General features: G+C 40.7%; 1 protein-coding gene across 1 annotated transcript; it reads left to right on the top strand.

The window, feature by feature from the left end:
* Window positions 1-33332: 33332 nt before the first annotated feature.
* Window positions 33333-78755, top strand: LOC103676362 (spermatogenesis-associated protein 31D1-like). The gene is made up of 5 exons (XM_008705524.2): window positions 33333-33394; window positions 40164-40203; window positions 73571-73616; window positions 74195-74252; window positions 74526-78755. Exons 1-5 carry the CDS (start codon window positions 33333-33335, stop codon window positions 78706-78708), a joined length of 4389 nt encoding a protein of 1462 aa, XP_008703746.2. The 3' UTR covers window positions 78709-78755.
* The last annotated feature ends 59449 nt before the right edge of the window (window positions 78756-138204 follow it).

Here is a 138204-nt window from a genome sequence, read left to right as displayed (position 1 = left end):
GATGTCCTGCTGAAGCGATAGGATAAAATCAGATCGGATTAGATCAAAGAGCCTGGGAGCCAGCCTTTGGAGCAGATTCATTTAATCAATAAAGAGACCTCCTGAGAGAGGGGCAGAGAATAGGGGCTGTCCTGGTCGCTCCGGAGATTAAGATGGGGGTGGGGGGGGAGTGGTGGGAAAAAAACAACATTTACACGTATTTATTTCCCCCCTTCTTTTCGAGATGTAATTCTCCCCTGAAACATTTCAGCCACACTCACCAAAGGGTGTAAACATTTCTGTAAGATCTCGTTACTCCAATACTCCATTACTCCAATAATGCCCTATAAAGCAGGAGTTTATTTAAAAAAAGAAACCAAAAAAAAAAAAAACCCAAAAATAAAAGCCAACCAAACCAAAAACAACTTCTGTTCCATAAAAAGTATTTCAATAAAAGCAATTTAGGCTTAAATGATTCCCCAAGAAACATTAATCCCTTATGAGTTAATCTGCAAAATTTCCTATTGTCCCTTTGTGAGGAGAAAGAATAGAGAAACACCAAAAGGCCAAAGTCTGGCCCCACCCCCCTCTTTGTATTCTCCCCTCTGCCCACCTCCCAACGCCCCCCTCCGCCAATAATTAGAAAGCATTGTGTATTAAGAGGTATGATGCACGTCCTTCATCCATGATTAACACTTAAACCAGTGCATATTCATTCATCTCTTAGCCCTACCAAATCCCACTAAAATGAGGACTCGTCAAGAAGGAAGTGACACCCATTAGAAAGTTAACCACAGAAAATGAGAGAAAAAATGAAGGATGGAGCAAATTAAGGATGCGAGTCCCTCAATGGTTATTGGCTTTAATGGTGTTATAAAAATGATGTCGGCTTTTACCAGGAATAATTTATATTCCGAATTAAATAAGGATATGTATCTATAAATCCATTCTATAAAACTTAATTTTCCATCTAGATATGCTGATTACTTCAGGCCCCGGCATACCTTTACCGGTTGTTAATTACCACGGGATGGTTTAACACTATTTTCCAAATCAGCATGCATGCATAAAATGACTGCAATCCAATTTGACACATTATTAGTGATGATTATTGTCATAGATAAATTAGATTGAACAGAAAATAACCTTCATCCTTAGCATGTTTTAGCTCTCAGAATTAATGTGATTTGGTGAACACATATAAATAAAAATCTGATGAGTCCCTGCTGACTCCAGGGCCTGCTGGTGCTGAAGTATATCAATTTCATGCAGATGATGAATTCCTTAAGCATTCAATGATAATCATGCTTGATTTGACAAGACTTTCTCATGCTATTTTAGGGCCTTAATTTTCTGTGAAGTTCTGTCAAGTGCTCATCAAGCACCCACTTATCTCCGTATCTTAACCTGGCAGCCAATCACAAGGTTGCCTAACAGTATAGCTCCCGAGTGCCAGCCCATTAATATTCGAGTCACGTGACTGTCCAAGGAGAGAAACCAATCAATGGCTGATTAACATTCAGGTCACATGACTCCCGAGGAGAGTAAATGAGTTACACAGTAAGACATCAAACAAATTTTCATCTTGAAAGAGTGATTGCTTTTTCTGCTGCTGTGATGTTTGTCAAATTCGCTCTAGCCTTGTCCAATTAAGCTCCATGAGCTGAATTAATAATGAAGAGATGTAAGTACCGTGCCAGCATGAGAGCTGTGAGTGGTGCCACGGAATATGAACAGCTAAAAAGAAAAAAAAAAAAAATTCTTAGAATGATTGAAAAACCACATCTGGATAACTGCAATAATTGCTTTTGCAATCTTGATGCCGTTTTGTACTCTCCGGTGCAAAGTGTGAACTGGAGTATGCTGGGACGTGGTCCTTTGTGTGATGCTTCAAAGACGAATGTGATTTTGAGTTTAGAAGGCCTTTAAAGGCATCACGCACACACGTTAATTGGATTATTTGTTTGTGACCCTAGTAATGAATTTCATTTGCACACTCGCTTGTGTTCTGGGGCCTTCTTGGGATACGATCTCTCGAGATTTCTAAACTGTCCACAGAAGGGAAGGAGATTATTCCGTGTTCTTGTATCCTGAGTGAAAGAAATGACTGAACCAAGTACTTTTGAGAGAATTTGTGAACATGCGTGTGCACGCGCCCACATGTGCTGTTCATTTCCTTAACGTTCACAGGTCAGTTAAGTTCACTGAATTATTTCACAATGCACAGGTTGAATCTAGGTGAACCTAAAGAGAATTTTCTGAACAAGGCACATGCTCTCTTACTGGTGATAGCCAGTGACAGCTTTCTTGTAGTTTCAGGGAAAGTTCTATTTATTCACAAAGTCAATTGCTTTTCAACACAGATGCGCTACTAAATTCCAGTGACATGTTTAGAATAGAGACCCTATGACTAATAAAGCTTTCATTTCTTCCCCGAAGGGAGTGAGACTTGACTAATGGTTTATTGGAATTATCAAAGAGTGTCAAATCCCACTTAATAAGTTCCAGCATGAAATTAGCTAAATTCCCAAAGGCCTTTCTAAAACAATATAGTCAAATAAAAGGTGTTGCGTGCGCTGGAAAGAGTGTTAAAACCAGTTACTTGGAAGTGATGAGAAATAAATCTAACTGTAGGCAGGAGGCAATGTTTATGTATACAGTTAATAACCTTCTTAATGGGACTGCTTGGCTTGGTGATTCCCGTATGGGGAGGAAAGCGAGATGTGGAACACAGGGCAGGCGAAGGGCCATAAGTCAATTCCCAGCACTGTTAGTCAAGGATGGAAATTGCAAGGAGAGAAGCAATGAATTTAAAAGCCCCAGCAAACAGAGAGCGAGGAAGGAGAGATGAGAGGTGCGAGGGGAGGAGGTGGGAGAGGAACGGTTGAGTCCACGCTGGACCCTCTCGATGCAGTGAAAACCTCCTTAGTCCAAAGAACCAGGGACCCCAGCAGTTCCCCGAAAAGGATTCCTTTCTGACAGTTCCTTACTAATGACTCAGAAAATAACATTGCTATTAATAACTTCTCAGGGTGAGTGAGGCTTGAAAGGGGGCGTATTATAGAAATGGTTTTGGGGGGCTTGTGTGTGTGTGTGTTTAAAGCAAAAGCAAAGATCCCAACCACAAGACTTAAGTTGAATTTCAGAGACTTGTGAAAACACAGCTCTGAGTTAGTCTGAAAAATCTGAGGCGCCCAAGGTAATGTTGAGTTTAACTGATCTTTTCCTGAATGTTTTACCCATGACTCGCTTTGCAGCGAGCTGGGAGCCAGGAGCTCTGCTCACATTCAACCCACCGGGCGATGGAGCGGCTTCCTACAAGCACCCCACTTCCTGCCACTTGAGAGCCTTGGAATGGAAGGCAGCTCGGTCGCTTTTGAAGGCCCTGAATAGAAGGATATTCCACTTTCTGCATAACTTTACATAATTAATAGTTTTCCATGCAAACTATTGTTTGCCTTAATTGTTGTTTCAACAGCTGTTTTCATTAAATTGTAAAGCCCGCTGTGTCTAATCCTTTGAGCACCACTATTGATAACAAGAACTGCTCTGAAGCTCACTCTGGAGGAAGAGTTAGTTCCCTGCCAAGCTGGAAAACCGTCCTGAAGTTACTTGAAAAATAAGGCCTACAGTGGGACTGGTTGTGTAGCTAATCCATTAGGCTTTTCAAAAGAGCCGTGCTCTGTACCCTTATGGCTAAATTGACCCAACAACCAATCAATGCCTTTATTTGCTGCGTGGCTGCCCCTGAAGGGTCTTATAGCTGGGTCCAAGTCGTAATCAAAGCCTCCATCAGTACTGGGTCCCTGATGACATAAATGGCCAAACTTTCAACGCGGCTGGCTCGGGTCCAGTCACACCATTTTGAAGATACAAAGAGGCTGTGTTGCGCGGTGGAATTCATTTTCTTGTTTACTTCCTCCAGAAACAAGAGCATCATCAGCACGCTCAGTGCATCGGATCAGACCGCGGAGTTGTTGACAGAAGCTTGGCGAGGCTTGCCAGCTTTCCACAAGAAATGCTGGCTTTCTTCTCATACACCCCCTACCGTTTGTGTCTCTGCCAATTGTGGCACATCAGAGCGGCCATTGAGATAATGACCGTGAAGTCTCATGATACACTTTGATGAAGTGTAACATTTTTTAAAGGATTTTTGTCTGTGCCAAAATGATCGAGGCAGCTGACTAAAAATCGCCCCATCAAAATCAAGGCTGATGAACAGCAGGCGGAGGCATGAGCCTCCCCAGAGAAGATGGGGGGATTTCGCAGCCAGAGCGTCTTTCTTTCCACGTCTCTGTGCACCACGGATTCCTTTTCTGAAAAGTCATCTTTGTTTCCGATGAATATATGTCAGTGGCTGATGCTTCAGCCTCCAACATTTCTTAATTCTTTTTTTCTTTTTCTATCAACCCCCAGAAGATACAGGGAGTGATTCCTCTCTGACAGTTCCCTACTAACGGCCTAGAAAATAACATTGTTCGTAACGTGATCTTGGTTGGAAAAAGCATACTGGGCGTTTCAGCGCAGAGGTTTTCAGGCAGAGGCTGACCCCGGACTCGTGTTCAGGTAAATTTGGATTTCTGTAGTTCCGCCGGAATTAAGAGTATGATACACAAAAGTGGTCCTGAGCCAGTGAGGAACAGAATCAGTTTGGGAACAATGTCTACAAACATCGCGGGCTTCTTTGGGAGAAACATCACGTGTTTATTTAATTACCGGATCTGTCACAACTACCATTTATTGAACACCTGCTGTATTCACATGGAGTCTGTGATCTTCACAGCAGCTCCAGTTTACCACCTCCGTTTTAGGTGAGGAAGCCAAGGCCCAGATGAGGAGCCTGAGGCCCGGAGATGTTAAGTAACTCGGCCAAGGCCAAAGAGCTGGGAAGTGGGGCAAGCAGGGTCTGACTGGTAGGCTTGCTCACATGATGTGTTCTCCTCCCATCCGCGCCTCACTGCTCTCATTGTACGCCTGATACAGCTCATTAAATGGTGCTCAGTGGGAGAAGAGGAAACAATTTGTGGTCGAATTGGTAAAGGCAATGAATAAAATGGATTTACAGTGTGCCATTCTCACCTCTCGGCTTTTCAAGGAGACATTAGCTATGTGGCATCCTTTCGTACCTGTGAGCAAATGTGTGCTCAGAAACCAGGTTTGGGCATGAGAGAAGCTGGTGTGAGGTTTTGGCTAACCTCGGCCTTATTCAAGGTGAAAGCTCGGGACGGGTCCTGCCCTCGGGAGGAAGTGTGGGTGGTGAGCTCGAGGACTTCTCAGAATGTCACAATTGAAGAGACACCTGTGCACTGCAAGTCGACGCAGAAACCACAAGTGGAAAGGGGGTTACAGTTCAGTTGCCTTTCGAGTTTTTGTTTCTTTTGGAGGAAGAATCTGTGTCAGAGTGGGATGGAGGGGACTGGAGGAAGGATGACAGGCAGGAAGTCAGGGAGAGGAGAATTATGATACAAATGCTTGTGTTTGAATGTGCAAATGACATTCCCTAGGGTTTCTTTTACATGTCTTCATATTGTTTCCGTAAGTACAGTCACATAAAAGGGGACAAAAGCTCAGACAACAGAACAAAGGCATCAAGCTAATTTTGTACACACTTGCAAGGAATAAACTACAGGGTTTCACTCCCCTGTTTCCAAAGAAAGCATATTTCAGGAGCCAAGATGGAGGCATCCCGGTTTGCACTTAGATCTTACTAATTATTTTGACTTTGAAAAGAAACAACAACCCAGATCCAAGTGTGGCAGAGAATTTTAGGCGCCCAGCTTTGTAGACCTGAGGCTCTGTGAAAGAGAGAAGAGGCTAGCGGACCGCAGAGGTGTGGGGAAGTCTTCTCATGATGTGGAAGCCGGGCAGGAGTTACACACAGCCTTCTGCACAAGGAAGTGTGGGTAATGGACCCTGAGGTGTTATGAGAGATCTTTCAGCCTCCTTTCCCTACCAAAGTATGGGCATATGCATTTTATGGAGGGTGAGTATTCTGTTGGGAGAGTTGATCACAAACTCCTTAGCCCATTTCAAATAGAAAGCACTCAGACTTGAAGGGAAAAGGACTCTAGTATATTACTTTCAGGAGCCCTTGAGTAAGGGAACCACAAAAATCCATCTGATTTTAAAGAAAACTCTCACTGTCTCAGCCCCTACCCTCACTTTCCTCATTTGTAAAATGATGGTTTTAGATTCTCCGAATCCCTCCCAGCATTAAAGAGTGCATAGTTTTGGCATTCAGTAAGTACAGACTAATGCCTTTCATTTCCACTAATTCTAAGAGGATCTTGAAACTAATTGAATCAGTCCAAATTGACAAATAAAAAGATCTATTTGTCACTTTCCAAATATGCTCCATTTCTGAGCCTTTGCTCAGCATTTCTCAGAGTGTGGTCCCTGGACCGAGGACATCAGCGTGGCCTGCAGTGAAAATGATCAGCCTGCCCCTGCCCCAACCACTTACTGAATAGAAATTCTGGAAGCGGGCTCCAGCTATCTGCATTTAAACAAGCCCTCCAGGTGATTTTGGTGCTTGTTCAAACCACAGACCACTTGTTCAAGCCCTCCTGGCTGCCTGGAATGCCTTTTTTGAGGTCTACTTGAGACTTAGCTCCGATTTTGCTTTCTTCAAGAAGTCTTGCCAGCATCTCGCAAAGGAAATTAAGTTCTCCCTTTCCTACCATCTCAGAGCATTTCCCTTCTACCATTGTCAAAGAACTTACTAGAACTTTCTTGCAATATGGTATGTGTCAATCTTTGTCCAAGATGGAGAGCCTGGCAAGGTATGGTAGGCAGCCTCTAAAATGGCCCCCCGTGATCCCCATCTGTTGGTAGTCATGACTTGTATGTTCCCCTCCTTTTAAAAATTTTTAAATTTATTTTTTATTTTATTTTTTTATATTCTCTTCCTTTTGAATGTGGGTTGACTTACTCCTGCGGCAGAGGTGATGGGATGCCAGTTCCAAGATAAGGTTACAGAAAGACTGACATCCATCTTGGTCATGATCTCTTGCTTGTCCTCCCTCCCTCCCTTTCTTCTTCCTGCTCCTCCTCCTCCTGTCTCTCTCTCTCCCCCCCTCGCCCCTCCCCATTCCCCACCTACCAGCCCAGCCTCCATGTAAACAAGCCCAGGTTATCCCGCTAGGAAGGCCCTGGAGGATGAGAGGTCACATGGAGAAGTGTGGAGGTGGCCTTGAGGAAAGGCACCTGTGAGTGAGCATATAAGTGGGGCCTCCCCTGAGCTGAACCTTGAAGTGACCGCAGCCCCTGCACACACTTTGATTTGCAGCCTTTTGAGTGACTCTGAGCTAGACCCACCAAGTAAAGCTGCTTCTCCAACCGTGAGCCACAGAAACTCTAAGATCATAAATGTGTATTAAGTTGCTAGGTTTTGCAGTAATTTGTTACGCAGCAGTGATAACTAAATATATAGGACTGGCATGCTTTCGCTTTGTCTCCAAAGCACATAATGGGATGCTTTGCTTATAATAGTTTATTATATGATTGTTGGAATCCAAGGAATGTTGCCTTGAGAAATTTTCAAGAGTAGTTAATTTCTAGGTTTAAAAGGGATGTATTCACTGTCAGTCCCAGGAAACCTGTGTTGACTAAATTACAGGAAAGGAACAAAAAGGGTGAGGGTTAGGGGAGCCTAGAATGAAAGGAAGCAGGGGAAAACATGTGATAAGTTTGAGGGAGACTCAAGTAAGCTTCTGGACTGAGTTTTCCTGCAGTTGTGGTTCTCAAACTTGATGAAATAAGAGATTTTTTAAAAACCATTTGAAGAAGATTGAGGCCCAACTACCCAAATAAATATCTGCAATATGATAGAGAAATCCCAGAAGTGGCATTTGAAGACCAAGTGCAACAATGAGGAGTCTGAGTTTGGATTCAGCCAAGACGAGTATCCAAATGACCCTGCCTCACGTCTCTTCTTTTCTCCCACGACATCCCTTTGTCTCAACATCCTGACATGCATGTGTTCCCGTCGTTAGCTCCCAACTTCGCCTTGACTAATCTTCTGACAGGAAGAACAACAAATCAGGTGGGATTTGGGAGTAGCTGGAATTCGGTCTTCCTTCTTGTGTGCAGGGTCTACCTCTTGCCTGGCTCAGGGCACCTCTGGTTTCTTTCTCCTTTCTTATCTGCAGGAGGGCTGACAGTGCCAGAGAGGAAAGAGAGGGTTCTGAAGGCAGGCCCGCAGCCCACCTGCTCCCAGGACCAGACGCTTGTCCACAGCGTGATGACATGCTACTCATTCCACCCTTCAGGAGCAGGACCTGAAATGCTCCCTGGGTGCTCCCGAATGCTACTGCTGGCTCCTCCCAACTCACGCGTGCACGTGTGCGCACACACACACACATGCACGCATACCCACGCACACACATGCACACACACGAGTGTAATGCACTTCTCTGAAAACTCGAATCACAGAATGCAGCCAGCTGGAACCAGGGGTGGAACATCCTTCTCCTGGTACTTCAGGACATAATGGAGACTGACCTCTGAGATTGCTGACTGGGTGAAGCATGAAGGCTTTAATTTCAAATGAGCTTGTCTTCACTTTGCTTGAGAAAACTCTTGGCTTGGATGACACCCAATATAATACGGTTTATTTGGTGTAAGTGCAAGTATTTTTCTTTTCATTTTAATTTTCTCATTTCCTGAACACAGGGCTTTCTTTCTGAGAACTGTTTCATCCCACTCTTGTTGTCATGTTTGGCTGCATTTTGAAGAGTAAAAAATTGTTTAAGAGAAAGGCTCAATTAAGTTTTATATATTAGCTTGGCGACTGCTTGTGTTACTTAACTAGAGAAAAGCCAAGTAAAACTCTATAATTCTGTGATTCAAGGCACAGCACTTTGGAGTAAGTGTCGGACAAAATTGTTTCTCTTACCATCTGAGAGGTGGCCTCAGCCAGCTTTTTTGAGTTTGGAGGGATTTTGAAGTTGTTGCTTTACAGAAACTGTGATCTTGTTGGGGAGATCCTCGGGCTCAACATGCTGCAGCTTCCCACTTCTTCCTCTCCTCACATGCCTGCCTCACCCTTCCCAGCGAACTTTCCTTCTGAGCGGCACTGGGGAGAAATGGCCATCTCCCCTCACTCTCTCCTGGGCTCTCCCCACCAAGAAGGGAAATGTGAGACGTTGAGAGCCCCACATGGCTCAGTGGGGTGAGTTAGTGTGTGAAATGGCTCGCACGGGGCCCTTTCCTCCCAAATTCTCAGTGGATTCCGAGTCATGCTATGTCCCAATGGACATTAAGTTAGATTAGGTAACGAATTCTCTGCGAAGCTCACTTTCCCCTTGTGGATTTACCTGAGTCTACATTTTGAGGGAAGATATAAAAACCATATTGGTCTCTGGTCCAAGTAGTTTTTTCTAATATACCCTTGTCAGATATTTAAAACAGTATCTTGATCCCTCTTCCACCCTTGCGTCCGTGTCTCCGTTGGCTCAGTGATCAAAGCCTGGGCTACAACCAGCACCCTCTCTGCCCGCCCCCCAGCTTTGGGGGGTCATTTTAGCTCCTCCGTCTGCTTGTCCTCACCTAACCTTGTCCAACTTTGATTCATTCGGTCTCAGAAATGCTGAGGTGGGTCCTACTCTTCCCCATCTGAGACTTATTCTTGCTGTGGAAGATGCTGAGCGTAGGCAGGGGCCAAACAATGCTGGTGCGCGGCGGCGGTGGCATTCGAAGAGCCAGTGCTACCCAGCCCCTGCCTCCTCCCTCTGTTTCTCCTTTTGTCAGCTTGGAAGACATTTTCCAGGGCCGAAAAGCCACACATTCCTGGTATAATTTAGAGACTACTGTTAAGCAGATGGTATAAGTGGTTTATTTTTAAGGAGGTTATTACTGGTCACAAAACTTCAAGTCAGCTCTTTGCAAGGAACCCTTATGAAGGAAGCCCCTGTTTGTGGCATCCACCCTCAAGAGCATCTGACAGAGGGCTTACTGTACTTTTGCGCTCAACCACATTTAATCCATTTATAAGACCCCTTTGTATGAGATGCCTTTCCAGAGGAAATTAATGTAGGATATTGCAAACAGCTTTTAAGAATGTCTTTTCTATAGAAGAACTGTGCCATTCTGAGAGCAAAGTGGTCTTCCCCCCCCCCCACATTGTTATGACTTGACATCTCCAGTGTGGCATGTTTCCAGCCAGTTATGATAAGAAAAGCCAGGATTTTTCACTGTTGTGGAAACCACGGTAGAAGAAAACTATTCTATTATCTATTCACTTCCTCTCCTCCTGTAAATATAAATGCATTTAAGAGATGGGTCCAAGTTTGGGGAAGAGAAGTGGCAGCACTTAAAAATCAGGCAAGAAAAATTGCAAGTTCCAGATGACAATGGCTAGTCATGTGGACACAAGATAAACATGTGCCCTCCAGGGAGGAAGATATTTTCTCACCCAGTAGTAAATTTTGGATTTTGGATTTCTGGGAATGAAAACAAATTTTTTAAAATTAAAAACTGACAGCAGATGCCAACTTTTGGGTTTCTTGTTTCACAAGTAGGGCATCGTAAAGAAAGCAACTACCATCTTCAATTTCATCATCCCATAAAATAAAGGGCTGACAGCGTGATATAAGAAAAAACAAAAAGTAAGACATAATCTCATAAAGAACTGTTCTTTAGTAAATCTATCTGCCTGTAAAATGTCGTTACAGTGGGCTTTGGTTTTTCATTCCACAACAGACCATGAACTTGTCCTTACTGATTGGCCCCAGTTCAAGACCTGGTGCCAGAATTGCTGCTCCAGGCATTATGGTGTGTCAGTGGTGGAGTCAGGTGACCTGTGGTCAGATCTGTGCATTGTCACGAGTGAGTGTGTGGTCCTGGGCCAGGTATTTCTCAGGTTTCATCTCTGCTTATATACAACGTGGTTAGGCGTGGTCCCACTCTTCATAAGGCTGTTGGGAGGATTTCATGAGGCAAGGGAAAGGGACTGGTGCATAATGAGTGGACAGAACTTGGCAGCTCCTATCAGAGGACTGACATACCCCTCTGGACCCTTCCAAGGACAGACTGTAGACTTAAAGCAGAAATGTGGAAAGGAGGTGACATTGGAGGAGCATGATTTTTTTATTTTCTGTTTCTTTGCTAAAGTCACCTGGATTTTATCATTTACATTTATAAGCAAAGCATTTAGCAGATAGAGAATGTACGTTTGGAAGAGAAGAAACAATATCTCATGCAAATGCCACTATGGAAAATGGCATTCATAGAGGCAAAGCTCATTGCTTTTTAAGCAGAGACAGTAAGGTCTGGGTAAGAGACACAGTCTGGTCAGCTAGAGAGAGCTCAGTGTTCCCCTCAATCCTTAGGTGCAAGAGTGCCCCCCCATCATTTATTTTCTTTCTCTTGTTCTGATTTTGTCATCTTTAGTCAACTTCTGATTAATAACTTGCCTCAACTGATACGTTTGCTCAGAGCCTCATTCTCCCCTGGCCTCTGTCCTTCCTACGTGACAAACTCCTATTCATCCTTCCAAATGGCCTCTTTTAAAAAGATTCTGTTGTCTGCCATTTCCCTAATTCCTTTCCGCTGACTTTTTTTTTTTTTCAATCTTTTTCCATGAAATTGTGAGGATCTTGAAAAGCAGGGATGGCATTATATTACAGGGAAGCGTTAACTTCTTTCCCAGGTGCAAAGTAAACACTTAACAAATGCTTGTGGGCTGGGTATTGTCATAAAGACATTGAACAAATGAAGATCGGGTTGTAGGTGAACAAGTGGTCGGCGGTGTGCTGTAGCAGAGTAAGGTGGATGAGCCATTTCTGGGGAGAAATGGTCATGTATTTTTAAACTGTTGCGAAAAGAGCACTTTCCTACAGGGAGGGAGCTACTGAACCACAACCAAGCAATCGTAACAACAGCAAGTGCCACTGTGTGTGGACACTCTCCAAAGCGGCTTGCCTGCATTATCTTCTTAAATGCTTGCAGTCATCTCATTAGGTCGTTCTCATCCCTGCTTTGCAGATGATAAACTGAGGTTTGGAAGGCTTGTAAAATCTCATAGGTCCCGTGGGGGCTGAGTACTGGAGCTGGCCCTCGAACCGAGGTCTGATTCCGAAGCTCAGGTGCCTGTTCAGGCCATCACCATGCCGGGTAACATCCAGCACCCTGCAGCGTACCCTCAGAGCAGTGGAGAACACCACAGAGCTTGAGGTCTCCGAGACATGTTTTGGCAAAAGCATTAACACTCCAAAGGAACATGTCTTTAGAAGTACATGGAACTCTTAAGCTGGGGAGATTCTCAAAGTTTGCTGATGGATGAGATGATATATTTGGGTACTTGAGAAGACTTTTATGGGGGTGCAATTAATTTTGCAGCAGGCAACATTTGAGTAAAAAACAAAACAAAACAAAACAAAAAAAACCTTACAGGTATAAATGTGCGGCATGGAAAGAGAAATTGTGGTAGATTCAGCCTAAAACAACTCCAATTAATTTATATGTGAAGAGCTCGAACCCTCTATGAATCTTACCTTGTGGCAAAGAACGAATGCCCAATTGCAAAAATGCTAAGTTGCCAGCAGTCTCCCATAAGTGAAATGCAGAACATGGGCTCAGTTCCAATCTTTTCATTAAAGATCGAGTTCTCGCTCTCTCTCTCTTTTTTTTTTTTTTTTGCCCCACAAAGTTAATAAACAAAAAGATTAATATTTTTCTCAGTAAGAATTTCTTTACTTAAGGACTATTAACTAGCTTTGAAAAATCTGTATTTATTAATGAAAACACATTGTTAATTACACCACTGATTATAATCTTTTATTAATTCCAAAGTCTAAGAGGAGCCTATTAACTGAGAACAACACAATTTAGGAAATAAACCACCACGAAATCCTGGAAGAAGAAAAGTACTTTGCCACAAATGCCTTTGACCTCTTATCATCCCTTTAATGTTCTCTAACTTTCTTGAAGACTGGGTATGTGTTGACTATTACTTTCATATTATCCACAGTTTCCTGCGGTGGTTGAACTGGATTGAATCCTCATCTTCTCGGAATTGATCCGAATATCAGTTTCCTTTGAAGTCAGTTTTAACTCTGCTTCTGAAGTAGCAGAGGAAGATCAGGATTATTTCCCCAATTTTCTTGACCATAGCTGTTCTTGGCATATTTTAATGTGCGAACACCTGCCTTTTTGGTTTTAAAGCCATTCCGATGAGCTGGGAGTCTGACTGGCTTGAACAGTGAAAGACAAATACTAAGTATATGATCTCACTTATATGTGGAATCTAAAAAAGCTGAGCTTGTAAAAACAGAGTAGAATAGTGGTTACTGGGGACTTGGGGGCTGGGGAAATTGGGGAGATGTTGTCTAAGGATACAAACCTACAGCTATAGAGAAATATATTCGGGAGGTCTAATGCACAGCATAGTGATTACACTCAACAAGACTACGTATAAACCTCAAAGTTGCTAAGAGACTAGATCTTAATTGTTCCTAGTACAAAGAAGAAATAATTATGTGACACGATACAGGTGTTAGCTGATGCTAGGGTGGTAATCATGTTGTAATATAGAAATGTATCATATCAACATAGTGTACCTTGTAAACAGACACGATGCTATATGTCAATTATATCTCAATTTAAAAATTAAAAAATATATTTCTTAGATTTTATTTATTTGACAGAGAGAGAGTGAGAGCAAGCGAGAGAGCAGAAGCAGGGGGAGCAGCAGGCAGAAGGCGAGGGAGAAGCAGGCCCCTAGCTGAGCAGGGAGCCCGACACAGGGCTCGATCCCCGGACCCTGAGATCATGACCTGAGCCAAAGGCAGATGCTTAACTGACTGAGCCACCTAGGTGCCCCCCAAAAATAAAAAAAATTTAAAGAGTGGCTTTAGGGGCGTCTGGGTGGCTCAGTCTGTTAAGTGTCTGACTCTTGATCTCAGCCTGGGTCTTGATCTCAGGGTCATGAGTTCAAGCCCCAGGTTGGGCTCCACGCCCAGCATGGAGCCCACTTTAAAAAAAATAAAAAAAAGAGTCTGGCTTGAATCTGTATGTGATATATGTGATATGGCAAAATGTGATTTTAACCTTTAAAGACAAAAGAATACCCTTTATCCTCTACTGTCCTGATTTCTTTGGGGGATAAAGATTAATTAATTGCAAGGGGAAGAAGTGTGCCGCCTGTAATTATGTGGTATGTGTAAGAAAAGGCTAGGTCAAGTGCATGAACACAGCTTCTTTTATAAAACAAGACCTGACTTGGGTGAATAAAAACAACACTGGGAATCAGACCAGGGAAAGAAATCAACCCAGATGTCGCTTCGTTTTATTATGAAAGTAACAATAGCATGAAATCACTTTTTTAAAAATTCAGAAACAACCTACACTTATTCTCAGTTAGAACTCATTATTGGTCCCTGGTTGAACTTCAGAAAGATTTAAGCTGAAAGAAACCAAGTGTTCAGACTGCACCAGCAAAATTCTCCTTAATTTAATGATTGGGAAAGAATAGGATCAGAAGAAGGTTAGATGTAGCATCGAGTCCTTTAAAAAAAATCTTAACAGGCCACACGTCGTCACATCGACTGGGAGTAGGTATAATACTGACTTCTTTCAACAGAATTGGGTAAATATTTGACCTCCAGTGTCATTACGGTTAATGTATGTTCTGGACCTCAGAGGACATTGAGACGGAAGCTGTGCTTTCTGATTGGCTCCCTCCTAGCCTTTGCTTGCTTGGAAAAGACTAACAATATACTTTGTCCTTAACTTGGTGAAGTTCAATTCCTAGCTGTTCAATAGCTAAGACAATAATGATCTCATCCATTGACGATTTCAGTTCATGTGACTTGTAAATCAGTACCTAATAATAATAACTTCTGGATTCATTGTCAACTCTCAGAAAATATTCAGGGCCAGTACCATCCCTTTATCTCATCCCGAGAAGTTGAGATTGAGATGTAGTTGGTGCACATACGTACACGAATGTCCCGTAAAATAAAAGTTGATTACAATTACATTAATATTCCTAGAACTTGTATCTCTCTTGTAATTCCCTATAAGGATGCAACAGACTCCCCTATGTTAAATTACTCATTCTGATAACTATGTGAGAAGAAGATGCACAGATGGTATTTCTGAGAATGGCATCAAAGCATTTAAAATGCTCATTGGCAACATATCGCATATTTACATGTGAGTGGAAAGTCATCTTTTGGCTACATTAATGCTGCAAAAATAAACACGCTTTGGTCTCTGATGCAAAGTTTAAAGTTCTCATGGCAATATTTGTTTCTTCACTTTGCTTCCCAGGTACAATAAAAAAGTCAACATTTATCAGTCAACCGCACGTATTGAACACCCACTGTGTGTTCAGCATCAGGTGCTATGGAGCCTTAGAGAGAAAGACATTCAAGGACTTTATAGTTTAATGGGGGAGAAGGAAAAACACAAATGTGTACATGTAAACAAGCAGGGCTGGAGACGTATAAACATACACACAGTCCTGACCATCTGTGCAAAGAGAGAGGCAGAAACTGACTGCAAGGATAAAGGTGGGTGGAACGAGGCAGGCGCCTGAAATGAGGTGAGCCTTGTTTTGTCAAGGCTGTGTGGGGCTTCAAACAGAATTTGCTTTCCATTTCTCAAAAAATTGAGGAGTAATATACACACATGAACAGAATTTTTCACCCATTTGCAGTGCAGTCGGTCCAGCTCTGTGGGAGTTGAGGAGAGCGTATTTGGAGGGCAGGCAATGCCCGTGTCAGTGGTTCTCAAAGTGTGCTCCAGACCATTGGCATCCAGACTGGGGCACTTGTGAGAAACCCACATTATAAGGCTCCACCCCAGAGCTACCGAGTGGGAACTGGCAGCGGGGCCCAGCCCCCCGTGTTTTCACCAGCCCTCCCGGACGTTCTGAGGCTCATGAAGTCTGAGTGCCACTGCTCCGAGCAGTGGCTGAATGTGAGTGCTGAGCGAGGCTAGTATGCGTTTGAAATGGCAGGTGCAGAGGCCTGCGGATGTCCGCATGAGGCATTCTAGAGATCAGAGCAGCTGATGAGGAGGGGGCAGTTAGTGAAGGCCTCTAGGCTCCCTCCAGAAACTTTAGGAGGCTACTTTGAGCCCTCTGAAATATATCTCAGAGCCCGATTCCGAGTTAATGTCTTCAGAGAATTCTAACTTTTGCATTTCCTGACTTTTATGAGCGTGTTGAGTGTTGTAATTCCACGAGGCTTTTAGATGTAATTTCCTTTGCTCTTAAGGAAAAGATGAGATGGGGAGGGGGAATTTTTAGGGGAGGGGTGGTGGCTGGTAGTGAGATGGTAGAAACAGGGAAATCATTTTCAAAAGGAATAAAACGTCAGCAAAGTTATTCTTTAACGACATTGCTGCAAAGCCCGTATACATGTACTGAAACATAATAGAACAAGAAGAAAAGCTAATATTTATATAGCTTTGATGATGTGTCAGGCATCTTCTAAGGTACATACATATATTAATTCATTAATCCTCACAGCAGCTTCTGATGTAGGGCCTATTACTATTCCCATGTGATAAATGAGGTAACTATAGCACAGAGAGGTGTGAAACTTGCTCAGGGTCACTCAGCTACCGCTGGAACTAGAATTCGGGCTTTCATGCTGTGTTTTAAACCCTTACCCTTTTTTCTGCTGCAAGAACTTAAACACTGGATGACAAGCATTTTCTATTTTGAAAAAGTGACTCATTGTTCTGAATTGTTTGGCATTTGAGGATTAGGCTTCAGGGCCTGATGACTTTCTTATTTAATTTTCTGGTTGGCCAGCCGAGTATTTACCAAGTCTACCCAGTTCTCACAGAAGGTAGCCGAAGCTGACTTCTGGGTAGTGTAAATCAGTTACAAAACAAAGGTTAGGCTCAGCGCCCAGAGCAAAGCTTGAAAGGACTCTGGAATGATCTCTCCTCTGCCCAGAACCGTTTAGGGTGGCCTTGGCAACCCCTGCAGGGTTAGGAGCTCCTAGAAGCCCAAATTTCCCCCTGAGTGCAGAAAGAGGGGGTTCCATGGGGTGGAGGGAAATGGAGGAGGAGAAAGGAAGGCCTCAGCCAGTTTGTTGAGAGGGTCTTGCCCCCTCTGGGTCATTCTCAGGACCAACGGTGGTCACCGTTTTTTGGTGAAGAGCATGGGCTTTGGGGGTCAGATGACCACCTGGGTTGGAGACCTGACTTCTTCACTTACAAAATACAGATCATATTAGTGCTTGTCTTAGTGTTGTTGAAACAAGGAAATAACGGCTGCACTTAAATTTCTTTAAACTATACCTGGTACAGAGCACCTTGAGGTGCTCATTCTTACGTCTTGTTTCCTGATCTCCTGCTACCTAATGACCAGCCAACACTATCGCTCGCAGCAACACTATGGCTTAGATGTCGGCCATTTTGCAGGTGAAGAAACTGAGCGTCAGTGGGAACATTTGCCCAAAGTGATCCAAGTAGGGAGGGATGCAGTGAGGCTTTCTCTGTCGGGGCCTGAGCTGCCGGCTGGGTGGCTCTCCCGTCGCCTGTCCCACAGACAGACATGGTCCCTGAAGGCACCTACGCTGGATTCAAATACTTGGCTATGGGATCCCAGGGAAACTACTTCTGAGGTATAGCCTTGTTCATGCTTTAAAAAGGCTGGATTTGAAGCCGCTTTTAATCACTTTACTCATAAACTTCTACCCCTCCAGGGGAGTCCTCCCCATAGATTGTCTTCTGCATGCATCAGCACAAGAAGTGTCTGATGGGACCTGCGATTTGCTTGTCAGGTTCTGCCCATGCAAGTGATTGATGAATGGTCTGAGTCGCACATGAGATGCTCTCTGAGGGTATGAAAGTAGTTGCATTCCCTGATACTTCTCACACCTTCTGTCGCATGGTCACTAACACACTGACGTCATACACTTGGAGCTCCCTGTTCCGTGTTTACCTAAGAAGGACCAGCTGGTCCAAACGAGGAGAGAGAGAATGTATGTCAGGATCCCCTGTGATCTCTGACCTCTGCCCAGGCCTGGGCTGCTGTCGGTGTCATTGCCAGGCACACCGCTCAACCTCATGTGCTGCAAATCTAATTTGCTGTTCTCTGTTAGTCAGGCAACACGTTTGGAGTTCTTCAGTGGATTGATTTCTTCTCCTGGTGCCTTACTGTGTCCACGTCAGACAAGGCAGGCCAGTCTTGGGGACCCCAAAGTAGGTATCCTCGATGTGTTGTGAGAGACTGAAATTCAGGAGTGTATTAATGGACTGTTAGCTCGTATCTGTCTGTTTTACTGCTATTTACACAGTAAATCTTTTGACGTTGTAAGGTTTACTTTAAAGTATACTGTATGCCAAGAAAATAAGGAAGCAAGAAACAAAATTTACAGTATCAATAACTATATAAACCTAAAAATAAAGACTGTACCTGACTTTTAAGTAGCAGGTTGAAACATATAAGGTTGCCAGTATTTGATATTTTTGACCTATAAAAACAGTATGATCCTTGGGATACAATGGAGTTAAAATCAGGCGGGAAAGGAAAAGATTTAAAATTAGCAAAATGGAAGCCCCCTCCCACCTCCCCTGTGTTATCAAGACAGGTGATAAACGGGGATTTTAGCTAGAATCGTTATTGGCGAGGGGTAGGAAATCTTTATAATTCAGGAAAGAGAAGTTTGGTAAGACAAAATATTAGAGGAAAAGTATTGTCAGGGGTACTGACAACCCATCTGAAAGAGTCTCAGTTTTCTCATCTGTAGAATGGGAGCACTGTGCTAGATAGTTCAATGTGAAGAGTCTGAAACTTCATAGACACTTGAAAAGGCATGGGATTTGGAAACCAACTCTGTGAGTCAGGATACTCCACAGTAGATAGAAAATCCTTTTTGAAGACATATGAGTGAGGCCAATCACTTTGGGATTGGTATCTTTATATATGTTTCCAAAGCCTTTTTAAAAGCTTGACATTAAACAGAAGCATTCCTGAGTTGCCACATTCCAGGGGATTTTAGACACACAGATTTCCATGGCCATCATCAAAAAAAAAAAAAAAGAAAGAAATCCATTTGTAGCTTTGATCACAAACAGGAGGTGCTTCTTGTTACCATCAGAACACCCAAAAACATCTTCCCGCATCTCATTGTGACAAAGGGCGTAGAACACACGTTCTTATCCCCTTCAGAGGATTCCGAGGAGCTATGGGGTGCTGGGGGGCGGTGGACAGAGAGGGAGCCTTTTCTGGCCAGTTAACAAGCCAATCAGGTAGGAGCATTTCCCAGATGCGTTGGAGAGAAGCAATATCATGATAACATCTGTATTTTTGAGGAAGTCCATCAATAAGGACTAAAATGAATTCTTCAAATGGGCGTATGATCACCATTCAAGGAAGTGGCCCAATGCTAATAGATAACATTTTCAAAATACCAAGAACACGCCAGGTACTCTTTCCAATGTTTAAAAGCATTCATTCTCTTAATCCTGAAAACTCTGTGAGCTCAGCATGGCTTATACATGGTAACAGTGAGGCACAGCTGGGATCTAAAGGTTGGTGGTCCCCACAGACGTGGGTTAGGAAAGCTAGGTAACCTTGGGAGAAGAGAAACTGAGCAAGAAACGGAAGCTTCCTTTAAGTTGGGAACAGTGGGAGGAACTACCAAGTTTCTTTTTTTTTTTTTTTTTTTAGTATTTTTTTATTATATTATGTTAGTCACCATACAGTACATCCCTGGTTTTTGATGTAAAGTTTAATGATTCATTAGTTGCGTATAACACCCAGTGCACCATGCAATACGTGCCCTCCTTACTACCCATCACCAGTCTATCCCATTTCCCAACCCCCCTCCCCTCTGAAGCCCTCAGTTTGTTTCTCAGAGTCCATAGTCTCTCATGCTTCACTCCCCCCTCTGATTACCCCCCCTTTCTTTTTATTATTATTATTATTTTTTAAAGATTTTATTTATTTATTTGACAGAGATAGAGACAGCCAGTGAGAGAGGGAACTCAAGCAGAGGGAGTGGGAGAGGAAGAAGCAGGCTCATAGCGGAGGAGTCTGATGTGGGGCTCGATCCCATAACACCAGGATCACGCCCTGAGCCGAAGGCAGACGCTTAACCGCTGTGCCACCCAGCCGCCCCTACCCCCCCTTTCTTTATCCCTTTCTTCTCCTACTGATCTTCCTAGTTGGAACTACCAAGTTTCTATCCTCGTCCCTCTATGATTCTTTTGTGGGGGGAGGGGCAGAAGGAGGGAAAGAGAGAGAATCTCAAGCAGACTCCCTGCTGTGCTCGCAGCCCTACACGGGGCTCGATCTCACAACCCTGAGATCATGACCTGAGCGGAAATCAGGAGTCAACTGCTTATGTGACTGAGCCACCCAGGTGCCTCCCACTATGATTCATTTAACAGAACAATGATATTATGTGTCATTTAATTATGTTACACACACGCACACACACATGCACACACACACACACACGCACACACAGAATTCTCTCTCTCAGCTACTCTGTTGTCTTCATAAACCCTAAGATAACGTATCATTCCAGGTGCTGTTAGCACCCAGTAGCTGGTTGGGGGGGGGGCTCAGCTGATAGTGCAGGGTAAGGGCAGGGTTTGGTGTCCTACGGACCTGGGTTCAAATCCCAGCTCTGCTACTAATCAGCTGTGTGGCCCCAGTCATTGCCTGACGTCAACTACAAGTAAAATCGGTTTAATAATACCTGCTTTGCACAGCTTCTGGGAGGTTTACGTGAGCTCAGAGGTATAAAGTAGTTAGCACAGCTCCTAGCACATAGTAAATGCTTAGGAAAGAGTGACAGTAGTAGCTCTTTCGGGTCGCCTAACAAGGGAAGCCGCCTCCTTTTACAGTATTCACGGTTCCAGGTTTGACTGGGGTGCAACACTCTATAAACTTGCTCCTCAAGGTATTGCAGTGGACCCAATAGATGAAATATATTTAAAGTAATGAACTTGTTCATTATCTTGCCAATTTTATGGGCCAGTGAACCAGGATCTACACTGATCATGGAAATGAAGTGATAAAAGCAGTGCTACTAAGCTCAGAGTTTGGTAGGGCAACTCTTCCCAGAGATGCTTCCACTGGGTTTCCTTTTCCCCATTTGCTTTTCTACTTCTATGCACGAAGCCAGAGCTATGTGTATTTTTGTTCCCAGTGTTCTCATATGTTGATTTTTTTCACCTACTAAAATGTAGTGAGCTTAAGAAAAGTTCAATTAAAATGAAACATAAATATTTTCTTTCTTACTGTGTCATTAAAAACTCTCTCCCCCACTCCCTGTAGTTACTTGGCACCCGCCCAAAGGAAACATTTTTTCCTCTTGGCCCCCAGTGTTTAAAGCATAGAGGAAACAGATCTGCTTAGTCTGTCTCGACAGGATCCTTACATGGGGAGAGGAGCAGAGGTTTCCAAGGACTGGAAAACAGAGTACAAAGTAGGAAAGCAAGCGAAGAGGAAAAAGATGGAGAACACAAGCAAAAAGAGGGAGGGAAGGGGATGTCCATTCTAGGCTTTTCCATGGAATCGGTTTCTAGAAGATGGCATCGTACCTTGGGTTTCTGCATCAAAGAGCTAAAACTCACTGTTGACCTTCCTCTAGGAGAGAGTCCAATAGCAGCATTATTCCTGGCTATTTCTGATGGCTTCTACCATTATCCAATGTAGCTCGTACTTCAGGTCCACGCTGTTGGGTGATAAATCATCTCCACCAGCCACAGTGGCACCAGCATTTATTGAGCAGTTACTATGTGCTATGAAGTTAACAAGGATTAGTTTCTTTAATCCTTAAAGAAAATCTTATGAGCTAGACACGATGATAACCCCAATGTTAAAGATGGAGAGTCTGAGGTTTCAGGAGGATGGTGGAGGCTAAATTAAAATGCCGGCAGTTGGACCCCGGAGCCTTATGCCCTGTATCATATTCTGTAGCGCTCCATGTTTTCAGACACCGTTCCAAAGCCCTTCCCACTATAACTCTTCTCTTTCTTCTCCCTTTCTAATTCTCTCTAGTCTTCCGCCTTCCCCTCTCTCCGTGAGTACCCCCCCTGCCCCCCCGCCATGCGTCAGGTTCTATTTTGTAAGTGGTGGATCAGCCCAATTCTATTTCCTCTCACAGAGCTAAGGTTTTCCTACCAGGAAAACCTTTTCAGTAGTTACTAATCCAGCGAAATCCCGATCAGACTCCACAGGAAATTCAAATAGAGGGAACTGCTCCATCTAGAGTTTCGTTTTGCAAGTAAGTTGTTATTTGTTCCACATAATGCCTTCCTCCCATCCTCCCTTCCCCTCCTCCCCAGAAGCCTTTGCCTTGTCTAAACATTAGGCTTTCTATTCCAGGTTGGGCCCAAAATAAACTGATCTATGGTGGCGTGCGCAGCCGGTGGCTTCCTGTAGATATTTGGAAGGCAGTGCATTTCTTTTCATCCTCTTTTCTAAACAAATATATCTCTGTTTCAATCTTTCTTCCTAGGGAACAGCTCTTTCCTTCTTCTTCCCATACTCTGAACTCTCTTTTCTCCCCCACCCCTTTCTTTGATCCATTTAGCTTCTTCAATTGCTGTTCTGCCCACTTTAAAACAATACAGCCGGTCCTGAGGTCAGAGTGAGCCATCGCTTTACGCTGTGCTCGTTTGCACGGCCCATCCTTACATTCATGTCGGAAGATTTCATCCAGAAAAGTGACACAGAGGCAGCTAAGTCCAGGTAAAGGTTTTTTTCTGATCATCGTCTATCGATACGTTTGTAAAGAGGACATAGAATTTTTTGCTTTCAGTACCCAATTCCAAATAAGATAAACCCTTGACCCTCAAAAGCAGTTGTTGCTAAAACCCTTAAAAATGGTGGAGCAAAAAAAAAAAAAAAAGCTCCCAGAGCAGATTGGCTTCGTGTGGTTACATATGCTCGTGCTGTCTTTCCTTACGAGTGCATTACATTTGCTAGCGGTGTGATTTCAGTAGTTATTATCTGTGTGCCTTGGTTCCCTCATCTATGAAAATGAGGGTAATCATATAGGGTTGTTGTGAGGAATGAATTATAAATGTATCTTAGAACTTTCCCTAACATTGGACATTTAAGTTGTTCCCTGTTATCATTCACTTAAGATGCTAGACCTCCTCTTTCTTATCTTAGTAGTAGCACTTTGCCCCCCTCCCTGCCTGCTTTCCATCCTTCATAATTAATATATTTATTTGGTACCTAGAATGTGCCAGAAACTGTGCTAGGCTCTGGAACACGACGGTAAGCAAAAAGAGACCGAGTCCCTACCTTTGTGGATCTTACAGTCTAGTGGGAAGGCAGGCCGAAATGCAGCAATCCTACAAAATCGTGTAAACGTCCTGTGATGCGTTCCACGAGGGGTTCATGAGCTGGTGGAGGGTGCCATTAGAACATGGGGCTCTGGCCCAACCAGGAGGAGAGGGTCTTCCTTAAGCATCCCTCAGGAGCTGATAAGGGTGAAGTGCTAAAAGGTGTATTGGAAACAATCTGGCAAAGCAGGGTGGCAGGAGTGTTCCAGGCAGGGGTGTCTGGGGGCAGAGAGCAGAGCCAGCGAGGAGGGAGGAATGTGATGCAACAAGGAGAAGGAAGGGAGCCGGAGGCATGGATTATGCACGCAGAGCTCTCTGGGCCAAACCTGGAATATAGTACACATTGAGTAAGTCTTTGGAGCAATGGGGAGCCAGAGGGAAAAATAAAATAAAATTCCAGTATAATTAACATACAATATTATGTTCGTTTCAGGTGTACAATATAGTGAGTCACCAATCTCCACATTACTCAGTGCTCATCATGGTAAGTGTACTCTTAATCCCCTTCCCCTCTTTCACCCATTCCTCTCCCCCCACCTCCCTTCTGACAACCACCAGTTTTTAGCCAGAGAAAAATTTTAAGATAGGTTTTATGTGTATGTGTGACGTATTCTGATTTTAATGGTAGTATTTGAGTGTCTAAAAGGTTACTGTGAATGAATGACTGTGAATTAATACTGTGAATTCACGTGAAGAATGGTCTGGGGGGGGGATGCTAAGCTGATAGAAGGCCGTTGCCGTCATTCAGGACAGAGATGACGTCAGCATGGCGGCCGGTGCTGGGGGTAGCCAAGGTGGGGGACTTGCATGGGTGTGAGGGCATTTCACAAACAAAACCCATCCGGCTTGGAGACGGATGAGGTTGGGGTCAGAGCAGGGAGAGCCGGGTGCCATGGATGACTTCGTTAATTCTGTTGAGACTGAACATTTCCCCCTTTTGTTTCCCTCCAGTGCCCAAGAGATATAGGTCAGTACAGCCTGTGGGGTCTTAAACCGAGTAGCAACAGTCAGCAGACCCGACATTTGGGAAGGGCCGCCTAGGCGTGCTGATGAGCCAGAATAAAAAAGGAAGTTGACCTTCAACCCTCGTCTTTGTTTTGTTCCAGCTGCAGAAATCATTTTCGGTTGCTCTCTGACTCGAGTAAACAACACTCCCTGTCACCTTATCCCTTTGACGGTCCGTTCCACTTCTATATTTTCACTGGGACATGATTCTCACTGACAGTAGAAAGTTCAGCACCCAGACCTGCAGCTGTGAAAATACTTGCTCCTCTCCAGAACTATTAGTACTTGTGGGAAACACATCACGGTGCCAACCACTCATTGGTCCTGAAGTGACCCTGTTATTTTGGGATGTAGTAAAGGAAATGAGATTTTGAGAACCCAAGTGGCACTCTCTCTGGCTATTGAAAGGTGTAAGTGATAAAAACGGTCACCGTACTTAAAGAGCAGGGGGGTGAACGGGTGATGCTCCCCTAACTCTATGTGTCAGCAGAATATATCTGAGCTCGGTGAAACAACCCAGCACCAAAGTGTTCTCTTCAGTTGAATAATTAGACAGCAGCGGTGGTCAATTTAGAAAAGCTAGCTGTCTTCTGTCCCTGCCTTAGAATTTTTATTACAAGCCAAACACCATCCTTAGGCGGATTTAAGAGCGTAGAAGAAAGACTGCTAGATTTTGTGAACTGCGGTGAGGATAGCCCATGTTTTATTCATGTTTGTATCCAGGCACATCCACGGTGCTTGTCACGGAGTAGGTAGTCAGTGAACGTTGGTTTCATGGGGTCTTTATATGGTATGGTGAGTTCATCATTTTTTGCCCCACTAAATAGAAATGGTTGCTTCCAGTCCTCCGTATTTATTTTGAACACTGTTTCGCGACAAGGGTGTTCTAACGTGAAATAATAAGGAAATCAGCTTTAGTGTGATTTTATATATGCAGATAGATACACTTGCTGGCTGGGTGCAGATATGTGTGTTCTCCCTGGAAGACGCTTTAGCAACCTAAATTGTGCCAGAACGAGGTTACTGACGTGGGAGGAAAGGAAAGTAAGATAAAACTCAGAGCTTAATTTCTAGATGGGATTGCTACTTTCAGAACGAATTTCAAATGCTTCTTGTGTACCTGTCACGGGCGCTGGACATTTCCCGATGATTTGTGATTTGAAATGACCTGGAATGCGGACCTGTGGTCCCCTGTCCTTTGAAGCAGTTGGCTGTTCTCCTGGTTGCTGTTCCCTCCTTTCCCACCCTCAGCAACCTGGGCAGGGCCCCATTCCTTCTGGCCTGTGCTATTGGATTCAGTCCCTTTACTTCTGTCCCTCTAAAAACTCCCGGTTTTGACTTTGTTGCTACTTACTGTTACTGGTTCTCAGATTGTGCGTCCCAGACCAGCAGCATTAGCACCTGGGAACTTTTTAGAAGTGAAAATGCTGGGACCCCACCCTGGACCTTCTCAGAAAGAAACTTCGGCATGGGGCCCAGCAATCCAGTTTTAACAAGGAGGTCATCTCAAATGTGAGAGCCATTGCTGCTGTGGTAGGGAAAGCTCCATTCTGAGCGTGTCACCTCTTTGTTCCCTTTACTGGCATCCTTGCCAAGAGCATGTCAGCATGTATATCTATGTCTGTCTATTCTAGGCCTTCTCCAACAGCACCAGCTGGTTCCCTAGCCACGCAGGTGCATTCCACACCGGAATCCAAAGGGACTACTTGCTCGTCCCTCTGCCCTTTTGCTGTCTTTCTTCGTTAATGTTGGTTCCTCTGCTAGGAATGCCCCTTCTCCTCCATCCTTGTAGAAACTTTACTCATTCTTTTTTTTTTTTTTCTTCTTCAAGTTTTTATTTAAATTCCAGTTAGTTAACATACAGTATGTACAATAGAGTGATTTAACACTTCCATACAACACCCAGGGCTCAACACTGTAAGTCTCCTCCTTAACTCATCCCCCATGTAACCCATCCCCTTGCACACCTCCCCTAAAAATATTATCTACTACCTTCTTGCCGTGGTAGATAAGATTTTAGGTAGATCAAATTTAGTAGACATCCCATTTTCCTTTTCCCTCTCCTCAGCGTATCACCGATTAAATCTTGATTTCATGCCAAGGCGATCCCCTTTCATGGGATGTTTTCAGATGCTACTTCTCCTCTGCTCCTACAGAGCATTGTGGCTCCCCTAATGCACACCCCCACCTCCTGTGTGACAGTGTTTGTGTGTGTGTGTCTCCCATCCCAAATAGAACGTGAGAGCCAGGGAAATCTAACGTCTTACTTTGACTTTTGCGGCAAAGCACAGGGCCTGGGATATACTACACGTTGAGTAAGTGTGGCCAATTTAACAATAAAGCAGAGTATTTGCCTGAACACTGAAGTTTGTACTGGGACAGCAGTACTAGGAATGAGTTTTTCCTTTCCAATGTGGTTTTCTCACATTGTGGAGAATATTAAACTGGAGTCAGGAGACTTAGGCCAGACCAAGCTTCTTGGTGACTTCTTCTAAGACCTTGGGTATGGCATTTAATGTCTTGGCTTCCATTTTTTCATCTATATAAACTGGCACCAATAATATCTCTGGGCAGAGTTGCAGTGAGGACCAAACTCAACAGCACATGTTACCAAAATAAGATATTACATTGATTCCTTACATTTAAAACAAGGCAACCTGTTTTCTGATTGCATATAGGGCTATAAAGAACATTAAAAACAACCTTTAAATAGAAAACTTCATATTTAGATTATCCAGGGGGTCTTTCTTCCAAGATCAGCCTAAGATTTTTTTTTTTAAGAAAATTGAAATCTTATGGTCTAAAATTTGAAGCAAGAAAATTCAAACTTTAGTACCATTTCCCTATTCTTACTTGTTGATGAGAAATCAGCATTACTGCCGGCCTTTCAGGCTTTGAAGGGATTTTTCAAGCTTTATCTTCATTTGATGGTTGAAAAAAAAGAGAAAAAGTCAACCACAGGCACGTTTTCTAAGCCCTTGTCCAGCCCTACCCATTAGAAAAGTGTGAGCTACTGTTCTATCAAAACTAATTAAACCTTAAATGTATAACCAACTCTCAATTACCAAGGTTAATGGGACTACACGCATATATAATTATATGCTACATTTCTACAGTGCTTTTAACTTCTTCAAAGCACGTTTCACTGTATTGCATATATAAAGCAGATGTTTTTTTTTTTTTTAAATCCACAAATAAGGCAAAAAAGAAATCTTGAAATCAATAATTTCAACTTTCTACCTTTCCAAAGCTATTAGAACTAGTGAAATTGTCTAACAGGGCTTTTTCATTGTCCTATTCTCTCCTTGACCCGTCTCAACTCAAGGTGAGAAATGACTGAAAGATCTGGAGGAATCTCTGGAGGAGAGGAAGCCAAGGACTTGGGCCATCCACAAACTAGATCATTAGCTCCAGGGTAATTAAGAATAATTGACTGTATGAGTGATTAGATCCAGGAAGTCCAGAAAGAGATGAAAAGGCATAGGAAATGATGTGTGAGTAACAGTATTTATGGGGCTCTTGTTATTGTCATTCACTCCACAAGCATTATTAAGCACCTACTGTATGCCAGGTGCTTTCAACAAAGAGGATGGATACAGCCATGAACAACCTGGGCAAGCCTGCTGTTGTCATGGAGATGACCTTCTTGAATGGTGAAGACAGACAATAAACAGGAACATAAATACACAAACAAGCTAACTTCAGGTAGCTCTAAGCACTGCATAAACACAGGAATGTGATATTGAGTGCCTTGGGGAGGGGATGCTATTTTAGAAAGGGTAGCCAGCGAAGGCCTCTCAGTATATGTTTGAGCTGCAACCTGCCATGAGGAGCCCACCCATTCTGCTAACCAGAATGATGGAATGACTGAACTCACCAAGTATGCCAGAGGGAGGGAGACCGGGCCCGCCCCAGGTCTGCGGGTATTCATTTTGTGTCCTTTTGTGGCTATTACTAAAACCTCTCCAGGACCCCTGATTTGTTGCCTCTACACTGGGGGTTGCTAATACCGATCACCTTGACAGGGGTGCTCTGAGGAATAATGGGTAAACAATTGTGAGGAGCTATATAAATGCTAAATAATGATCACGGTAATAACCTTTTATTAAAGTCAGCACCGTGATAGGCAGCTCACACTCGGATGCCTTGGCAAATGTGGAAATCGATACGGCTGCTCCCCGCGCACACCAACGCTATCCTTTAAAATAGAAAAAATAAATGAGCCGATGATTATGATATTCAAAGTGTTAGTGATCAAATAACTGTCTTGAGAGAAAGCTGGTGTGTGAAGTGTAAAATGGGAGTAGCAAGATAATGGCACATCACAGCCCAGAGCAGGTATGGGCTGACTGGTGAGTGCGACTGCCTGCTCGCTGCTGCGCGTGCTGCCTGCTGCAGGGCGCTGACGCTACCCTCATCAGGACTGGGCGCCGCCACCACCCGAAAGCCCTGGCAGACGGAAGGTGGCGTGAGAAAGAGCCGGATCAGCAGCGTCTCTGCCAGCAGCCCCATCTGGCCCTCTTGGCCTTGGCAAGCCTTCCCCGGGGGGGGGCGGGGGGGAGGACTGAGAAGCCAGCACCGAGGGGCCCTACCTTGGAAGGGCACCAAGGAAGTGAGGCGGGAGGAAAGAGGAGAACGAGCATGGCATTTTTCCCTTCTAGAATGAAATACCCCAGTTCTGGGAAAGACTTTGGTTGGCTTCGTACCCGATCCTCCCTCCACAGTCAGAAACATGAACCCATTCCCTAGCTGCGCTTCCTCCTTCTCCGCAAACCTCTCCCCGAAATTTAACATTAACATCACAAAAAATGAATTCTTCTTTGGGTGGGGCGTCCTACCATGTCTTTGATATAAATATGCATGTGCCTGAACGTTCTTTCCTGTCTCGCACCTCACGGGGGACAATCACAGTGTGTGTGACGCACACCCACGCGAGCCCAAGCACGTGCACACCTGCATACCCACCCCCCCACCCCTGAATCCTTTGTTAAGCCCTGGCTCAGCTCTTGTGGAGTGCCTGTGGGGTGTAGGCCACAGAGCAGAGAAGTTTACATTATTGTTTTTTTCCCTGAAAAGCAGGAAGAGAAGACAATTAAAAAAAAAACACTTATTTTAAGGCTGATGCTAAACACTTTGTTCTATATTGACTGAGCAAGTCACTTTCCCACCATGGGACAGGTAGAATCGAGATGACCTCGGGCGCGCTAAGAGCCCCAAGGGTATACTTCCTTAGAAATCAGAGAGGTGAAAAAGAATACGGCGAGGTAATCCTAGTCTTCAGGAAATTACGGTTTAAATTGGGTTGAGGAAGGGTTGAGAGCCTCCAAAAAATCGAACTGATTTTGACCAAATGGAGAAATGTTAAAATGTTAAGTGCGCTGGGGCATGGCATGATGGTATTACGTAAAGTATTTTGGGTGTGCATGCAACATGGAACATAGTAAGTGCTCAGTAAATTGTCTGCTGGTAAGTAAAGCATTTCTACCTACGAGTGTCTCAGGCTGCTCAAACCTGAACTCATTGATTGAAGTATATCATTTCTGCAAGTGTTATATTTCCCAAAATAGTGAAGGGATGTAGGGACAACTGTCCTCAAGAGATGTGGTCATCCTCGTGGTCAAATTAGTGTAGGCAAAGTTGGTTCATGGCTTTCAAATTTTGTTTGGTAGGTGTTTTTTTGTGTGTTTTTTTAAAATTAATTTATTGGGGGGGGAGGGACAGGAGGAGAGGGAGAAAGAGAATCTCAAACAGACTCTCGGCTGAGCATGCAGCTTGACACAGGGCTCCACAGGGAGCTCGAGGCAGGACTCAACACGGGGCTCCATCTCACAACTCTGAGATCATAACCTGAGTCGAAATCTAGAGTTGGACGGTTGACTGACTGAGCCACCCAAGTGCCCTGTTTGGTTAGTGTTTTTAATGTCTTATTGATAATGGTCTGTCACCAGGTGGGAGATAAAGTCATAAGAAAGGAAGGCACCAGCTCAGATCCTGCACTCTTTTTATTTATGTGTGAGAGAGAGAGAGCGCGCGTGCACACATGCGAGCTGGGGGAGGGGCAGAGGGAGAGAGAGATAAGCAGACTCCTAGGAGCGTAGAGCCCCACCCAAGTGGGGCTCAATCCCAGGACCCCAAGATCATGACCTGAGCTGAAAGCAAGAGTCAGACACTTAACCCACTGACTCACTCAGGCACCCCTGGAACGTGTGCTCTTAAATTAAGCTAACCTGTACTCAGAACAATCCGGTATGAAGCCCCAGGCAGTGGTTCCCAATTCTCGTCTTGGATCCTTTACTTCACTTTGCTTTTTGCTTACCCATTTTGGACTTGATGAGTAATTTTGGCTTTCTCACTTTTCACCTTTGGCACTCCTTCGAAAATGGGTTATGTTTATCTCCTGGCTCTTTCTACTTCTGGCTGCTCAGAAGTTTTGCCCCTATGCAGCCAAGTTTTAATCCCAGGATCATTTCCTGGCTTTGGCCTGTCTCAGTGGCATCCGTGCTCGTCTTGACTTCTCCAGACTGGGGACAGGCACAAGAGGAAGGATCAAACAAAAACCAAGCAAGGAAACAGGAAGAATATCTGGCTCAACTTAAACTGCAGGACACGGAGGGCTTGCTATTGTACAATCTCTCCCTCCTTATTCCTCTCCTTTTTATTTATTTATTTGTGAATTTTTATTTATTTATTTTTTTTAAGTAAACTCTATGCCCAGTGTGGGGCTTGAACTCATGACCTTGAGATCAGACAGTCGCAGGCTCCACCAACTAGGCCAGCCCAGGCACCCCTTCCTCTCCTTTTTTTATTCCCTCCTGTTTCTGACTCTTTCTATTTCAATTTTTACTGCATCTCCGCCTTCTAGCTGGCCAGTCTTCTTCTGGGATCCCTTTCTAAGACTTCACTGGGAATGAGAATGATATCCATTATGCAAAATACATTTGATAGCTGGGAGAATTTGCTGAAGCCCTAGTGTCTTTATAGCTCTTATCAAATGCCATTTAACCGTAGTTTTGGCAAACTGCTCTGGCTTTCCAGGGAGTCGGTTGATGCGTAAGTCGATAAATAGCTGTCAAAGGAGTGAGTGAGTACGCACTAGTTGTACGTATTATATCAGGTACTTTAAATAATACAAAGTATGAAACTTCATCCTTGGCTTAAGAAGGACATCTTCTCATGCCCATGCACAAAAAGGCTGCTTTGAAATATCAACAAGGGCCAGACCGGGTTCACTAGTTCTTCTGGAAAACAAGAAGTCATCTCTCAGCGCACAACCAGCTTCATCTGGGCAAAAGGGAATGTGAGCAAAGCACTGGTTACACAGTGACAGACATGTAGGAGCTAATGAGTTGTCGAAGCTGAACGTTTTACCATCCGTGGTTTTCTCCATAACATCTTCATAAACAGCAAAATGCATAAAACATGAATGAATAGCGTGAAGTGAGCACCCATAGAACGATAGGCAGTACAAGTTTGATATTGCCCCAGAAGCCTCCGCTCTCCTGTCTGATATAATAATCTTTTACTGACTTCTCTTTATAATTTTACCACCTCTAGAAGCTCCCCTAGAAAGTTTCATTTTACCCAGTTTAAAAATCAAAAGAAAAAAAAGAAAAACAACCACTGCCTGCATGTTCAACATCAGACATGAAAAAAGAAAACTAGTTTGTTTTTTGTTTTTTTTAATAAGCTATTTTGAGGTGTAGGGGCGCCTGGGTGGCTCAGTCGGTTAAGCGTCCGAATCAGTTTCAGCTGAGGTCATGATCCCAGCATGATGAGATTGAGCCCCGTGTTGGGCTCCACATTCTCTCCCCCTCTCCCTCTGCCTCGCCCTCCCAGCTCACACGCTCTCTCTCTCTCTCAAAACAAAAACAAAAACAAAAACTTACAAAGAAAGATATTTTGAAGTGTACAATTTCTATTAGTGATCAGGACATTTACTCCTTAGTGTACTTTTATGTTTACTGACTCGCATTTCAAAGGTATTCTTCCCAAAGCTGCCTTTGGTCTCATATACGTGCTTTCCTGGACTCAGTGGGACTTGGAAGGATACTGAGCTCCTCATAGAATGGATGTTGCTATCCCATGATCATCACTGTAATTATTCCTAATTTTTACTTTGCTTCCAAAGTCTCTTCCCTTGCCCCCTAAAGTCTGTACTTTCAAAATGGTATCTACATCTTTAATTGCACCTGATAATAAACTCTCACCACAAAATCTGTTTGATCGTGCACTATACCCATCATTATCTTCAAATATCCTATTTAAAAAAAAAAAAATCCCATTTACATCAGGTTCCCAAAGAGTTATAATATTTGCAGTGGTGTTGTTTTTTTTTTTTTTTTTAACTGTTTCTATAATTGCTGTTTGTAAATCTTGCAAATCGAAGTTGTACAAATGATTGGCTGCCAGTTGAATTACCTACCAAATTGGGGTGAAGTGGTCCTTTAAACTACTGTGTACCAAACCAATGTGCAGACAAAACTGAAAGGGAACTTGGGCAGCTGGGTCACCACAGAGAATCAGTCAGATGCTGTCGTGTTAACAGAGTACTTCAGATCCAGAATAATCCTGCTAATCACACTTCTTCCAAATTAATCAGCTAATGTCGTTTTCCATGAAGACGTGGTCTTCATGAGTCTCAGTGAGATAGGATTTGGGAAAGCAGAGAGCAGCAGGGAAAGCTCCCGGGATAGGGTCAGCTGGAGCAAAGGACAGAAGGCACGAATGAGAAGGTCGTGTGCGTGAGAAGCGATCTGGACCTCAAGTCCAATAAACAAGCTGACGACATTGCCACCGCTTTGTGAAGCACAATATTTTTGTTGTTTATTAATTGTTTTCTCTGATCCAGATTTCCTATTTTTTATGATGTGATAAATAGTGAAATCTGGTCTCATTTTTCTGTGTATTTGGGTACAGGGACTTGAGTGCTCTGGCTGAATGAATAGTTGCATAAGAAACAAGGTTGGTGAGGGAAGTTGGGTCAGATTATGAAAAATCCTTAAAATGCTTATTTTGGACTTTATCCATAGAAGTCATTTAGTGTTTTGTTTGTTTGTTTGTTAATTGGGAACACCATGAGGAAAACAGTGTTTTTGATGGTTTCTAAGGGGAAGAATACTCTAGGCAACAAGATTAGGTAAGATGACACAGCAAGAATTCGGGCATTAAAAATAAGGTTGGACAGGGCTGGTGATGGTGATGGATCAGAAAGGAAGGGGTGGGTGTAGCATTAGAAGGGGAGAATTTGGCTTCTTTTTCTTTGTCTTTTCAGCCACTTGGGCTTAATACTGTTCAGTCTTCCTGATTTATTTTCCTTACCATTTATATTTTCCTTTTTCTTTTGGTAATCTACTTTTTCTTTCTGATTTTTTCCCCTTTTCTTTCTTTTGCTTGCATTAAATTTTTTTTTTCTTTTACCTTCCTATACAGGATGATAACTGAGTCAGTCAGGCAGATATCAGATGGGAGATATGAATAGACATTAACCATAAGACTCACTAACTAATTAGAATATGTTGCTGCTTAAGAAATTTTTTTATACCTTTTATTTTTATTTTATTTTATTTTTTAAAGATTTTATTTATTTATTTTGACAGAGACAGCCAGCGAGAGAGGGAACACAAGCAGGGGGAGTGGGAGAGGAAGAAGCAGGCTTCTAGTGGAGGAGCCTGATGTGGGGCTCGATCCCAGAACGCTGGGATCACGCCCTGAGCCGAAGGCAGACGCTTAACGACTGCACCACCCAGGCGCCCCTATACCTTTTATTTTTAGTTAGAAAGAAGGAAAGAAAAAAGAAAAGAGATAAGAAAAAAGTAGAATGAAAAAAGGAGAGAGAAAAACTTGTGTTTATTTATTCATTCAAGAATGCTGTTTCCAAAGGAAGAGACAGAGCCAAAAAGATAGAAAAAATACAACAAAATGACTTATGCTATTGTAATTTTATTATACATTTCCCCTTCTAAGTCAGTTGGGTAAAGTAGAGATGCCAGGAGGCAGAAGACAAGGGTATGGCTGGCTCACCCGAGAGGATGCTCTGGGAATGACTTGTTGGGACTTCTGAATCTAGGTTGTAAGAAGCTTGGGTCTCTTGGAACATTTACTGGTGGTATGCTCCCTTTTGGAGCCGGGGCACTACTTTGAGAGAAGCCCAAGTCACCTGGAGACCCTCCAGTTGCCAGCCTCAAATAAGATGATAGCCAGCGTCCCTTGCCAGTCAAATGAGTGAACCATCTTGATGTCTGGCTCAGTTGAGCTACGGATGATTGCAGTCCCAGCTGACATCTGACTGCAATTCCTAGGAGACCCTAAGCAAGAACTTCCCAGTCAATCCCAGTCAATCCACAGAATGATAAGACACAGGAAGGAATAAATTACTGTTTTTAGCTACTACCCTTTGGTATGATTTGTTATATGGCAATAGATAATTCTTTCATCCTTATATGAGACATAAAGAATGCTTTATCAAGTGTTTGAAAGATTCATAATGCCACTCAGAATGCATGCATATATTTTTTGTTTTTTTTCTCCTAAAAATCACTTTATTACTCATTAGCTTTGAAATTGGAATCCAAATTGACCTTGATCAGAAATCTTAGGAAATATTTTAGCAAATATTTTATTTTTTATCATTTTAATTTGTTTTTAAGTAGGCTCCACACCCAGCATGCAGCCCAACGCGGGGCTTAAATTTAGAACTGTGAGATCAAGACCTGAGCTGAGATCAAAAGTCAGACGCTTAACTGACTGAGACACCTAGGCGCCCCAGCAAATATTTGAAACACCATCATATTTCGAGTACTGGCTCAGGATAAAGTGATACAGATGTGACAAAAATAATTCTCACGTATAATCAAAAGATGGAGTTTAAGTCCTAGCTCTGTCATTTATCACTGTGTGGTCAAGGGAAGTTATTTAATGTCTCTGATTCCTAGTTGCCAATGCTATACTGTATTTGAAAGTATTTAGTAATGCTGAGCACAACGTATTCAATAAATGTTCATTTCTTTCCATTTCTATGAAAGTCTTGTGCTCATAAGTGCAACCATGTCAAAACTTAACATGTTATTGTACTGCTTCCTAAAACTAAATATTTTTATTAGTTATCAAATATTACTCTTGATAAATATTTCATAAGCTTCCATAGTGTTGCCTTTACTAATGTGATCTACTTTACTTTTCCTGCAGGATAACTTGTTTAGTAGATCTGGGGGACTCATTCTGTTGCTAGATACTCACAAAAGTACTTTTGTGATTACCTTCTTTGTTTTTCAAGGACATGACCCCATTTCCTATCTTGAATGTGGTTCTCTACCCTAGTACAAATGTTAATAAGTTAAGTGCATACCAAATAAGAATTTTAATTCAGTTCATCATATGTTTATGTATTTAAATTTAAGAGTCAAATTGATATAATTGGTAACATTACCCATTTGCTTTGATTTGAGATGCCAAGTGATTGAAAAATTTTTTTAATTTGGAAGTGAATTACCTTGCTTATTTGAATTTATCATTTTTGCATAATTAGGATGAACTAATTTAATTTGTAGTTATCCTTTTAAATGACTTAAATGATGTCTGCTGAGATACTCAAGGCCACATCATGAGTGGAGTCATCCTGAGTATTACTCTGTCTCGTGGGTTGGGAAGGACAGTGGAACTTGTGAAGCCCGGGAATGAAGTTACAAGCTTGATCTTTTCTCTGTTCATATATATATATTTTTCTGCTTGGCTCCCCTGGCCTCACTCTGGGCTGCTTTATGTTTTCCGGAAGGACCACACATTGCGCTATGGTGATGGCCCTCCTTTTCCAATTCTTTTCTGATTCCATGTCATTTTCACTTGTTTAGCTCACATCTCAGCTCTTCCTTCAAAGGGAAGGCTGGTTACTCATTGGGTGGGTTATAGTAAGAATTCCCGACAGCGCTTTTTATGGGGACGGAGATTCTTCCAGCAAATGCTACTGTTTCATGACACGTTTTAATGAACCTTTAAAAAATTGGGACACCAGACTATGGTTAGTGTAGCTGGAACCTATAATTTGAGAACAGTGTTTGCCGTCTAGTTTCGCTCCCATTTAAAATGGCTGCCCATTACACTCATTAGTGGAATCCGCCATATTATGTTGCTTAACTTTTTCCATCTTCTTAGGGTTTTTAATTTTTTTCTTTCACAGAAAGCACTAGCCTAAATAAATCTTTTCCTCTTTTATGATGCTTTCATTTTGACCTTACTACTGCTGAAAATCAACCAAACTTCTTCATCATGGCAATCTCCACCCCGCCAATCGCTCTCAACCTTGTTAACCAGGTGTTCAAATATACACTCGAAAGGTAGTCAACAAAGGTGAACTATTTTTCCCCCCATATAGGACATTTTCAGGAAATACGAGCTTTGTCTTATTCTTTTCAAGGAGCTTCCAGACCAATTAATAAAACAAAGTAGATAACTTGTTACCAACATTAGGATCTCATTTGAAACTATTTTCTACAGTTCAAAATGTGACATGAGGCAGATCCCTACTTAAGAAGAAGGCTTTATTATTTAAGTTGTCTTGAAGACCCTGAGATTGTCTGTAAGAGTACTGCCGTAGGAGGATGTGAAGCACATTCTTGGCCACTCCGGTATTTAACTTAAGTGCAGAAAGTGAGATCATCTCCCAAAGCACAGGAATTGATTTTACCCTGAGCCCCTCCTTGATATTAAACTCTTATAATCACGGAATATAGAAAAGGAAGAAACTTGGTGTTCATTCTAACCGTCTCATTTTATAAACCAGGAAATTGAGACTCAGAGGTGCGAGTTCATTAAGCTCAGCCGGTTATTTCGTTGGCTTCTTGGACGAAGATAGTTTCAGAAAGGATGCAGAAAAGTAGAAGTATTCGAGAACTATTTAGGAACTGTAATATCAGCACTGACTGACTGATTGGTGGTGGGGGGGGGGATGCTGAGAGACTGAGTACCCACAGAGAGGGAAGCAGAGATGGTGCAGAGTCTTTTAGCTTTAGCACCCATGTAAATGGGAGGCATTCATTTGGAAGGAGGACATAAGAAAAATGTATCTGCAGAGAAAGATGACAGATCCAATCTGGGAGTTTTGGGTGCCTTTGCAAAACCCAAGACAATATATTACAATTGAATGTACACAGGAGGCAAACCATGAGACTCATGAGTTAGGAAAGTTTTGTAAAGTGTTTTCTGAGAGGACGTTAGCATCATCCATACCAACGTGAGGCCAAAGACAAAGATGGAAAGGCGTCCGTTAGGTTTAGCTGTAAGGCAGGTGACGGTTCAGTGGAGTGGGATGGCCAGAAGCCAGAGTGCGGTGGGCTGGGAAGTGAGTGGGAGGTGGGAAGTAGAAAAACAAATATGAGCAACTATGAAGAAGTTTAGGACCGTTGAGCGGGGGGAAGTAGGGCAGGCCCCGCAGGGGAAGACACAGAGGGAGGGTTTGTCTGACACGGGACAGAGTCGGACAGGTTTCAGTACTGGTGGTAGGAGGCCAGTTTTTCTACTGAAGTAATTTTTCTCTTCTCTGGCTCCTGCCTCTGTCTAAAGGTCTTTGTGGTTCCTGGAAATCTCAGAGCAGATCTTTTAGCATCAGAAAGATCTCTTGCTAATCCATTATCAACTCACTCTTAACAACCAGCTTTTGTTATCAACTCATAAGCCCGTATTCCCCTCTGACTACTTTCCAGATGTTCACACTCACATCAGATAAAAACATCTCTCACATTTGTTAATGGGGGTAAAGAGAGCAGAACTAATCTTCCCACATCTCAAATTGGCCTGTATGGGGAGTTCAAACTGAGAAATTAACATTTTAGAGCAATTTTTAAAGATCTGAAGAAACCATATTTTATGATTAATATTAATCACACAGTTACTGACTCTTTACATTTACTTCCCTACTTTTTATTGATTGCTACTGTATAGCAGGTCTTTGTGACGAAACACCTAAACCTGACCTGAATATCTTGATTTCTAAATATTTTATGCTTTGAAGAGAAATTTCTGGGGTTTATGGTGATTTTCTACATTTTTGGTACAATGTTCTCTGCTATGTCAAAACAGTGTTCTTTAAGGCACAGCTGAAACTCTTTTGACACCCTACATTCCAGATTCCCTTTCTGTTGCTGAAGTAGGTCCCTGCGTGCGTGTGTGTGTGTGTGTGTGTGTGTGTGTGTGTGTGATTCTCAGTAGGAAGAAGGGCCCTGCTTCTCACTGTGGAAGTTGAGGAGGCCAGATGGCTTCTCTGGACAAAACCGGCAGCTGAGGTGTAGACAACAGACACAGTCAGTCAATGGGCTGTCTCACCAGGGGTGTCATATCGAGGGAGTGGTATGAAACCCCAGGGACATTAAGAATCACTCTCGCTGACGGCAGCGGGTCCTGCAGCAGCAGTGTGCACAGCGCCAGCCCAACCAGACTTCTCCTGGGAGCCGGTCCTGGCTATGTCTGCAGCTGCCCCGTCCCTGGGTTCCCACCTCTGCTCGGAGCCTGCTTCCTGCTGATTCATTGAGCTCCCTGAGACCCGCCTCTGCTCGGTTAGCCAGAGGCAGTTTCTGTCATTTGCCATCAAGAACCCCTGACTGATTCAGAGGGTCACAGTGGAATAATAAAGCAACAAACCAAAACATTTATATTCAGCTAATGTTTGTGGACTGTGGGCATTGTGCTAAATGCTTTAAATAAATGATGTCACCAAATCCTCCAAATGACAGGGTGAGGCAGGCAGTGGGTCTATTCTTTCCAGTATCACCTTAAGGGCCTCCTCTTTTATGAGCCTTTTCTGAGCTCTTCTCCCTTTTGTAAGTAGACTTGATTCCTCCTTTCTGTCTCTCCATAAAGAGGAGAGAAGATGTAGGTATATGTACATGTGGTTTTGGTACAATGCAGACATATGCCTATACATTCTCTTCTCTATCACAAATATAAAGTATGTTGATAATATTTCAAAATATAACAATATACGATATATATTTTTTATTTCCTTACCACTTATTAAGCTCCTACTATGTGTAAGCACTATGCTGTGCTTAGCAGTTCACTCGCGTTATCGCATGCTGTTCCCACCCAAACTCTGAGTGAGATTTATTTATCCATTTTACAGAAGAGGAAATGGGAACAAGAAAGGTTAAAAAATTTTCAAGACGTTACCCTTTTCAGGAGTTGTAGAGTTGAGATTTGAACATACTCCATTTTGTTTGTTCTGCCTTCCAACCCCTCTGCTCTTAATACTCTATAAATTACCTTCACATTCTCATTGTGCTCATATGGGTGATGCTTCCCTCCTGTCCCGACTAAGACAGTGTCTGCGTTTTCCTTTTTTTTCCCGCTCAGTCTCCTGAGAGGGAAGGCGAATTCTCTGTTCCTTATGATGCTTCACCCATTCCTGTCCGTGACAGACACCATGAGTCAATGATTATACTCTGTCCCATGAGCCATTTCAAAGGTTTCTCTCCCCCTGTTCGACAGGAAGTCACTCCCACTTGGTTAGAAGCGAATCTTATTTGCTATTCCTGGCCTAGAACAATGCCTCTCCTATAAATAAATATGCTTAGCAAATTATTGTTAGATACTCCTTTTTTCTTTATCTCGCAGGTGAAGAAATCATAATTAGAGAATTAAATAATAACCCATTCACCTTGGGGCTATTCGTGTCCACCTTGTTGGGGTTTTGTGAGGATTAATTGGATTAATATACAGAAAACTCTTCTTTTTTTTTTTTTTAAAGATTTTATTTATTAATTTGACAGAGACAGCCAGCGAGAGAGGGAACACAAGCAGGGGAAGTGGGAGAGGAAGACGCAGGCTCCCAGCGGAGGAGCCTGATGTGGGGCTCGATCCCAAAGCACGGGGAACACGCCCTGAACCGAAGGCAGACGCTTAACGACTGCGCCACCCAGGCGCCCCCAGAAGACTCTTCAAATCGCATCTTGGCACAAGGTAAATTAGGTATTAGGACTACTGCTCAAAAGCACACAGGTTGTATCCGGGAGAGTTAAATCCATAGAGACAGAAAAACTGATGCTGGTTGCCAGGGGCTGGGGGAAGAGGGAATGGGGTGTGACTGCTTTAATGGGAACAAGGTTTCCTTTCGGGATGATGAAAATGTTGGGAGCTAGATAGAGGTGGTGGTTGTACCACATTGTGACATACTAAATCCCCCTAAAAGGTACACTTCAGAATGATTAATTTTATGGTATATGAATTTACTCTCAAAAAAAAAAAAAAAAAAAAAGTCGCAGAGGTTGTAATGGATGGCAGGACCAGGAAGCCCCAGAGAGGGAGTGCTCACCTCACCCTAGCCCCGCCCTGGTAATATGGCCAGAATGTGGACTTTAGTTCTCTAAATAAAGCGTTCTTTCCACGTCAGTATGTTGCTTTAGAAATCAGGGAAAGTTTATCTTCACTGCTGGGTAGTTGTGATCTGTGTGCTGATAATTGCAGATGGAGGAGGAATGTTCCACCTTAGGCAGGAAAACAAATAAAATTTTAAAGTCCTTTATAGTTTACCAAGCAGTTTTGGAGAACAATGGGTTGCAAATAATCGGAATTTACTGTACCTGAGTGACCCCCGTAATGTGCATAGTAAACAGGACAAGGGGAGGGGTGGGCCGGAAGGGAACTCTTGAAAGTTCACAGTCAGAAATGTCTCTACCTGCACATGGGGTCTGTCTTTACTGACGGCAAAGGAAACTCAAAGACTTCAGAATTGTATCTGTTAAAAGCAAAGTGACATCATTCTCCTCCCTGGTCTGTAAGCAGCTCCACTGAGCTTGCTGAGGCATTAATGGGGCTGGTGATGGCCGCTTAGTCTTGTGTAAATAGACCTTAGGGTACAGTCATGACTTTGCCATTAAGCGTGAAGTGACTGGGAGAGTCCTCGTGAAAACAAATAAAATCTCAGATCTTCCATTGCTAATCTCTTTGCACTTTGCTTTATTTATAACCGTGGAAATGTGTTGTAGCAACAGCCTATTTCGTAAACACGGCCACCTCATTGCTCCTTGATACACAGCAAGATATTAATAAACAACCACCTCTCATTTTAAGGCAACTTGACGTATAGAACTTGGCTAAAAATTAAGCAGCAAATGGATGTTTTAATTTATTACATGTTGTCCTTGTATTTGTTTTAAAGGGATGTTGAGGTGGCCTTGATCTGATTTCTGGCTCAGGTGGGAAGCCCAGATGTCTGTCATCTATCTCCTTATAGCCCTGACCCCCTCAAACATCTTTGGAGCAGAGGGTTACTTCTATTGCTTATAAAAACCTTAAAGATCTCTTGAAAAACTTTTTAGATATTTTTCTCTTTCTTTCAGCATAAATTATGAACCTTCTCCCTCTGCCACTGGATATATAGAGAGAACATTGTCATGGGAAGATGGTCACAAGAGCTACCCGTGGGAAAGGTGGTAAAGACCATTCTAAAGTTTGAGGACTGAGTCCCAGGGGAGCAGAGGAGAAAGGATGTTGAATTCTGTTGGCCAGACTGGGGGTGTGGGTGTGATATGGGGTGACATTAGTGGGGGGCTGAGAAAAGAGATGGAAAATCCAAGAATTTCCTTGGATGGGAAGGGATTGGGAGGGTGTGTGTGTGTGTGTGTGTGTGTGTGTGTGTGTGGTGGAGATAGGGAAGAAAGTTTTCCAAAGCAATGGAAGAACCCAGAACTCTTTGTGTTTGTATTTAGAAAGAGAAAGAGGTCTGTACGGTTGGAATGTGAGAACCAACTGGAGGGGTAGGTCCAGGAAAGAGCTGAACACATCTTGCTTCCCTAGTTCATCAATGAGAAAGAACGAAGATGTGGAAACTTTAGTTGGCCCACGTTAAGTTCACCATGATAAGAAAGCAGAGAGTCATGGCAAAAGGACACAAACGGGGGAAAAGGCCAAGAAGGACAAAGCTTTCTGTTTTCTTAGGAATACAGCTGGTTATTATGATTTGAGATGGCAGATGTCAGAAAATATACCACCAAGGGCCTGTCTTAGCAAAGGTGTTAACAGAGCAGGTGCTTTAATGACCTGTGCAGACACATCAGTGTGGGTAAAGTGGCTCCAAGGCTTGTGGCCACCATTCGTGATCGACAGAGCATCACTGTTTCTTCAGCTTTCATTTTCAGCGTTTTTATTTCCAGATTTCTTTTGGTGATTAATTTTTATCATAAGATTATATTCATTTTAGATGAGTAACATTTGTGTTTAAATATGTTTTCTGCACTCTTAAGGCTGATTTCATTGGCCTGAGGTTAATTTTTTCTCCTTGAGGAATATAGTTCCATTTTTGCCAAGAGACTCCATGGGAAAATTCTACTTTATCACCGATTTTAAGTAATTTGAGTATTCCAAATACATCAATTACAATTATATTTGCCAGAGTTCCACAATTGAAGTGCATTACCTGTGCCGAGTATTTGCCATTTGCCAATCCCAGTGAGCTTTTCACCTGTCTCCATTCTGTTCTGTGCCCACCACCGGCTGGGCTTCCGTGCCGGCTGATGTCTGAGGTACCAGCTCGCGCCATCCCTCTCAGGGTTGGGGCAGTCACCCCTCCGTTTGTTCCTGTAGGCCTCAGGATGCTCCCTTTTGTTGGAAGCTCCCATGTGCCATCTTCAGTCCCTCAGCCCCACCTATATCTTTGTTAATCCCTCAGTTGCTCTCTGAACATTCCCAGTTTCCTGCAGGACCTGACTGATGCATTATGTAGATATGCTCACAGAAAGCACATTGAAGATACATCTATGATGCTTTCGTAAGTTTATTAAATCAAGTGCATTCAGCGGAGTACAATTAGGAAACAGCTTTTTTTTCTTTACGTTGAAATGTAACGTAAAACATTTTAAAGGTGTACTGACAATTAACAATGTTCTTTAGGGCTTTTTCTTCCTCACCTCTTGAAAACAGCTCAGACAGATTCGTATTTGGTTATTATTGAAGAGTTATATTTTGGGGTATTAGAAAACCTAGTTCAACCTAAAACAAACACACAAAACCCCAGACTTTCCATACTGCATGCAATTGAAAAGCTTCCTTCAAGCTCTCTACCCTCTCCTCAGCTCAATTCTGACTGGAAGCTTGGGGTTTGACTGTGACAAACATGGGGAGTATCTCTTCTTCCACTCTTTCCTTTCTTCCCCTGGTGCCCCCAGGCTCCCAAACTGTGGATTTTTGTAAATATCCAGCATGAGAGTAAGATACCAGCCTCCCCTCTGGCCAGCGCTGGCCTTCTCAGTGATTCGCTTGAAAAGCCTTCCTCGGTTGGCTCCAGGCAATTGATGGCATCCCTCTCATCTGTGTATAAAAATTTACCTTTGAGGAACTTTCTTTCTAATGAATTTCTAGCTTTCCCTTTTATAGACTTCCAGGAAGGTGAGCCATGGATGAGCGTGGCCCCCTTTTAATAATTCCTGAGAGGATGTGTCTAGTGCCTCCCTAGGAGGACACTGTCATCTGTTTCAACAGCTTTGCGGCTTTAGCTAAAATCCTGAGACATCAGGAGATGTCTAATCTCATATCCCATTATGTGTGCATATATTAAAAGGCATATTAAGAAGAAGAGGAATACAGATGGAAGGAAGAAAGTGAGAAAAAGAAAAAATTTTGTGAGAAAATAGGGGGAGAGAAAAATAAGGAAAAGTGGAGAGAGGAAAAACAAGAAATGAGACCCCTAACCTAGATGTCCTGAAATTCTTGCTAATGACTTCCCTCATATTAGTAGACTCTAACATTGCCTTGGATGCTAAAGTATGATATTTTATTTGGAAAGAGTTCAGCGTAGTGAAATTAGTGATAAGTTCCCAAAAAAGTAGGCACTGAGGAAAAATAGACACTGAGAAATACTAAATTGCTAGAAATTATTTTTTAATTGTAGCAAACATTGATTTTGCTCCTCTAATATCCATTTCATTTTCCTTGAGTGACAACCATGAAGTTTAGCAGAGATGAATCTTATCTTCAGGTCCAGAGGAGGGCCCTGTTTGGTCTAAGCCCCTCAGAAAAATCCCATTTCCTGCCATAGTGATTGATAGGACTTTAAGCCAATCAGTGCATGGCATTTCCCTAGCACAGAGATTGTTATCAGGATAGTCCAATCGGAGTGAAGTTTGGGACTTTGGTGTGATGGTTCTAAAACCCAACCTTGGCCTTCACTCTGACCTTGGATGTGAATGCAGAATCACTGTCAGTGCTGCTGGCCGCCATTTTATGAGGCCAGCCCAAAAACAAAGCCAACATTTGAAGGCAGACAGAACTGAAAGAAACTGCAGAAAAACTGAGTCAGAGCCTGGACCAAACCATGCCTGGACCAAACCATGCAAAATCCTATAGATTTTTCAGTGATAGGAGCCAGTAAATTCCCTTAATTGTGTAAACCAGTTAAATAGCTTTTCTGTTATTTGCCACAGAAATAATCTCCACCGATAACATTTCTGTTGCATTTGAGTAAATTAAACTGAATTAAAACAGTCCTCATTAAAAGACAATACATTTATAGCTTCTGAATAACGAATACATTTATAGTTTCTGTTATGTGCACATTGTAAAGGATCAAAACTAAATCCCCCAAAGCTGAACCGTACTGCCTCATTCACACAGAATAAGGGCTATGGAACTTCCAGGAAAACAAATATTTTTTTTATTATATTTAAATATTAAAGTTGCTTGAAGATAAAGGAAAAATTACAGATGAGCCAGAACTGAAAGAATTTGAAAGCACAACAGTTATTTTGACATAAACTTCTGCCAAGCTAGGCAGAATGGAAATAAACAGAAAAACAACCAACCGAACAAAAACACAGCTGATAACACTTTAAGGTCATACTGTCTGCCAGTGACTTTCGTATACATCATCACACTGAATTCTTACAATAATGTAAGCTCTTGTCCCCTCCCCCCCCTTCCCCATTTTACATTTGTGGAAACAGGCTCAGAAAGGAAAAGGAATTTGTTCAAGATCATATAGTTATTTAGTATCAGAGACAGGCTTTGAGTCCAGATTATGCTCTTTCTGCAACCTTGCTGTTTCTTTATAAGACAGAGCTAGAAGCTACACAGGTCTGTAACGCCAGGTAGAGTCGGAGCAGCTCAGCTGAAACTATCGTCCACTGGTTCCAGAATGCATTTAGCACTTGCTTCGTGTGCTGGAGGCTGTTACACTGCAGACCCTAAGCTTTAGCCTTTTCGGTATTATTTAATTTACAGACAAGCCTGGCCCCTTTCCTTGGGAATAGCAAACACCTAGGGCAGAATTGGATTCGGTCATGTTTGCAGCCACATAACCTAACCAAACATAGGACGCCTTACTCTGATGCACTGCTTCCTTCTCGTTTTCCCAAAAAGATTCACGAACCCTCTGCCAATATGATAAGTGTTGGGGGAAATGAGTTTCTGAATTGTCATTCTAGGAATTGCCTTTTGCAGCTGAAACTTCACCACTTAGTCAAGCCCTCCCCTGCCATCTGCTCAGCTCCAAAACTGCTGCAAAGGTTGAGAGGAGCAACTTCCATTACAAAGAACCGCATCTATGATAGAATTTCCACGCCATGGAACCCTCTCTCATTTTTCCAGCTTATTGAACACGGGTTCCAGGGGATCATGCTTTTAGGCTCACCAGCGCACTGTCATGAGGTACCAGGTCTTCAAAGGCAACCCGTTTATCACCAACTCATTGTTCACAAAAAATTGTCTGAACCAACATCATAGTCCATGCTCGCAAACTCCTCTCGTCCCCAGCTCTGGACCAATCCAGTCTTAGATCGGAAACCGGGTTCCATTTTGGAAACTGGGTTCCATTTAAGGAAACCGGGTTCCATTTTGATGGCTTCCTATCATTAGTCTGTTGGTGTCTGTGAGTGATTTGCTGGCTCCTACTTGGCACTGTTCCTCAGGTCTGATTGTCAGACCCTTCTCCAGTTTTCGTCAGGAAACCTTTCTGTGCTATGTTCTGGAACCTACACCCTATCTTTTCTTCCTGAGCTCAAGTTTTTAGTTTATCGAGGACTAAAGTTCTTTTATCATCAGTTCAGCCCTCATAGAGGCCTGGGTAAGTCTTTTATACTTGCTTTCATGTCTCTGTAACACTTCATTCATTCATTCATTCATTCATTCATTCATTCATTCAATGTGTCTGTTTATTAGAGAATTTTTGCCAGGTAGTACTTCCAGTCGGAGAGATACAAAGTGTTTTAGGTCATGCTCCTTAGAAGCAGAGACTGAGGTGGGAATTCTTATGCAAGACCATGCCCTACTGAGTTGGGCTGGGTTGAATAGTGCCTCCCCTAAACCCATCTCCACCTCAGAATGTGATTATTGAGAAGTAGGGCTTTTGGAGATATCATTCATTAAATTTAGAGGAACATCCTGGATGCGGGTGAGCCTTTCACCCAAGGACTGGTGTCCTTGTAACAAGAGATGACATGGAGAGAAGAAGGTGAAGTGAAGATGGAGGCAGAGATTGGAATGATGCAGCTACGAGCCAAGGAACACCAAGAAGCTAGGAGAGAGGTATGGAACAGATTCTCTCCTAGAGCATTCAGAGGAAGCATGGCCCTGCTGACCCCTTGCTGTTGAAGTCCGTAGCCTCCAGAAGGGTAAAAGAATAAATTTCTGTTGTGTAAGCCACTCCACTGTGTGGAGCTTCATTATGGCAGCCCTAGGAACCCAGTGTATACTGTCTCTGCAGAATATCTCGTCTGAATCTCAGGTGTCCCTGGTTAGGACTGTCTGGGCACCGTGGAGCCCAGACTCCTACATTCTTTGCCTTTGCTTTTCTGAAGCAGCTGTTTCTTCCCCGCATTGACCGTCCGTCCCTGGGTGCTGAAGAGCAAGCAGAGGAACGGACCGGCCCAAGGCTGCTAAGATAGCTTTTACTGCCCCAGCGTAGTTCCCTTTGCTCATTCACCGTGGCACACTTCTCATCAGTAGTACTGGATGCTGGAAGAAAACCTGGCCGTGTTTTCAAAGTTCCAAAGAAAAGCGTTTGCTAGGTGCATTTATCATTTAATATCTTTCTTTTATCCCTGATTCAGCCCTGAACACCCTGCCCATAAAACTAGGTTTTTCCGGTCTTCTAGTCATTTGACAACAACGGCAACAACAACAACAACAACAAAAATCGGTTGAGAAATACTGTTTAATATATGTAAGGGTGAAGATGACATGCGGGAATATTCACAAACTAGGTGCTCTTGGAGGGCAAGGACTGTATCTTTTTCTTCTCAATGCTCAGCACCTGCTACAGGGCCTGGGACATCATAATCTTCCAGTGAACATTTGCCAAATAAATTAATCTGTCATTGCACTGATGACCCTGATTTAGCTCATCAGGGTCACTGGGTAGAAGTTTTATCACGGCATCCCATACACAAATTCTAAAGTTGCATCTTTGGATGGGACCATGACTTCTTAGGTGGGGAGGTATATGAGTGAATAGCTATGTTCTCCAAGTAGTACTTCCAAATAAGTTCTCAAGACCAAATACTCACCACTTACCTGTTAATACACTGATAAAGGTATGTGCTTTATAATATGTATTACCAGTACCAAACTGTACTTTTATAATTGAAAATTTTTGTTAGTGACTGAAAATTCTTCATTTCTGGTAGGTTTCCTGGATGTGGGAAGTAATTGCAACATTTACTGAGTGCTTACTATGCACTAAGACTGTGCTAAGCACCGTACACCCAGCAGCTCACTTAATCATTGCAACCTATCTACAAGGTTGATATTATCACCACTTTACTGATAAGAAAACTGCTTTTAGACGGATTCATTAATTTGCCCGTGGCAGAGCCTGGATTCAGATGGTTGTTTTCATAACTGCCAGACGCTCTGCTGGTGAAAGTCAAGCTTTAATGGGCTAAAACTCAAGCTTTAATGGGCTAAAACTCATCTAAGGGAGTTTGATAAAAATATAGATTCTTAGGTCTCATTCTTAGAGAATCAGCAGGTCTAAGGTAATCTAGGGAATCTATATATTTGTCACACAGGTGACCTGAATGCAAGTGGTCCAGAGACCACACTTTGAGAAGCACTGCTCTATATATGAGATGTCAAATATGCAGTGTGATTTATTTATTTATTTTTTACTCTAATGTCGTAGATGCAATATCATTTTCTCCCTTATGGATGCCCAGTTGTTCTAGCACCATTTATTATGATGACCATTCTTTCCCCACTCCCTGTAGTTTCATTTTTGCCATGAATCAAGTATCTATATATACATGGGTTCTGAACATGACCCTCCTGTTTTATTTCTTCCATGTAATTCTTAATCATCATCCACTGAAAACATACTTTGAGAAATTCCACTGTGGACCAAAGGGCAAGAAATCTTGGAAAACCCCGTGGATCGTTTTGTGACTGCATGTTAGAGCCATGAAATTTAGACATGGCCATTTACGAAGCAATGCTCAGTTTTTCCTGGGATTCCCCATTTAAATCCACTGGCCTACCCAGTGCAATTTCTGGTATTTGTAGGAATTACTCTTTTTTCCTCCCAACTGTCATTGCTCTCCTTCTCAAATCCTCTTTTACCAAATCAGCAGGACATTTTGGAAAGCAAGTCCTCTTTTATTAAGAGCATCCTATCTTACATTCAGATGTCATTAGGGAAGAAAGATGACATATAGATGTAGCAGTATTCACCTCTCAGGTTGTTTTTGAACAAACCTTTCCCCTCCCTGCAATTTGTATTGCCTCAAATGGGGTGCCTACTATAAATTCAGCATCACTGGATCCAATTTAAAAATGAGAAAAACAGTAGATTATACGTATTTCCCCACTGGAACAAAAGGCTGCCATTTAAATATGACTCGATGCCAACAAATAATTTTGATATACTGTCAAGCAAACTCTTAAAAACGTCTTTCATTTTTATAGTATTATGTGATACAGGTTAAAAAACATTTGCAATGAATTGTGGGTGGGGAAACTGAAGCATAGAGCTGTGAAATTATTTAACTAAAACCATCAAGGAAATGGTATCAACAACCAGAGATTCCACTGCCTAACTTTTCAGTTGAGTTCTGGGGTTGGAGGCAGTTAACCAGCTGGATTTTCAAGAAGGGCAAAAGCTCTTCATTAGAAATGGTTCATGCAGATAGGAAAGGGGAAAAGAAAAAAAGGAGAGAGGGAAACAAACCATGAGACTGTTAATGAGAGAGAAGTGAGGGTTGATGGAGGGATGTGGGTGGGGGATGGGCCAGATGGGGGATGAGGACTAAAGAGGGCACTTGGTGTCATGAGCATTATGGGTGTTGTATATAAGTGATGAATCACTGAATTTTACTCCAGAAACCAATATTGCACTGTATGTTCACTAACATTTAAATTAAAAAAAAAAAAAAGATTCATGCAACACCCAAGTGTCCATTTACACCTGCAGTCAAGCAGTGACCCAGCTTGCCACAGGAAGTGTGGGGCTAAATGAAGGGTTGGCATCCAAACGATTACAGTATGGCCGCCTCAGATTCTCAACACTGTTGAGAACTGATACCTTAATAGCATAGAAGTGTTCTGTTTTCCAGTATTGTGATAAACTCATATGAGGCTGTGCTGTGTAGTAAGTATCTTTCTCCATTCTCTGTCAGTGAGAAGCTCAACAACTGAGGGTTGAAAGAACTTCACTTGTTCTGCAGTTGGTCATACAACTCTTGGAGCCTCAACTGATGATGTAATTGATAGTCACTTAGGGAGAAGGAAATGGATTTGGAGACCCAAGACAGCACCCACAGCCACTGCACTAATGGAGGAAGCTCATGGGCTTTCTTCCTTATGCAGAGAGACTAGTTTCTCTCTTTTGTGCATAATTAGCTGAACTTTTTCTTCAGTAGACTGTGCGATTCTCCTAGTAAGGTAGTGAGTATACTTGTATTTTCCCTGCGCTAACGCAGTCATGTTTTATTGTTAAATTGTAAATAAGGGTCATTGTGTTGTTAATTGAGATTGATAGTTTCTTGGGCAGCCACACCCCTGACAGGCCAATGGACAGTGCTGGGGAACAGGGTGGTGAGCCTTACTTGAAGGTGGAATAGAAGTTTCTCGAGCTTCCCCGATAATAAGATTGACCTAAGGTATTGGTTCAATATTCAGATTTCCAGTCTTTTCCTTTGGGAATGTTGATTCACAGGGTTTGGGATATGTCCTCAGAATATGTATTTTAATAGCTATATGACTGTTCTCATTAGGGGAGTGTGGGAAACACTGCCCTAGGAAGTGTGATTTTGAAAAGGCGATTCCAGTCAGGGGTCCCTGACTCCCAAATAGTCCCCATTGTTCCCGTGGAGATATTTTTCTCTTTCTTAGTCCTTTTCCAACTTCTGTTCTGTACTTGCCACCAACTGCCATCCAGTCCCACTTGGGCAGGTTGTTCGTAGCTCAGATTCTCATGCTCATCACTGTACCTCAGTCTAGAGTCTCCCCTGATCTCAGGTCATTCCCATTCCACGCATCACAGTCACAGTGGTACCAAATGATTTGCTTTTCCATGCCTATCTCAACGTCTTCAAATCTTTTGACCTTTTTCATGTTCCATTTTCTTTTTCTTTTTCTTTTTTGGTGGGGGGTGGTGAGGGGCAGAGGGCAGGAAGAGAGAGAATCTCAAGCACGCTCCACACCCAGTACAGAGCTCACCATGGGGCTCGATCTCACAATCCTGAGCCAAAATCAAGAGTTGCATGCTTAACCAACTGAGCCACCCAGGCGCCCCTCACGGTCCATTTTCTGCATAGAATGCCTTCTCTCACTAGTTTACCCACTGCACTTCTGTTTCTTCTTCAAGAGCTCAGATGTCACTTCCTTAAGAGTCTTCCTCAGCTTCCCTAGGCAGAGCTAGTTCTTGTCTCTGTGTTCCCATGGCACATTGGATTTCTCCTACCTGTAACATATGTTCGATTGTAATGATCTGTTTACCTGTCCGTCTCTCTCAGTCGGCACCTTGGAGAGGGACAGTGTCTTCATATTTATATTCCAGTGTCGAGCACAGTGCCAGGTACACAGTAGGAATTTTATAAGTATTTGCTGAGTGAACTTTAGACTTTAATAATTATATATTAAATGATTACTATCAAATAAAAAAGATATGGATTAGTTTATTTATGTAAGTCCAGATATTCATTTATTCATTTATCCATTTATTCAGACAAGTATCTGTTGGACCCCTATTATAAGCTAAGCATAAATGATTCAGTGATAAGCTAAAAATACACATCATCCTCGCCTTCATGGAGCTTTGAGGTGAGAGAAATCTATTAATACAATAATTATGAAACGAATAGACGATTTGCTACAATGAAAAATACCAAGGATAGGCATATGGGGGCAATGAAAGAACATAATGTGGGGGTGAGGGGTGAAAAGTGATCTAAGTGCTGATAATGAAAAGGAATTATCTAGGGAGGAAACGGAGTGAAGAACCTTCCAGGCTCAGGGAAAAAGCCTGTTCAAAGGCCCTGGGGTAGGAGGGAGTATGGCAAGAACAAGGGACTGAAAGATGGATGGTATGTGTGGGGCAGAGAGAGCAAGGGGACCCATGACCCAAGAAAAGCTGTCACCTAGAGGTTAAGCAGTTGTGTCTTTATTCTAAATGCAGTGGGAAACCAGTAGAAGGAAACCTGAGTAGTTTGGCGTGTGTGTAATTGCAGCTTTGTAAGGATTTATACCTATCAAATGATGATTTGCTTTACTATTTATTTTTGTTTTGACCATGCAGTTTACTTCAGGACCGGAATCGTGTCTTACATTTCTTAGTGTTCCCATCCTCTAGCACCATACAATAAATAGAGTGGGCGACCAAGAGATGTGTTTCTTGTTTTATTTCACATTCTTGAGAGTGAGGCTTTTTGTAAACACACTTAGAAACTTAGTTAACTAGACCCACTGGATAGCTTAAAATGACATAACATTTTGTGTTTAAATTGTGAGAAACATGGTGATGATATGGTGAATGGACTGCTGGTTATTCACTACAGTCATAATCCAATAAGACCGTTACATAAGTGCTCAGGAAACCAGTCAGCGTTGGCTTGAGAAGAACATGTTTCCCTTGCTTAATAAAGTCATTTTACCACTGATGATGCTTGGGGTTTTGCCACTAGGAATCAATACTAGAGCTGTAATGATGCTTTGGACTTTTTAAGAGTCCTTTTTGAAAAAGTAGATAAATACCTAATTGGGAATAAAAGGTATATTAATATTTATCAACTGACATCTTTGGGATATTTTGATGGGGATTTAAATATAAAGGAAATTATGTATCGGGGGATTGCGGGGGCATCAGTGATGTGGAAATGAAGTCTACTTCCTCAGTTTTGCTTCTGTTGTCGCCTCTAGAAACGAAAATCATTTTGTGAATGATGGCATTTATTTTGCTATTAACCGAAGCTGAATCTGTCTGAACGTTGGTTTCACCGTAAAACAAAGAGTACTTTTCTTCCTAATCTTTAGGACATTATGAAGTTTAATGGTATCAATGACGAAAAGTGCAATGGACTCTGGGAGATAAATTGCTTTGTCATATAAGCTGAACTGGTGGCACCATTTACCCAAAGCCTTTGTGATTCAATGGAGTTTTCAAATCAACTTCTTAGAAACAAGTTCTTTTCGTAAGGCCAGGAATTCATTAGAACATCACTGTACTAATATTAGGTGTACTTTCTGATCTTCCATCAAATTTTTTCCAGACTTCTTTATTTGCCCCATTGCTTAATTAATTTCTAGTTGCTGGAGGGGACTGGAATGAGAAAGGAAGCCTTTGTTAATGTTTTGGGGCAAGGGTGGTTTTTTCAGAATATTCCATGATGATTTGAAAAAGTAAGAACTCTGTGCATGACAGGGACACATTTCCACCTTGCACAGTCAATGAGACTTTTCTTATTTCCCTCTAGGGCTTTCTCTACTCTGCCCTGTGGATTTCTACATCATTTTCATATTTGGCAATTGTTCCTCATGAAATGAATTACGACTATGGCAAATCTTGAATTAAAAGTATTTTTAAATGAATAAAGCCATTCTGTTATTAAATGTAACTACTTTATTTCCTCACATATTCACAGGAGATGCCACAGATCTTATTTGGAGTTTTAATAAATTTTTAAAAATCATCAAGGAATAAGATTCTGATTACTCAAGCAACCACGCTAACCAAAAACGGATCCAGCCCCCCTTTTTTTTACCTTTTCCTCCGAGAGATGTTCATCCTAATTTGCCCAATAAGTCTGAGGCAGCGATTAGCAAACTAAAGGCCAAATCGGGCCAGCAGCCTTCTTCTGTAGACAAATTTTTATTGGAGCACAGCCATGACGACCTATTTAAGTACTGTCCGTGGCTGTCTTTGTTTTACAACAGCACAGTTGAGCAGTCGCAACAGAGAACGCATGACCTGCAATGCTGAAAACATTTATTATCTTCCAGAAAAAGTTTGCTGACCTTGGTCTAAGATAATGTTTCTGTATATTCTTTGACTCTCAATTATGTTAGGAGCTCCCCCGGGAAAGCAGAGACCAAATAGGATTTCTCTTTGTATCTTTAGGGCCTATCACACTGTCCTGTTGGAAAGAAGTGCTCGAGTCCAGAATGAATGAAAGTAACCTAATCCAGCTGCATAAATAATCATGCTTTCCCCACCCCAACCTTAAAGACTATGGGAAAGAACCACTGAAAACCAGGCATAGGGTGATTTTCTACTGGGACAGTTTTGGATTGATTTCCAGGAAGATCTGTGTCAATTATTCTGATCTTGGTGTGCTGAACAGAGTTGCTTCTGTTCTCATTTCAGCAATTCAGGGAGGGGAAGACAGGGATGTGGGGGAGGGACCAATGCAACTTTTGCTGCGGCAAGAGAACTGGGGCAAAGGTATTTATGAGGATGTCCCAGTGTCCAGGTGCTGGGCAGCATGGTCAAAGAACAGCTAAACTGACGTCTTGGAGTGTTTGTATTCCCCAAATCAGTCGCCGCAGCAGGCAAATTCTGTCTTAACATTTGGTACTGTGTGAAAAAGGAGATGTTTGGGAGGCAAATGTACCCTGTTCTCTGTACTCCTTCTTCCTTTGTTTCAATGCTCTTGTTGACTTTCCCTACATATGTATATGTAGATTAGTTTCTGTAAAAAAATTTATAGATCTGATACCTTGTTTGAATAGGCATTGGAAAGGCCCCAGGAAAATAATCTTGGCCAGTTTCCTTAATAACCAAGCCAGAGGTGGGAATTACATAGGAAGTTTATTACCACTCTGGCCCTTCTCACCCTTCTACTGTCAGACATCACTAATAGATCCCTGCATTTGTTCTGACAGAGATAGCCTCCGAATCCTCCCTAAAATGTTCCAAGTAACTGCCACCAATTAGTCAGAATTGGCACACGAGATGAAACCTTACTTGCCAAAGCCGGTTTTGCGTATTTCTAGGTGTGAGAATCTTATTCCACCTTTTATTTCTTCCTTAGCTCCTCATGTGGAAATCGATCCAGACCCCAAAGGCAGGAATGGGGGAGGACTAGCAAAGCGAGGCATTCTCAGCAGAATGCTGAGCACAAATAAAGATGTGAGGTGACCAGCTGGAGTAAAGCAGAGTCCACATTGGAAAGTCGCATGCGGTGAACATGGAATAGGAAGGAAGAGCTAGGTTAAGGTAAGTGTTGGCATCCAGGCCAAGACATTTGAACGTGATTTGGAAAGCCAGTGCTCTCAAAGGCTGGTAAGGGTATTAGTCAGGGTTCTCCAGAGAAACAGAACTGATAGGATGGGATATGTACACACACACACACACACACACACACACACACACGCACACACACAGACAGAGGGATGGGGTGGGTATTTGTCTTAAGGAGTTGGCTCTTGTGAGTGTGGAAGTTGGCAAGTTCAAAATTTGCAGGGTAGGTGAACAGGCTGGAAATTCCAGCGGGAGCTGATGTTGCAGCTTTGAATCTTAAGGCAGTCCGGAGGCAGAATTCCTTCTTTGGAGGACCTCAGTCTTTTCTCTCAAGCCCTTCACCAGATTGGATGAGGCTCACCCACATTGTGGAGGGTCGGATCATCTGCTTTGCTCAAGGTTTACTGATTTAAATTTTAATCATATCTAACAATAATTTCACAGAAATTATTCGTTAGAACAAGGTTAGTTTATTTAAGTAAAACAGAGTTGATTTAAAGAAAATTATTAAACATTGGATGCAAATGGTATAGGGATATGTCAGGTATATATGTACTAAAATGGCTGAGGTCAGAGAATGGTAAGTGACAGACTCGCTATACTCTTGTCACAAGGAAATGTCATAAGGAAGTGGGGTTTTAGGAGATTAATTCTGCTGCCTTGAACAAAGGCCATGGACAGAAAATATTCACCAACAAGTAATAAATATGAAAATGTTCTCTCTTGTTATAGTAGTAACATTATGCTTTTTTAAAGATGCTAACTTTTTGCCAAATTTCCTGAATCTAATTTTCCCAGTCTGCTTTTTTAAAAGTAGTTGTTTATGCCTTTTTGCCCCCTGTAACAAACAGAAGTTTTAAATTTTATGTAATCTTAGTAGTTGGGTCTTTTGCTTTATGATTTCTTAGAATGATTTTAAGCTTAGAAAGTCATCCTGGGTTTTTTTGTTTGTTTTTTGTTTTTTTTTGTTTTTTTAAAGATTTTATTTATCTGAGAGAGAGTGAGAGCACAGGCAAGGAGAGCAGCAGAGGGAGAGGGAGAAGCAGAGCAGGGAGCCTGATTCAGGGCTTGATGCAGGGCTCTATCCCAGGACCCTGGGATCATAACCTGAGCCGAAGGCAGATGCTTAACTGACTGAGCCACCCAGATACCCCTCATCCTGGGTCTTAAATTCACAGGTCTAACACCTTGTTCGAGTGGGCATTTGGAAAAAGATATTTTTAAATATTTAATTTTTTGATGTATCTGGGAATTATTTTGTTATACACTATGAGGGATGCGTCTAGACTAATTTTATTTTCCTTAAATTCCTACTCAGTTACTCCTGGGCAAGTTCCTTTGTAGTGATGTCATTTTTATTTTCTAGCAAATTCTTATACGGATCCAAGTCAATTTCTGGACTAGCTCTAGTCTGTGTTCTGTATCTATACATTGTTTCTTCTTTCAATAGTAAATTATTTTAATGATATGGCCTTATATTTAAATATCTAATGTGGCTAGTCCCATCTCATATGCTTTTTTCAAAATTTTCTCTGATAAACTTATTTTCCTTCCTGGGAACATCAGAATCTAGTCAGATTCTCTAGAAGTTTCATAGAATGTTAATTGGATTTTGTGTAGATCATTATGAGGGTTATAATGAATTCATGTATAATTCATTTATGTATGAATTTATGCACATTTTCAATCAACTTTTGATGTTTGTGACTATAGAGCACAGATAAGATTAGAGTCAACGAATTAATCTAAAATAATAATGAAGACATTTTATCTCCATTGCTTCCTTCACTTGAGCAATTTAGTTGTATAAATAGCCAAATTGAATTTAATTCCCTTCATTTTTGCACCTAAATGTCTGGTCTAGATGCAATCCAACAATCAAGGATCCAAAGACTGGCCTCAGGGAGCAGAATAAAAGAAACAATGATACACATTGTCAGTGAAAGAATTTAGAAACTCTTGAAGGGTAATTCACATTTCAACTTTTAACTTTCCTTTTAATTTCCCGGGACTGCAAATGGAAACCCACAATCCCTTCTGCAGGGATCTTCACCTGGGGTGTTTTAGAATTTCTTTTTCTCATTTCCTCTGCCCTTCTCATGGTGGTAGTATCTGCACCTGTTCTCCTGGCTCTGGCTAATTCTTGGTCCTCTTGAATCTCTCCTGGCAGCAGAAAGCAGTGATCAGACAGGTTGAATGATTCAATGGAAATGTAATCTGATCTCATCTTAGCCACATGTAAGAAGCAACCTGCTGTGAACCAGAATTGTAATGCTGGGAATTATCTGATTCCCGCAGCCCTCTCTTCTTTCTCTGCCCTGGTGAATGATGGCCAAGGAAATTTAAAGCATGTAAAACATGGGAAACGTCGATTTGTTGACTTGGCCATTGAACCGGACATTTTGCCTTCTTGCAGGTAAAACTAAAGATAACAAGTTCTAGATTTTATTTATAAGGGCAAAGCTTTGAAGTGTATTCACTTAAGTTGCTTCTTGATTCAGGGAGGGCTTCTTTTCCTTTAAACTATAGTTCCAGCTTTGGAGCCAGGTGCAAAAGCAAAGCAAATCAAAACAGCAACCAAAAAGCAAAGGAATCTCTGTCAGTAGAACACCTGAGCTGCAAAGATGGACGACCTGCAGAACAGAGTTGACATGATGTGATCGGTCAGTTCCCAGATGTGAAGGAAAGGAATCCTCTGCAGCTGGCTAAGGAAGGCCAGATATAACGCAGGAAAACTGAGAACTGGTAGGAGAAAGTGGAGAGACTTACAGAAGAGAGAAAAACTGGACATAAAAGTATAAGGAAAAGAAAACACAGCAAACTTTAGAGTCGGTGGTGATCCCTGTTACACTCCCGGCCCCCAGCGATCACAACTCCCGGTATTTGCCCTTGTGTAGTCCTCGCTCTTTGAACTGGAATAGGGCCTGTGACTCATACTCCGTGACTAGAAGTGGCAGAGTGATGCTATACCCCTTCCTGTGTCTGTACAGGAAGCCTTAAGAAGTTCCGCTTCTGGGCTCTGAGCCCTGATCTCCTTTAGAACTCCGTACTCTGTTGGCGTTTTATGGAGAGGCCATGGGAGAAAAGCCCAGCCATTCTGTGCCCCGCCAAGCCCAGGCCCCTGCTGACTGACCAGCTGAAAGAATCCGTACGAGTGACCATTGGCCAGGTCAACAGAAGAGTCACCTGGCTAAGCCCAGCCCAGATTGCAGAACTGTGAGCAAATAAAACGTCCATTGTATTAAGCCAGGAAGTTTTGGGCTGGTTTCTTCTATTACAAAACATAACTGTTGGTATGATAACAGAGGAGAAGCATCAAGGACCAAGGCCCACGGACTCTGCTGTCTGGGACAGCATGGTGTAGAGTGAAGATGCAAGGCCTGGGACCACAGCAAGCTCGGGTCATAGCCTCACTTTTTAGCTTTTTGCTCTGTGGCCTGGGGCAAGTTATTTAGTCTTTCGGGGCCTCAGTTCTGTTATCTGTAAAATGAGAAAAATATTTCTTCCCTCACAGGATAGTTAAGAAATGAAATGAGTGAAAGTTTGGGGTATATATTAAGTACTCACCAAACATGAGTTCTGTTCCATTTCCTCCTTAGGGTTCCCTCCCTCACCCCCGCCCCATCCCAAAGGCTGACCTAAAAGACCTTAACTCTTAAGGTCTTAAGGGTAGTCCTGTGCCCTGCTAAAGGTCACTCTGTCATAGGTCAGTTTTGCACTGTGTATGTATTTGATAAACAACCACTACGTTTATATGGAAAAGAAGTAATCCATTAAATTCTAAGTGGTGGATTTTTTTTTTTTTTAATGGTGGTAGGTTTTGGGGCCAGTGTGCATTCGTGTCTATATCCTGGACTTACACCCCTTCTCCTCTGGAGTACCACAACTGTTTACTAGACTAAGCTTGGGTCATGAAGGAACATTACACCCAGTTTATTTTATTGCAGAAGGTATGAAGGCATGCACTAGATTTCCATTCGATTTTCACAGAAAACCCACATTGCCATCTCTATTGTTCGTGAAGGTCACTTAGGCAAAAATTGCACATTTTGAGGCAGCACTGGGTAAAATTTGGTGCCAGTTGAACCCCTGCCTTTATACTGGAGGGGTAATTAGGACCCTGGAAAGAAAGAAGTCCCATATTGAGTGTCTGAATTATGTTAAAATTGTGCAGACTCCAAGTTTCCAAGCCTTCTGACAGAAAATACACATATACATACACGTACACACATGCACACACACGCATGAAAGAGAGGACTAAAGAGAGAAGAAGTAGACCTGCGGTGGCCTCAGTTTCCAATTGGTAAAATGAGAAAGCCAGCCTACAAGGTTCTCCAAGGTAATTTCCGGCTCTGAGCGCAGCAGACCTCTCAAATCCTGGGCCTGTATTAGCCCTTTGTGGGCAGGGAAATGAAGAACACAGGTTGCTCTCCAGCAAAACTTTAATTGCAGAGCTTTAATTAGAAAAAGAATCAAAATTCTCTTTCAGATTATGTTTTTTTAATTTTAGTTTTAATTGTGCTTTTATTGTTTCCATTTTATTTTAAAAGAGAAATGAAAGCTGCAGTTTGCCAAATTGCTGCACACTTTTCCTTGCTATACAACTACCCTAGCAAGTTAACCTGAAACAATTTTCTAAAATGTATTTTTAATGAGAAACTGAGATCCCTGAAATTTGTCTTGAACATTTTTTTTTCCTTCAGACCTCTTATAGGGCTCTGGAGTTTCCATACCTCAGTGCCAAGGGCATGGCAAAGGAATTCGTCTCAGTTTAGTAATTACCTTATGTTAGTCTTGCTCAAAGTTGTTTTTCTCTTAATTGGTTAGAAGAGCCATTCAGATGCTTTGATTCTAGTCATCAAAGTTCCAATGGGAAGGGTAGGTGAATGTGCATGGAATGTTTATCCTATAAAAATGGCCATATCCAAAGCTTATGCAGAGTCAAGTCTTACAGGGGACTCTGAATAAGGGCAGGTCAATGTGAAAGAAAGCGTGAGAAAATGAAAGAGCTGATGTTAAGTCTGGGAGTATCCTTCCCTCTCCAAATTAGGCCTCACGATTATAGTGGACATTTATTTTTGCCCCCTCTCATGGCATGAGGGAAAGATCTTCCCAAAGTCCCCCTTTGTGCTTCCAGAATGCTGACTCACTCCCAGACTCCATAGTGGAGCATGCGCATTAGCCCACAGTTTCTCAGACTTTCTGTGGTGAAGGGCCAGTTTGCTTCCTCTCCCACTCCCCCATCCACCATGGGCTGATACTTGCATAAAATACAGTGCAAATGAATCACTGAAAAAAATGACACACAAAACAAAGAGACAAAATACAAGCCTTGGTTTTAATTATTAGACTCAATTACTCTGTCATATTGTAATAGAAGATTCTAACCACCCTCAATTTCTTTTTTTTCTTTATGTTAATCACCATACAGTACTTCATTAGTTTTTGATGTAGTGTTCCATGATTCATTATTTGCATATAATACCCAGTGCTCCTTGCAACATGTGCCCTCCTTAATACCCATCCCCCCACCCCCTCCCCTCTGAAACCCACAGATTGTTTCTCTCATAGTTCATCTCCTCCTCTGATTCCCCCCCTTCAGTTTTCCCTTCCTTCCCCTAATGCCCTCCATTCTATTCCTATGTTCCACAAATGAGTGAAACCATATGATAATTGTCTTTCTCTGCTTGACTTATTTCACTTAGCATAATCCCCTCCAGTTCCATCCATGTTAATGCAAATGGAGGGTATTCATCCTTTCTGATGGCTGAGTAATATTCCATTGTATATATGAACTACATCCTCTTTATCCGTTAGTCTGTTAAAGGGCATTTTGGCTTCTTCCACAGTTTGGCTATTGTGGACATTGCTGCTATGAACACTGGGGTGCCTGTGCCCCTTCTTAACCATCCTCAGTGTCTATACATGTTGCAGGTGGTAACAAGCATGTGGAAACAGGTACTGGTCCATGGACCACAGTTTGAGTAGCACTGACTTAGACCAGGCCAATAGTACTCTCCAGTTCCCAGTAATCATTTCAGGAGTGTTCTTATGACCTGAGCTGGTGCCATTCACCTGAATGTTAGGGCTTTAGTTGAGAACACTGGGACAATTCTGTTTTTTCTTGGCTGGATGCCATCTTGGGACCACAAGAGATGCTGCTTGAGAATGAGTCAACACTGAGAAAGCAGAACCAAGGGATAGTGAGTCAGAACCCGGATCTACTCCTATATTGCAGAGAAATATAAACCAATAAATTAAAAGTGTGCAAGCCAGAATTCATCTGGTTTTCTATCATCTGTGAGGGAGTCTTATGTGATTACAGTGATTAACTTGCATATTTCTTCATGAACTCTCAATCAGCTTCTCTTTTGCCAGCCCTCTTTCCAAAAGAGTATGCCATTCTTCTGGTTATGAAGCTTCCCACTGCCCTCAGTACAAAGGTCAAATTTCTTAAACTGTCATTCAAAGCCTTTCACCGTTGATTCCCCTTCTACTTTTTCAGCCCAATTTTTGCTACTCTCATCCTCAGGCACGTACCATGCTTTAGCGTACCAAACATGTATTTTTATGTATGTTCTAGGTTTGCTCATGTTCCCTCTGGCTGAATTGCCTTTACTCTTCCCACACCCTTTTCTGGCTTTCTAAGAATAGAACCTTGAGAACATAAAGTGTTCATTACTCTTAAACATTATGCATCACCATCATTCCTNCTGATTCAAGGGCTAATTTTGCAAGTGCTGGCAGGAGGGCAAATTGATGCACTCAGACATTTGATAAAACTTGCATTTAGACCCTAGAGATCTCATGTCATAGGGAATCTAATATGGTTTTACTAAACAAATCTCAGGAAGCAACATGCTTAGACAAAGTATGACTTTAAGTTACTATAAAAATGAATGAGCAAGAAATGAAAACATATGTCCACGCCAAAACATGTACAGAAATAGCAGATTTATTCATAATAGCCAAAAAGTAGAAACAACCCAAATATTCAACTGATCAATGTGTAAATACAACATAGTATATCTATACAAGGGAATATGTTTGCTGTAAAAAGAAAGAAGTATTGATACACGATACAACATGGGCGAACCCTGAAACATTATGATAATGAAGGAAGGCAGATACAAAAGGCCATATATTGTATGATTCCATTCATATGAAACATCCAGAATTGACAAACCAATAGACAAAGTAGATTAGTGGTAACCTAGGGTGGGGGCAGGAGGAATGAGAAGACTGAAGGGTGAATGAAGCCTACGGGGAAGAGTTTCTTTTTAGAATAATGAAAATGTTATAAAGTTGATTGTGATGTTCTAAAGTTGATGAATGCACAACATTGTGAATACACTAAAAGCCACTGAATTGCATACTTTTAATGGGTGAATTATATGGTATGTGAATTGTCTCAATAAAGTGGCCTTTAAAAAAAAAAAAAAAAAAGAAAGTGTATAGGAGTGTTATTCATAGTTGCCAAAACTGGGAAGCAGCCAAGGTGTCCTTCAATAGGTGAATGGATAAATCAACTGTGGTACATCCAGACAACGGATATTACCCAGTGCTAAAAAGGAATGAGCCATTAAGTCATGAAAAGACATGGAGGAGCCTTAAATGTATATCATGAAGTGAAAACAGCAAATCTGAAAAGGCTACACACTGTAGGATTCCAACTAGATGACATTCTGGAAAAAACTCTGAAGACAGTAAAAAGATCAGTGGTTGTCCGGGGTTAGGGGGCAAGATGGGATAAACAGGCAGAGCATAGGGGATTTTTAGGGCAGTGAAACTACTCTGTATGATACTACAATGGAAGATACATGTCTTCATACATTTGTTCAAACCCATAGAATGTACAACGCTGAGAGTGAACTCTAATGTAAACTATGACTTTGAGTGAGAATGATGTGTCATTGTAGGTCCATTGATTGTAATAAATGCCCCCTGGATTATTGAGAGTGGGGGAGGTTGTGTGTGTGTGGTAGGGAGGCAAAGGGACATACGGGAACTCTGCACTTTCTGCTCAGTTTTGCTGTGAACCTGAAACTGTTCTAAAAAAAAATAAAGTCTACAGAAAGAAGAGGAGGAAGAGGAGGAAAGGGAAGAGGGAGAAGAAGAGGAAGACGTCCTGAATACCTCACAAGGCTCATCTCAGTTGGCACCAGCTATAAAATTTTCCCTGACCCTTCTCTCTTCTCCTTCCTGGCAGAAGAATTAAGTACTCCTTTATCTGTGTTTTCATTGTGTTCTTATTCCTGCTTCCTTTACAGTTCATATCACTTTATTATAGTGGTTGCAGGTCTCACTAAACTATGACCCGCTCAAGGGCTGAGGCAATACCTTGTTTTGTTGATGTTTCTACTAGAACTACTACATAGTAGAGTTCAATAAGTTTGGTGTGTGAATGAGAGACGTCTTACAGCTAGCTACTGTTGTCAATACAGTTTAAAAGGATCTTGTCCCAGAATCTGTTCTTTAGGCCTTTTGCTATCCTGAAAACAGCTGTCCCCATGTGGTTCGTCCCAGGGACACTGATGAGGATGGGAATGAGCGAGCATTGAGGACTGTCCCTAGAAAATGGAGAACATATGAGAATCTTAAACCAATGGCTTATCGAAACTTATCTATATGGAGTCTCTTCAAATAGAAGCATATTACTCTACTAGAACTTTTGGAAAATCCTCCTCCTTGGAGACAATGCAACCAAGTGCAGTATAAAATCCAGGACCAGACTTATGTGGTGACACAGGTCAGCTGGGAAGATGTCATGGGGTTGTGAGAGGATCTCACTCTACCAAAAGCCACCTCCGGATGGCTGCCTGAGATGCTCCTGTGAAAGCTTTGTTACAAAGCTTAGGGGTTAGAGGTACGTAAACTGTGGGAGATGTATTCCTGAGAAGGATGGCATTTTAAACTTCTGTTATTCACTTATGCTTTACTGAAAGTCATACGTAAAATGGTTCTTGAAAGCAGGTTTTCAGAGGGCAGTGGAGAAAACCTATAAAGACACTGGTGCCAAGAGTGAAAAGGAAAAGGTACCTAAAGGAGTAATATAAAAACAAAAGAACTTTACTTTTCTTCACAAACATGCCAGCATTTAATGGACAAAATGGATATTCTTAGCCACACAGCTGCTTTAATTGTAGGACTAGGGTGACTTTTTAAGAAATCCCTTAGGGGGATTGAGAGCACCGGGGATTTCGTTGTCAATGCTCCACTACTTGCAACTTACTGATCTACAGAAGTCACTTGCCCTCTCTGATCCTCGGTTTTGTTCTTTCATAATAGGGACACAATAATACCTGTCCTGCTTACATCATGGGCTGATTGTGAGGTTGCTCCCAGTAAAATTCTTTAAAAATTAGCAAATCATTTACACTTGATGTTAGTGTAGAGAGGATAAGTGCTGTGAACCTCCCCTACTGAATATCAGTTGGGGTTATTTTTGGTGAGATCATATATATATATATATATATATATATATATATATATATATATATATGGAGAGAGAGAGAGAGATATGTACCTTTAATGTCTTGTTCCTTTAAATTTTGAAGGAACTTCTACCAGGTTCTGAAAAAAGTTTTAACTCAAGGCACATAAATGTACCTAAGGATATCTAGCCCACATATGCCCTTTTAAAAGAGAAAAGCCATTCTTTGACTATCTTATTCTCAAAGAATCATCAATTTGTATCAGAAAATTGGAGAGGTTAGACATGCAGAGCTGCCTTTCTAAGGAGCATGATGTGTTTGAGCATTTGCGACCCACAGTACCTGTCACTTTGCTCATCTGTTCCAGAGATCACCTGGCAATTCACAAATGCAGCAGGACACCTGTCCCATGTACCTGTGTAACTCTCAGCCGGTAGAGGGCTTTTTGGTAGAACAGCACCATGAGGTCCTTAAGGACAGAGACCAGGACTTAAAGGTGTTTGTATCTCTTGGTTGCCAAAAGTAAATATTTATTAAATGAAAATGTGGCTGGGACTGCATGTCAGGATGAGGAGGAAGTGGTGCGTCTTGGCAGATTTGATCTTCCAGGCAGGTTACCTGTTCCTGCATAATTGAAAGGAGACTCTGCTGGGCCAGGGTGAAGGCTGTCCTACCTTTTCCCAGACGATCAGGTTAACAGTGTTAGGCCAGGGGTGTCAAATAAAGGGCATCACAATTTAAGAAAGACATGAGAAGTTAGAGGAGGCAGTTCAGAGGACAGCTGTCATGAGGATAAAGAGCTTAGAAAAGAAGACGTAGCAAGAGTGGAGGGAAATACTGGGATTATTTAAACCTGACAAAAGGAGCCTGGAAAAGTGTCATAGGTAGTTGATTTTCAAACATATGTGGGGATGATTATATAGGGTGGAGCTTCTAAACACTTTTCCATGGCAAGGCACTCTTAGATAAAGATATACAAGCCCACAAGGGCAATCAGGTGAGCCTCTCCAAGACTACATTCTGCAGAGAGGAGTCCAAGATGGCGGAGGAGTAGGAGACTTAAATCTCGTCTGGCCCCAGGAATTCAGCTAGAGAGCTATCAAACCATTCTAAACACCTACCAACTCAACTGGAGAATGAGGAAAAGAATAGCAGCAACTCTATGAACAGAAAAGCGACCACTTTCTGCAAGGTATGATGTGCAGAGAGGTGAATCTGAGGTGGGAAGATAGACCATGGGGTTGGGAGTCTCCGTCAGTCAGCTACCAGCAAGTGCTAGAGCCGAGGAGCACAAAATCAGACCTTTTAGAAGCCTGCTCCGCTGAGGGACATTGCTCTAGTGACTAAGTGGGGGGTGGAACCCTCGCTGGGACAGTGTGGTCTCAGGACCCTCAGGGTTACAGAAAGACCAGGGGTGCCTGAGTGCGGCAGAGCTCCCAGGTATTGGAGCAGGGAAGCCGGCAGCACAGAGTGAGCCGAGGAGTGGGCTCTCAGCTCAGGGTGGCCATAAACCGTGGTCTTGGAGCCGGGGCCCAATCAGCAGAACCAGGGAGACTCCCCTTCCTCTCCCAGGAGGAGCGGTGTGGGAGCGCACCACAGGAATCTGTTGGATTTGGAGACTCCAGACAGGACCATGTGCCAGAGATAGAAACGCTCGGTCACAGGCCTGTGAGCACAAGAGTGGACCAGGGAGACAGGAGTGAGTGACTGCTTTTCTCTGAGGGCGCACTGAGGAGTGGGGCCCCGAGCTCTCAGTTCCTCTGGGGCCAGAGATTGGGAGGCCACCATTTTCATTCTCACTCTCTAAAGCTGTACCAAAAGCCTTCAGGGAACAAAAACTGCAGAGAGCAAACCTGAGCAGATGACTTAGCTTGGCCCCTGGCAAAGGAGGTGCAATCCCACCGGGGCAAAGACACTTGAGAATCACTGCAGCAGGCCCCTCTGCTGGAAGATCAGCAAGAACATCCAGCCAAGACCAAGTTTACCAATGAATAAGAACTGCAAAACCCCAGCTCTAGGGGAGCACAGCACATAGAATTCATGGCTTTTTCCCCCAAGATTCTTTAGTCTTTCAACTTTATTTAAAAAAAATTTTTTTTCTTTATTTTTTCTTTTTTAATTGAATTGTTTCCTTTTTCAACCAACTTCTCATCAATTCCTTTTTTAAAATCATTTTTAATTTTCATTTTTATACTCATATTCTATCCCTTCATTGTATTTAACCTTATTTTTTGTATAAGTTTTCTTTCTTTAAAATTTTGGGATGCAGTTTCTCCTAACAGACCAAAATATACCCAAAATCTAGTGTATGGCTCTTGTCTATTCACCCAACTGATCACATTCTTCTTTTTTTTCTTTTTTCTCTTTTTGTCTTTTCTTTTTTCTTTTTTGTTTTACCCAGGTGTTGGGTCTCTTCTGATTTGTTTAGTATGTATTTCCCTGTGGTTGTTGTTGCCATTTTAGTATTTTGTTCTCTCATTCATCTGTTCTTTGCTGGACAGAATGACAAGATGGAAAAACTCGCCTCAAAAAAGAGAACAAGAGGCAGTACTTATTGCCAGGCACCTGATCAATATGGACATAAGTAAGATGTTAAGATGTCAGGACAGAGTTCAGAATAAGGATGATAAAGATACTAGGTGGGCTTGAAAAAAGCATAGGAGACACTAGAAAATCCCTTTCTGGAGAAATAAAAGAACTAAAATCTAACCAAGTTGAAATAAAAAAGAATATTAATGAGATGCAATAAAAAATGGAGGTTCTAATTGCTAGGATAAATGAGGCAGAAGAGAGAATTAGTGATATAGAAGACAAAATAATAGAGAATAAAGAAGCTAAGAAAAAGAGATAAACAAGTACTGAATCATGAGGGGAGAATTCAGGAGATAAGTGGTAGCATAAAGTGAAACAATATTAAACAATATAAAAATAATTGGGATCCCAGAAGAAGAGGAAAGAGAGAGAGGGGCAGAAGGTATATTGGAGCAAATTATAGCAGAGAACGTCCCTAACCTGGGGAAGGAAACAGGCATCCAAGTCCAAGAGGCACAGAGAACCCCCCCCCCTCCAAATCAATAAAAATAGGTCAACACCCCGACATCTAATAGTTTTACTATTTACTACTATTTCTCAGAGACAGAGAAAATCCTGAAATCAGCTCAGGACAAGAGATCTATAACCTACAACAGTAGAAACATTAGATTGGCAGCACACTTATCCACAGACACCTGGCCAGCCAGAAAGGACTGGCATGATATAGTCAGGGTACTAAAGGAGAAAAATATGCACCCAAGAATACTTTATCCACCTAGACTGTCATTGAAAACAGAAGGACAGATAAAAAGCTTCCAGGACAAATAGAAACCAAAAGAATTTGCAATCACCAAGCCAACCCTACAAAAAATATTGAAAGGGGTCGGTCCTCTAAGCAAAGAGAGAGCCCAAAAGTAACATAGACCAGAAAGGAACAGAGACCATATACAGTAACAGTCACCTTACAGGCAATACAATGGCACTAAATTCATCTATCTCAGTAGTTACCCTGAATGTAAATGGGCTAAATGCCCCAATCAAAAGACACAGCATATCAGATTGGATAAAAAAGGCAAGACCCATCAATATGCTATCTGCAAGAGCCTTGTTATAGACCCAAAGAGACCTCCAGATTTAAAGTGAGGGGGTGGAAAACCATTTAGCATGCTAATGGATATCAAAAGAAAGCTGGGGTGTCAATCCTTATATCAGACAAATTAGATTTTAAACCAAAGACTATAATAAGAGATGAAGAAGGACACTATATCATACTTAAAGGGTCTGTCCAACAAGAAGATACAGCATTTGTAAATATACCCCAAAATGGGAGGAGCCAATTATATGAGCCAATTAATAACAAAATCAAAGAAACACACTGACAATAATACACCAGTAGTAGGAGACTTTAACACCCCCCCTCACTGAAATGGACAGATCATCTAGCAAAAGATCAACAAGGAAATAAGGGCTTTAAATGACACTCTGGATCAGATGGATGTCACAGAAATATTCAGAACATTCCCTCCCAAAGCTACAGAATACACATTTTCTTGAGTGCACATGGAACATGCTCCAAAATAGATCACATCCTAGGTCACAAAATCAGGTATCAACCGGTACCAAAAGTTTGGGGTCATTCCCTGCATATTTTTAGACCACAATCCTTTGAAACTGGAACTCAATCACAAGAGGAAATTTGGAAAGAACTCAAACACATGGAGGCTAAAGAGCATCCTATTAAAGAATGAATGGGTCAACCATGAAATTAAAGAAGAGCTAAACAAATTCATGGAAACAAATGAAAGTGAAAACACAACTGTTCAAAACCTTTGGGATGCAGCAAAGGTGGTCCTAAGAGGGAAGCATATAGCAATACAAGCCTTTCTCAAGAAACAAGAAAGGCTTCAAATATACAACCTAACCTTACACCTAAAGGAATGGGAGAACAGCAAATAAGGCCTAAACCCAGCAGGAGAAGAGAAATAATAAAGGTCAGAGCAGAAATCAATGAAATAGAAACCAAAAGAACAATAGAACAGATCAATGAAACTAGGAGCTGGTTCTTTGAAAGAATTAATAAGATTGATAAACTCCTGGCCAGGCTTATCAAAAAGAGAGGAGAAGGAACCTAAATAAATAAAACCATGAATGAAAGAGGAGGGATCACAACCAACACCAAAGAAATACAACTAATTACAAGAACATATTATGAGCAACTATACGCCTAAAAATTAGACAATCTGGAAGAAATGGATGCATTCCTAGAGATGTATAAACTACTAAAACTGAACCAGGAAGAAATAGAAAACCTAAACAGACCCATAACCAGCAAGGAAATTGAAGTAATAATCAAAAATCTCCCAACAAACAGCGCAGGGCTGGATGGCTTCTGAAGGGAACTCTACCAAACATTTAAGACGAATTAATACCTACTCTTCTGAAGCTGATTCAAAATACAGAAATGGAAGGAAAACTTCTGAACTCTTTCTATGAGGCCAGCATTACCTTGATCCCAAAACCACATAAAAACTCCACCAAAAAGGAGAATTACAGACAAAATCCCTGATGAAAATGGATGCAAAAATCCTCACCGAAATACTAGCCAACAGGATCCAACAGTACATTAAAAGGATTATTCACCACGACCAAGTGGGATTTATTCCTGGGCTGCAAGGGTGGTTCAACATCCACACATCAATGTGATGCACTATATTTTTAATAAAAGAAAGGACAAGAACCATATGATCCTCTCAATAGATGCAGAAAAAGCATTTGACAAGGTACAACATCTTTTGTTGAATAAAACTCTTCACGGTGCAGGGATAGAGGGTACATACCTCAATATCATAAAAGCCAGGCTATCATTCTCAATGGGGAAAAACTAAGAGCTTTTCCCCTAAGGTCAGGAACACGGCAGGGATTTCCACTATCACTACTGCTGTTCCATAGTATTAGAACTCCTAGCCTCAGCAATCAGACAACAAAAAGAAATAAAGGCATCTGAATCTGCAAAGAAGAAGTCAAAATCTCACTCTTTGAAGATGACATGATACTTTACATGAAAAACCCAAAAGACTCCACCCCAAAACTGCTAGAACTCATACAGGAAACCAGGAAAGTGTCAGGATATAAAATCAGTATAGAGAAATCATTGTATTTCTATACACCAACGAGGCAGAAGAAAGAGAAATTAAGGATGTAATTAATGTAATCCCATTTACAATTGCACCAAAAAACATAAGATACCTAGGAATAAATCTAACCAAATAGGCAAAGGATCTGTATTCAGAAAACTATAGAATACTCATGAAAGAAATTGAAGAAGACACAAAGAAATGGAAAAACATTCCGTGCTCATGGATTGGAAGAACAAATATTGTTAAAATGTCTATGCAACCTAGACATTCTATGAAATAAATGTTAAAATGTCTATGCAATCTATACATTCAATGAAATATCTATCAAAACACCATTAACATTTTTCACAGAGCTAGAACAAATAATCCTGAAATTTGTATGGAACTAGAAAAGGCCCCTAATAGCCAGAGGAATGTTGAAAAAAAACAAAGCTGGTGGCATCACAATTTAGGACTTGAACCTCTATTACAAAGCTGTCTGAGTAACAATTATAACAATTATAATTATGATATAAGTACCATAAGCTGAGTAACAATTATACATATGTGTTCACAAGGTGAAAAATAAGTAGATTTATGATTTATAAATGTCTGTATATGTACATCACACATATAATTTAGTGTAATAAAATATTTATACTACAATGAGTTTTTTTTTTTTTAAGATTTTATTTATTTATTCGACAGAGATAGAGACAGCCAGCGAGAGAGGGAACACAAGCAGGGGGAGTGGGAGAGGAAGAAGCAGGCTCATAGGGGAAGAGCCTGATGTGGGGCTCGATCCCAGATCGCCAGGATCACGCCCTGAGCCGAAGGCAGACGCTTAACCACTGTGCCACCCAGGCGCCCCTACAATGAGTTTCTTAATAAACTATCATTTCATTGCAAAAAAAACCAAAGACTACATTCTGCAATAAGGCTGTGACACTCCTGGGTCTCACCTTGCCACCAGAGGACTGAGGGGATCAATAGCTTAGCATACTGATACCTATCCTTGCCTTTGTGGAGTTTATGAACTGTATGTTTCTGTTCCTCCCCAAATTCCTATGTTGAAACCCTAATCCCAATGTGATGGTATTAGGAGATGGGGGCTTTGGGAGGTGATTAGCTCATGATGGTGGAGCCCTCAGAAATGAGATTAGTACCCTTAGAAAAGAGACCCCAGAAACTTCTCACCCACTCTTTCTGCCACATAAGGTTGTAGGGAGATATACCTGCTTGTGAACCAGGAAGTAGTTCTCAACAGACACATATTTTCCTGTGCTTTGATCTTGGACTTCCCATCCTCCAGAACTATGAAAAATATGTGTTGTTTAAACCACCCAGTCTATGGTATTTCTGTTACAGCGCCACAACTCACTGAGAAAGGATTTGTATACCTATTAGGGAATTAATGTACAGAACACAGACGATCTATATTTTAGGTAGAGTAAAAACTAGGGTCAAGATCTTATGAAAGATTGAAATAAAAGGAGAAAACACTTTAATTCTTCAATTTGAAAAATACTGGATTGTTTTTTCAAAGAGTGTGTGTGTGTGTGGCATGTCCCCAAACCTTTTATGCAGTTTAGCTTCACTAACTTCAGGAAAGTAAGTCCTACAGACTTACCCCCAAGACCGTTTGAAGGTTTAATTATTTACATTTATTTTATACTGATTTTAGTTTTGGGAATATTGAATAATGCATTATTGATTTTAATTGAGTCAGCCTCTCTGAAGATACTAACAGCTGAATAAAACAAAAACTAAAATGTGCTATGCAACATGAACAAAACCAAAGTGTGAAAGAACTTTAAGGTCTATATCTGGGCTCATCTAAAGGCAAAAACTTTTTTTTTTTTTTTTGGTAAGACTTTATTTGATAGAGAGCACAAGCAGGGGAGCTGCAGGCAGAGGGGAAGGGAGAAGCAGGCTCCCTGAGGAGCCCAATGTGGGGCTCAATACCAGGACCCTGGGATCATGACCTGAGCTGAAGGCAGTTAACCAACTGAGCCACCCAGGTGCCCCAAGCAAATACATTCTATAGGAAAGATGGATTTGAGGACATATGTGATCCTGAGTGTAAATGTCAGGGTATAAGCAAAAATTCCAGGTACTTTTGCAGACTTTCAAGACAGTGGAATTGGTAAGACCCAAGTCAAGGTCTCCAGACAGTAAAGGGGGACCCAGGTAATATACGGGTTATAGGTGGAACAAGCAGAACATTTCATTAAGGTAAGCATATATGATATGACAGAAAGGTGTAGGAAAATAGGATGGCAGAGCAGGACAGAGAGACCTGAAGGACCTGGGAGTGGTGGAGGGGGTCTTCTGGGCTAGTGGATGGGAGAGGGGCTGTGGACACACCCTCTTCAATTGTTACCCCTGCCACTCAGAAATCCTTTGTGACTCTTCAGTACTCTGTGATGTAAGCCTGGGGAGGGTATATATTCAGCATCTCAGCGCTAAGAGCTCAGTTGCCTACGAGCAGCTTTGCGATTCAGACAATGGAGTTCAAAGACTTGAATGTTCTCTCATTTCTGAATACTCTTACTGAACCATGTCTGAGCTTTGACTCGACATGCTTGAAGATTGACCCCAACTTCACCTTCCTGTGTGGGTTGGGATTGCTCCTCCTCTTCCTGTGCTACCTGATGGGAATTCCATTTCCAACTTGGAAAACCAAACCCACCCAAAAGGTAAGGAATCCTGGGGGAGCCCTCAACATAGATTATGGTTTCCATTTCTAATCCCAAATTTTATTAATTTATTTAAAATATTTTACTTAAGAGAAAGCAAGAGAGCACAAGTAGGGGAGAGGGGCAGAGGGAGAGCTAAGCAGGGAATCTAATGTGGGGTTGGAACCCAAAACCCTGGAATCATGACCTGAGCTGAAGGCAGACACTTAACCAACTGAGCAACCCAGGCACCCCTAATCCCAAATTTTAAAATGAGTTTGGTAGGGTCAGAGAAACACCTAAAATGGAAATCTTAAGAGACATTTGCTCCTCTAGAAGAAATGGTCTGGCAGGGATAAGGATTAAGGACGGACTAAGGTTTCTACTTGAAACTCAGTCTTATCTGGGTATGGTGGTGGGTCTTCAGTAAAATCCCAAACACAGGTATTTTGTAGTCCTGGATTGGGTTATTTAGCGAGTAGGGAATCTGTAAGAGAACGAAGTTTCCCAGGACTTGATCATGTCACGGCATCACTCAAGCCTTCTTTTGTGTGGGGCTGATCAGGAGAACTGTGTTGAGTCTCTGAGAAGACACTGGGGTCTGAGGTATGTCGTAAGATACAGGTTCCTACCTGACGGAGCACAGATGTGACCATCAGGGTTCAATTTCTATGTCCTCACTGAACAAAGGACTTCTGACTGAGAATATCGTGTGGACTTCACAGAAAAAAATCCTCCTTTGAGTTTTTCAAAATAAATATTGACATTTTATAACCTTAAAAATTGATAAAAGCAAGGAACACAAAGTTCTATTAATTAAAGTTCTCCTATTCTTGGATAAAGAATGTTTCCATTTCTGAGAGAAGAGTGAGATTAATCTCAACCCATCATTTGTTTTTGTTCCAGCGTCAGGGCAGAGCCAAGAGGAGGAGGAAAGGTGGGACTCTGAAAGGTAAGGTTCTGCCTATTTCACCTGAGCTCTCCAAGGGTGACCCTTCTTGTCCTTTCCATGAGGGCCCAGGGCCTTGATCTCTGAGGATGCCAGCTACTAGATACAGTCCCCCTCTTAGAAAACAGAGGCCTCAGAGGAGAGGCTCATGGAAAGGCAGAGCGTAAAACCCTTCTCAGATTCCCTGCTTTGCCCATCCCTGAGCATGAAGCAGTGTTGGGCCTGGGCAATGGGTGTTGCCCAATAGATGGCCATGTGAGATGTCAAGAGTCAGAACTTCTGTCTCCTGACTTTGTGAAAGACTTGTGACATCATAATATCAGGGATTCTTCCCTGAGGTAACCACTGACCTCTGTGCTTCACAGAGGTGGTCTGAGAATCACATGAGATAATTTACATGAAAGTACTTTATACATGAAGCAAGAATACTAATCAGGTTCACATCGTTGACCATTTGACCTCATCTGTTGATTATTGGGGCTTTCGGAGTCTAATATCTCATGTATGTTCCATAAGGGGACTCTTGCATTAACACCTGTTTCTATTTTCACTACATATAACACATTCTCCTGGTTTCCTAGACTACAGATGCTACCAGAGAGAAGTGGAGGAGACCCGGAAGCTGATCTCTGTTTTAAGGTGGTGACCAGTCTTTCTCCTTCTATCCTGATCCCTCTTAGAGCACGTTTTATGCATTTGTAGGGATTCAATGCAGCCTGCCATAGTCATGGGAGGGGGTAGCCATAGGAACAGGAACTGGGGTGAAGGCTACTGAGTACCTTGTGAAGTCATAATGGTGGGGCATTGTGAAGGGGCAGCAGGCTTCAGGCGGCCCCTCCCTTGCCAGGCCAGCATGTCTTCCTCCCCTTGTTCCACTCCTGGCTATAGCTTTGTACCTCCTGTCTCCTGCAGCCCCCTAGGCCGGCATCATGATACCATCCACTTTCGTCAACTGTTATGTCCAGACTCCTCCTGTGAGGTATGTAATAGCACAACTGCTGAGATCAATCGGCTGCTGTTCCCGGAGGCCCTGCAAGATGCTCCTCCCTTGGCTACCACAGCTCCTGTGACTTCCTCATCGTTCACTCTCTCCCCTGACTCCTCAGCAGTCCCTCCAGGAGACCTAATATCAACTTCTCTGCCTGAGCTTTCCCCACCACCTGCCTCCAACTTCTCACCTAACCCAGTGATCCCCGTGGCTAACTTTTTTCCACCCTCACCACCGGGTGATTCTTTGCCACCAGAGCCTCTTACTTGCTTGGATTCCAAATCCCCTGTGGACCATTTCCCACCCCAGCCCCTTGCCTTTCCTCCTCTCCCACCATTAGATGCTCAGACAGCGGATCCTGTTGTCCAAACAGAGGCCACTTTGTCTCTAAATACCATCTTCTCTCTGGACCCTACCCTTTCCCAAGATATCAACCCCTTACCGGACTTGTCCCAGCCAGTGAATCACACTGAGACCGTTGCTTGTGATCATGCACCACCAACCGTGTCTGCTTCACCACCACCAGACTGCAGTTTAACTGTGACTAAATCTAAATCAATTTCCATCTCAACAAAGCCTGTTTCAGAGAGCTCATCTCCAGATAGCCCTAGTGGGTTGTCTACTTCTGTCCCAAAAATCACAGGCACCGACCACTCCAGATTGTCAATTTTAGACTTCCCTGGGTGGCAAACTCATGCCAAAGGCTTCTTCCCTTCAACCTTGGCTCCATGTGATTTCCATCAAGAGTTTCTGGCCCTCCATTCTTCAGAGGCTTCTTCCAGGGGAGACCCTGCAGCCAACTTTGTAGAGCCTGGTAACCTCTCACTTCTCAGCCCTGATGGCCTGGCACTTCTAGAGAAACAAGTCCAAAAGAGGAGTGACGTCCTGATGTGGCAGGAAATGAAAAAGGGTTCTTTTCCAAAACAAACAACTGCTGATAAACATGACTTGGCAGCCTCCCTTCCTTTCAGGAGCAGCAAAGACCAATCAAAGGAGCTGCATATGCATCAGCAGCCCCCATATCCTACAACTTTGGAGGAGGGCCATTTACAGCAAACCCCTATCCAGCTCTTCTGGGGTCTCCCAACTCTTCATAGTGAGTCCTTGTTCTCTGCCGCCCATGTCTCAGATGATTGTTCCTCCATCTTTATTTTCAACAGAATCTCAAATGCCTCCACAGAGCAGGAATCCCCAGTAGTTCCCCATCCTCTTCCTCTATCCTTGCCTGAGAACCAGCCTCAACTCCTGACTCAAACCCAGCCCCAATCCCAGCCCCCACCTATCCCTCAGGTCCAGCCCCAGGCCCACCTTCAATCCCCACTCCCAATCCTGCCATCTTGTCCTCTACCCCAGATTAAGATCTGTGGAGTGTGTTATCACAGACCTCAGAATGAATCAGAGTCTCTCATGTCAACTGAAATGGAACATCTGGAATGGAATGTGTTGCAGAAGGAACAGGAAAGTATGTGGGGTTTACCCACTGTTGTCCAAAGATCCCAGGAGGACTTTTGTCCTTCAGCTCCTAACCCTTCTCTTAACCGTAGGGCCTCCCAGGCCCATGTTGCAATCTGTATCCCTCCTGGTCAGTTTCCTCTCAGTGATGAGCTTCGGACAAAACTAGAGCGTCACCTTCGAAAGAGGCTCATCCAACACCGGTGGGGCATGCCCCGCAGGATCTATGAGTCTCTATCACTGATGACGCGTCCAAGTATTTTTTCAGAGATACCTGAGTCACAGCACTATCGTGGACGCACATGGATCTCTAAGAGTCAGAGTAAATTGAGCACATCTGAAAGCATCTATGAGGGGGGCTCAGACATCGTTCAGCTAGAGGATGATGACCTGGAGAAGGACGATGACCAGAAGGACAAAAATGACCCGGAGAAGGACAACAATGACCTGGAGAAGGACAACAATGGCCTGGAGAAGGACAACAATGACAAAAACTTAACAGTGTCTGTGGAGACTGCAGGTCAGAGACAACTTGAAAATGCTCTGAAAAAACATCTGAGCAAAAAGTTAGAAGAAATCAGTGAGGGTCGGCTCCCTGGGACTGTGCATAATTCATGGCATAGGATGAAGCAGGCATTGCTTCTTTCTGAGAAATCCCACACTGAAGTAAAACAGAAAAGTTTGTCACCATCAGTGGTTGAGGACTACTCCCTGAATACCTTCCAGGAGCTTCCCTTTGTTGAATCTAGTGCACAACAGATGCTGGAAGCCCATATTGAAAGGTTTCGTAAGAGGATGACATGGGGACTTCCCCCCAGGGTCCTTGAATCCATAGAGCTCTTTAAATCGATAGAGGCCACATCCCGTTCTAGCTTTTCCTCCTCAACCAACCTGATTTCTGAGGTAAATTCTAAACCTGGGAGCTTCAACTCCCTTAGAGGAAGCTCTAAATATCTCCATGGAGACAAAGAAGCAACAGCGAATTCAGCCCCCATCCTGGATCGTCCTCTCCCTGCCACCTCAACTGTGGGCAAGGAAGAACAGAGAATTCCGAGGCAATCACCCTCTGATATTAACCAAGAGTTTGCAGAGGATGTTCAGAAAATTAAGGATGGCAGACAGACTTGTACACCTGTCAAACATGACACCGTAGGCAACAGATGGCCCCCAAAGCTGCCTGCAAGGCAAGCTGGGGCCAGACAGGAGCCAAAGGATAAGAGTGCAAATTCCAGCGGTAGAGGAGGAATGCAACAAGGCAAAAAGATGAAGAATCTAGAACCTGCTGTTGTGCCCACAGTGTCCAGGGAGATATTCAGGGCCAAGGAACTTGATGCTCACCAGTCACAGTTTAATATCTTGACAACCAGCAAGCCAGGAAGCTCCCAAATTGTAAAGGTGAATGAGAATAAAGTCAAAACTACTGTCCCCATTAACCCCCCCCCACCAAACATATCAATTCCCCAAGATCCTGAATCATCAACCCTTAAAGAACAACTGTTGCATGAGTTAAAGCTGAAACTGGAGAACAGAAAGCATAGCCAGGCACAAGCCCAATGCACTGGCTTGCCCCCTGCTGCAGATACTTTGACTTATAAGACCTCACTGACTCATGCCCAGGGTGTCTCCACTGGGGACATGGGAGCTTCCCAAGTGCTGCATGTCCATTCAGAGGACACAGGAATTAAGAGGGAACAACAGCAGGAGCCTTGGGTCTCTAGGCATGTCTTAAGGAAGTGCCAGAACAATCTCCCACCAGCTGTAATGACCATGAGCCCTCGGGCCTCCAAGGCAAAAGAGCTTGGTGGAGGGGATGCAGGATTGGGTACATCCCAACTTAGAAGAAACAGTTTCCACCCTACTGAGGATGTGGCACTGAAGAAGAGGTTCCCAGCTCGGGATGTGGTATTGAAGGAAAAGCTGGAAAGCAAGCCTTCCCAGACCCTATCACAGATGGGTCAGCCTCCTTCTGAAAGCCTTTTCAGAAAAAAAATGAAGCATTTTTTGCAATGGCTTAATCCTGGGATAAAATGCAAAAAGCAAGAAAACTTCCAGGAAAAGGGAAGCCCCCTATCATCTGTGGAAAGCAGAGGCCTACTTAAAGGTCGAACTGCCTTTACTGGGACGACCAAAGCTCAGAAAATTACGCCAGACGTTGGAAAGTTCCTAGAGGAGAAAATGAGGTGTCGGCATGCAATAGATAGCACCTGCCCTCGACAGCCCATTCCCTCCCCAGTCAAGTTTGGGAAAACTCAGCAGAAAGCACAAGTGTGGGCCCAGGCACAGCCTGTCCAGGGGTATCCCCTCAACTACAGGGCTCCCTCATATAGGGGGACAAATACCAAGTCCTGCCACCAAGAAGTTGTCTGTGCTGGCCAAGGCCATACTGGAAGCATCAGACAGATCAGAGACCAGTATATGCCCCAGAAAGCTGTGGCATTTAAGGACCAGCTACTGCATCAGAAGTACCCCCTATCCATGGCCCACAGGGAGCCTGCGCCCCACCCAAACACCACCTGCAGGCATCAGGCTGGCCAGGGGCCTCGGGTCACTCTTACCACTGCTGAAGGCACTGCGTTCAGAGAGCTGTCTCAACTATTTAGACAGAAAACCCTTCTCCAGAATTTCCAGGAGGGGATATTTCCCACTCCAAAATAATCCCTTGTGAAGAATATTGATTCTCTCCAATAAATGTTTCTCTAATAGTAATGTCTGTTCTGTGTACTGTACTGGGGGCATGGGTTTAGGGCAACTCAGTTCAGCTGTTACTGATTGCTTCCTTTGGCTTCTAAAAGGTGACCAATCTCCTGAGCTCTTGAGAAATAGATATCATGGGCTTTTGGGGGCTTTGGCGGGCCACTTCAGAGATGAAAGTTGAGGAGATGGGCTCTCTCTCCTGCCCCTTACTGAAAATGTATAGTAGCTCACAGCTTACTCCTCATGGAATGTTTTGTACCCTTTAGAGCAAGTCTTCTATATCTGAGGAGGAAGATCAGGTATAGTTTTCAGAAAATAATGATTAAGCCACTGTTTTTTCTTTACTGTTATTGTGTTTACAGTAGCTTAATACGGTAGCTTAATAAGGTAGCTTAATCATTATTTAGAAGTCAGTGATCAGGGGCGCCTGGGTGGCACAGCGGTTAAGCGTCTGCCTTCGGCTCAGGGCGTGATCCCGGCATTGTGGGCTCGAGCCCCACATCGGGCTCCTCCGCTATGAGCCTGCTTCTTCCTCTCCCACTCCCCCTGCTTGTGTTCCCTCTCTCGCTGGCTGTCTCTATCTCTGTCAAATAAATAAAAATAAAATCTTAAAAAAAAAAAAAAAAGTCAGTGATCAGAGGATCCCACAGGTGGGTGAACTCTGAATGGGAGTGTTTGGGGGCTGTCATCCCAGTTGATCTTGGGCTGGCTGGGGTAGGGGTGAAGAACAGCATAGATGTTGCTTAAGAATCTGTCATGTGAGTCACATTAAACTTGACATTGAGGTTTCCCACCGGAAGTGCTTCCCTTTCCTGGGCGTTTCTTCAGGCTGCCTGACTGATGATGTTTTTTGCAGAACAAAAGCACCATTTAGCTTTAGGTAGGTTTGTTGACCAGGTAGCTACCACCTTCCAGGGTAAGAACCTTTGAAGAAATGAATAGGTAAAAGTGACCTTCCTGGTGGAACAAAGGTTTGTCTATGTCTAATCATCCCCTTATCATGACCCTGTCCAGCTCCCCTCCTTCCTCAGTCTGATCCAGGTACCACTAGTTTGAGGCAGATTGGATCATGGCACAGCCTACTGATGCCTTATACCAAAAAGGGGAGGCTGTCCGCATGGCATCCCCTTTGGGGGAAGGTGATCTTGGTGCCTGCCTTCCATCCATGCTTGATGGCAATGTATAAGATATTGCCTTTAGTATGGATAGGATGGAGGTGCCGTCTTTGATATCCATGGCCTTAGTGGAGCCATGGTAGATCTTCCCCAGAAGACATGCAACTTATGAACCAGAGGTCAGTTCTAGACTGTATACCAGGGTACACATATTTGCGGACTTACCATGGAACTCCGTGGAATGCTTTTCTTTTTTTCTTTTTTTTTTTTTTTTGACCAAGACTGCACACATACCCACACTTACAATAAGGTTCTGGAGGGAAGGCAACTCCACTTGAGACTAGAACTCAAAAATGGGATGAGTGTCCTAGAGAGCACCTGAGGTAGTCTTCTGGACAGACTCATGACTGTTCAGTGCTAAAACAAAAAAGCAGATGTCCACGACCTCTTTCACCACCACACTTGTATCTTCTTGTCCAGGGTTATCATTGACCCTTCAGTACCTGAACGTTAGGGTCACAGAAAGAATGCTGTGGAGGCCTTGAGAGGGATAATAGGTGGGATGGGCCCAGGGCAGGGAACCTGAAGAGGTGAGGAGGTACTGACTGGAGGCTTTAACATCTATGTGGATAAACCAGTCAATAACCCAGCCTGCCAGTTCCTACACAATCTCATTTTAGGGTCCTTTATGGCCAATCCAGTGCAGTTATCACCACCCTGTAGAGCTTATTACCAGGAATACTACTGCCATCAGGAATACTATAGTCTGACATTCTGTCCTTTTGCCTCATTTTTCAACTCCAAGTCATTCATTTTCCCCTTCTTGCCTATCCACCAAGGCCTTGTCTTTTTTCCTCATTCCCCAAGGTAGAACTGATGGTTTATCAGGTAACCAACATTTAAAGAGCTCCAGTACGGCATCGGAAATAGAGTCCATGGTACTGTAATAGTGTTATCTGGTGACAGGTGGTAGCTGTAGTTGTGGTTAGCACAGCATAGTATAGTATAGAGTTGTATACCTGAAACTGTCATATTGCATCAATGATTCTTCAATTAGAAAAATAAAAGGCTACAGTAAAAGTGGGCCCCATCCAATCCCCTTCAGTTCTTCCAGTCTGGCAAAATCTTGTCTCTCTGCCTTTTCTAGAAATCCCTTTCTGTAAGTAACTGATTACTGTTGGATTAAATCTCACTTATCACAACTGAGTCTACTTACAATTGAATCTACTGACGCCACAAGAAATTCGGCCCCAGCACAACCTGGAAATCATTCATTCATTCCACAAATACTTATCCCAGACTTACTAACGTGAACAAAATAAATGGAGTTAGGTCACTATTTCCTTAGTACATTCTCTGCTCAGTGTTATTCAGATCTATTTTATTTTATATTTTATTTTAAAAAATATTTGAGAGAGCACAAGCACAAGCAGGGGGAGTGGAAGGGGAAGAGGGAAAGGGAGAAGCAGGGTCCCTGCCAAGCTGGGAGCCAGACGTGGGTCTCAATCCCCGGACACCAGGATCATGACCTGAGCTGAAGACAGACACTTAACGGACTGAACCACCCAGGCGCCCCTCAGATCTATTTGAAACTTCCTTCACTTTCCTCAAACTTAGGCCATCTTCACTTCCCAGGAGATGTGCTGGGTCACAGTTCACAGAAGAGCAAGAAAGCCATGACATGGGAGCTTTTCATAAAGCAAAGCAGAACAAAACAAAAACCTTCCAAACATTTTCCCATTCCTCTTTTTCTTCTTCCTGTTTTATGGACAGAGGTTTCCTTCCCAATCTCAAAGGAAATATACTTTCTAAAATGTCTTTATTGAGAGATAGTTAAATTCTAGGCTAAATGGACTGATCTACCCTTTCCAGGTCTCTTTCTGCCCCTTTTCCTGTCCTTCTGAGGCACCCAACACCTTTTTTTGTTTGTTTTTTTAATGCTTGTTACTACAGAAATGTTTAACATGTACAATAGCAGGTAGAACAATATAACTTCCCTCATATCCCTCCCCCAACTTGCACTATTATCATTTGGCACGTGTGATACATCCCATCTTTTACACTATGATTAAAGTGCAAAAGCCCATTTAAACATCTTGCCATCCATCTCTGAGGCATATGCTATGTGCCCATGTCAAAGCTCTCACATTTCTTTGATATTTATCACTTGTGGAACATACTTATTCACAACAGGTTATGCAGCATTGGTAATGAAAAAGCACTGACCTTTAGAGGCTTTGGCAATCAGTTCTGCTCTGCCTTCCAGTCAACCCTGAGGAGCCATTTGAGTGAATTCCTCAACTCCACACAAGAAGTAGTCTTACAGAGCAAATTCAGGGCACAATTTCACTGTCCCTTAATCACATAGTAACTGTAACAAGCAAAAAGTATAGAAGGAGAACACTGTTTATGTTGATAAAGACTTGACACTGCTCTATGTGTTTTCAAATATTTAGAAGAAAAATTTGTCCTGTCACTTTTCAAATGAACTATTGTGTTTTCAAGTTAAACACAGTAGATCAAACACTCCCCTCTTTCCCAAAATGCCATTAAAAGTAAAAGATTAGATGAAAAAATGCTCAACATCATTAGCCATCAGGGAAATGCAAATCAAAACCAGTATTTGCTAGCACTTCACACCCACAAGGATGGCTAAAATCAAAAAGAGAATACAAGTGTTGGTGGGAACGTGGAACCCCACACAATGTTGGTGGGAATGAAAAATGGTGCAGCTATTTTGGAAAACAGTCTGGCAGTTGCTCAAAATGTTAAACGTAGTTATCATATGACCCAGCAGTTCCACTTCAAGGTATATACTCATGAGAAATGCAAACTTAGGCCTACACAAAAACTCGTAAACAAATGTTCATAGCTATCTTATTCATAAGGTCAAAAGATGGAAACAATGCAAACATCCATCAACTGAGAAATAGGTAAATAAAATATGACCTATCCATATGACATATATTTTTGGAATAAAGACCAATCCATCACAACATGGATGAACCTTGAAAACTTTATGTTAAATGAAAGAAGCCAGTCCATTAATGACCACACATGATCTATTCATATGAAGTGTACAGAACAGGGAAATCTAGAGACAGAAAGTAGATTCATCTTAGAGCTGGGGGGAGGAGGGGAAACTGACTAGCAGAGCAAACAAAGTGCTGGCAAATCAATTCACACTGCAATATGCAGGAGACAAGCAACCTGGTGGCCCTAGAGAAAAAAGAAGTTAGGGGTTCTGTGTTAATAAGTTGAATTTTTGTTCTTTTTTGTTTGTTTTATATTGCATATAATTTCTAAATTTTTTTTTTGAGTGGGGGTGCTCACTGCCAGTATTTTGTAAAATCTTGTTGAAATGTTAGCATGCTTCAAATGTGCAGAGAGGATCCCAGGTTTCTTGCGTGGGAAAGAACCTGAGACAAGTGTTTTAAAGTTGGCGTTGCACACATCTGGGGTCTGGGTATGGTGGAGGCAGCAGCTACTGGAATCAAACCCAGAAATCTCAAAGGTTGGGTTAAATTCATTTTTCAAATATGTATTTGAAAATAAATTTGTGGAAAAGTTGCACACATGGTAAAAGCATATACCCTTTATCCAGATTTACCTATTAAGATTTTGACTTATTTTCATCCTCCTTCCCCTTCTCTCTACATAGGAACACATATATATGCATATGAAAATTATGCATACATTCTTGAATATATGAGAATACATTTCATGCATCATGTACTTTCTCCCTGAATATTTCATTGTGTATTTTTTAAGAATATTACAGAACAGTCATCTCCTTCATTAAATTTCATATTGACATAAAACTTTTAACTAATCTCCCACTCATAATCCATTTTTGTCAATTTATCAAGTAATGTCCTTTGTGTGTGTGTGTGTGTGTGTGTGTGTGTGTGTGTGTGTTTAAAGGAGGTTTAGGATCACATACTAAATCTAGTTGTTGTGTATCTTTAGTTTCCATTAATCTGGATCAGTTTCTCAGCCTTTTTTAGAACAAGGCCATTTATGAAAAATAAATTTGATGTGTCATATTTAAAACCCCTTCTCACCTGGAAATTTTTTGGGGTGGAGCTTATCTTGCTCAGGCTTTAAAGGATGTTTTTATAGTTGTGAGAACAGGGGACTTAGAGACAGTCAAGACCACACTTCCTATTTAAAAACAATTCCAGAGATGCAAAGATATGTGGAGGGATTTTTCTTAACAGACAAACCTGCAGTCAAGGGAGGGTATGTGAGGTAGGGTGGGCAGAGACAATGGTGAAGCTGTGGATGCACGAGAAGAGAGGTAAAGAAAGGAGCTGTAATTACTGGTAAACCCTCCTCATATAGAGGGGAAGGACTGGGTGTCTAGGGCCAAGACTGATTCATCAGAGAGGGAATGCAGGCGAGTCGAGTAAGGGAATGATACAGGGCTTAATTTCAATAGTTTATAATCGAAATAATGAAGCTGTAAGGGTTCCAACTATTAAATGACTAGTTAGCATGAGGAGATGAAATAAATACATATAAACCCTCAACAAAAATGACATTATTGTTTAAAATGGATAGAGATGACAGTGGGTATCTTGGTGAAAAGTTAGAAGGTATGTGGGAAAAATACTTTTCATGGAAGTAAGCATAGGTGTCATTAAGAACACCCCAAACGGTACTGCTAAATATAATTGTGCTCATTAGACATTATGCTAGAGGAGCCCACTTCCTAAATCAAGATGAGTTTGGTCCTGTGAGCTGTGATCCAGCACAGTTGCTCTGTAAAATAAAGAAATCTTTAAAAATGTTGGGGGGGAGAAAGGGGATTTGACAGAAGAACAAGGGAGCAGCAGGGTGAGATACTATATGTGTGGAAGAGAAACTGTAGGGCATGCTAGCCTAAGAGGGATTTGGGGAAATAAAAGAGTTACTAAAATTTTTTAAGTTGTTTGCCACAAGTCCATGGGCGTGTCAGGCCCTTGTCTCCCTCTTTGTCATGCTTTCGGTTCTTTGGTACAGGCTATTCTGCTTTCTCATGCTCTTTGGTGAACTTGGATTCTTTTGTGGAGATATGGGGGATGGGGCTGCTGCTGAGTCTATTTCTGGTTTCATACAGGTAAAAAGGCATAAGGGAGAGCTGCAGCTGAAAGCAGAGTAGAGCTTGGGGATGTAAATCCCTGGGTATAGGAAACCTTCAGCGATGAGGTGAGGTCCAAAGTGAGATCACCACTTGGTAAAAAGGGTCTCAGGTAATATCAGGGTAACAGGTGGAACAAGGAAATTTCACTAAGGTAAATACATGATATGGTGACTGGGTGGAGTAGGAAGGTACGTTGGAGGCATCTAACAGGTCATGGAAGGATGGACACATCTGCTGGGCTGGATAGTGGGGGAAGGGTTGCATGTGAATTTCTCTGTCCTGTGTTGTCCCCTCCCCCACACTCAACAACCTTTGGTGTCTGTACTACAGCTCTGTGATGGGCCTGGAACTCTAGTCTAGAACATGTATTCTCAATGCCCAGCTGCCTCAGGCAGCAGTGCATTTCCAGTGTTGTGAGTCATCTTTGTCTGCACCATGGTGGAACTCCAATTAAACTTGCTAGGTCTTCCCATCCTTGCCTTCCTGTGTGGGGTGGGGCTCCTTCTTCTGGTGCTGTGCTACCTAAAGAGGAAACCGTGTTTACCAACATTTTGCAAACAGAGAGATGTCAATCAGGTAAGTAAAGTAGAGTCTCCCAGAGATATTAAATCTTTCTTTTCAAATAGATGAACTCAAAGCCATCAACTTCCAAATAATGCTTTTGCTGAATCTTACAAATTTTAAGATTCTACTTTATTTTATTTTATTTTATTTTATTTTATTTTATTTTATTTTATTTTATTTTATTTTATTTTATTTTAAAGTAGTCTCTATGCTCAGTGCAGAACCCAACACAGGGCTTGAACTCATGACCCTGAGATTAAGACCTGAGCTGAGACCAAGAGCCAGATGGTTAACCAATTGAGCCACCTAGGTGCCCCTTAAGTTGTATTTTATTTATGTATTTTTTAAGATTATTTGTGTATTTATTTGACAGAGAGAGAGAGAGAGGGAGAGAGAGCACAAGCAGGGGGAGCAGCAGAGAAAGAGGGAGAAGCAGGCTCCCCACCAAGCAGAGAGCCCGACATGGGGCTCAATCCCAGGACTCTGGGATCACGATTTCAGCCAAAGGCAGACACTTAACCACCTGAGCCACCCAGTGTCCCCCCTCCACCCCTTTAATTGTATTTTAATTTCCATTTGGTTTAAAATATTTTTTTTTCTTGAGTCTTCTTCCTTGACCTGTGTATTAGTAGTGTGTTATTTAATCCAATCTAAACATTTTGGGATTTCCAGCTATCTTTCTGTAGTTGATTTCTAGTTTAATTCTACTATAGTCTGAACATCATACTTTGTGTGATTTCTGTTTTATATTTGTTAAGGTGTGTTTTGTGGCCCTGAATGAGGTCCATCTTAGTGAATGTTCCATGTGAGCTTGAGAAGAATGTGTATTCTGTGGCTGGATGAGGTATTCTATAAATGTCAGTTAGATTAATTTGATTGATGTTGTTGCTTGGGTCAACTATATCTTTACTGTTTTTCTGCCTACTGAATCTGCCCATTTCTGATAGAGGGCTGTTGAAATCAACAATAACAGTGGATTCCTCCATTTTTTTTTTTTGCAATTCTTCCAGTTTTTCCTTACATACTTTGACACTATGTTGTTACATGTGTACATGGTAAGGAATGTTGTGTCTTCTTGGAGAATTGACCTCTTTGTCATTATGCAATGCTCCTCTTTACCCCTGATAATTTTCCTTGTTGTGAAGTCTGCTTTGTCCAAAATAATACAGTTACTCCTGTTTTCTTTTGGTTAGTGTTAGCATGGCATATTTTTCTCTGTCCTTTTGCTTTTAATCTACTTATATCTTTATACATAAAGTGGGTATTTTATAGACAACATATAATAGGGTCTTGTTTTTTTTTATGCACTCTGACAGTCTTCTCTTTTAATTGAATTTAGACTACTTCCATTTAGTGATTTTTAAATATAGTTGGATTAATATCTCTACCTGGTCTGTACTGTTTACAATTCATTATACCTATCCTTCCCCTCTTTTTCTGCTTTTTCTGGTTTTAAACAAGCATTATATATAATTCAATTTTCTCACTTTTGTTAGCATATCAGTTATTCTTTCTTTTTTTTTTTTTAAAGATTTTATTTATTTATTCGACAGCGATAGAGACAGCCAGCGAGAGAGGGAACACAAACAGGGGGAGTGGGAGAGGAAGAAGCAGGCTCATAGCAGAAGAGTCTGATGTGGGGCTCGATCCCATAACACCGGGATCACGCCCTGAGCCGAAGGCAGACGCTTAACCACTGTGCCACCCAGGCGCCCCCCAATTATTCTTTCTTAAAAATATTTTAGTGGTTGTTATAGAGTGTGTAATATACATTTAAAACTACTCTAAGTCCACTGTCATATAATGCTATACCACTTCATAGTTAGGCAGGAGTGTCCAATTCCTCCTGTTCCATGTAACATTGATGCCATTCATTTCACTTATTCATATACTATAATCACCCAACACATTATCATTATTATTATAGGTCAATTGAGAATAAGATGAATGAAAGTTTTATTTTATCTTCATTCATTCCTTCTCTTCCTTTCCTTTATGTAGATTGGGAGTTATTTTCCTTCTCCCCAAAGAACTTCTTTTAACATTTATTGCAGGGAGGTCTGTTGCTGATGAATTCCCTGTTTTTATTTGTCTGAGTTTTTATTTGTATTTCACTTTTGCAGGATAATTTCACTAGAAATAAAATTTTGGATTGGTATTTTTTTCTTTTAACTCTAAGTATTTCACTGCAATCTCTTACTTGCACGCTTTATGATAATAGGTCATAATTCTCACATTTTTTTCCTCTAGAGGTATGGTTTTTATTTTCCTCTGGATTCTTTCAAAATTTTATCATTTGTTTTCCTACAGTTTGAATGTGGTGTGTCCAGGTATAGACTTTTTAGTTTCCTGCTTGGTGTACTCTGAACTTCCACAATGTGTGGTTAATCTGTCATTAATTTTGGAAAATCTTGGCCATTATTACTTAAACCATTTGTTTCTGTTCTTTCTTCTCCTTCTGGTATTCCAATTACATATATGTTACACATTTTGAAACACAGTTCTTGGATAACACAGATTTTAGCATTAAAAAATTCTTTTTCTCTTTGTATTTCAGTTTGGAAACTTTCTAGTGACATTTATGCAAACTCATTTATTCTTTCCTTGACCATATGCAACCTACAGATGAGTCAATCAAAGGCATTCTTCATTTGTCAGAGTGCTTTAGGTTTCTAACATTTCTTTTTGATTCTTTCCTAGAATTTCCCTCTTCTGCTTACATTCCTCATCTGTTTTTGTATGTTGTCTACCTTTTCCATTAGAGCCCTTAACATAATAATCATGGTTATTTTAGATTCGACATATAAGAATTCTGAAATCTGTGTCATATCTGAATGTGCACCTGACTCTTGGTTTGTCTATTCAGATTGACTTTACTTGTCTTTTAGCATGCCTTGTAATTTTTCTTTGAAAGCCAAAAATAATGTATTGGGTAACAGGAACTGAAGTAAACAGACTTTTAATGTGAAGTCTTATGTTAATCTCATTAGGTGTTGCGCTGTGTTTAATATTTACTGTAGCTATACATGTTAGAGGCTTCAGTTTCCTCTAGTGTCCCTGTTCTTGTCTCCCCTAGTGTCTTTAGGTTTCCCTAAATCTCTCTATATAGAACCTATACCTTGCAGCTCTTTTTAGCTATGATCCTGTTACTACACTGGAGCCCAGTAAATACTGTAGTAATGTGTTGGGGGAGGGATATGATTAAACATCTGTCTTTTAAAGGGCTTATGTCCCTGGATTGTGATGTTCACAAGTGTTTAGAAGGGGCTGCTGTAATTGGGTAATTTACCTTCTCCCATGTGTCATAAGGCTCTGGTAGGCTTTTCCCCTGCTGAGTAGGCTTCTGTTATGGAGAACACTCTGGGAATATTTCACAATGCTTTCGAAATGGTTACCTTTCTCTCCAACTCTACACTCCCCTGGTAGAAACACAAGCTTTTTTTTTTTTTTTTTTTTCTTTCTCTTTCTTTCTTCTTTTTCTTTCTTTTTCTTTCTTTTTCTTTCTTTCTTTCTTTCTTTCTTTCTCTTTCTCTCTTTCTCTCTTTCTCTCTCTCTTTCTTTCTTTCTTTCTTTCTTTCTTTCTTTCTTTCTTTCTTCTTTCTTTCTTTGTAGCTCTTTACTGTGAGAACCAGGGGGGAACAGTTCCTGGTAATAAAACCCATAAATAAGTGGGGGCCCCCATTAGATTGTGACCCCAGGAAATTCTCACTCTCATGCTAGCCCATATGCATCCTCCAGCAATTTGTCAAAGTGTGTATTTAAGTGTTTCCTACCAGAAGAGCAGTGCTGAGCCTCCAGTGGCTTCTGTTCCAGGTAAGCTAATCCTAACAAGATTTTCCACATTGCCACTCTCTGAACATTTGGTGTAGTGGTTTTCCACTATGGTTCCAAGAAAAGCCATTGATTTTTAGTTTGTTCAGCTTTTTGCTTCTTTCACAGAGTGAAGTGATGACTCTCAGGCTTTTTAAATGTTAGAGCTAGAACCAGAAGTTGCCCTTCAGAGAATGATTCTTTATTTTCCTGCTCCTCTTCTCACATTTATAAATAAGTTTGGTAGGATCAGAAAAACACCTAAAATGGGAAGTCTAAGGAAAGAGTAGACATTCACTCCTCTAGAAAAGAGATCTGGCAGGGCTAAGGGTTAAGGAATGACTAAAGTTTCTACTTCAAACTCACAGGCTATCTGGATGTGGTGGTGGGTCTTGGGTAGTCCTGGATTCGGTTATTTGGAGAGCATGGAATCTGTAAGAGAACAAAGTTTCCCAGCAGTTGATCATGAGTCACATTCCCATGTCAGGCATCACTTGATCAAGCCTTCCTTCATGTTGCGTTGATCAGGAGAACAGTGCTGAGCCTCTGAGAAGAGACTGGGCTCTGAGTTATGCCCTAGGATACAGGGTCCTACCTGAGGGAGCACAGATGTGACTATGTGGCTTCAGTTTCTATGTCCTCATTGAACAGAGGACTTCAGACTGAGAATATCAAGTGTGGACCTCACAGACAAAACCCTCCTTTGAGTTTTTCAAATAAGTAAATCTTGAAAACATTCTATCACCTTTAAAAATTGATAAAAGCAAGGAACACAAAGTTATGTTAATTAAAATAAAGTTCTACTATTCTTGAATAAAGAATGTCTCCATTTCTGAGAGAAGAGTGAAAGAGATGAGTCCCAACCTGTCATTCTTTTATTTTTGTTCTAGCATCAGGACAGAGCCAAGAGGAGGAGGAAAGGTGGGACCCTGAAAGGTAAGGTTCTGCCTATTCCACCTGAGCCCTCCAAGGGTGACCATTTCTGTCCTTTCCATGATGGCCCAAGTCCATGATCTCTGAGGAGGTCAGCTGCTAGACACAGTCCCTCTCAGAAAACAGAGGCCTCAGAGGAAAGGCTCATGGAAAGGCAGTCAGAGCACAAAACCCTTCTCAGATTCCCTGCTCTGCCCATCTCTGAGCATGAAGCAGTGATGGATCTTGGCAATGGGTGCTGTCCAGTAGGTGGCCTTGTGAGAGGTCAAGAGTCAGAACTTCTGTGTCTTGACTTTGTGAAAGACCTGTGACATCATGGATACTCAAATTCCTCACTGAGGTACTCACTGACCTATGTTTCTCATAGGGTGATTTTCAGTGTCAGTTGGGATACATAATGCATAAAGAAGCCCATTGTGAGTGATAAAACAATATAACTCTTATATTTGTCATTGATCATGTGACCTTATATCCTAATTCTTGGAGCTCTCCAAGTTCAATCTACCAAGGGTATCACTTAAAGGACACCCTACTCAGCCTCTTATAAGATCTCTTGCTTCTATCTTCACCATTGTCCTTGTTTTCCAGGTTGGAGAACGTGCCAGAGCAAAGTAGAGGGGGCAAGAGAGGTGCTTTCTCTTCTGTATAGGTGACTAAACATTACCTTCTTTTCTCTACCTCCATAGCACAGTCCATGAATTTCTAGAGCCTTAAGGTAGCCTGGCATTGACGTGGGATGGAAAATTCTCAGAGTCAGAATGTGAAAGTCTTGGGGATGTAGGTGGGGGGGGGGGTCTACCTTTACCAGACCTGCAAAGGTCACATATATTTGTTCTGGTCCTGGCTATGGCTTTGTATCTTCTGTCTCCTGATTCCCCCTGGGCCGGCATCATGATACCATCCCCTTTTTCAACTGTTATGTCCAGACCCCTTCTGTGAGGTGTGTAATAGCACAACTGGTGAGGTCAGTCGGCTGCTGTTCCCAGCGGCCCTGGAAGATGCTACTCCCTCTGTGATCCCCTTGACTTCCATAGCTCCTGTGACTGACTCATGATTCACTTTGTACCCTGACTTCTCAGCAGTTGCTCCAGGAAACCTAGTATCAGCTCTTTGCCTGAGCCTTCCCCACCACCCCCACCATCCTCTCACCTAACCCAATGACCCCTTTAGCTGACTTTTTCATACCCTAACCCCCTAGTCACTCCCTGCCACTAGAGCCAAAAGCCTTGGATTCTGAATTCCCAGTGAACCATTCCATTCCCAAACCCCCTGCCCTTCCACCTCTCCTACTACATGACATTCAGAAAGGGGATCCTGTTGTCCAAGGGGATCCTATTGTCCAAGAGGCCGGTTTACCTTTGAATACCATTTCCCCTCTTGACCCTACCATTTCACAAGATATCAACCTAATCCCAAATCTGTCCCAGACAAGGAATCCCACTGATTCATTTGCTTGTCATCATGCACCATTAACCCTGTCTGGTTCACCACGACCACATGGCACTTCAGCTGTGACTCAATCTAAATTGATTTACATCTCACTGAGGCCTCTTCCTGAAAAGTCATCTCCAGATAGTCCTGGTGGGTTATCCACTTATGTTCCAACAATCAGAGGTGGTAACTGTTCAAGCCCATCAATTTCAGAATTCTCCTGTTGGCAGGCTCATGCCAAGAACATGCTCCACCCCACACTATCATACTCCTATTTTCAGCAAGAGCAAGTTTACCTCCATCTACCAGAAACTTATGTCTGGAGAGACTCTGCTACTAAGCACAAGGAGGCCAGTGGGCTTTCTTTCCCTGGCGCTAACTTCCAGGCACTCTTGGAGAGACAAATGAAAAAGAGAATGGCTTTCCAGATTTTAGAGAAGAAAGTATTTTCCAAACAAATATGGTCAGAATACCGATGGACATCTTTAGGGAATTCACTGCAGCCATTTGATGTACAGGTCACCACAGCCCCCAAAACTGGCTGGGACACTGAAGGCAAACCAGAGCAGCTGCGTATTTATCAGCAGCTCCTCTGTGTCAAGTCTTTGGGGGAAAACTTGCATCAGAAATATAGCCAGCTCTTCTGGGGTCTTCCCTCTTTGCACAGTGAGTCCTTAGTGGCCACTCTCTTATTTTGTAGCAGTACTTCCCCACTAGAGTCTCACATTGTCTTATTCAATGGAATTCATAACCTTTGCAGTCAAAATGCAAGATCAAGCATCTCCACCACTTCCTCATTCCCATTCCCTTCCTCTCCCCAGTGTACATCCCCAATTCTTGCCTCAAACCATGTCCCAATCCCAGCCCCTACCTTTCACTCAGGTGAATCCCCGGGCCCACTTTCAATCCTGCCTCCCAAACATACCATCTTCTTCTTCATCCCAGAAATAGGGACTTTGGAAGGTCTTTCCATAGATCCAAGAATGAGTTAGACTCTCATATCTTGAATGAAAATCAACACCTGGAATGGCATGTGTTACAGAAGTAACAGTAAAGTTTGTGGGGTTTAGTCCCCGTGTTCCAGAAGAAACCATTTGTCCTCGAGCTCCCAATCTTCCACTGGTTAGCTGGTCATCCCATGCCCAGGTACCAGTCTCCATCCTTTCTGTCCATTTTCATATCACCTGTGAACTTCAGGAGACCCTGGAGTTACACAGTCCAAGGAAGGTAATCCCATGCTGGTGCCTCCATGTCTATAGAAATCTAGAGTCCCTAGCATTGATGGACTGTCAGTGTAAATTAACAGAATTCTCTCAGCAAAAAGGCAGACATGTTCACTCACAATTCTTTGAGCTTCAGGGCCATAGTAGCAAGGATCTAGCAAAGATTGAACTGAGTCTCCCAGGAAGTTTCCATGAGAGGATCCCAACAAATTTCCAGCTATGTAAGGATATGAGGAGGAATCTTGGGTATATCCTAGAGAAGAGCCCAGAAGAAAGCCCACAAAGGTTCTCAGAATGCTACCTAGGGAAGGGTTTGAGGGCTGCCTAGGAGACAACAAGTAATTGTGTGTATGTCATTCAAGGAGTTACTCAGGGAATGAATTATTAAATGTCTCAAGGAAGGACACAGACCAAAATCAAATGAAAAGCATTCTTAGATTACACATGAGCAAGAAGTTTTGACATATCACTGCGGGTAGGATTCCTATAGGTGTGTGTGATTCATGGCTGGCTGATGACAATACAGTGCCTTATTCTAGGAGTTCCCAGACTACTATGGAAAATACAAATTCAAAAAAGAATACAGTGGTTGGTTTTGCTGCCAGATCACCACTCTAGACCTTTCTTTTCTTGATCCCAATACATGAGAGGTGATAGAGGTCCATATTATAAAATTTCACAAGAGTCAGAGGTAGGGTATACTCCTCAGGGATCTTGAATCCATAAAATTTTATATGTTGAGAGAAGCCAAAACATGGCCTCTTCCCCAATTTGACTTTCCCTCCTCAGCCATGCATCTTTCTGGAGTGGATTACAAGGCTGAGTTTTTTAAACCACTTGAGGGAAGCTCTAAAACTCTTTTGGGAGACAGGGTGAGAAGAACAAACTCAGTCCCCATACTGGATTGTCCTCTTCCTGCCATGTCATCTGTGGACAATGACACTCTGACAATCACACTCTGACACTGACCATAAGCCTGCAGAGTATATCCAGATAGCTGAGTGTGGCAGCCAGACTTTTCAGCCCCTTACACACAGCATCAGAGCTCAAATCAGACCCAGTGAGATTGTACCAGACAACACATGTGGCCCAGAGGTTTCCACAAGGCAAGCTGGGGCTGGACGTGAGCCAAGGGATGAGAATGTGAGTTCCAGCAACAGAGTAGAAATGGTTCAGGGCAAAGTGATGGTAGAGAAGAATTTAGAACAGTTTGCCGTGTCCAACCTGTCCAGAGATATATTCGACACCGAGGAGCTCTGTACTCTTCAATCCCAATCTTGTGACAACTTGACAGCCAGTGAGTTGGGAAGCTCCAAAATGTTAAATTTCAATATGAGTAAGGTGGAAACTGCCCTGGCCACTGAAGATCCCTCAGCAAAAATACTGGCTCCCCAGGATTCTAAACTATCAGACCTGAAAGGACAGCTCCTTAGTGAGTTAAAGTTTAAATTGGGGAGTGAGGAGCATGACCAGGCTCGAGGATGTCCCACTGACATGCCCTTCACTTCAGATAGCTTGACTTCCAAGGCTTCACTGACTCAGTCCCAGAGTGGCTGCAGCAGGGACATGGAAGCATCCCAGGTGCTGCATGTCCAAGTGGAGGACAGCAGAATTAGCATGGATCAGCAGCAGGAGTCCTGGGACTCTAAGCTGGTCTTCTGTAAGTGCCAGCCTAAGAATTTCCCACAAAGAAAAAGTGCAAAGAAAGTGAGACCTCAGGGTTCCAAAGCAGGAAAATGTAGAAGTGAGGACTCAGGAGTAGGGACATTTGTAGGCAGAAAGGAGAGCCACCATGTCGAGGACAGAAAATTAGAGAATCCTTCCCCATCTCTGTCACAGAATGAACAGTTTCCTCCTGAAAGTTACTTCAGAGAAAAGATGAGGCAACTTTTTCAGTGGATGAATTCCAAGGAAAAAATCGCAGGGCAGCAGGCAAGTCCCCAGCAAAAAGCCAAGTTCATGTCAACCTTAGAGCAGCATCAAGAGCCAGTTGAAAGTGTGGCTACTTTCATGAATGATGGGTCTCCTGAAGCATACAGGCTCATGACTACCATTGGGAAGATCCTAGAAGAGAAGCTGGCATGTAGGTATGGATCTGAGGCCTCAGAGTTAAGCCAGCAGCAGGAGGAACTACAGTTCCAGGGAGGGCCTGGCAAGAGACATCCTTCCAACCATCGGGCTCTCTCTGACCCACAACAAAAGAAATGGGCAAGTATCAAGTCCTGCAGCCAAGAAGCTGTCTGTGCTGACCAGAACCGTCTTACAAGTGTCGGACAGAGCAGAGACAGGGTCAGACATCCCCGGAAAGTTGTGACCTTCAAGGACCAATTATTTAGCCAGAGTCAACCCCCTTCTTCTCTGCCCTCCGGGGAGTCTGTGTCTCATTCAAGCCGCACCTGTGTGCATCAAGTACGCCAGGCCCCTTTGGCCACCAGGGGTGACCCTGATGAAAGTACTGTGTTTAGCAATTTGACTCTTCTACTCAAGCAGAAAATGCTTCTCCAGCACTTCCAGGGAGAAAAATTCCCCTAAAGGAATCATTTAGTCCTTGTTGAGAAAGCCTCACAGTTTTCATGAAAATATATCCTCTGATGAGTACAACCTTCAGCACAACCAAGAATATTAATCCCCAAGAAATATTTCTTCTAATAGAGAGTGGTATTTTCTGTCTGCTGCACTGGGACTGGGGCATGGGCTTGTTCTTCGGGAAACGAAGAAGTGCATTTAACTCTTACTGATTTCCTCTTTTGGCTTCTACAAGTGCACCAGTCCCTTGTAAGAAGCTGGACAGTGGTCTTCTCAGTTTTATCCTGGGGTCCTTTATTTGACCCTGCTCAGATGTCCTATATTAAAAACATTTATTTTTTTCTTTTTGTAGAAAGTATAAAAAGCTTACTCTGAAAACCTTCATGCCTTTACAAAGTGAACCCTTAAAGTCTAGAACTTGGTTCAAACTCTCTTTTCATCTGCTCCCAAACTATCTGTAGGGTGGGATGAGTTACTATGTCACCTAGGCCTCCTCTCCTGGAGGCTACTCAGGGCTTATTAGGGCCCAATGATACCATTTCAGCAAGACAGTATATGGGATTGTCTTTGAGCATGAAGACAGTACCTCCAGGGATATTGCCAGGCATGTTGTCCTGCCCTTGCAGACATGCAACATTTTACACCAAGGTTACAGTAATTTAGGACTGCATTAATTATCTATTGTTGTGTAACGGATACTACAAAATTTAGTGACTTAAAAAATACACAATTATTATTTTACACTTTTTGTGGGTCAGAAATTTGGGTGAGGCCTACCTGGATTTTCTGCTTCAAGGCTGCAGTTAAGGTGTCAGCTGAGGCTACATTCTCATCTGAAGGGTTGACTGGGGAAGGACCAACTCCTGTACCCATTCACACAGGTGTTGGCAAGATGCAGTTTCTCAAAGCCTGTTGGACTGAGATCCTCAGTGCTAGCTGGCTCTTGGCTGGAGCTGGCTGGTTCCTTGTCAGGTGGACTTCTCCAACATGGCAGCTTACTTCATCGAAGCAAGGAGAGAGTTTGCAAATGCGAGAGAAATTACAATCTTTTGTAAACTAATAGCATAAATGACATCCCATTGCCTTCCCTTTATTCTATTAGTCAGAGGCAAGTTACTAACTCTAGCCTATGCTCAAGGGGAGGGATAATTACACAAGGGTGGGAACATCAGGAAGTGGGGATTATTGGGATCTTCTTAGAAGTCTTCCTAATGTACGGGTTTCTTCTTGGACACCCTACTCAGTCTGGTGAAGCAAAAGTAGCCAAAGTTGCCAAGTGGATCTTTGTCCTCATTCATATCCAAGTCAGCAAGGTCAAAGCTGTTTAATAGCTAAATGGAGTGGCGGCTGTAAGTAAACATCAAAGATAGTCTTTGGTTTAAAATCTAATTTGTCTGATATAAGGATTGACACCCCAGCTTTCTTTTGATATCCATTAGCATGCTAAATGGTTTCCACCCCCTCACTTTAAATCTGGAGGTGTCTTTGGGTCTATAACGAGGCTCTTGCAGATAGCATATCGATGGGTCTTGCCTTTTTTATCCAATCTGACTGTGTCTTTTGATTGGGGCATTTAGCCCACTTACATTCAGGGTAACTATTGAGAGAGATGAATTTAGTGCCATTGTATTGCCTGTAAGGTGACTGTTACTGTATATGGTCTCTGTTCCTTTCTGGTCTATGTTACTTTTGGGCTCTCTCTTTGCTTAGAGGACCGACCCCTTTCAATATTTTTTGTAGGGTTGCCTTGGTGATTGCAAATTCTTTTAGTTTCTGTTTGTCCTGGGAGGTTTTTATCTGTCCTTCTGTTTTCAATGACAGCCTAGGTGGATAAAGTATTCTTGGGTGCATATTTTTCTCCTTTAGTACCCTGAATATATCATGCCAGTCCTTTCTGGCCGGCCAGGTGTCTGTGGATAAGTGTGCTGCCAATCTAATGTTTCTACTCTTGTAGGTTACAGACCTCTTGTCCCGAGCTGCTTTTGGGATTTTCTCTGTCTCTGAGATTTGTACGTTTTACTATTAGATGTCAGGGTGTTAACCTATTTTTATTGATTTGGAGGGGGTTCTTTGTGCCTCTTGGACTTGGATGCCTGTTTCCTTCCCCAGGTTAGGGACATTCTCAGCTATAATTTGCTCCAATATACCTTCTGCCCCTCTCTCTCTTTCTTCTTCTTCTGGGATCCCAATTATTTTTATATTGTTTCACTTTATGTTATCACTTATCTCCCGAATTCTCCCTTCATGATCCAGTACTTGTTTATCTCTTTTTCTTAGCTTCTTTATTCTCTATTATTTTGTCTTCTATATCACTAATTCTCTCTTCTGCCTCATTTATCCTAGCAATTAGAGCCTCCATTTTTTATTGCATCTCATTAATAGCCTTTTTGTCTTGACTTGGTTATATTTTAGTTCTTTTTTTCTCCCAAAAGGGACTCTCTAGTGTCTTCTATGCCTTTTTCAAGCCCAGCTAGTATCTTTATAATCATTATTCTGAACTCTGTCCTGACATCTTAACATCTTACTTATGTCCATATTGATTAGGTCCCTGGCAATAAGTACTGCTTCTTGTTCTCTTTTTTGAGGTGAGTTTTTCCATCTTGTCATTCTGTCCAGCAAAGAACAGATGATTGAGAAAACAAAATACTAAAATGGCAACAACAACGACAGAGAAATATATGCTAAACAAATCAGACGAAACCTGAAACTTAAAAAAAAAAAACTTAAAATTTAAAAAACACCCCCCACCCAAAAAACAAAGTTAATATAATCAGACAGGTTGACAGAACACAGGAATACATTGGATTCTGTATTTGTTCTGCATGCTGGAAAACTAGATCTCAATATTGTAAAGAAGGAACAACTTATATGTGTACAAAAATAAAATTGAATATAATGAAAGGATAGATTGTACGTATAAAAATGAAAATTAAAGGAAAAAATAAGAAACAAAAAAAAGGGGGGGGGAATATACACATACAGGTGAAAAGAACAGAGCAATGTACCATATCCTGAGTGCATTTTGTTTGGTTTGTTAGAAGAAACTACATCATAATATTTAAAGAAGGAAAACCTTATATATTTACAAAAATAAAATTAAATACATTGAAAGAATAGAATATATCTGTAAAGATGAAAATTAAAAAAGACTTTAATAACACAAGAAAACCAAAGAACCCAACCAAAACAAAAAACTAAAGAAGGAGGAGGAGGAGGAGGAACAGGAGGAAAAGAAAAAGAGAATATGATCAGATAGGTGAAAGGGACAGAGCCATACACTCCATTCTGGATGTATTTTGGTCTGTTAGAAGAAACTGTATCCCAAAATTGTACGGAAAGAAAAACTGACGTATTTACAAAAACAAAATTAAATTGAGTGAAAGGATATAATGTAACTGTAAAAATGAACATTAAAAAAGATTTAAAAAAAGAGTTGATAAAAGAGAAATTGTTTGAAAAAAAGAAAAAAAATTAAAATGGAAGGAGTAAAGAATGTGGGAAAGAAACCATGAATTCTATGTGCTGTATTCCCCTAGCATTGGAGTTCTCAGTTCTCAACGTTAGGCAAACTTGGTCTAGGCTGGACGTTCTTGGGGATCTTCTGGGGGAGGGTTCTGTTGCATTGATTTTCATGTGTGTCTGCCATTGGCAGAAGTGCACCGCCCTTGCAGGGGGCCAGACTAAGTAATCTGCTGGATTGCTGTATGTGGCTTTTGTTCCCTGAGGTCCTTCCTTGCAGGTTTAGAGGATGAGAATGAAAATGATGTCCTCCCAATCCTCAGCCCTGGAGCTGAGAGCTCGAGTGCGCCCTCAGGAAAAAGCAGTCAATTGCTCTGGTCAACCTGGTCTCTGTCTGCTCTCTCTGCTCACCCAGCCTGTGACTGACAGTTCCTATTTCAGGCATGGGACCCCATTTCAAGTCTCCAAACCCTGCAGATTCTTGTGGTGCACAGCCATCCCGCTCCCCCCAGGGTGGGGGGAAAAGGGGGGGTGTCTTCCCCGTTCTGCTGCTTGCTGGACCCCTGCTCCAGGAGCAGTCACCTGACCAATGCCACGGTTTGCGGTTTATGGCAACTCCAAGCTGAGAGTCCACTCCTGGGCTCATTGAGCACAGCTGGCTTCCCAGTTCTGATGCCCAGGAACTCGCCACACTCAGGCACCCCCATTCTTTCTGTGACCCTGGGGATCCTGAGACCACACTGCCCGACTTAGGATTCTGCCTGCTTTGCCACCTGGGCACCTTTCAGACAGGGACGTCCTTCACCGGAGTCGACTTCTGAAAGTTCTGATTTTGTGCTCTGCTGGTCTATCACTTGCTGGTAGCTGGCTGACGGAGGCTCCCTCCCATATATCACCTCGGATTCACTTCTCTGCTTCTCCTACCTGGCAGAAAGTGGTTAGTTTTCCATTTGTAGAGTTGCAGCTATTCTTTTCTTAGATCTCCCCTTGATATCTTAGGTGTTCAGAATGATCTGATAGCTATGTAGCTGAATCCCTGGGACCAGACAGGACTAAGGTCTCTTACTCCTCTGCCATCTTGGACTCCAATCTCAAAGTAGATTTGTTAATCCCATTTTATAGAAGGGCAACCTGAAGGACAGAGAAGGTACTATATATTTAGTGGGCTAGCATGGAAGAGGGAGCCAGGGATGGGGAGCCCCCTTATGCTGGGAGGAATTATTTGGATATAAATGACAGCAAATATAATTTAACTGACTTAAAAAAAGAACCTGTTGACTTAGGTACCTGAAAAAGTCTGGGAATAAGGTGGCCTAAGGCAGGAGGGCTCATGCTGGGGCTCATTTGTTGCCTTCAAGATTCACTTTCTATCCATTTCTTGGCTCTGTATTCTGGACTGACTTGGTGTCTGACAATTTTGTAGTTTTAAGTGTATCTTTTAAGCTTTAAGCAGAGCTAAAAATGGGTTGTCTCTTTCAGTAGTCCCTGCAAAAATTCTATTGTGCCTTATTGGCTCCAGCTGGGTCATATGCCCATCCCTTACCAATCATAAAGCATAAATTTATCTTTTGGCCAAAAGCATAAAATTATCCTTTGGCCAAGCCTGAGTTATAGATGCATTCTTAAAATCGGAGTGTTAGAGAAAGACAACTCCACCTGCATATCGACTGAGACTGAGAATGGGGTTAGTTCCCTGGAGGTCAACACAGGGAGTGTTTCCAGAAGGTGAGTGAATGCTAGTATCAAAACAAAAACAGATGTCTACTCTTTCTCTTTCTCACTGCCCATTTCTGCTTTCTTGTCCAGAGTTATGCCATGACTAAAGCTTGGAGTTGCAGGAAATGCTCATTCTGTGGAGACTTAGGGATAGGAAAGAGGTAGGTTGTGGCCCAGGAGAGGAACTTGAAGTAGGAGGAATCAGTCAGAGTCCCCAACATCCATGTGGATAGACTATCCAATAATCTGTCCTCTCACTGTCTACCCCTTCTCATCCTTGAGCCCTCTACCTCCATTCCAGTTTAGTTATGGCCATACCCTAGAACTTATCACCAGGAACACTTCTGCCATCTGAAAAGACAGTCTGACATTCCACCCGATTTTATCCTTTCAGCTTAAGCCCTCAGTATGCCAATTCTTCAACCTCTTCAGGAACTACAAGACACTTTATACAACTCCCTGTCCATCTGACAATGTTTTGTCTCATTTCCTCCCTCTCCAAGGAAAACTTCATAGTTCATCACTTAATTCGAAACCTAAATAACTTTGCTTTCAACAGCCTTTCATCTGCCATGGCTGGCCAAAGTCAGTTGCGTCTTTTTTAGACCAGTCTTCTAATAAGGGGATGATTCCTCTAGGAAGAAATCAATGTAAGTATCTTGATGGCACCATAAATATTCTATAATAATGGTCAGCTTCAACACTGCCTGAAAACAACGCATTAGTTCCTTCAGTGTTTACTGTGTATTGGTATTCTAAACATTAGGAGCACGCCAGCGAAGGAAACCAAGCTCCCTGTCTTGGTGGAGCTCATACGCTTGTTCCTTAGTCAATTCTCTTGCCTAAGTGCTCAAAACAATTTCACTTTCCTACAATTTCTCCACACTCCTCACTCTTTGAGCATGTGTGCTGGACCACAACAGGGGGATGAGAAGTCACCAGAACTTTTCATCATTAAAAAATTTCAAATCAAAATGTGAACACCCATCCCTTCTCTCCTCTTTCCTTCCTATTATTCTGGAAGGTTTTCCTCGGGTATCTGTCCTTGCTTTCCAAATTACAACTTTTTTGCACTGTTGGAATATTTGGCTTAATCATCTGCTTTTCTAGAAGACCGAGACGATATTTACCTCGGTACAGTCTGGCACGTCCAGCAGAATTCAGAAACCTCTGAACAGAAGAGCAACGGGAGGGATTTCGAAGAAGAGGTTCCGACCAGAGCGCTCTGGGGGTGGAGCTACGCCCAGGGTGAGACACGCCTGGGGGTGGGGCTACGTCCCGGGGCAGTCACACCTTGGGGCGGGACACGTCCTGGGCGGGCGGGATTACATCCAGGGAAAGCCACGCCTGGGGGCGGGACTACGTTCAGGCCGAGCCGCACCCGTCCAGGGTAAAGCACACCCAGGGGCAGGCCCACGTCCTGGGCGAGCTGCATCCGGGGGCGGAACTACGTCCAGGGACAGCCACTCCTGGGAGAGGGACTACGACCAGGGTGAGCCGTACACGGGGCGGGGCCACGTCCAGGGTAAAGCACACCCGGGGCCGACTGTATCCGGGAGCGAAATCCAGGGGCGGAGCCTAGGAGGCTGTGGGGTTTGTCTCCTTGATGGCGACTGTGTGACTGTTAAACTTCTCACCTCAGGATTCTGGATCCTCTCTCCAGCACTCTTTGAGGTCGGAGTTTTGATTTGCCTCAAAGTCAGATTTTGGCGAAGGCTTCTCGGTCCCAAGAATGACCTTCCCTTCTGCCCTGCCAGGACGTTTCTCACGGTCTCCCTTTTCCAGTCTGACGGTTGGTCCTCGAGGCCTCTCAAGGACTAACAGCCTCAGAGAACGTGCTGAGGCTTGGGGGTGGGGCCGCGCCTGGGCCACGTGAGCCCCTTTTGCGGAGGTCACTGGATGGAACTTCTGGAGGTGATCCTAGTAATTAATATAGCGGCGGTACTGACTGTGCAGTTAAGACTTCATCTTGAACCAACGGTGTGGTGTTGTACAAGAAACCTGTCTCAGATCTCATCTAATATGTGCAGAGATAATATCTAACAGGGGTGGCCCTGAGACCTGGAATGAAGAAGTGAAGAGTTTTGAGTAGTGTTAAGGATTGATGTTACTGAAGGGTTTGGGGACGCTTGTGGTGACCTCATGGGCCTTCCAGCCCCTGGATAGCCCAGTGCCTTGGAAGTGCCTGCACTGGTCAGGGCAGTGAGACGTCAAGATGCGAGTTCATACACTAAATTAAGAGTCATCATTTCTGATTCTCTGCAGAGCTGGAAGGATGCCTACAGTTTGCTAGTTGTTTTCAAAGGACCCAAAAAGAGCTTTAATTGCTGGGACCTAGTGGTGAGTCCAGTAGGAATGGTTCGTGGAAACCTCAGGTATAGGCCAATCGAGGCATTATGGGCAGGGTAGAGGCAGAACCATCTTTCACGCCTTGCATGATCCAGGATAGCAGGACCTGAACCTCTCCAGCAGGCAGAAACTCTCAGGTAATTGCCTTAAATTGCAGGTATTGATATATCCGTGCCGACTGTGTGTCCTGGCTCTGTGTTGGGAAGTGTCACCATGTTTATCATAGTAAGAGGTGGAAGAGAATCCTATTTGTGACTATTTACAGTATTAGAAAGTATTAAATGTGAATTTGAAAGATACGGAAAAGTAGGCTAAACCTCATAGATTCCCACCTTCAAAACAATTACCGTTAACTTTTTGAAGCATCTTCTTAGAGATTTTGCTATGCCTACTATTAACATTGCTTAAATAATACATACTTTAACAGAAAACACTATCACAAACATTTTTATGTTATTATAAACTTTCATAACATTTTTATGATAACATTCTGTTAAGTGGTAAAATATTAAACTCTACTTTTTGTTGATATTTGGTTAGTTTCTAACTTTTGAAATTTTAATATTTTGCTTGCCATGTTTGGTCATACTTGTACTTGTTTGTAAACCGTCCTGTTCCAAACAGCATAAAGCTTTTCCTAAGTGTCTGATTAACCCATGATTCTGCCCTAGGTCAAATGCTTTTTTCTTTCTCCAGCCTCCTTAGATGAGTTAATGCGCTCATGTGGTTAGCTGATTCAGCACTAGACTCTCCTCTGAGTATCAAGCTAATGAAACCAGCTGCTTGCTAAACATCCTCAATGTAAGATCTTGCAAACTGAACCTGTTGTCTTCCTTTATCTCTAACCTTCTCTTCCCCATACAGTCCTAGTATTAGCAGCACCTGAAAATCCAAGCAAGAAACACAAGAGCCATTTTATATTCTTCTCTCTTTATTGTAGAGTCAGCTACTATGTGGAGAAGCTGGAAAAATAGGCTGTGCAGAGAAATCTTAGACCTCTCACGGTACACTACATTCCCCCAAATAGATTATAAGATCCTTCAGGTCATGAGATGTATTTTTGTAATTAATTTTAATTATATTAGTAATATATGTTCTCATTCTCCCAAGTCAAAATTAACACGTTCTAAATACTCTATTCTAAAACAAAGTGTCTCATTCCACATCAATCAATTAATTAATTTCTTTGTTATTTATATCACTATAGACTATTGATTTCCTACTTGATTCAATTCAGTCTGCTACTATCAGTATTTATTTTGGTGCCCAAATTGTCATATTTACCTAATTACTTCAGTCTGACTTCTGTGTTCTTTTGATTTATCTTAATCATTTTTTACTTTCTGACACAAAAAGGTGTTTCAAGCTCATTGTATATTTTCCCTGTATAATCCCTCAGTTCCTGATTTCTTTAATGGGAAATGGTATTTAAAAGTCAAGGTCAGTTTGCTAGATGTGTTCATTATTATTGGAATGTTGCTGCTTGTGGGCCCTCTCGATAAATAGAGTTAGGGAATCTGTGTATATATATGTGCATGCACACACACACATTCACATATTTAAATATTAATTTCTGTTTCTCTGTCTCTACATGTGTTGAAAGTTGTGAGTTCACACCAATACTTTTAGTTATAATCTAACTCCACAGGGTTCATTCTAGTTTTCTCCCTTTCCAGTTTTGTAACTTCTTTCTCCAACAGTGAGAAATCTGGTTCCATTATTTTTTTTATATATGTACTTATTCAATCAGTTCTCCTGTATGGAGGCAATTTCTCATCACCAACACTGTCTCCTCCATGTATGGATGTCCTCCTCTACCACTAGTGCTTAGATAACAATATGTGTGGCAGGTGTGTTACATAGACACCAATACTGCGCCAGTCAGCCCTTCTATACCAAGCTCCTCTTCACGGTGCTGGGCTCTGACTCTCAGCTCTGGGACACTGCCGAGGCTTCTCTAACAGCCCTCCCCATCCTCTTTTGGTGTGGATGCCCATTTTGCTTGGTTCACCTATTGGCTCTAAGACTGAATTATTCAGAAAGGGAAAAGGAAGAAAAATGCTGTATCTTTTTCCTTCCACCTTTCTCGAGATATAATTGATATGCAACAAACTGCATGTCCTTAAAAGTGTACAACTTGATGAGTTTTGGTAATGAAATTGTCATAATTAAAATAAACATACCCATATCTTCCCTTTCATTTTTGAGTTTTTTAAAATTAAAGTTTTTATTTTGAGATAAATGGAGATTCACTTGCATTGTAAGAAATAGAGAGATCTCATGTATACTTTATTCAGTTTCCTCCAATCATACTACCTTATAAAAAACTACAGTATAATATCACGACCAAGATATCGGCATTGGTATAGTCAAGATACAGAACACTTCTGTCACTACAAGTATTCTTCCTGTTGCCATTTTATAGACACACTAACCTCCTGCCCCTACTGTCCCATCATCAGTCTTCCATTTTTATAATTTTGCCATTTCAGTAATATTTTATAGTTATGGAATCATATACAATGTAACTTGCTGGAATTTGCCTTTTTTACTCAGCTTAGTTCTCTGGATACTCATCTAGGCTGTTGTGTGTATCAGTAATTCACTCTTTTTTATTGCTGAGTAATATTCCATGACATGGATGCAATGTAGTTTTTTTTTTTTGTTTTTGTTTATTATTATTATTATTATTATTTTTAACCATTGGTTGAACAACAGCTGAGCTATTTTCACTTTTGGCTGTTATGAATAAAAATACTGTGAACATCTGTATACAGGTTTTTGTGTGAACATAAGCCTTCATTTTTCTGTGATAAATGCCCAATAGTATAATTGCTGAGTTGCATGTTTAGTTTTTTAAGAAATGGAAATTGTGGCTGTACTGGTTTATATTTTCATCAGCAACATGAATGATCCAGTTTCTTTTCGTCCTTGTCAGCATTTGGTGTTGTCACTATTTAAAAAAAATTTCTTTAGCCATTCTGATACGTGTGTAATGATATGTTATTATGATTTTAATTTGCACTTCCTGCATGACAAATAGTAAACATTTTTCTTGGGCTTTTTTGCCATCTGTCTTTTTGGTGAAATGTCTCTTCATGTCTTCTGTCCATGTTCTAATTGGATTATTTGCTTTTTTTTTTTTACCATAGAGTTTTCAGAGTTCTAATATTGTTGATACTAGCCTTATGTTTGTAAATATTTTCTCCCAGTCTCTAGCTTGTCTTCTCATCCTCTTAACAGTCTTTTGCAGAGCAATAGTTTTAAAGTTTGATGAAGATCAATTTATAGACTTTTCCTTTTATGGGTCATTTTTTTGGTGTCACATTTAAGAACTCTGTGCTGAGCTTTAAATCCTGAAGACTTTTTCCAGTTTTTTTCTGGAAGTTTTATACTTTTATGTGTTACAGTCAAGTCTGTGATCCATTTTGAGTTAATTTTTATGTAAGGTGTGAGACTTAGGCCAAGCTCCTTTTTTTGGCATTTGGATGTCCACTTGCTCCAGCACCATTTATCAAAAAGTTAGCTTTGTTCCATTGAATTGCTTTTGTACTTTGTCGAAAGTACATTGAACATTTTTGTGTGGTTCTATTTCTGGGTTCTCTATTCAGTTTCATCGATGTATGTATCTATCTCTCTGTTAATTACCCACGTAGTCTTGATTATTGTAGCTGTAAAGAGCTAGGTCTTAAATTAAGCTATGTCTATGATTGACTCTTCCTGCTTTATTCTTTTTTTACAAAATTGTGTTAGCTCTTCCAGTTCATTTGTCTTTCCATATAAATTGTAGAGAATCTTGTCTACAAAAAAATCTGCTGGGATTTTGATAGCAATAGTGTTAAATGTGTATGTCAATTTAGAGAGAATTGACATCTTTAGTATGTTGAATCTTCCAACCTATGAACATAGTATCGCTGTCATTTCAGTATCAGAGTCATATATCATAAAATAAATTACATAGTGTTCCCTCCTCCTCTATTTTCTGGAAGAGATTTTATGGAAGACATTTTGTAGAATGTAGAACTGGTGTTATTCTTCTTTAAACATTTCGTTTAATTCTCTAGTGCAACCCTCTGACTCTGGAGATTTTCTTTTTGGGAGTTTTTAAATTAAAAATTCATTTTCTTTTCAGTTACAGAGCTATTCAAATTACCGGTTTCGTATTAGTGGGTTGTGATAGTTTGCACTTCTTAGGAAGTTTATCTATTTCACCTAAGTTTTCAGACTTACTGGCAAAAAAATTGTTGAGAACATTCCCTTATTATTGTTTAAATGTGTTTAGGATCTGCAGTGATGTTCCCCTTCTCATTCCTGATATTGGTAATTTGTGACTTCTTTAGTTTTTACCTGATAAGTCTGGCTAGAGTTTTATTAATTTCTTTTTTAATCTTTTCAGAGACCTATTTTTTGGTTTCATTGATTTTTCTCTACTTTTTTTGTTATGTGTTTTCTATTTCATTGATTTCTTCTCTTGTTTTTATTATTTCCTTTATTTTACTTACTTTGGGTTTAATTTGCACTTTTTATTTTTTATTTTTTTAAATTTTATTTATTTATTTTTTTAAAAGATTTTTTATTTATTTGACAGAGATAGAGACAGCCAGCAAGAGAGGGAACACAAGCAGGGGGAGTGGGAGAGGAAGAAGCAGGCTCCCAGCAGAGGAGCCTGATGTGGGGCTCAATCCCAGGACTCCGGGATCACGCCCTGAGCCGAAGGCAGATGCTTAACGACTGAGCCACCCAGGTGCTCCTGCACTTCATTTTTTTAGTTGCTTAAGGTAGAAACGAAGGTCATTGGTGTGAGACTTTCTAATATAGGCATCTAGTACTATGAATTTTTCTCTTAACATTGCTTTAACTACATCTCAGAAATTTCAGTATGTTGTGTTTTGTTTTCATTCTGTTCAAAATATTTTTAATTTCCCTTGATTTCTTCTTTGATCCGTAGGTTATTTAGTTTTTATTTAATTTCCAAATATTTGGGGGATTTTCACAGATTTTTCTGACACTAATTTAAAAAAATTTTCTGTGGTAGAAGTACATACTTTGTCCAGTTTGAATAGTTTAAATTTATTTGGGGATGTGTGTGTGTGTGTGATTTATGTTTCAATATAGAATGTGTACTATTTTGGTAAATCTTGTACATTCTTCTCTTGTGTGGAGTATTGTATAAATGTTAATTATGTCAAATTGACAGTGTGTTCAAGTATTCTATGTCCATACTGATTTTTTGTTTATCTGTTCGGTCACTTACTGAGAGAGGGTTATTTAAATCTTTGACTATATATTTGCTGCAACATGGACGGCACTGGAGGAGATAATGCTAAGTGAAATAAGTCAAGCAGAGAAAGACAATTATCATATGGTTTCACTCATCTATGGAACATATGAAGTCGGAAGATTGGTAGGAGAAGAAAGGGATAAAGAAAGGGGGGTAATCAGAAGGGGGAATGAAGCATGAGAGACTATGGACTCTGAGAAACAAACTGAGGGCTTCAGAGGGGAGAGGGGGTGGGGGAATGGGATAGGCTGGTGATGGGTAGTAGGGAGGGCACGTATTGCATGGTGCACTGGGTGTTATACGCAACTAATGAATCATGGAACTTTACATCAAGGACTAGGGATGTACTGTATGGTGACTAACATAATATAATAAAAAATATTATTATAAAAAATAAAATAAATCTTTGACTGTAATTGTGGATTTATCTATTTCTCCTTGAAGTGCTGGTTTTTCTTCATGTACTTTGAAACTTTGTTATTAGGTATATCAATGTTAAGACTATTCTTTGTTGTGTGTGGTCTTTGAAGTGTCTGTTTTTTTGGCTTAGTGCTCAGCTAGTGGTTTGTTAGAGATTTTCTTAAATGACTGGGAAGAAAAGAAAAAAAAAAAAAAAAAAGGAGAGGAAGGAAAAGACTCCAGGTCTTTGCAGATTAGCTGTGTGCTGGAGCACTCACTTCCTGTTTTGTTGAGCCTAAAGATTAGCTACAGGTGAAAGGGTATTGTTTTCTCAGGTCTTTTCAGTACATATGTCCTGCCATGTGTATGTCTGTGGCTTCTAGATTCTCTGGTGTATTGAAGAACTTTTCAAAGCTTCCTGGAGTCCCCTCTTCTACCATTTTGCATCACTTTCCTCTGTCCAGCTTTGTTTTGATTAGGATGGTTTAAAAAAAAATTAGTTTGTTTCTTTGTATTTGAAGTGTGGTTTTCGTAGGCAATATGTAATTAGGTCTTGCTTTTTAATCCAATCTAACAGTTCCTGTCTTTTCTTAGTTTTAATTTTTTTTTTTTTTTTAAGAGAGGAAGAGAGAGAGGGAAGGAGTAGAAGGAAAGGGAGAGACTCCTAAGCAGGCTCCCAGCCCAGTGTGGAGCCTGATGCAGGGTCCCATCCCATAATCCTGAGATCATGACCCTAGCTGAAATTAAGAGTTGGACACCCAACTGACTGAGCCACCCAGGTGCCCCAAGTTTCCATCTTTTAGTGAATGTTTAGACAGGTGGTAGGTAGAATAATGGCCCCCAAGAGATGTTCAGGTCTTAATCCCTGGAACCTATGAATATGTTACTTTATATGGTATAAGATAATTAAGTTTTCAGATAGAATTAAGAGTATTTATCAGCTGCCTTAAAATAGGGAGATCCTGGAATGCCATGTGGGTCCGGTGTGAACCCGTAATATCTGAGAACTATTCCCAGCAATAATCAGATATATTTGAAGACAGAAGGAGAGGTAGAAGAAATTCAAAACATGAGAGAGTCTTTGATCTTCTGTTGCTGGCTTTGGAAATGGGGAAGGCAACCCTGACCCAAGGCATTCAGGCAGGTACTAGAAGCTATAACAGCCCTCAGCTGATAGAAAGTAAATAGACATCGGTTCTACAATTGGAAGGGTCTTAATTCTGCCAACAGCTTGAATGACCAAGGAAGCAGATTCAGAGAGTCTCCAGGAAGGAATACATCTTGCAGATCTTGGTTTTAGCCTGATGAGACTTGTACCAGACTTCTATTGTTCAGAACTGTAAGAGAATTAATTTGTATTGTTTCACGACACTAAGTTTGTGGTAATTTGTTACGGCAGCAATAGAAAGCTAACGTAGACTATGTATAATGTGATATTGATTTAGTTGGGTTTGAATCTATTTTCTTGCTATTCATTTGTTCTTTGTTCTTTGTATTATTTGTAATTCTTTCATATATTTCAACCATATTTGGATTGAATATTTTATATATCATTTATTATTGGGGCTTATTAATTCTGTGCTTTTTAGTGGTAACTTTATTGTTCATCATACATATCTTTATTTTTTTTTATTTTTTTTTTTAAGATTTTATTTATTTATTCAACAGAGATAGAGACAGCCAGCGAGAGAGGGAACACAAGCAGGGGGAGTGGGAGAGGAAGAAGCAGGCTCATAGCAGAGGAGCCTGATGTGGGGCTCGATCCCATAACGCCGGGATCACGCCCTGAGCTGAAGGCAGACGCTTAACCGCTGTGCCACCCAGGCGCCCCTATCATACATATCTTTAATATATTACAGTCTGTCTTAAATAGTATGCCACTTCATATAGTGTCTCTGTTTCTCTTTTATTGTTTCTCTTTTACTTGTTTTATTCTGTTGGAAATATCTGTTTAAATGTATGTCTCCCTATATTTGTCAGAACTGTTTTGGATGCAAGTGGATAGAAATCTAACCCAAAGTAATTTACTCCATATGGAATATTTGCTAATTCCTGAACCAAAAATGTGGTCATAGGGACAGAGATATTGATGGGCCAGACTAGGTTATGGGCCCACCTTTATGATCAGAATGGCACTGGGTTCATTGCTCCATGAGATAACATGAAGTGGGAGTATACTTCCTGAAAGATCAGGTGAATTGGATGGAAAAATATGCTTGACAGAAGAGAAACACTAGAGTTCTCATTTTCACTACATTCCCAAAATAGACTGCAAGCTACTTTAGGTCAGGTTTTTTTTTTTTTTTTAATTACTTTTTAAAATATAAGTAATGTATGATTAAATTATCTAAATTAAAAATTTAAAACAGTCTCCATAAGTTTAAAGACCCCCACTGATCACACTTTCCTAGGAGGTAAACACTCTACCACTGTCATCAGTCTGGTATACACTCTGTGCTATTCATTCACCTAGAATATGTATAGTTTACTTATTTCACATAAAAAGGTATCATAATATGCATATTGCTCTGCAGCATGTTTTTTTTTTAATTCAACAGATAGCTTGTCAATCCACCCATAACAGTGCACGTAGATATCCCTCATTCCTTTTAACTGCTGCATAGTATTTCTTTAAATGGATATTCAGTAGTTTTTGTTTTTTGTTTGTTTTTTTTTAGATTGCTGCTCATTTGTTTCCTGTTTTTCATTATTATAAATAATGCTGCCATGAACACCTTTGTATATGCCTCATTGTGCATGTTTTCAAGTCATTTTCTAGAGTATATACCTAGAAATGTAATTTCTGGGTCAAACTCTTTGCAGTTTTCAAATTGTTTGCTTAAAATTTTTAATGAATAAACTTTTGAATAGGAAGTACATGCACTTGGTAAAAAAATATTGAAAAGATCTGTAATGAAAAGTAGTCTCTTTTAGTCTGGAAGAGTTCTTCAGCTGATGCTTGATAGTCATAAATGCTATATATTACAAAGCATTAATTTTATAGTATATCTTTTAGTTTGGATTTGTCTGATGTTTCCTCATATTTAGTTTTAGGGTATATGTCTTTGGTAGGAATAACACACAAGTGAGACTGATTTCTTATTTTGTCCTATGAATTTTATATTTATCAATATTAATCCTACTACTGATAATGTTCAATTTAATCATTTGATTAAGGTGTTGTGTACCAGACTTTTATACTTTTTTCTTTGTAATTACTATTTTGTGAGGAGTTGTTTGAGACTATGTACATATCTTTTTATTCATCAAACTTTCCAATCTTCATTCATTTATTCATTTCTGTTCAGATGGGCTCATGGTTTTCTAACTTATTTAGATAATTAGAGTCTGTTATTATCAATATTTATTTTGATGTTCATATTGTCATAGGTTTGGACAGTGGGAGCCCCTCAAACTAACTTCTGGGTACTTTTGACATATCTCTATCATTCTTTGAACATTTTCTTACTTTCTTATATATATCATATATATATATATATATATCAAGACCATTTGGTACTTTCCCTGCACCAGTCCTATAAACAGCCATTTCTCTAAGATATCCTGGTTCTGTTTGCTGGAGTATGGTATTTAGAAGCCAATATATGGGTGCTAAGAGTGCTAAGTGTGTTCATTGTTACTGGAGTATTATTGCTCCCATGCCTTCTCATTGTACATGCACACAGTATGCATCTGTATTTATACTATATCTATATGCATTAAAAACTATGAGTTTACACTAACATCTCTAATTCCAGTAAAATATCCAACATTTCAGGGTTAATTTTAGGTTTTTTCCCTTTCCATATTTGTAATCGCCTTCTCCAATAGTGAGAAATCTGGCTCCCATTACAATTATTATTTTAATTAAGATATAATTGACATTTAACAAGCCTCCTATTATTCTTAAAACAGAGAGCACTAGTGATATTTGGTAGACCAATATTAATTTTTCCTGTTTCTGACTTGGGTTGTACTAGGGGCAATAATCATGTAACATGAAAACATATATGATTGAGTTTTATTTGATAGTTTAATGTTAATGTATCCCTTAGAAAATGTCAAATGGAGTAGAAACTCTAATTTCATATTTGTAGGTATTTATGCTGTGTTATCACTGTCAAGAGAAGCAAAATCTTAATTTGACATCTTAGCAGATAATCATACTTCAAATGAGGGAAATGAACTATTTGATATGAAACTGTCTTTATAAAAAATATTACTGACTTTACATCTTTAATGGCAATAAAAGCAACGGATTCCAAGTTGCAACTATGAGCAACCCTCTATGAATTTATTTTAAACATTTATTTAAAATTTTTTTCTCTTTAGTTGGAGAATCTTTTTGATGATTTTCTAAGCTGCCAGATACTATTTTACTTTCCAAGATTTATAGTTAACATTAGAATCATATATAAAATGTTAGACTTTTTCATACTTTAAGCATTTATTTAATTTTTTTTTTCTTTAGTTGGAAAATCTCTTTGGTAATTTTCTAAGCTGCCAGCTACTATTTTACTTTCCAAGGTTTATGGTTAACATTGGAATTAGATATAAAATGTTATACTTTTTCACACTTACATGTTTTAAAATTAAGGAATATTTAGTTAAAGGTGATATTTGATTTATTAATGATAACATATTTCTTCCTAATTAATTTAAAGTATCTTACATATACTATCAACTATTCTTTTTCAGGTGTTTGGCCTGACATCACTTCTTCACCCATATATTTCCCTGTTTGTCTTTAAATATGATGTATGTGCTGGCTAGGCTGGACTTCTCTGAACTCCAGTGTTCACTATTGAACAGGTTATTTCTATATTTATTTTAGACATCAAAGAGGAAGCTTAAACTTAACATATACAAAGTAAAATCTTGTTTTTATTTTTTTGTTTTTGTTTGTTTTTTTTTTTAGATTTTTTTTTTTATTTATCAGAGAGAGGGAGAGAGCACAAGCAGGGGAACAGCAGGCAGAGGGAGAAGCAGGCTTCCCACTGGGCAAGGAGCCCAATGCAGGACTTGATCCCAGGACCCTAGGATCATGACCTGAGTGGAAGGCAGACACTTAATCGACTGAGCCAGTGAGTTATCCCTGCTTGTTTCTTTTTAATCAAACCTTATCTTCTCACATTTTTCCCCCATCTCTGTGAATAACAACATCCTTTTTCGGGTTTCTCAGGCCAAAAGTTTAGAGTCAGCTTTGATTTCTTTCTCACTTTTATGTCCCATAATTTGTCCATCATTAAATCCTTTATACAGAATCTGTCCAATTCTATTTCCTTCTCCTCTATCATAATGGTTCAAGCCATCATCATCTCTGATCTGAATTCTTATAGTAGTTTCCCAGTTGTCTTCCTGCTTCCATGCTTACTTTACAGTCTATTCTCTACCTTGAAGCCAGGGTGATTTTTTAAAAAACATGTATCGTTTTACATCTCTGCTCAGAACTTCCAAAAGCTTCTCTTTTTGACTGAGAAAAAAGCCCAGTGGCCTTTGAGTTCCTTCCATATTGCTCTAACTGCCCTCTACTTTTGTGGCCTCATCTCCAACATTCTTTCCTTCCCTCATTCTACTCTAACTATGCTACTAGCCATCTTGCTGTTCTTACAATGTATCAAGCATTTGCCTACCTCAGGGCCTTTGCAATAATTAGTGTCTCAGGCTAGAATCCGCTTTATTCTGACATTTGCTTAGCTTAAATCCTTCAGCTTTTTTTTTTTTCCATGTCTCTGCTCAAATATCACCTTATCAGAAAGAGGTTTTCTGACTGACCTAAGTAAAATAGCATCTACCTTTTCATCCTCCCTTTCTCCTTTATCCTGTTTAATTTTTTTCCATAACACTTGTCAACTTACAGCATGTCGATGTCTACTTATAGCCCCCACTATGCTATAAAGTCCATAGACTCAAAGGCTTTGTTTTTCTTATTAGGTGTCTCCAGTGTTTGGAACAGTGCCTAGAATGTAATTGGTGTTCAGTTAATATTTGTGGAATAAATAAATACATACATACATAAAAGCACCTTCTGAGAGAAAGAATCTATTTTGTTCAGATTCTAATGGTACTAGTCAAGTCAAGACCTTTCTAGATACTGCCTTCTCTTGTTTGGCTGACTCCATCCTTGATGAAAGCAGAGGCAAATTTGTATGTGCAGCTGGGTATGGGATGGGTAAGAAAATGGAAGGTGGGGAAATAGAGAAAAGGAAGACCATAGCATTCTCTCCTCTCCCACCCTGAAAGTACTACTAATTTGGCGGAGGGAACTTTTAACTTCAAATGAAGTTGGTATTTATTAATCAATAATAAACTGGACTGGATATTTTAATTACTGACCTCTTTTCACCCAACTTTTCCCTCAAAGGGCAAGAGAAAAATGAGTCTGTAGATTGGTTACAAAGAGCCTGTGAAGGGAACAGATGAAGGCCCCCCTCCCTGTATTCTGTGGAGTTCTGCTTATTCAACCCAATGGTTACCCTTCTATTGTGGTTTTTATCATAATGCTTAATAGTCTCTTGTTTTTGTCTCCTTTACTAGCCTATGAGCTCAAGAAGAGAGGGCCAATGTTTTATTAATCCTGTTTATCTAAGACCTGCTATGGTGCCTGATACATAGCAACCGTTTAGTATTGAATAATCTCCCTGCCCCCATCTCAATTCAGGGATTACTTGAATACCAAAAATACCTTGAATATCAAAAATGGAGTATTTGGTGGTACACAGGAGGCTTATTGCTTAGATAGTTAAAGAGGTTATACTGTATTCTAAGATTTAGATCCATTTACCATGATGAAAATTCCCATTCCAAGGGAAAACACTTTACTTTTGAAATATATCACAGGGTCGGCTTTATTATTTCCTTCTTGCCCAAGTCCTTAACTACCTAATCTGTTTCCCCTGTTGCAGGAGGGCACAATGTGGCTTTTATGGAGCCCAGCGTTTGGAATAAATGCTAAAATAATCCCCTTTTCTCCACATCTGGTATGGTTGTGATTCCTCTTTAAAAGGCAGAGCCTGAATCCTTATTATTTAAACGTTTGAAAGTCAACATCTTATGTATTCTTGTGGCGAATGCAAAAAATTTAACAATGTTCTGAAAGACTGTGGAAAGGATCTGTGTTTCAGTATAAAACTACAGCATTATTATCACTGTGATCCAGAGATGAAAAGTTATAAAACATTTTGGCTCAAAGAGATGCCACATGAATTTAATAATTTTCATGTGGATAATCATTTTCCAAACAAACTGTAGCCATGACTTAATCCCTCCTAGAAAGACAGGAGTGTATCTTCAAACAAACTGCCTAAGCTGTTTGTTCACAGTTTGCTTTTTGATTCAGCAAGATGGATTATGAGGGGTAACAACCAGAGCTGTGACAGCTTTGGCTAAATCCCACCTGGCGTTCAATCCCTTTCTCCTTTAAAAAGCTCTCCAAGTTCATAATTCTACAAAAGGATTAATCAAAGTCATTGGAGGGGTGCCTTGGCTTGGAGGTAGGGGGAGGAAGGGATTTAATATGCCAATTAAAAAATCCATTGTTACAGAAAAATTCTTGGGTTGTTTTATTTGTATAGTGAAAGCAACCCAAGTATGAATCTTATTTGAACAATGGCTCACTTGGGCTGACAATGAAGTGAACTAAAAACATTTAGGGCCTTTCCCATCACTTTTGGTGAATCTTCCCTGGTCATTGACAGCCCAGTGAACCTTCTTCGGGCAGAGTGAAGCTGCCAATTTCTTAGCCTCTAGACATCGTTTCATCCATAGCACTCATCCACGATCCCATTATATATACCACACACATGTGAATGTGAAACCTCCTCCATCATACTCATCAGCTTATCTCCTTTCTACTATAGTTACCATCACCTTCATTCCCCTCTCCCTGGCTAGAACTGTCAGTAGGGAAGGAAAGAAAATTGTAATAGTCTTTCAGTGTATGTGGAGTTCCAGACAGAGGAGTTGCAAAATACAGGACTAAATGGCTACTAAGTATTTCTTTCAGTTCTGTGATGTCATGCGAAATACCTCATGGTTAGAATAGGCAAGTTAGCGTTAATTGAGGCCCGCAAATGTCTACTTTGGGATATCAATATATTGGTTAGTCTTCATCACTCGTGAAATGTGTAGCAGGTAATTTGCCATTAATAATTAAAATGCTGTTGTTTAAGAATAAATTACTTAAAAATGGGAGTTAAAGCTGCCCTTATTTATAGTAAAATCATTTTTTCCTTTACTTGCATTGGAGCAGCAGAAGAGAGAATAGAATTAATGCGGAGAATTGTTGACTGTGTCCATGGGAGTGTGACATTCCTGGGAGGACATGTTAAGAAACAGATTAAGGCTCAAAGGCCCTAAAAAGTAGAAGCAATTGATGGCAAAATTAGATGGCCTTATACTCTTTTATACTCTGTCGTCATTCCCTGGTTGGAAAGCAATCTGGTACCTGATGCTTCCTTCTTAAAGTAGTTTTTGAGACTTGGTTTCTAATATCTAACTACTTAGCATGCATTTAATTATATATGTTAACATGAAAGGAGAACCCAGCAGTAAGAAACCATAAATCAAATCTTGCTTTCAGAATGAACCGTGGATTTCAACTCCTTGATCAGATTTTATACCTGAGTTGTTGTTAAGTGCCAATATTGTTTGCATCTGATGTCTTCTTCCTTTAGCAGCAGCATATCCAGGATGGAAGTGTTGAGCAAGAGTATGGGGGCACAGGGGTTGTCAGCCTGTGGGAGAAGGAAATAAATTTTTAAAATTTGGTGTTTGGTTCTTGGACCATTCAGGAAAGGCAGTCTGTTAAAATATTGATGTGTGCATATGGTGTCAAATGTTCAGGATATTCTAGTAACAGCCAATCTTTGAGACTCTGAGCTTCAAGTTTAAGAGAAGCATGGAGTGAGATGGTGGAATTAAACAAGTCTTTTCCCCCGCTTTAGATTTTTGATGCTTTTTTGTCTTTTGATTATTCAGTTTAATTATTGCCTTAATATTTTTCTGTGTTTTTGTGTTTTGTACATTTTTCACCATGCAGGTCTGGACCTGAGATTCAAATACAAGTTGTTGAAATTGTTTTTTAACAATACCTTAGAAATATATTGGAATGTGGTATAATCTTATTTTCTTTTTTTACGTTCATGTGTTTCTTGATGTCAGGCATTGTGGTTTATATATACATTTTTCTATCTGTAACATGTATAAATGCATTTAGAAGTATACAAATTTAAAGTATTTCTATTATATAAATGCATATTAATTTTTTAGTCTCTACATATATAACATTGCTTTTCTTTTTTTAATATTATTAAGTTCAATTAGCCAACATATAGTACATCATTAGTTTTTGATGTAGTGTTCAGTGATTCATTAGTTGTGTATAATACCCAGTGCTCATCAGATCATGTGCCCTCCTTATTGCTGTAACATTTATTTTCAATGCACATGTAGTCACAGATATTTTTCAGTGGCATTTCAAATTAAATTTTATTTTTTCGTTCTATTTTTCTTTGAAATTGACCAGTATACTTGATTAAGAAATCAGCCTTCACTTTTTGTGCATGAAATTAATGATTTTTGCTTTTACCTTTTAGGTAACAAACATACTTTTAGGGCAGCTAAGGTTTGGGGATGGGAAAAGCAGCAGGGAGTTCCTAGGATGAAAAGTGTTAAATCCCTGAAGAAGCAGAAGGCTGAAGCCTATGTAGTGACAATCGACAATCGACAATCGTTTGGCACTAGCCTAGTACAAGCAGGTTTTAACATGCAAATCCTGTTTTGTTGCTCTTGTTTTCCTGGTAGCCAAACAAAGCGAAGATAATCATTTTCACCCCACCTACAACTGCTCAAAACGGGCTCTTATTATTCAATAAAGAAAATAAAGACACCTTCCTTATTTGTTTTTGAGAGTCTGCGTTCTGTGGAAATCCTCAGGCTAAAAACAGGGGGAGAAAAACAAATATTTGTTAAGTGATGAACATATGTCTAAAATTATACTAAATGATATCAAATACAAAAGAAAATAACATTTCTATGAACAGGGACCTACAGACAGGGCACACGTGGGAGGCAGTTAATAAACATGGCATGTTTTGTATAGGATTGGCATTGTGCAACATTTTTGGTTATGGACCTCTTGAAAACCTATTAAAAGAATGATACATGGTCACACAAAATTTGTATGCAGTTTCAGGGGGTGGGATCAAGAATCCCTAAAATAGAGAACAGGACAATAATTTTAGGTCATCACTTCTTCATTATTTATTCAGAGAAGTCCTAGGTAAGGACATTTATTACTTTTTATGTTCTCTCACAGCACCACTTATGTCACCTTGGATGTTCATGGTTATAAATCAACATTTATTAGTGTGATTATTTGCTTAATATCTGTACTCTTAACTTGACTGTAAGCTCCATGGGGACAGAAAAATCTATACGCACTGTTTCATTTCCCATGATGAGCACAGTTCCTGGGGCATAGTAATCACAAAAATATCTGTTGAATAAGTCAACAAATGAATGTGGATATGATATTAAATATAGAAGTTGGAGAATACAGCTAGGGTTATGTGTGCTAGAATTGTCAAAACAAGTTTCATGGGGAAGGCAGCACCAGTTCAAACCACATTTATTGAGCACCTATCATGGGCAGGGCTTTGGGCTATGCAGGGGGTGGGAGTAATATCTAGAGTTTGTTTTTGAAAGGAAGTTTTGATAGTCACAGAGGTCACTTGGGAATAATAGATTTAAAGAGTACTGTGGGTAAGTACAATTGATGAGGAATCTAGCACCCCTGGTACATGACGAATATTTGCAGGAAACATGGTGGGGCCAAGTTATGAATTGTTTTGAGCAAGATGTCAAACAGGTTGGATTCTTCATAAGCAGACCTTATTATAAGGTTTTGTGTGCAAATGATTTCTTAAGGAAGTGCTCCCAGATGAAACGAGTAAGGGAGTGAAGGGAAGGGGAAAAAGCCAAGCAAGGGTGTATGTGTTTTTAGGTAAAGTCTTTGTCTTAGTCTGATCTGCCAGGGAGTTCTGAAGTGTAAATTACACCTCAGAATATGCCCAGATCCAGGCAAGGGAGCTAGGCATTCATACTCCCACATTACTTAGGCATTGACTAAGAGCTACTCCAGGGGATATAAATCCCCAGGCCCTTTCTGTTGTCTCTACCACAGCAAGGATGCAATAGCGCTAGTCACACAAGAGCAGTCATCAGAAGAGTGGCATGTGTTGATGGCTATTAGAGACAAGCACACTGAAGCCATGGGATGGGCACATAGAAAGGTCAAAGGGATGGGAGGGAATCTCAGGAGAGCACCTGCAGTGTCTGCTACATGAGTCCTAGTTTGACTTAATAGGTGCTAGAGATTCATCGAAGTGGTTCCGAAACCTGCTTGTACATTAGAAACACCCGAGGAACTTTTAAAGAAAAAGTAATGTCTGGGCTCTGTCCCAGATGAGTTAAATCAGAACCTCTTTATGTAGGACTTGGGCATCGGTGCTTTTTAAATGCTCCTCCCCTGGGATAAAAGGATTGACTTGAGTATGGGCTCTGTAGCAAGCATGTGGCAGGATGTAAGCAATATTTTAGGGAGATAAATGGGCAGGGATATATAGGCTGATTGAAGGGGAAAAAAACTGGAGACTAGAGTATTGGCAAAAGGTAGTGATGTGGACTATGATGGTGGCAGTGAATATGGAGATAAAGGAACAAATTTGAGAGTTATCTTAAGGAAATATCCAGGAAATTTAATAACATTGAATGTGAGGGCTTGAAGAGACAGAGGAGTCAAAGGTGGCTTGAAGATTTCCCAGCTGGGAGTCTGGCTTTGAAGCATTGTTCATTGAAATATATTGTGATGCTCAGATTGTATGGAAAATTCTATCAGTACAGTCCTTTGACATTTTCAGTTGGAAAAGGGAAGACGGTTATTATTAATGAGGAACCTTGCCATGGGACCTACATTATTCTTTGGCCACAACTTAGAAATTCTGCTAACTGATTGAGGCCAAAAGTGATTGTTTAAATTATATGACCCTTAATATAATAAAACTAAATATATCTTATGTGACCTGGGAAATTTGTTCCCATGGAACTTGGAGCTTGGGTATTCAGAAGATGGTCTTTATAATCCTCTATCATACTGTGCTAGTGTCAATATTCTGGTTGATAGCATTGGCATTGGTTAATTCTGCTATTATTGCTAAATATATAAGTTTATAGCCATCTGTTATATCTTCTTAGTCATAAATTCTGAACCTTGACCTAACATGTATTACTAGACATATCATTAACATTTTATGCTTTTTTAAAATGTGGTGAGGTGTCTCTTATGTTTGTGGAGTAATGCAAACAACTTTCCTCTCTTGACATAATAATTATGCAAGCAATTGAAGTTTACATATTTTGCCTTACTTATGTGATATTCTTTTATATGCACACAGCAAAAAAATAGTCATAACTACTGGTGCCACTCTTTTTGCATAATACTTTCTCAATATATGACATGAAGAATCCAGTAAGATAGGAAAATAAGGACTGTTATCTCCACTTTATATCTGTAATAGTTGAAGCCAGTTCAGTGACTTGCCCATGGTTCCTTAGTACATAAGTGGTTGGAAGGAAGCATGAAATCAGGACTTTTGTTTCCCAACTCAAATCTCTTTTCTTTATGCACTTCACTGTCATTCTTAAGCACTGGGAAGTGATTCTTCTGAGTTCTGCTTTTCCCAGGTAGTGATCATAAATTTGATTATCTTACTTGCCAAATATGAGGTGTGACTTTTAATTTGGAGCTACAGCAGTGGCAACAACAGATCTTACTTTGATACTATCTAGTAGATGCCAGAGATTGTGCGTGGCATTTTAGAAATATTTTCTCTAATCTTCTTAATAATCCTATATAGTAGATAAGTAATAACCTGATTTTATAAATAAGAAAACTGATGTTTTCTTTATGGAGTCATGTTTTTCTTTAACAAATAACAACTGTTGTTTTTATTAGGCATTACACTTCAAAGGAAAGAAGAAATGGAAAAATGTATTCCTAATTTTAAAGTTCATGCTACAGACAAATACTTATTGAAACCATACTTTTCAAGTAGATCTTTTATATGTATGCTTAACATTTTACTTAGATTTTGATTTGATTAGTTTCTAATGATAGTTTTTTTAGAATCATTTCTTCCTACCTCCCTTAAGACATCTATTAGTTTTTAAAGTCTGAATATTTTTAGATAATGAAGTATGGTAATCCCCCCTTATCCACAGTGGATATATTCTAAGACCCCCAGTGGATGCCTGAAACCACGGAGAGTACCAAACCCTATATATCCTATGTTTTTTCCTATACATACATACCTATGATAAAGATTAACTTTTTAAAATTTTTGTTTTAATTCTAGTTAGTTAACATACAGTGTTATATCAATTTCAGGTTTACAATATAGTGATTCTGCAATTCCATACAACACCTGGTGTTCATCATAACAGGTGCCCTCCTTAATCCCCATCACCTATTTAACCCATCCCTCCACCCACCTCCCCTTTGGTAACCATCACTTTGTACTCTATAGTTAAGAGTCTGTTTCTTGGTTTTCCTCTCTCTCTTATTTTTCTCCCTTTGCTTGTTTGGTTTCTGAAATTTCACATATGAATGAAATCATATGGTATTTGTTTCTCTGAGTGACTTATTTCACCTAGCATAATACTCTCTAGCTCCATCCATATTATTGCAAATGGCAAGATTTCATTCTTTTTATGGCTGAATAATATTCCTCTGTGTGTGTGTGTGTATGCAAAGATATATATATATATATTTATATATATATATTTATATATATATCACACATCATCCAGACTTTTCCCCTATGCATTTTTTTCCTTTGGCTGGCTCTAACATGTATCCTTTTGCTACAAAACAAAACAAAACAAAACTATAATGATAAGTCTAATATTTTCCTGAGTCCTGTGGGTTGTTCTAGTGAATTATTGAAACTGAAGGTGGACATGGGAACCCCTGAATTTATAACTAGCTGGTCTGAAGTGAGCATAGCCCTTTGGAACCCCTGAACTTGTGGATAGTGTCTAAAAAGCAGTCTTGTGGGGACTGTTCCCTCTGATTTTGCACTTTGGCTTAATCATTGCAGTTGGTGTCAGAAGTCTTGGGCAGATTTGGCAGTCTGGAGGACTATGCCTTAAACCTTGAGTTTGACCGACTTTGGGTAAGGGGAAAGCAGAGAATTCCATAGGATTGATATATGGATGGAGAGTGAAATTCTATTTCTGGAAATGTTAAGCTGGGGATGTTAAGCTGAAAAGATATGGTTGGCTTGCTGGTGGCCATATGGACTACCATGTGACGATAGCCACATGAAGAATGTAGATAAGTAGAGTAATAGAGTCATGAAGTGGAGAGAGAAAGAGAGCCCTGATAATATTGTTTGAACCTATTCGTTTTGCTGTGCCAGATGTCATATATATCCATGGCTTCCTGATTCAGTAAATCATTAAATTTCCTTTTTGCAGAAACTAGTTTGAACTGACCTTCACCATTGCAGTCAAGAAGTTTGTCAAACATCTGTTCTTTGGACCCAGTGTTTCTCATGGAGAATCACAAAGCTCCACACGTATTACTGAATGAAACTTTGTTTAAGGGTTTCTGTATTATTGTGTAATCCTGATAATCAATTAGAACTTCATTTCACATATACTTTAAATTCGTATTTATTAAGAAAGAAGGCTTATCTCTATGAAAACATTTCATTAATGAGGCCCAAGTTTATCCTCCTGAATTATATTATTTATCTTACTACATATTTTTTTGGTGCAGAAATTGAGAATAAGGGGGAAAATGTAAAGTCAAAAAGATTCTGGAAATAGATATACTTCCTAAATATTCTTTTTTGAGCAAAGGAAATAATCAAATAAATGTTTGTTGTTCTGGGTATACAGACTTGAGATTGAAAGCAAGATTTTTGGATTAGAATTATATGATGCATAAATTCCTATATACAGAAATTTGCCCATTTATAAATTAGTGAATAGAATTTATTCAAGTACAGATTATAAATACATGCACACATTTAAAAATAATGATTGAATTTGCCATAATAAAAAGTTGTAAATACTTATTTTAGAAAATGGAGAAAATGCTCATTTAAGATGTATTTCTGTAGCACTTAGTATTATATGAGGCATTCTAAAAATATAACAGGGAACAAGACAGACACAGTTTTGCTCTCATGGATATTAAATTTTAGTGGTGTACAAAGAAAACAAAAATTACGCATGATCTTACTCTCTGAAAGAAAATGGTTGATATTTTAGTATATTTTCAACATACGTGCTTGAGTGGTATGTATATAACACAACTGAAATTATGCTGTGCATGCAGTCTTGGATTCTGCTCTTTTCCTTTAGCTCTCTATCTTTAATCTTGCCTTAAGCTATTTAACATTTTTTTTAAAGATTTATTTATTTATTTTAGAGTGAGAGTAAGAGAGAAAGAGAGAGCATGAGTCAGAGGGGCAGAGGGAGAGGGAGAGAGAATCTCAAGCGCACTCCATGCTGAGCATGGAGCCCAGTGCTGGGCTTGATCTCAATGACCCTGGAATCATGACCTGAGCCAAAATCAAGAATCAGACGTTTAACTGATTAAGCCACCCAGGCACCCCACTATTTAACATTCTTCAAAAACATTATTTTATAATGACCAGTAAAAATAAGGCATATTTATTTACCTTTCTAGAAATCTTTTTTTAAAATTATAACACTGTGATGAGTAGTTTTGTTCATGTATATTTGTCTAGGCCCTGATTATTTCATTAAGAAACATTCTTAGAAATGAAATGAATGGTTAAAAAGACAGGAGTACTTTATTTTAATTTAATCATATTTTTTTTAGATAGGCTCCACACTGGGTGTGGAGCCCAACATGGGGCTTGAACTCACGACCCTGAGATCAAGACCTGAGATGAAGGGTTGATCACTTAACTGACTGAGCCACCCAGGTGCCCCCCCCAAAGGAATATTTTAAAGGTTCATTTTAATAGATATCACTTTTTCCCTAGAAAGAGTATATTATGTTAGATTCCTACCAAAGAAGAGTAAGAAAATGCTTATCTCATTTCACCTTTGCCATCATTAACTATTGATGTACATTTTTTTCTAACATTGTTTTATACTTTTTAAGGATGCTATTCTGCAATATACCTTCTAACTGCTTGTTTCAGGCATATAAGAAATCAATTGATATTTTCTTGTGCAATGCCTGTTTTGCAGCAGTGGTCTGGTTTTGGAGTAGCAGCCAAACTCACAAGACACAATAGGCTTCATGCAGCTTTGTTTTTTTTTTTTTAAGATTTTATTTATTTATTTGACAGAGAGAGAGCACACACAGGAGCAGGGAGAGTGGCAGGCAGAGGGAGAAGGAGAAGAAGGCTTCCTGCTGAGCAGGGAGCCCAACAGGAGGCTCAATCCCATGACCTGAGTTGAAGGCAGATGCTTAACAGACTGAGCCACCCAGGCGCCCCGCTTCATGCCGCTTTAAGGCAATTTAACATTAGGAAAAATACAGATATACAAGGAAACAGCATGCACAACAACAACATAGCAGGGGTTTTATGACTTTCAGGCACAGATTCCAATATCCTAGTTACTTCACACTTGATGTATTCATGGAGATTGGGAGATAAGACTGTGTGGGTTAACCATCTCAATTTAAGGAAACTATTAGTTTCAGGGTGCCCTCAACTTTTATACAGCTTATTAAGTAGCCTCTTTAGGGATACAGTAGTAGGGCCCATTCTCCAGTGCCCTGTATCTTATCAATATCTATTCTTTATTACTTGATAAATAATTTTAAGTTAGTTGCAGGTACTTGACCAGGATAAATCCTTAGCTGGAGATTATTATTTATCTTGGAACCACTGCAAATATACTCCTAACAATTTCTTGAGTTAGTCATAGCCATCCTTGAGGCTAGAGGAAAGAAATAAGTTGTTAACTCTTTTAATCTTGGATTTAGGATATTCTTTGTAATTCTGACTTTTAGAGTTTATGATACATACATACATTGTGTTTTTATTTTGGTTATTGTATTTTTTAGTTCCAGTATTTCCATTTGGTTCTTTTCTTTTTCATTTTTTATTTTAATTTTTTTAAATTTGATGTAAAGTTCGATGATTCATTAGTTGCATATAACACCCAGTGCACCATGCAATACGTGCCCTCCTTACCACCCGTCACCAGCCTATCCCATTCCCCCACCCCCTTCCCCTCTGAAGCCCTCAGTTTGTTTCTCAGAGTCCATAGTCTCTCACGCTTCATTCCCCCTACTGATTACCCCCCCTTTCTTTATCCCTTTCTTCTCCTACCAATCTTCCTAGTTCTTATGTTTCATAGATGAGAGAAATCATATGATAATCGTCTTTCTCTGCTTGACTTATTTCACTTAGCATTATCACCTCCAATGCCGTCCATGTTGCAGCAAATGTTGAGAAATCGTTCTTTTTGATAGCTGAGTAATAACTCCATTGTATATATGGACCACAACTTCTTAGTCCAGTTATCTGTTGAAGGGCATCTCGGCTCCTTCCACAATTTAGCTATTGTGGACAATGCTGCTATGAACATTGGGGTGCATATGGCCCTTCTCTTCACTACGTCTGTATCTTTGGGGTAAATACCCGGTAGTTCAATGGCTGGACTCTAGCTCTTTGGGCAACTAATCTTTGACAAAGCAGGAAAAAACATCCAGTGGAAAAAAGACAGTCTCTTCAATAAATGGTGCTGGGAAAATTGGACAGCTACATGCAAAAGAATGAAACTTGACCGCTCTCTCACACCATACACAAAAATAAACTCCAAATGGATGAAAGACCTCGATGTGAGACAGGAATCCATCAAGTTCCTAGAGGAAAGCATAGGCAGCAACCTCTACGACATCGGCCAAAGCAACCTTTTTCATGACACATCTCCAAAGGCAAGAGAAACAAAAGATAAAATGAACTTGTGGGACTTCATCAAGATAAAAAGCTTCTGCACAGCCAAGGAAACAGTCAAAAAAACTAAGAGGCAGCCCACGGAATGGGAGAATATATTTGCAAATGATGCTACAGATAAAAGACTGGTATCCAAGACCTACAAAGAACTTCTCAAATTCAATACATGAGAAACAAATAAACAAATCATAAAATGGGCAGAAGAAATGAACAGACACTTTTCCAATGAAGACATACAAATGGCTAACAGACACATGAAAAAATGTTCAAAATCATTAGCCATCAGGGAAATTCAAATCAAAGCCACATTAAGATACCACCTTACGCCGGTTAGAATGGCAAAAATTGACAAGGCATTTGGTTCTTCTTTATATCTTCTGTTTTTCTGCTGAGACTCAGTATTTTCCATTTCTGTCAAGTGTGTGTATAATTATTTGTTGATGCGTTTTTATGATGGCTTTTCTTTTTCATATTTAAAGACCTTATTTTTTTTAAGAGCAGTTTTAGGTTTATAGCAAAATTGAGAGGAAGGTACAAAAGGTTCCCTATAAACTCCCTGTCCTCACATGTGTGTAGCGTCTCCCATTATCAATATACCCCCGCCAGAGTGGTGCATTTGTTATAATTTGTGAATCTACGTTGACACATCGTAATCACCCAAAGTTCATGGTCTACATTAGGGTTCATTCTTGGTGTTGTACATTTTGTGGGTTTATGCAAATGGCAAACATATGAAAAAAAGTTCCACATCAAATGTCATCAGGGAAATACAAGTTAAAACAACTCTAAGATACTACCACAAACTATTAGAATGGCCAAAATGAAAAAAACCAAATGTCAGTGGGGATGTGGAATAACAGGAACTCTCATTCATTGCTAGTACGAATGCAAAATGATACAGCCACTTTGGAATAGAATATGCAAACATATTCTTGGAATATGATTTAGCAATTGCACTTCTTGGTATTTACCCATAGGAGTTAGGAAAATTTATGTCCACAAAATAACTGCCACATTGATGATTATAACAGCTAAGTCTAATCACCAAAACTTGGAAGTAACCTAGATGTCCTTCAGTAGGTGAATGGATAAATCAACTGTGGTACATCCATCTGATGGAATGTTTTCAGCACTAAAATGAAATGAACTATCAGGCCATGAAGAGACATGGAAGAAACGTAAATGCATATTACTAAGTGATATAAGCCAATCTGGAAAGGCGACATACTGTATGATTCAAACCATATGACATTTCGGAAAAGGCAAAACTGGGGAAACAGTGAAAGATTAGTGGTTGCCAGGGATTGGTGGGGTAGGGGATGTATAGGTTGAGCACGGATAATTTTTAGAGCAGTTAAAATACTCCTTACGATACAATAATGATGGATACATGTCATTATACATTCATCCAAATCTATAGTATGATAGGTTTTGAAAATTTTTTGTAAAATAATTCTTAGATATCTGTCATCACAGTGTTGGCATGTATTGATTATTATTGTTATTTTTATTTAATCTGCATACTTCCTAGCTTATGGCATATAGTGTTTGACTACAGTAAACCTGTTACTGTCTAAAGTTTTCTATCATATAAGAATACCTCTTCCTGGTCCTTTTGCTAGAGAGAGAGTAGGTTTCTGTTGTTTTTTTTGTTTTTGTTTGTTTGTTTTTTGTCTGTACCTTTTGTCATATTCTGGCTTTCAGTTTTTTTAGTGCCACATTTAGGATATTTGAGGCAATGAGAAAACCAAAGGAACTCACCATGACTTTCTTCCTTCAGTCCTGAGTTCCCTAGTTACTCTGCCTTCTTTTCTCTACTTTTCAGAGTGCCTTTATATTTATTTTATAAAGAAGACATTCACTATTTTTTCGTTCTACTTAGCAGGAGAAATAGAAGTACATTTACTCTCTATTCCCAGAAATGGAAGCCTACTGTGTCTATTCTGATAATTATTTTCTTTTTATTTTAAACTCTTTCTTGAAAGATAATATCTATCTTTAATCTAGTATCTGCCAACATGGTATATGTGAAGATAAGTTTTTTTTATTGTCTACTTGGGAGTTGACTGAACCCATTTCTAGCTGCAAGATGGGTAGATTTACTGAGTTTCTAGTATAATTTCTAGTATCTAGATTATAGACATTTACCAAGTTGGTTGTTTTAGCTAAACTATAATAGAATTGCCTCTTAGCCCCAAATTTGATTCCCTGGTAATATGAGTTAATGGAGTACAGATTAGCCTCTTAAAAGCAGCTTTTAAAGTCTCTTTCAGTCTCTTTTCCCTACCGTATAAAAGTATGAATCATACCACCAGGATGTACTATGTGACTTCTAATCCTCATGTATGCTTTGCCTCCTCTGTCCTCTTATTTTATTTTATTTTTTTGGGAGCTGCAGGATGTAAAAAAATATAAAAGATGTTGGGGAGTCTGAGAGGGGGAAGCGGAAAGAGTATTATGGCTATATCATATCTCCTTTTACTCAGTTCAGAAATAATCGGTTTTTTCCTGGTTGGATGTAGGCATGTTTCTCCAAGCCAGTGAGTCAGAGTGAGTGAGAAAGAAAATTTTCTACCCTCCAGGTGGGCCATCTTTGTTTTCAGAGTGATGCGTGGATCAGCCATTGTTTGCTTTGCTCATTTCAGCTTTGTTGGTTTAATAGTTAAAGGAAATCCCCTCCAAATTTAGACAATAATTAGTCAGTTTTAAGTGTTTCTGTTTCTAGTCTTTTTTTGGTTCCTTATAGGTATTTTAGGAGAAGGGAGTGGCAGCTAGCCTGATTCCATTTAGGACTAAAATCTCCCAGATTAAGCTAGTCTTAAAGGAAATTTAAAAGTAAGTCTAAGTGAAAACAAGTTTTTAAAAATTGATTTGAATGATTTAAGTGCTAAAATAATCTCTTCATTTACAAATTGGTGACATACAAAAATAATATTATTGTTTGAGTTTTTAAACCTTTTCAAATCTGCGAATCAAGCTCCTCTTGGTATTTGAATAGGTGCCATCTGCTGATCTGTAACTGAGCCAATTTTTGTATTTGGGCCTAAATTTAACACTTAATTCCAATAGATGAAACATGCAGACCATTATAAGTAATGAAGCATTTGTAGATTTTTAATTTAATACTTTCCTAAAACTTAGATTTACTAAGATAATTCACATAGATAGTAATTCACATAGAGTTTTTTAAAGTACTTGTTATTAGTTACTTACACTATTCTGTTAGTTAAACAAGGAAGTCACTTGAGTAAGCTAGAGGTAGGTATCAGTTATAGTTGCATTAAAAAAAAAAAAAGTCCCAAATTTAGAAGTTTAAAATAGCAGCCATAAGCTAAGAACAGCTAAGTCTATAACTCAGCTGGGTGTTTTTTGCTGATTTGGACTGGGCTTGGTGAGGCTTATCCATGTGTCTGTGGTCAGCTGTGAACAGTCTAGGTGACTTTGCTAATCTTGACCTGCTCTCTCTTATGTCTGGGTCATTAGACTTATCTCTGTTCCATGTATGTCATCTCCAGTAGGCTAGCCCAGGCATGTTCTTGTAGTAAAAGGGACGTAGAGAGCAAGCACAGAAAGTGTACTATATCTCTTGTGGCCTAGGTTTGGAACTGTCAAAGTATCACTTCCTTTCATAAGTCACAAAGGTTGATAAGACTCTAGCTATCAATGAATTGCAAAGTAACATTTGAAGGATTGTAGATACAGGGAGGGGTATCTACAACTCAATCCACTATTTTTGAAAAGGATGGAATTGGGTCTAGGATCCCATTTCATGCCTCCAGACCAGGTTTCTTTTTGTATACTAACTGTTCTTCCTACTTAACTATACTATAAATCTGAATGGTTTTAGGGAGAGAAGTGTTTGTGCCTTAGTGTGTGTCTTGGTCTTCAAGTACTGATCTAGAAAGCTGTGATGAATTCACTTTCTTTTTATCTTTTGAATATTTAGTACTTCACAAAATCAGTTTTAGAGTAGCTGAAGAAAATAGGTTTCATGTAATTGTAAATGTCTGGTATTTTACAAATGTTATCAGTACAGTGAACCTTTGGAAGATTAAGAAGAATTTTTAACATTGCTTTACCCATTTATTTTTCTTTTACTATAAATCACAGGGAACTAGAATGAAATATCAGGATTGTATTAATCTAGTAATCATGGTCTTAAGTTCACTTTACATCCTATATCCTTTTTTTTTTTTTAAGATTTTATTTATTTATTTGAAAGAGAGAGAGACAGCCAGTGAGAGAGGGAACACAAGCAGGGGGAGTGGGAGAGAAGAAGCAGGCTCCCAGGGAGCCTGATGTGGGGCTCGATCCCAGGACCCTGGGATCATGCCCTGAGCTGAAGGGAGACGCTTAACGACTGAGCCACCCAGGCGCCCCATGCATCCTATATCCTAAAAAAGGTTATTCTATTTAGATGCGATTCTTTTTGGAAAGCAAATTACAGGGTCAGATATAAAACTTCAAGGTGTGTTTTGCCTCATGTTGAAATTTTTATTAGAGCCTACTCACCCCTCATTGTTGCCCTTGCCTTTGTGGACCTGGACATATATGAAAAAGATAAATTGTTACAAAGTTGTGGCAGCTTCAAGTTGTCCTGTTTGTTTGTCCCCAAATCTTTCTATGCCAGTTCCAAAATGCCCTCCTGCCAAAATTAGGCTTAGAAAAATAACATATTTCATATATGACATATGTTTGAAATTAGCAGGAAATGCAGCCAAGATTTGGAAATTAACAAGGAAAAAGTTATTTCTGAAAACATTTGAGAGCCAAGGAAGAGTGTTCAGCTCAAAGCATTAGGGCGTTTCATTGTTTAGTAAATTAAATAATGTTTTAGAAGTCCCAGAAGGAGCAACCTTAACATTTCTTTCTTTCAGTATATATGAACCATTCTTGTTTAAAATCTCATTGTCACAAATTAAATGAGTAGTCTAAATGTACAACGTATAGGGTAACATATACTGATAAGCTGCTAAATCTTATCTTGTATGAATTTTTTGGAAATTAAATCATACACTTCAGTTTTTCCATATGTGAGAGGGATATCTATTGATCTGCTGTCTGCATAGACAGCAACAGTTAAAGGGATCTAGAGCAAGAATCAAACCATCCCTCTTTTTTTTTTTTTTAAAGATTTTATTTATTTATTTCAGAGAGAGTGTGAGCAAGAGAGCACAAGCAGGGATAGTGGAAGAGGGAGAGAAAAAAGCAGACTCCCCACTGAGCAGGGAGCCCCATGCAGAGCTCGATACTTGGACCCTGGGATCGTGACCTGCCGAAGTCTGACTCTTAACTGACTGAGCTACTGAGGTTCCCCTATGGCAGCATTATTCTTAATAGCCTAAAGGTAGAAACAACTCAAATGTCCATCAACTGATGAATGAATAGACAAAATGTGGTACATCCATTCAATGGAGTATTATTTGGCCATGTAAAGGACTGATACAAGCTACAAGATGAATAAAACTTGAAAATGTTATGCTAAGTGAAAGAAGCGAGTCACAGGGTACCTGGGTGGCTCAGTCAGTTGGGCATCCAGCTCTTGATTTTGGCTCAGGTCATGATCTCATGGTGGTGAGATTGAGCCCTGCAATGGGCTCCACAATGGGTGTGGAACCTGGTTAAGATTCTCTCTTTCACTTTCCCTCTTCCCTCTCTGCCCCCACACTTTCTCTCTCTCTCTCTCTAAAAAAAAAAAAAAAAGAGTAAAAAAATAATTAAAAAATAATTTAAAAAAGAAGAGTCACAAAACACCAAGTTCCATATGATTCCATTCTTATAAAAGTCCAGACAGTGAGACTTATAGAGATAGAACATAGATTAATGGTTGCTTAGGCCTGAGTGGTGGGTTGGCGGGGGGGTGGGATGGTGAGATAGGGTGATAGCTAAAGAGTATGAGATTTCTTTTCAAGGTGATAAAAATGTTCTAAAATTGGCGACAGTCTTACATATACTAAAAACCACTGGACTGTACACTTTGGGTGAATGGTACTGTATGTGAATTATATCTCAGTAAACCTATTTTTAAAAAAGAATGCATGGAGCATAGAATGTAACAATAGTCCTTCTGATATAATGGTCTAGAATCAAAGTAGACATACCATGATGCAAGAGAGAGCAAAGAACAAGCCAAAATCATGTTCCTCTCCACATGAAGTTATCTCACTCATCTTTCCTCTGGAAACCCATGTAGAAGGAAATTTTCTGCCTTCACCAACATCCCCTGTGTATGGAATGCCCTCTTACCTCCTCTGGATATCTTCACCTGTTGAAATCCACCCAGGACATAGAAACCCACTCTAAGTTGCTTGCTACTGCTTTATAAAGAAACCTTCCCCAATGGCCTCGGCAAAGAGTGATCCTTGCTTCTCTGAACTCTTGAGAACTTTGCTTATAATTTTCTTATGTCATTTATCACTTTTCATCAGAGGTTCCAGCTATTGATATACAATTAATTTTCCTATAAGACAGAAAACTCTTTGAAAGCTGGGTATTTAAAAGCAAAAGATACATTGTCCATAGTCATTCCAGAGGAAACATTGGCTGAGTTTAGCCTTTGGGCTCTTTCACTTTTTGCAAAATTTTCTAGGTATTTCTTATACTATAAAAACAAGTGATATATCTACAATGCTTTATATTTAAAGATATTTTTCAGTGTAATCTATCATTTAAGTCCTCAAAAGTATGCTAAGAGATAAGTATTTTTATTAGCTCTATTTTACAGATGAAGGAACTTCAGATAGTTGAAAGACCTGATGACTGTCATACAATGGTAACTAGTTCCAGTTTGCAAATGCCACCCACTGCTTTCTGCTAATGGTATTGTCAATAAAAAGTGGGGGTGTTCTACAGGATATCTTCCTAAAGTGATAGGCAAAGCCATGCATTCAGTGTTTCTTTTTCATTGTACAATGGAATTGGGTAATATTATAGTCTTCAGCATCTTGGATTTCTTTCCCTATTAACAATCCACCCACCCAGTGATATCCTGCATTCTTAGTGGTTGAATCCAGCTCATCTTTCCTCTAGTTGATATTTAATATCTACATAATTTTAGTGATTTATCTAGTCTGTTGATGTTGAATCCCATCTGAAAGTCACAGGATGCTGAAAACTCACAAAGAAGAGATAGGCAATCTCAAAAAACAAAGCATCTCTCTTTCAAAGACAAAGATCATATTACCAGACTGACAGTTCCTTGATAACCCCATTTTACAACGATGGGAAGAGACAACTAGGAAGACACTGTAAAACACCATAGTGACAGAACAGATTTTCCCTCTAATTTATAAAAGCCTATTCAAAGTGTGTAATTTTGAGTTAGGTTGAAAACATATATGGCTTCATGTCTATGGGTCTGGTCAGAAATCATGAAATCAACAAGTCAACTGTGAGATTCTTAACCCAGATAAGCCTTTGTCTTCTTATAAATTGCTCTAAGACTCCAAAGGGATCCAAGTTCCAAAAATGGAACCCTGCAAGAACAACACAGGCAAACCTCGTTTTGTTGTACATCCCTTTATTTTACTTTGTAGATACTGCATTTATTACAAATTGAAAGTTTGTGGCAACCCTGCATCGAGAAAGTCTATCAATGCTAGTTCTCCAACAGTATTTGCTCACTTCATGTCTCTGTGGCACATTTTGGTAATTCTCATAATACTTCAAACTTTTTCTTTATTATGTATTTATTATGGTGATCTGTGATCAGTGACTTTTGATGTTACTATTGTAATTGTTTTGGGGCACCATGAACTACACCCATATGAAACGGCAAACTTAATCAGTAAGTGTAGTATGTGTTTTGACTTCATCACCCAGTCATTCTCCTGTCTCTCTCCCTCTCTTCAGGCCTTCCTATTCTCTGACACACAACAGTATTGAAATTAGGCCAATTAAAAACCCTACAGTGTCCTCTCAATGTTCAAGAGAAAGGACGAGCCATATGTCTCTCACCTTAAATCAAAAGCTAGAAATAACTAAGCCCAGTGGGCAAAGTATGTTGAAAGCCTAGAAAGGCTTAGCCTCCTGTTTCAGTTAGCCAAGTTGTGAATGCAAAAGGAAAGTTCTTGAAGAAATGAAAAGTACTACTCCAGTGAGTATACAAATGATAAAATACATAAATAAATAAATAAATAAATAAATAAATAAATAATTTAAAAAATTAAAAAAAAACCAGCCTTATTATTGATACGAAGAAAGTTTTAGTTGAATGGAAGATCAAACCAGCCACAACTTTCCCTTAAGCCAAAGCCTAATCTAGGGCAAGGCCCTAACTCTCTTCAATTCTTTAAAGACTGAGAGAGGTGAGAGAGCTGCAGAAGAAAAGTCTGAAGCTAGCAGAGATTGCTTCATGCGACTTAAAGAGAGAAACCATCTGCATAAAATAAAAGTGCAAGGTAAAGCAGCAAGTACTAATGTAGAAACTACGACAAATTATCCACAAGATCTAGCTAAGATAATTAATGAAGGTGGCTACACTAAACAATAGTTTTGCAATGTAGTTGAAACAGCCTTCTATTGGGAGAAGATGCCATCTAGAATGTGCATAGCTAGAGAGGAAAAGTCAATGCCTGGCTTCAGAGCCTCAAAGAACAGGCTGACTCTCCTTTTACAGGCTAGTGCAGCTGGAGACTTTAAGTTGAAGCCAGTGCTCATTTACCATTCTGAAAATCCTAGGGCCCTTAAGAATTATGCTAAATCTTCTCTGCCTGTGCTCTATAAATGGGGAAACAAAGCCTAGATGACAGGACACCTATTTACAAAATGGTTTACAGGTTATTTTAAGCCCACTGTTGAGACCTGCTCAAGGAAAAAAAAAGATTCCTTTCAAAATATTACTTTTGACAATGTACCTGGTGGTCACCCAAGACCAATGTATCTTGTCATCCATCACTCTGATGGATATGTACAACAAGATTAATTTATCCATACCTGCTAACACATCGTTCTGTAGCCCATGGATCAAGGAGCAATTTCAACTTTCAAGTCTTATTATTTAAGAAATACATTTCATAAGGCTGCAGCTGCCACAGACAATGATTCCACTGATGGATCCAGGAAAAGTAAATTGAAAACCTTCTGGAAAGGATTCACCACTCTAGACGACGCTAAGATCATTCATGATTCATGGGAAGAAGTCAAAGTACCAACATTAACAGGAGTTTAGAAGTTGATTCCAACCCTCATGGGTGACTTTGAGGGCTTCGTGACTTCAGTGGAAGAAGTAACTGCAGATGTGGTAGAAAGAGCAAGAGAACTAGAATTAGAAGTGGAGCCTGAAGATATGACTGAATTGCTGCAATCTCATGATAAAACTGTAACAGATGAGAAGTTGCTTCTTAGGTATGAGCAAAGAAAGTTGTTTCTTGAGATGGAATCTACTCCTGATGAAGATGCTAGGAAGATTGTTGAAATGACAACAAAACACTTATAATATTACATAAATTTAGTTGATAAAGCAGTGGCAGGGTTTGAGAAGATTGACTCCAGTTTTGAAAGAAGTTCTGTAGGTAAAATGCTATCAAACAGCACTACATGCTACAGAAGTCATTCATGAGAGGAAGTCAACTGGATGTAGCAAGCTTCATTGTTGCCTTATTTTAAGAAATTGCCACAGCCATCCCAGCCTTTAGCAACCACCACCCTGATCAGCCAGTAGCCATCAACATTGAGGCAAGACCCTCCACCAGCAAAAAGATTATGACTCACTTAAAACTCAGATGGTAGCTGGCATTTTTAAAATTAAGGTATGTATATTGCTCTTTTAGGCATAATGCTATTGCGCACAATAGACTACAGTATAGTACAAACATAACTTTTATATGCACTGGGAAACCAGGAAATTCATTTGACTCACTTTATCGCGATATTCACTTTTTTGCAGTGGTCTAGAACCAAGTCCCGCTCTGCCTGCCGCTCCCACTGCTTGTGTTCTCTGTTTCTCTCTCTCTCTCATTCTGTCAAATAAATAAATAAAATCTTTTAAAAAAAAGAATAATGCTGCTATAAACATTCATGTACAAGCTTATGTGCAAACATATGATTTCATTTCTCTTGGATATATATCAATGGCTGGAATTGCTGGGTCATATGATAACTATGTCTAATCATTTGGTGAAGTGCCAGACCATTTTCCAAAGTGGTTGCCCCATTTCACATTTCCACTAGCAGTGTATGAGGCTTCCAATTTCTTCTCATCCTTGCCACCACTTGTTATTATTCAACTTTTTGATTCTAGCTATCCTAGTGGGTATGAAGTGATATTTCATAGTGGTTTTGGTTTGCATCTCCCTAATGGTTAATGATGTCGAGCAACATTTTTGTGTACTTATTAGTCATTTGAATTTCTTACTTGCGGAAATGTCTCTTCAGATCCTATGCCCATTTTCAATTAGGTTATTTGTGTTTTTTTTTAATTGTTGTAAGAGTTCTTTATATATTCTGTATACAAGAATCTTATGAGATATATGATTTTCAAATACAATTATTTCTCATTATTCATGGATTCCATATTTGCAAATTTGCCTATTTGCTGAAATTTATTTGTAGCCCCAAATCAATACTTGTGGTACTTTCACATTCAAATGTGCGGAGTGGCAAAAAAATTTGAGTTGCCTGGTGTGCACATTCCTAGCTGAGATGACATAAAGCAACCTTCTGCTTTTTTGTTCAGCTCTCATGCTGTAAAAAGGTTTCCTTTTTTTTTTTTTTTCTTTTTGGTTTATTTAGTGTCAGAATTTTCTCTCTCTCTCTCTCTCTCTCTCTCTTTTTTTTTTTTTTTTTTTTTACATTTTTGGGCTTTTCGTCAGGCACTTTGCTGTTTAAAATAACTTTCAAGTGTAATGCTGAAATGCCGTTTAGTGTTCATAAGCACAAGAAAGCTGTGATGTGCCTTAAGAAGAAAATATATGTGTAGATAAGCTTTATTCAGGCATGCATTATATTGCTGTTGGCCATGTTCATGTTGGGGAATCAACAGTATGTATTTAAAGTGTTGTCTTTAAACAGAAACACACAAAAAAAGTTATGAATTGATTGGTTGATAAAAATGTTGTGACCAGAGGCTTGTAGAAAGATAATCCTGTATTTTCCATAGTAGCAACAATTCATTATTTCTTAATCAGTATTTGCAGTAACGTTATAGAACACAGTTACTACGAATAATGAGAATCAAATATATTTTCTCTCATTTTTTGAGTTGCCTTTTCACTTTCTTGTTAGTATGCTTTAAAACATAAATACTTTTAATTTTGATGAAGACCAGTCTATTTTTTTCTCTTGTTCATGTTTTCGTGTCACACCTAAGAGTCCTTTGCCAAACCCAAGGTCATGAAGATTTACTGCCATGTTTTCTTCTAAGAGTCTTACAGTTTTAGTTCATACATTTAGGTCTTTGGCCCATCTTGAGTTAATTTTTGTATATGGTGAGAAGTAAGGGTCCAGTTTCATTCTTCTGCGTGTGGTTATTTAGTTGTCCCAGCACCGTTTGTTTGAAAATACTATTCTTTCC

The sequence above is a fragment of the Ursus maritimus genome, unplaced genomic scaffold (genome assembly GCF_017311325.1).
Source record: "Ursus maritimus isolate PB19 unplaced genomic scaffold, ASM1731132v1 scaffold_34, whole genome shotgun sequence".
Lineage (NCBI taxonomy): Eukaryota > Metazoa > Chordata > Mammalia > Carnivora > Ursidae > Ursus > Ursus maritimus.
The sequence above is the reverse complement of the archived record's forward strand: the minus strand, read 5'-3'. Positions and strand labels throughout refer to the sequence as shown.

Coding starts and splice junctions, on each gene's coding strand:
- LOC103676362 (XM_008705524.2), top strand. CDS start 33,333: ATGAGGAAAACAGTGTTTTTGATGGTTTCTAAGGGGAAGAATACTCTA. Junction 40,204..73,570: donor AAATCGCATCTTGGCACAAG/GTAAATTAGGTA, acceptor TTTTTGTTCCAG/CGTCAGGGCAGAGCCAAGAG. Junction 74,253..74,525: donor AAGCTGATCTCTGTTTTAAG/GTGGTGACCAGT, acceptor TGTCTCCTGCAG/CCCCCTAGGCCGGCATCATG.